We start from the raw sequence: 144179 nt of genomic DNA on the forward strand, positions 1-144179 counted from the left end.
TTTGGGTGTAACATCAGCTGCCATCATGCCCCAAGTCTTTTTTGCCTGGGGCCCTGGACCTGGGCCCCTCATCCTGTTTCCCTGAATTAGTTTACACTCTGATGCCCAATGGAGTCCTCTGTTGCATTTTGGACATGGGGTTTTAGGTCTTCTCTCACCCTGTCTTCTCACTGTATCTCCATATCTACACTGAGCTCTTAGATGCCCAATTTTTCCACATTGAAAACATCGCCGAGTTTCTCTAGAAGGCCCTTGCCAGGAGGGACCCTGTCTTTCCACATTCATCATTGTCCGGGTGTAAAAAGCATTTGTTCCCACTGTAGCACAGCGTCTTATGATCTCCTCTAAAGGAGCATCTTTGTCTAATCCCCATATAATTCTTTTGCAAATCTCATTGGCATTTTTCTTAGCCAGATGTCTGGTCATTATTTCTGTAGCTGCATTTTCTCCAATAGTTCTTTTGACAGCAGTTTGCAAACGTCCCACAAAATCTGCAAAAGGTTCATTGGGACCTTGCTGTATTTTAGTGAAAGCCTCTCCACGATCTTTCTGTCCAGGAAGGACACCCCAAGCTTTTATTGCAGCCTTAGCAATTTGTTCATATATTGTCATGGTATAATGAATCTGTTCCGAATTCTCTCCATACTGACCTTCACCAGCTAAGTGCTCAAAAGTGAATTGTGTGTTAACTCCTATTTCCAAATTGCATCTGACTTGAATTTTACATAATTCATGAAATTCCGCAAGCCATAATAAATTTTCTCCAGGTTCCAGACATGTCCTTGCTATGGATTTCCAATCATTCGGGGTTAGGACTTCATAAGACAAACCATCTAGTAACATTTTGACATAAGCTGATGTAGCCCCATAAAGGGTACAACCTTTTTTCAAATCCTTAATTTTATTCAAATCTAAAGGTGCATATCTTCTCCTTTTTTTACCTACAGAGTCAATCTCTTCAATCACAGGATATGCATGTATAAAATCACTTATATCCTGTCCTTCTCTCTTAGCTTTAACCAATGCTTTTTCTAATCTTGTCATAGGCTTAGGCTGCTTCACAGGCAATTCTGTTTGTGTTTCTGCCTCTTCCCCTCTTTCTTCCTCCATCTCTGAAGGTGGGGTTGATGTGGGCCTGTCAATAATCTGTTCTCTAGGCTGGGTTGAAGCTTCTTCAAGAGAATCATACCATAATTCCTCATTTAAATCCTCTTGGTCTAGGGAAAGATCTTGATCTTTCCTTTTTTCCTCACACTTCCTCCTCTGTTCATTTTTAAAACTTTTCCTTCTCCTACAACTTGCTTGATAGTTTAAGGCTAATTGAACTATGTTGTAGATATAAAATACTTCTGCAGAAATTGAACGAGGCCCATTTTTTGCTTGAAATTCTTTCATTTCATATCCCACTAGCTTCCATTTATCTACATCTATCTTTTCTTCCTCTAAGAACCAAGGGGATGTGCGTCTTAATGCAGCCAAGAGTTTGGCAATCTGTACCCAGGTTACAAGTAAACTCTGCTCCTCAATTATCTTGATTATACTCTCTATAGTACCACTCCTGAATGGGGGTGGAGCTGAGGTTGCTTCTGGGGCTGGGGTTGAGTCAGCTGAGGTCCAGGGATTGAATATAGCTAACATCTGCCCCATTTCAGCTATAAGGGATTCCTGGTTTATCCCTTAACAAGTTAAGTTCCTTATTTATCTATTAGCACGCTCACTTAATCTTTAACAAAGTTTCCTCGTTACTCACGGTTCTGGGTCAGAGAGACTGAGATCTAGATCAGAAGCTTTTCCACTGGAATCAGGACTGTGTCTGTCCCTGTTCAGGCGCCAAATTGAGAAGGTCTGGTCTAGCTCCTCTTGTCAGGATAAGCAAAAGTCCTTGCCCCACGTTGGGCGCCAAGTGTAGCGTGCTGTCGTCTCCAGAAGCTGCCGGATAGCTCTCTGGGAAAAGATCTGCTGTGTCTACTCAAATCTCTCAGACTGATTCTTCTTCCTGTAACGAACCGTTGTCTCCAGGTAGTTGCTGTTAACTCTTGTCCAGAGAAGTGACTTCCTTTCCTGCAGAGAGCCCCGTCAAGCCTGATGCAATGCAGAGTCTTTTTTTATCTCTGGGATTCCTCTCTTTTATTCTCCCAGAGAATGGGCGTGGGATAATGCAAGGGCTTCTGGGAAGAACCACCTCAGCCAATGAGCCTGCTCCTTCCATCAAGTCAACCTGAGTTCTCACCTTGTAATTGTCCAACCTGAATTCTCACCTTGTCACTATCCAGACAACCTGAGTTCTCACTTAGTAATCCTAACAGGAGAACACTCCAGGTTTGGGGACAATCAGAGAAAATGCTGTGAGCTAATAAATGGAGAGTCTTGTTCTTGGAAAAGCAAGGAGGCCAATGTCACTCTATTGAAGAATACTTGATGGGAAGTAGGTTACAAAGAGATTGAAAAGATAGGAAGGTGCTAGGTTGAACAGAGCTTTGAAAGTCAAGTAGAGGATTTTGTATATTTTATCTATGAGGCAATAGGGAGTAGAAGAATCAGTAGGGAATATGGTCAGACCTGTGCTTTAGGAAAATCACTTTAGTAATTGAATAGAAGATGGATCAGAGTGGGGAGATACTTGAGACAAAGAATCAATTAGAAAGCTACTGCAATAGTAAATAAGTAGTGAGAAATTCACATATTATTAACTATTTCATAATCATGAAATCGTAGATGAAGTGCTGAATTTGCAGTCACTTGGAAAGCCTTGGATTCTAATTCTACTCTTACTATTATAATTTGTATTATTTAAGGCAAGTTATCACTTCAAGGCTAGTAGTGATCCAAGACAATGGAGAAAAATTAAATTGAGATAGTTGGAGATTCCTAATGATACCAACCAATTATTATTGATTAATTGAATTACTGGGTTATAATATTATTTTTATTTCCTCTATAAATTTATTCTGATCCTTAATATTGATGTCTTGGAGCTTATTCATCTTCAAAGATGGAATGGTAAAACTGGAAATAAGAATGATCAGATAAACTAAGAGTCTCTCCAATTTCATGAATCATTTCCTCAGGTCTAAAGAATTTCTGTACTCTGTTCACACGATTTCAAGAAGAAGTTTCTCCTCTAACTATATGTCAACAGATTGCAGACAGGCTAATGCCAGTCACAACTACTCTGTGCCTGGGCATCTTATTTTCCAGCTGAAAAAAAATCCCAGAAAGTTAAAAAATAAAAGAATCTCTCAAAATAACACATTTTTAAATGAGATCATATTTTTAAAGAAAATGAATCTGAAAGCTCTGAATTGTACATAGTTCAAAGAGCCACTCAAATTATTTATTTTCTCAGAAGACATAGATTAGAATAGTTCTCAAAGTCTTTTGTACTCAGGTCACAGAGAGAGTAACATACAAGTTTGGGGATACTCTGATACATGATATAGCTTCAGTAAGAAAAATTATAGAAAGAGTAATCTCTACTGATTACTGAAACAATATTTTACTCAACTTAATTGTCCAGTGATTTTTAGGACTTTGGACTTTAGAACTACAAGTAGCCTTTAAGATCATCTAATGACCAAAGGTTATTAATAATATAATTAATAAATAAATACTTTTTGTTTACTCTATTTCAATTGAATTGTTTTCCTTTGAAATTCTATGTATTTTGCTTTTTGCCTTAAAAATACTATCCTAAGAAATCTTTAGACTTCACTGAACTGCCAAAAGGACCCCAAAAAGCAACAAAAAGCAAAGGTAAAGAACTTTAGCTCACTCATTTCACAAATGGGAAAATTGAGGTCAAGAGAACAAGTCCATGAATGGGCTGGATGTGGCCAGTTGTTCAGGAACAATTTTGGCTACACAGATAGTGGACGGCAAAACCAGGCTTTTAACTCAAGTCTTCTGCTTCTCTAAATACTTCTATCCTACCAGACTGATTGCTGAGTGCAATCCTGTATTGGGGATCTAGTGATTATATGTTCTCCAGAAGACAGAAATGAAAAACAATTCCTGCCCTCTAGACTAGAAGTCCTTAACTTTGTTTTGTATTTCAGACCCCTTTGGCTCTCTTGTGAATACTATGGACTTTTTATCAGAAGAGTTTAAAATTCATAAACAAAATACATAAGATTATATTAGAAACTGATTATATTGAAATAAAAGTTCAGAAACTCCCAAGTTAAGATGCTCTGGTCACAAGATGATGTCTGAAGTCCCTTCTAGTTAGCAATTATATAGTTCTATCTATTACAGGACTATCAAATTAACTAATACGACTTTTTCAATCAGCAAGAGATTTTTCTTTCTATAATTTCTCTTATAGATGCTATTCCAGGCATTACAATATCCCCAAATATGAATTTATTATTCTCCCAAATGCCAAAGTTCAAAGCTTCCTTGTTATGTCATTATATTCCATGTTTTTGAGAGGGTGGGTTATTTGAAAATCTATCTGAATTGAGCAAATTTGGGGTGAGGGACTCAGCTTTATTTTCTACAAAATTTGGCTTCAATTTGGCTACTTTTGTCATTTTAATAACTGTTTGTTATCTAAGTAACTCTCTGGGCCTTGTATGGATGAGGCAACTAAGGCAATCACAAATCAGGAGTAGGGATTCTGAATAGGAGATTCTGGACATTAAAGAGTTAATTTCTTCCAGAATTTGTTTTCTAGAATGGGCAGCACAGAAACACGGGAAGACAAATCCATGTTGAATATGAGGTTCTTATGAAATATTCAGTTGGAGAAGCATAGGATGCAGTTTGTGATATGAGAATAGGGATCAGAAGAAAGATTCTAGCTAGATATCTTAGTCATTTAATTTAGTTATCTTCATAATTGAACTCATGAAAACTGATAAATTCTCTCCCCCCCCCCAAAAAAAAAAAGTGGTACATAGAGACAAAAAGGAAAGACACAGGGCAGAGATTAGATTGGAGTTAAAAAAACAAGAAGAGGGATGGTCCTTGGCAGGGAGAAATTTCATCTCTTCTTTAGAGATTGAAGCAAGTAAAGAGAAAATGGGGTATTAGATAAGATGGTTTTCTAGGGGTTGAATTTTTTTTTTTAATGAAGGTTCCTGGATGGAAGGCTCCATCTTCTCACAAATGTCCTTTTTTTAGAAAGAAGCTCAGGAATTGTATACAGCCTGAGGGGAAAACATTTGAAACAATTGTATGTGCCAGAAAAATATAATGAAGGAATAATGATATTTTTTAAAAAATATTACTAGTAAAAATGAGTATCCAGTAGATATTAGCATATGTTGTTGGTGGGAGCAGTTTACTCAGTAATATGATTTTCTTTGGCAAGGAACTGTTAGACCTGCCTGACGACTTTCCTAATTAACTGCACAAGTTTGGTAATATGGACTTATATACTTTTTTCTACATCAAAAAAGTAAAACCTTCCATGTCTCAAATTCAAATCAATTTTACTTAACTACCATTGATAACAGTACCTACTATGTAAAAGGATTTTGTTCTAGGGAATCAAAGATAAAAATGAGACAATCCCAATATTAAAGTAGCTTGTCAGACTGAATGGATAGATAAAAATGCAGACAAATATACAAGATCTAGGCTGATGGGAATGGGGAGTCTACCTGCTTTAGACATATTTAAGGAGGAGGAGAATACTTTCAACTGGGAAGATCAGAGAAAGTTAAAAGGGAGAGGTGGCATTTGAGCTGAAATTTGTCTTAGATAAAGAATTTCACTGAGAGTTGAGAAGGGACTTCGTTAAAACTAGAATTTAGACTAGCAGAATAGTGGCTATATTTTCCCCTAGATTATACCACCTTGGAAGAGGGAAAACTTACTGACTTCTAGAACTAGTTGTGAAATTAATATGACAAAAAAGGTTAAAGTATAGGACAGTGATCCTTCCTTCTAGCTGAGATGAATAGAGCCCAACTTCAACATAAAGTTTAAAGTTAAGAAATATTATGGAAAAAGAACAAACAACAACAAAAAAAAAACATCATTAAAAAAAACTACTATAATGACATGACGAAAAAGCTCAAGATACAAATTCAAAAGAAGGCAATTATGAGAAAAACACATACAAGCAAAGTCTCAAAGAAAAATGCAGATTGGAAATAAGCCAGCAAAAATTCCTAGAAGAGCTTAAAGAAAGACATTTTACAAACAATAATAGAAAATTAAATCAATTAAAAGCAATAGAGAAAAAATTGAGAGAATAAATGAGAGTTATGTGAGAAAATATGAAAAGAAAACCAACATCTTAGCAAAAGAGGCAGGAAAAAATGCTAACAAAAATAACACTTTATAAAGCAGAATTGGCTGAATGATAAAAGCAATAGAAAACTTCAATGAAGAAAATAATTCAAAATTGAAATTGATCAAGTGGAAACTAATAACAGCAACAACAAAACAAAGTCAAAAGAATAAAAATGGAAGAAAATTTAAGATATCTCATTAAAAAACAACTTAGCTAGAAAATAAACAGGGGATGGATAAAAGTCATGATCAAAACAAGACATAATAGACATAATATTTCAAGGAATTTTAAAGGAAATTTGCTCCAATATCTTAGCATCAGAGGGCAAAATAGAAATTGAAATAATCCACTGATCACTTCCTGAAACAAATTCCAGAACAAAAAATTCTCAGTAATATTAGAACTAAATTCTAGAGAATTCAAGGAGAAAGTATTGCAAGCAGTCAGAAAGAAATTGAGCAAATACTGTGGAGCCATAGTCAAGATCACACAAGATTTAGCAACTACCAAATTAAAGAAGTGGGGAGCTTGGAATATGATATTCCAGAAGTCAAAGGAGCTAGCATTACAATAAAAAATACTCTACCCAGAAAAACTAAGTGTACTAAGTCTAGAGAAAGAGGAAGGAATATTAATGAAATAGAGGACTTTTAAGCATTCCTGATGAAAAGACTAAAGCTGAATAAAAAAATCTGATATTCAGAACAAGACTCAAGAAACATTAAACAGGAAAGAGAAACTAGGTACTAACTTGACAAAAGAGTGAAATTAATTTCTTATTAAAACAGTAAGTTACATGGTTAATCTTGACATAAGAATAAAACAAAATTTTAAAAGAATATTTATTTTCTCATTTAAGTTATTAATTGTTATTGCTGTTCAATCATTTCAGTCATATACAACTCTTCATGATCCCATTTGGGATTTTCTTGGCAAAGTTACTAGAGTGGTTTGCCATTTCCTAGCTCATTTTACAAAGGAGGAAACTGAGGCAAACAGTTAAGTGACTTGTCCAGGGTCACATAGTTTTTAAGTGTCAGATACCAGATTTGAACTCATAAAGATAAGAATTCCTGACTCCAGGTCTAGTGCTCTATCCACTGTACCACCTAGTTATCCCAACTTATTTATATCAAAAGTATTTTTCTTATAGAAAACTTAAAATAAATATTATTTTATAACATGTCTGATCTTTCAAGATTTCAAATATATTGTTAATAAAGACTTAAAAAAACAAATTTAAAAACATTGTGAATTCTTTTTTATGTAATTAAAAAAACCAGATAGTCTACAATCTATCAGTTGGGGAATGGATGAATAAAATGTGTCATATGAATGTACTAGAAAATTGGGTGGTCAGAAATGAAAAATATTAGGGATTCAGAGACATGGGGTTTTGTCTAAACCAAGACAGAGGGGAGAAACAAAACAAACAAACAAAAAAAAACATAAAACAAAACAATGACTTTGATGTAGATAAAAAGTTCAATTGATAATATGATAATGAGGAAAGAATGTTGAATTTGAAATCAGAGAAATCAAGTTCAAATCCAAATTTGGTCATTTACTACTTGGATCATTTTGGGCAAATAACTTCTTTAGGCCTCAGAATTTCAAGACCTTTCAGGATCCAAATCTATTATCTTTAAAAGAAGCTAAACTATAAATAAACTAACCAATCTTGGTCTCTGAGAACAGATAATAAAACTTCTCTCTTCTCAGAAGAAAGGTGAGGAACAATAGACATAGAAAACCAGAATTTTAAATATATTGTCATTTTAATGTTTGTTTTTGCTTGTTTTCTTTCTTACCAGAGAAGGAAAGTTTAATTTTGGAGGAAGGTGTGGCTATGAGATTTTAAAAATGACTAACATATTGAAACAACAGACATTAATCAAAATTAAAAATAATAAAAATAAACATAATCATAATAGGCAGGAATAATCTGATGGCAAATTAAGTTCCAAGTCACTTAATCACTTTAAATTTATTTATTCATAGTGGAGTTTAGACTTTTGGGTTTACTCTCACAAACCTTCCTTCAGGCTCGGAAGCTAGGTTTCCCCCAGATGATAATTGGCTACTCCTTTGCTCACAGTTTCTCCTCCCATTGCATATGATTTGTAGCAATTAGTAGCCAAACTTAAGTAGCTTTTAGAAACAATTATTTCCTAAAGTAGGTTAGTAAAAACCATTGGTCTGATTAGTAGCATTGGGATCTAGATCTTTCTCTTTTCTTCACTTAACCAGTTGATTCTCTCTCATGAGTTTAGCTAAAACTTCTCCCACTGGCCTGACCCAATATTGGGATGCCGGATTGGAAACTGGTTTACTATTCTATCCTAATTCCATAGAATATGACTACGGCTCTTTAACCAATCTTAATTTTTTGCATATTATCATTTCATTTAATTCAATGGCTTTCATTCCTTTGAAACTGATTAAGTATTTTCCCCACCTAATTTAAGTATTTTATTTGTTCATTAGTGGTGTTTTAACCTGATGGCGGGATTAGAATGTAGAATATCTTTCTAGTTACTGTGAGGGTAGATGATTGAGTAATTCACTAAATTAATAACCCTCCAACCCCACATTTACAGTAGGATTATAGGATCATTGACTTAGACCAAAAAGGGACATATATCTTCTAACTCAACACTCTCATTCCTCAGATGAGGAAACAAGGGCCTGCACAGGTTCATTGACCTGCCTGAAATCATCATAGTAAGATAATAATAATATATTTCATAAGATGGTTGTAAAGAACAAATAAGACATTGTATGTAAAGTACTTTGCAATCTTAAAATTCTCTATAAATGTCAGCTAATATTATCCTGGATACTATAAAACAGAACTACCTCCTAGCCTCCTTTCTTTTTAATTTATATCTACATAACTTGTAAAAGATATTATTTGAATTGCTACATTTCCTCCTGAAATAACAAATAGGAAAACAAATAAGCTCCTGTATGCTAATGAAACTTTCTAACTAGGAGATGATTTAAGAAGTGGTTGAACTTCCATACCAATCATTGTCAAAAGGGGCAGCTTGCATCCACCATCCTAAAATTGCCATCAGTCTAGAGTATAGGCATGTGATAACATTTAATTGGATATTACTACACAGAAGCAGTGAGGTAGCATAGGTGGAGTGCTAGTCTTGAATTCACTAAGACCCAGGTCAAAAATTATACTCATGAGCCTGTATTTATGGCCAAATCACTTAGCTTTCAAAGTCTCAGTTTCCTTATCTGCAAAATTTGTGGATAATAAATAATAATAATAATAAATAATGCACATTCTGTACAGGGTTATTATCAATCTCAAAAGAGCTAATTCCTTAAAGCAAACTTTAAATAAATAAAAAAGATATTGGTATTATTATTATTAGCAACAATCAAAATAATCATCCCTTATAACAGGTTATTTGATTTAGCAGACAATTCATCCTTGTGAATACAATCAGGATGCAGTTCTATTCAAAATCTGAAATTCTTCAGAGACCATAGTGTGTTTGTTTCTTTTATGGTCAAGGCAGTTGATTGCTAACACCTGACCTTTAATTTTCAGAGACCAAAGTTTTTATCTTCCATAATATTTGTACAGAATTCTGGGGTCCCAACCAAGTACTTGCCCACATGCTTGAGCAGATTCAAAGCTTCTTTTTGATGAAAACATTGTCCTTACCCACAGGCACCCCCATGGCCCCCATCCAAGTGGAAGTGGGCTGGCCTTCCATCTGGGCAAGAATGCAAGGCAGACTCTTAAACTTTCACAACAGAATGCCAATTCTGTCTCCTGCAAGACTTGTATCTACAACATATGGATCCTTCTTTAATCAACAACACAGAATATTGGCACTCTGGACACTCATCAGAGAATTTAACAATAAGTTGTCTAGGATCCAGCACTTTCTAAGAGCTTGTTTGAGGCATATGATGGTTGAGAGAGACAGTCTAATGGACATATTAACTATATATTTCTCAAGAGTATTTAAACCCTGCCCCTATATTAATTTAGATCATTATAAATAGACATTTTGGGACAGGATTATATTATCATTTTAGCTCTCCTATAGAGAGGCTTTCATTGAGCTAAGATTTGATGATTATAATACCAAATCCTTCATCTGATGCTAACTACTTGTAAAACTTTGGAAAAGTCAATTAATTTCCATGTTCTTTTCATTTATAGACTAAATGAAAGTCATTTATTGACTAAATGACTTCTGAGGTTCCTTCTAGCTCTAGGCCTATGATTCAATGATATTAAATGAGTATGTAGATAGTTCAGTTGGTAGAGCATCAGGAGTTAGGAAGACCTGAATTCAAATCCAGAATTAAGTCCTTACTAGCTATGGGAAAATTGTTTCACCTCTGTTTCATTAACTGTAAAATGGAGATAATAATAGCACCCACCTTGCAGGATTGTTGTGAGGATAAATGAGATAACATTTGTAAAACACTTAGCACATAATAGCAATTGTAAATAAATGTTTATTCCCTTACTTTTATACGGTATATGGGTCTAATACTTTTCTGTTTTTCAGATATAGAGTTATCCTAAGATGTATATTTTCTGTGTTACCATTGTTACCCAGGTCCCCATGACACATGACAAATTACCACTTTCAATTCCAGTAAATCACATCCCTGCAGATGAACTCTTATGTTCTGTTTGTAAGAAAAAAAGAAGAGGAATATAACCCATACCATTTCTTTTTTCTTGCTTCAGCTACTAGGTAAAGATGGGATTAGAACTTGTGACTTCATTAGTATAGAGAACATCTTGGTAAGAAAGCCATAGCAAGAAATTATTCATGCAAATTCTTTGAAAGTAAAAAGCTTTAATAAAAAAAAAGAAGAAAGAAAAGGTGTTCTAAATCACTATTGATGAGAGAAATATAAATTAATAGGTACTACTCCACACCTCTCAGATTGGCTAAGATGATAGGAAAAGATAATGACAAATGTTGGAGAGGATATGGGAAAACTGGGACACTAATACATAGAGTTGTGAACTGATTCAACCATTTTGGAGAGCAATTTGGAACTATGCCCAAAGGACTAACAAACTGCGTATCCTTTAATCCAACAATGTCTTTACTGGGCTTATATCTGAAAGAGAGCAGAAAGGAGGGAAAGGGACTCAGTTGTGCAAAAAATGTTTGTGGAAGCCCTGAAATGATCAGCAGGATGATTTCAGAGAGACCTGGAGAGACTTACATGAACTGATGCTGAGTAAAATGAACAGAACTAGATCATTATACATGGCAACATCAAGATTATGCAATAATCATTTTTTTTAGGCTGCGGTTAAGTGAATTGCCCAGGGTCACACAGCTAGGACGTGTTAAGTGTCTGAGATCAAAATTTAACTCCGGTCCTCCTGAATTCAAGGCTGGTGCTCTATCCACTGTGCCATCTAGCTGCCCCACAATAATCAATTCTAATGGATGTTGCTAGTTTCAGCAATGAGATGATTTAAGCCTGTTCCAATAGTCTTATGATGAAGAGAGCCATCTATACTCAGAGAGAGGACTGGGGAAACTGAGTGTGGACCACAGCATAGTATATCAATCTTTTTGTTGGTGTTTGCTTGCATTTCATTTTCTTTTTTCATTTTTTCATTTTTGATCTGATTTTTCTTGTGCATCACAATAATTTTAGAAATATGTATAGAAGTGCACATGTTTAACATATATTGAATTACTTTCCCTCTAGGGAATGATGTGGAGATGGGGGTGGGGGAATTTGGAGCACATGGTTTTGGAAGAGTCAGTGTTGAAAAATGATCTATGCATATGTTTTGAAAATAAAAAGCCTTAATAAAAATAGTATACAAGGATGTGAAGTATATGTGATTTCATCTATGTGGGTTACTCCTATGAGTTGGTAGATAAGTCTTCTTGTATCATTTAAAGTATTTAGAAACTTAGGGTTCTCCTGCTGAAAGAAGGAGCTTTTAAACCAGGTCATCCTGATTCTGAGCCCACTGGGCACTAAATAATAAGCAGTTTCTAGAAAAAGTTATTGATATGAAAATATACAAAGGAAGAACTGAAAAATTCAGACCAAGTTAAAATTAGAAAAGAGGATGGATGAATTGAAAAACCATTGTGGTGTCTTAGATTGAAAGCTGATCTTGGAATAAGGATATCTCTGTCACTTACCTGCTGTATGACTATAGACAAGCCTCTTCATCTCTTAATATCTCCAGGCAATTTTCTAAGATTGTAGTTAGGCAGAGGTAAATTCAGACTGATTAAATCACAAATCCACAGCAGCAACAAACAGAGTCACCTGAAATCAGGAAATGTTATATACTGAGTTATGGAGGGAACTAGAGTTTTAGGGAGTTTTTGTTTTGCTTTGTGTTTAAAAATAAAAAATGAATGTTTCAACTCTTGGCTTAAATGTCTAACAAAAGAGGATAGAAGGTAGATTAGTAGAAGAGTTAACTTGAATTTTAATGTGGTTTTCTTTTCTCCTCCTTTACAGTAGAGTATAATAATACAGGTGATGAATATTTATTCAGCCTTAATTATACTTCTTTTGCTTTAGTGCACTTTAGTTTAGATTAAAGGTCTGCTGCTGATGATCTTTTTTTGGGACAATATATGCCTACACTTTCCATCTTTTGATTTACAAATAAAACTATGCTTATTATATTTCCTTTAGCTTTAACCCCCTTTTCTCAATTTTATTAATATTAATGCAATCTCACTCTATTTATGGTAGTGTTTATGTAATAGATAAAAATGTATACAAACCTTACTTTTATTTCTTGAAAATGTTGAAAATCATTATTAATTCTTTCAGAACAAAAGTGTCTCTCTCATATAATTTCTAATATGGGTCCTATTGCAACCGAGTAAATTTCAGTTTATGTCCAAATAATGCTTAAAACACTACCTATTTGAGTTCTGTAATAGACTACTTTGTTTTCATTTAGATAAAAAATAATCACTGATCTAAAATGTTCTAGTGTTTGGAAGCAGATGGTAGCAAGTCATATGACAAGGCTAAGACAAACAAAACTAGTTGCATTGAAAATATAAAGAGTATGCCCACATGATAGTGAAGAAAGTAAACGATGAAAAAATACTGCACTTAGGCATTGACTACAAAGGGGGGGGGGGTTGAGGTGAGTTGGTAATGCAATGTGATCCTGGTAAATATCATTATTTTATAATCAATCCATGCAACCAACTGCCTTTAACAGGTCTGCTATCTAGCAGGATCTGCACACTTTTGATTATAGCAGGTTATTAACATAAAATGAATAAGCTACAGGCACATTTTTCTATAGGGAAATGTTTTGGCTCAACATTCTCTTCAGTGATCACTGAGAATACTGAAGAAGGCATTTAACTCCAATGTGTGTCTATTGAGTTTAATTGTTTTTACTTTTATTCAGCTTTACAATCGAGTGTTTTTAAATGATAGGGCTCATCCACAAAACCTCATTCCACAAGTGAACAAACAAAAAGCTTTGGTTTTGTGTTTCTGAGACACTAATGTTTAGAAATTAGGTTGTCAATCAACTCTACCCCCTCCTTACAAATAAAGGATGAAAATCTCAGATATGGAATCTGAGTACAATGCAGTGATTATGGCCTTTTTTCTTATGCATTGATAGGCATATTTCTTAAGCAAAATAGATTCATCTTTTAGCATCCTGGGCAAAATCTATAGGATGAAGCAAAAAACCCTAAAATCTAGACTCTGAACTATCAAAAATATGGGGGGTGTGTGTGTGTGTGTGTGCGCGCACATCTGTGCATGTGTCTAGCAGCTACTTTTCTGGATTTGTGATTTCATTGATACAGGTAACTATTCTGGTGATACAGATGATGGTTCTTTCTCATCTGTCCATGTTCTCCCATAAATATTACACAAGGTCCACTCAACACACTGGAGTTCTTACTCTAGACCTCTTGAAATTGTGCAGATATACATGGAACAGCTGTCCATTCTATTATTTATTCCTTTTTGTTGTTCTACAAGGAGTTAATCTCTCAGGTCATTAATATTTTTGCAAATACATTTTATGTCACTCCTTTTGAACAATTCTTTATTGATTTCATAATGCTTATCCTAGTATGTTCCTTACCATTGCCCATTTGGTACCTACAATTTTGGTTCTTTGGAGTCTATGGTGACCTATGACAGATTCATTACAAAGCTTCTCCTTTCCCTTCCAGAAGCCGTGCACTCCTAATTGGTGGGAGTTTTTCATATTTAGTCCAACTTAAACTTATCACACTGCTACTCTCTGGCTATCTTCACACTGGGCTACTTCTTATGCCTTTTCTTACCACTTCCTTTCTACTTCTGGCTATGGAATTAGCAATCAAATAAATATTACTCTCCGTGTATGTGTTGATCAATTTCTTATAGATTGATTCACTACCTCTGCTGATCCAGCCCCAAATATCCATCCCTAGACACTAATTTGTTATGTGCTGTCCTCTCTTTTGCACATAGTAAGTGCTTAATAAATAAATACAACTAAGATCTCATAGTCTAGAAACCCTTTCCATTCATTTAGTTTTCCAGATAGTATTGTCAAATAATAAATAATAAAACCAAACTCATTTGAATAATTATTGATCTTCTTTGGGAGGTTCTATACTTTTCCAGGACTCAAAGGATTTTGTGAATCCCACTATAGAGATTGCCTCTCCCATTTAGACACAGCATTGTAATTCTTCATGAGAGTTGTAAATACCATTGGCTAGTATTTATCTCCTATTTTTATGTTCCATTTGGCATTAATAATTAAAGGGTCACTGAACAAAGTTATATCTATTGTTACATTTTCATATAATTATGTATAGTTTTGAAATATGCAAGATTGATGCCTTGTTGCTGAAAGTGCTTTTAGTTTGTATTTTGCTCTATTAAATTTTTTTTTCGTAGTCAACAATTAGCAGTGTGAGTTTGTATTCTCTAAACCTTTTAGTAAATTGAGTGGTTACAAAAATGTGGTCTGCTGGCATCTTATGTGTTTGCAAAATTCTGGAAGCAACAAAAATGTCCAACAATAAGAGGGTGATTAAATAAATGGTGGTACAATAATATATTGGAAATACTATTTAAACTGATAAGCATGAGGAATACAAAGAAGCTGGGAAAGACCATAGTGAAATAATGCAAAGTGAAAATGCTAAAACAAAACAAGAAGTATTTGCTAACTACAACCATGCTTAAAAAATATGAATGAATGAGATAAATAAAAAATGCTCATGGAGACATGGAGTAACTGAAAAATTATAATATTCATGAGTAGGAATTAATTAAATATAATTCTTAACCAACATTAGTTAATAGTATTTATATTTAATATTAAATTTATGAAATAACATTTCCTTTAAAAGTTATGATCTACAATAGTGTCATTTGAGAAATACTCCCTGTTCTTTTCTGAAACTTGCATCTACAATGCCTTGTGTGATATGGGTTTATTGTCATCAAAGTTTTATAGAGATGGGTCAGTAGTTAAAATTGTCCGTTTGATCCCCTTTCTGTGGTGTTAATAATGTCTGTTTTGTCCCTAGGCCATTTGACATTAACCCAATTTTCAAAAGAAATCCCTCAATGTCTTCAAAATTGTGCTGTCTTCAGTACAGATAATTTTTATATATTTTTGGTCTGACCCTGCTACTTTTTTTTTTTACTGTTTTTGATATTGTTTCATTCTATTTAGGATAAATGATGACTAAAAGAAGAAAAAACCATAGAAATTTTTACATAACTTTTTCTTATTTTTGATTTATTCTATGTTCTTTATATTTCATTTTTGAATGTTTTCAGAATGATTGGATTTAGTTATATCTCTTGCCAATATTTCTGTTTTCATTAGGCTCTGTATTTTTCATTATTTTAAAATTCAATATTGTTTATCATCTTCCATGTACTTCTTGAAGATTTTATAAAATTAAATCTATATTTTCCACAAATATGGTCCTTGGATGCCATATCCTTTTGGTTGGCAAGTAAAAAAAAACCAAGTATCAACTGACTGAGGTATTTTCTAGGATATTTTGTTCTCTTTTGGTGTGATTACTGATTTATATTTGTTAAAGTTCCTCATGAAATAGTGATAATTGATGTCAATTTTTATTTTTTAAATCCATTTTCCTCTTAGTGGTTGTGATAGTGTAAACAATTTATCCACACAGATCAAGTGAAGTTTCCTCAGTAGGAAGCCAAAATTCATTTGTGCTTTTCTAAATTGGCATTTATTTTGATCTTTTTGCTAGGAAATCAGTAACTTGACTATATGGCTAGACTCACATAGCTATTTCAGAAATAATTCCCATATTAGCTACCGGTCATTTCCTATCTGTTGAAATATATACAATTTCATTTTTTTTGGAGGGATGATATTGCTTAGAACTTTCCATATCCAGTATCTTCCTGTTTTCTTCTTGAAAGAAGTGTCCATGATAAATATATGCAGGAGACTTCCACCTCTTATTACTTACTACTAAATATGTTTTCCAGAATATTGATTTATGTTTTTTCCCTATAACTATCTTTACATTGAAATCATTAAGTACTAAAGTACATAATTATTTAATTAATTGCTATTTTTGTTGAATTATTTCAGTTGTGTCCTATTCCTCAGCCCACTTGATGTGTTGGCACAGATAGTGGAGGGACTTATTATTTCCTTTTCCAGCTTATTTTAGGGATGTGGAAAGTGAGGCAAATAGCATTAAGTGACTTGCCCAGGATTAAAGAGCCACTTAGTGTCTGAGCCAGATTTGAACTCAGGAAGATGAGTCTATTTGGCTCTAGATCTAGTACTCTATTTGCTGTGTCATTGACCTATCCCATAGTATCATATAATAGATACTTATTAAATATATAGTAGAGTACTTTTACATAGTAAATGGCTGCAGGCATATTTGCCATTAGTGCACTATTATGAAATACTCAAGTATCCCATGAAATGATTTCTGGCACTATCAATTAAAACTCCCTAAATTAAGCCTTAGTATGTGTGTGTGTGTGTATATATATATATATATATATATATATATATATATATATATATATATATATATATATATATATTTAGTATGCCAAAGCCAACCCCCAGATAAATTACATGAAGATCATTTTGTTTCTTTCACTCTAGTTCTTTGACACTCAAGCTTATATATTACTTTTAGCCAAGCTAAAATAATATTTTGTTCTTTTTTTGAACTGCAATTATATTGGGAGCACTGTTTCTAAGTCTGATTAATTAACTATACAAGAACAGAGGCAGGGGAGGAAAAAAAAAGTACTATAAAGTTCCAGTGAGAAAGTTGGGCTCAAAATTGACTTGCTACTTGAAACAATGACCCATCCTATTCGGCTCTGTAGTCACATTTACACCTTGTGAACCTGCCCTTCCTTCTGCAGGCTGTTCACACCTTCAGTGCTTTCAGTGCCTGACCCCTGAGTGAGCCTTCTACAAAGCTTGGCTTAGTCTGGCACAAAGTGCTTGTTTAAACTTCATTCACACCCCACTCACATATGTGATGTGAACTGGCAGACTGGTCTCTTAGGGGCTATTGTTGAGGCACTAGGAAAGGGCACTTTCGCACATTATAATTGTGATACTTTTTAAACTAATTTGGTTCAAATTAGTTAGGAAGCATTATTGGGCCAAAATGGAGTCGGCCTGGAATGCTTTATTCACAGCTGACCCTGAACTGGAACAGAACTGAAAAATTGACTGGTTGAACTCCCTGAAACAAATGATGCCTGAGTGGTTTCATGCATAATAACTGCCTCTGATTTAAATGGGGCCATCAGTCAGCAGCCACAGAAGCTACAATCTAACCTATATATTTCTAAAAGGCCTCTCCCTGGAGGGTCTTAGCCTCCCCACAAACATGCTGCTTAAACACACAACATATAACAGGGAAAGAAAGTATCTGTTACCTTAAATTTAGGGCTGCTTCAGGAGTAACAGTGACAAGCCATCAGAGAGTTGGAATGTAGAGCTGGGATCTATTTGGTGTATCCTTCCAGATAAAATCACTGGAGGCTGAATGGTAGATACAGAAGATGGAATATTGTACTTGAAATCCAAAATTTCTCAGTTCAAATCTGGCCTCTGACATTTACTAAGTACATAATCATGGGCAATCCCAAGAACCTCTGGTTCTTCATATGTAAAGGGAAAGAGGGGGAGATAATAGTTCCAGTCCATTATTTTACTGGTAGAGTAATGGATGAAGTTGTGAGCTTAGAATCAGAATGGATCTGAGTTCTAACTCAGATATTTCCTAATTATATGGCTTTTGACAAATCATTTAACTTCTTTCTGCATTCATTTTCTCAAATATAAAATGGCAATAATAATTATTCCTCAATAATTATTGCCTAGGATTGTTTGGAAGATAAAATGAGATGATATATAAAAAGTTATTTGCTAACCTTAAAGTGTTATATAAATATGGGTTATTATTATTATTATTATAAAGTAGTATCAACATTAAGGCATTAAAGTTCTGGTTATTTCACTACTATGTTCCAATACTGTCCTAACATATTATAAATGTTATCTCATTTGACTGTTGACCTATAAATAGGTGCTATTACTGTCCCCATATTATAGTTGAAGAAATGTATAGAGAAGTTAATTGATTTGCCTAGGGTAAAACAATAGGAAGTATTTGAGGCTTGGATTTGAACGCAGGTCTTCCTGATTATTGAAGGGACTGCCTCATTTAATGCCAACATGATTTCTTTTTCCATTATAGAAAAAATAGATAAACTTTCATTTTAATTTTTAAAAATGAGACAGCTAATTCTCTTTTGTCCATTATAGACAAAATAAATAAGCTCTTCCTTTTTTTGTTTTGTTTTTTTTGCTAAGGGGATTGGGGTTAAGTGACTTGCCCAGGGTCATACAGCTAGGAAGTGTTAAGTGTCTGAGGTCACATCTGAACTCAGGTCCTCCTGACTTCAGGGATGGTGTTCTATGCAGTGCACCACCTAGCTGCCCCTAATTAAAATTAAATTTTAATTTAAAAAATGAAACAGCAGTTTTCTTCTTTCCACCTAGCTCAGAGGACTCCCCATAATGATTATGCCTTTCCTCCTTAGTGCTGCAGTTAACTCCAGTTAGTGACTCACAAAGATTCTGAGCATTTTGTTGCCTAAGGGCCACTTTTTTTCATGATTCTTGATAAGTAGTATTCTCAGTCTCTCAATTATTCTGAGTTGAAATATCTATTCTGGTCTTAGGTAATAATAATAATAATGGTGATGACAATAATGGTTTATATGTCATATGAACCATTATTATATTATATACATTATTATATATTGTTATAAACATGGTTTATATATGTTTATGTAATATAGCACTTGAAGATTTACAAAGTTATTATATATATATATATATATATATATATTTGATTCTCACAATACTAGGAAGGAATTTTATTCCTTTTTACTCTGTGGATGAGATAATTTAGGCAGATAGAGATTAAATGACCTTCCCAAAGTCACACAGCTAATATTTACAGTGGGATTTAAGCTCAGGTCTTTCTAGCTAAACTAGGAAAACTACCTAAACTTGCAAATTTCCATATCAAAGATCTCCATCAACTCCCACATAATAGAGTCTGACTGTATTTGTAGATCATTGAGGCTTCATCTCTTTTAAAAACAAATATATGTTTACATGCTTGAGGCACACATAGTGAACTTTGGAGGCAAACAAAAGAAGATAACTCTAAGTCACTTTTGACAAGATTTACTTTTCAAAATTCTCAGGTGCAACAAAGACTTCACATAATTTCTCTAGACCTGACAAACCACTTACATTAAAGTCAAAGGCATGTCTTAATCGTCATCCATGTAGCCACTTTTTTCCCATTTTTTCCTCTTTGCATTTGTATGCTAATCATGAGGAGCAAAAATAGACTTAGATTGGAAATCAAAGATTGGTTGTATACAGGTAATAGAGTGCTTGAACGTTTTATTTAAAGATAGAAGGCTCTTGAACCAGGCTTTATTATTGAACTAAGACTATCTATCCTTTTTGACACTTTTTAAATTAAGTTCTTCCTCTAATTTATGTTTTTGTCAGCTTTCTTCCTTTACCTGGCTTTAAGCTGCCTTTTTTTTCCACTCTAAGTAATAAACTACTCTGAAGCAGAGGGAAAAAAATTTTAATGACTCCAGGAATTCATATTAACAAAATGGATCATTTGTATACAGCCATAGAATTATGAATCCTTTTGAAATATCTGCCAGGAGGTTTTACCTGAAGGTACAAGACTATCATAACAAAGCTCAAAATTTCATTTTCTCTGTCTAGAAATCCTAGATCCCCCTGGTAAATGTGGCGCAATATATATGTTTTGAAAATGGAAAGACAAGCTCTTTGAGTACCACATTATAAGGTCAAAAATAGACAACTTAAGGGGTAATGTGGAGATCAAAACCACTATTGAGGTCAAAATCACCCGCCTTTCTCCCCTCAGACAGAAAGTGACAAGCTCCAATAAAGTATAACAGATCAAATAGAAATCATTTTTGTTTGCCTGGCTTTGCACCACCAGTTATATCTGTCTCTTCATTGGATGCTCAATATACCTCCTTATTATCATTAATCCAACCTGCCTCTGAGCATGTTCTATATCCTGTCTCACTTCCATGGAGTTTGAGAGAGCTTCAGACAAAACAGGGTAGCAGCTGCAGTGTGATGAGTGGTGGCAGCCACATAATCTACTGTGATGTCTTATTGGAGAAAATTTGGGACAATGTAATTTCCTCAACTTGACATGATCCTTGACTGGATAATGCAAGCCAAAACATAACATGCAAATTTCTTGGCTATACTGACTTATCTTCATTTTTACATTACACACATTCAAAAAACTATATATGCTTAGTGGTCAGATGAAAGTACAATTTATAGCATTCTTAGATTTGAGAGAAAAGCAAACAGATTAATTTTGTTGTTTAGTTGTTTCAGTCAAATCTGTTTCTTCATGATCCCATTCGGGGTTTTCTTTGCAAAGATATTTGAGTGGTTTGCCATTTCCTTCTCCAGCTTATTTAACAGATGAAGAAACTGAGGCAAACAGAATCAAATGATTTGCTGAGGATCACATAGCTAGTAAGTGTCTGAGGTCAGATTTGAACTCATAAAGGTAAATCTTCTTATCTACAGGCCTGGCCCTCTATATCTCTATGAGACCTAGATGTTCAAACAGATTAAAAAACCCAACAAAACAAATAAAAAAGACAAACATAAAAAATGATGATGTACAAATTCCTTGAAGCTGATAACTTTCAATGGGAAGCAACATGGTAGAACTGGAATGATCACCTCTTAGATTCAAGGAACATGGGTCTAAGTCCTTATTTGGCTATGAATTCACTGTGTAACACAGGCAAATCAGTGATTCTCTCTGACCTTAATTTTGTCCATCTTTTAAAAGAACTATTTCATGAAGAAAGGTTCCTGAGCAGCATCTAGAGTTATCAGGAAATTGTTAATTCAATAAACATTTATTAAGTGTTCACTATGTACAGGATAGACTGGCTTCTGATTGTATTTCTTTTGCCTGAAATATTATAGACTCAATAAATTCTTGCTTATTCATTCATTAATTCTAAGATTCCTTCCTTTAAAGGAACTCTTAAAAGATCCTTTAAAGTTCAATAATTCTCCAATCAGATTTATCACTTCAACAGTTTGCCTCTCACACACTGTCATTACTTGCCTGGTCTGTCTTTTTATTGTCCATGGCATATCACAATAATTTTGTCTTTGTCATTATTCATACTAGTTAGGGAATACCTGTCCTCCTTCCCCTCTACTTATTTAAATAGAGTCATTCTTCTATGCCTATAGGAAGAGTCATCTCCCTCGTATCTTCCAACAAGTTCTGAGCTCTGTTATTTTCAACCTTCTAAAGCCTTTGTCATCTTTACCTTATATTTTGTTATATCATAATATTGTGTGGCAATTTTATTCTGTCTTATAGGGTTTTTTTTTTTACTTTTTCTTTTATATAATCGTTTCATATAAATCCTATATCATCCTTGTTCCCCCAAATATGTTTTGTTTGAGGGAAGATGTCATAAACTTATTTTTTTAAAATCTGCTGTAGTATCTCACACAGTACTAAGTAAATAGAAATAACTCTGTAATTATTTAAGATGTCAAAAGGCAGCAGAGCAGAGCAGGGAGCTAGATACTTGGACCAATAGGTGATACAGGTGATAGTGGACTTAGATTCAAATCCTACATTAGACCTATATTAGTCTACTAGTACTCTTGTCCCCTAATGCCCTTGTATTTAACTGTTTTCAATAGTAGAGAACTGTACTTTACCTCAGAGGGTTGTTAAGGAGAGGAAAAAAAGGAAATAATATTTCTAAGGTTTTTTGAAACTTTAAAGTATCATATGAATATTAGTTTTAATTTAACTTAATTCAAATATGTCCATCTGAAAGAATCTTTGGTATGAATTGTTTTCTAATAGATCAGGATTGAAGTATCCCTAATTTTTGTACAACTCTTCATTTCTCCTCTGACTTGTTCTATGTACAAAATCTAACAAAACATAATGAATAATAAAAGATGCTTTAAAACTTAAAAAAAGAACTGTTATTGAAGCATTTCTTCTATGGTATAACTCCCCCCAAAAGTAGATCAGTGATATGGTCTCAATAGCTTAATACTATTAATTCACCCTAAATTCTTTTTAAAATTTTTAACACATATGCATGTATAATTTTTCAACATTAACCTTTGTAAAACCTTGTGTTCCAATTTTCCCCCTTTCCCCTTATTCCCCCACCTAAATGGTAAGTAATCCAATATATGTTAAACATGGTAAAAAATATGTTAAATCCAACATATGTATACATATTTATACAATTATCTTGCTGTACAACAAAAATCAAATCAAAAAGGAAAAAAAATTAAAAAGAAAATGCAACCAAACCACAATAAAGAGTGAAAATGCTATGTTGTGATCTACCCTCTGTTCCCACAGTCCTTTCTCTGGTGTAGATAGATACCTCTCATTCTCATAAGATCATTGGAACTGGCCTGAATCATCTCATTATTGAAAACCACATCCACCAGAAATGATTATTATATAATCTTGCCATGTACAATGATCTCCTGGTCTGCTCATTTCACTTAGCATCAGTTCATGTAAGTCTCTCCAGGCCTCTCTGAAATCATCCTGCTGATCATTTCCTATAGAACAACACTATTCTATAACATTCATAAACCATAACTTATTCAGCCATTCTCCCACTAATGGGCACCTACTTATACCACTAAAAAAAGGGCTGCCACAAATATTTTTGAACATGTTGGTTTCTTTTCCTTCTTTAAGATCTCTTTGGGATATAAGCCCAGTAGAAACACTGCTGGATCAAAGATTATGCAGAATTTGATAGCCTTTGGTGCATAGTTCCAAATTGCTTTCCAGAATGGTTTTTCAGGTCACAACTCTATCAAAAATGTTTTAGTGAATTGACCCTAAATTCTGTTACAAAAATAAGATAAACTGAATTTAGGCCAAATTGAAAATTGCCTAATATGGGAAAAACTTGGGTTACAATCATTTTTCCAAGTTGTAGAACATGAGATGGTGACTCCAAGTCAATCGGGGGCTTCAATGTTTTTGAGTGAGGTGAGAGTGGGGATAATTCTCTCTCAGCTAAGAAAACTCAAGGTGACTTCTTTGTAATGCTGTATTATAAGAAAAGATCATGGAAGAGATCCTAGATTCAGAATTGTTATGGGAAATGTTAATCCAATTCAATCACACTTTTTGAAATACAATGTTCAGGCTACCATTTTGCTGGGTGTTATAGATAAAAAAGATGAAATAAAATACTGACTCTGACCTCAAAGAATTTACAAACTTATAAGAGGAAATGTTACATGTATATAAATAAGTACTATGTAATATAAAAGGAATGAACTAGGCAAAATACTTATGAGTAATTTAAGAAGGAAAATTCATTTCCAAAATAGGGGAATCAGAGATTTCATTGAGGAGACACCACCTAAGTTGGTTTTGAAGTAATCTGCACATCTGTTTTGTCCATATATGTTGGCCTGTTATTCAAACCCCTTAGTGAATAACTGAATACCACCAATAGGGAAACCAGAAATTTACATAACTATTAAGTGATAATGCTCAAGTTGCTCAGACATAACTGTAATTTTTTTATTTTTTAAATTCTCTGATTTATTATTTTTTAAAAACACATATGATTTATTTAACATGTATTAGTCAACCTGACATCTGGGGAGGGGGGAGAAGGAGGGGAAAATTAGGACAAAAGGTTTGGCCATTTTCAGTGTTGTAAAATTGCCCATGCATATATTAAAATATTTTTTTTAAAAACCACATATGTTTGACGAATTACCTAGTAAAGTTGACAGAGGGATAAAGTCTTTTAAATCTACCTCACATATTTCCTAGCTGTATGATTCTGCATAAGTCACTTAACTTCTCTGACCTTCAGTTTTCTCATTTATAAAATGGGACTAATCTCAAAGGATTGTTGTGAAGTTCATGCAACATACTACATATAAACTTTTTAGACTTTGCATTATTATGTCATAAACTCCCTTACCAATTGTAGTCACTGATTATATAGTCAAATTTATTGCAATATAGATCTTACTTTTCAGGCAGACCCTTAAAATCAAATTTTGGTTTCTACCTATAACTTAGAACAGAAACTCTATCAAAGATCACTATATTTACTTTGGGTATCTACATAGTAAAGTGGATAAAGCGCTGAGCTTGGAATCAGGAAGATTCTTCTTTCTGAGTTCAAGTTCAGCCTCAGACATTACTAGCTGTGTGATCCTGGATAAGTCACTTAACCTTATATTTCTCAGTTTCCTCATCTGAAGGATATAACAAACTACTTTAATTATCCTTGCCAAGAAAGTACCATATGGGTCCTAAAAAGTCAGATTAAACAAATTTTTTTTTCAGAAATTCTTCAGAAACAAAATTTTTCAGAAGTTTTGTGAATTCATTTGTCTAGATACATTCTCCATTGACAAAGATGGCAACTCCTCCACTCCTTAATAAAAGGACTTTATTAATCTCTGTAGCCAAAACAATTTATGACTTGATAGTCAGAGCCTGCTTATAAGTCTTTGTGAATTTAGCTAGGCTACTTTTGATGGAAAGTCCCTTATCAGGACTATAAACCTGCAGTCTTTCCCAGCCTGGAAGAATCAGTGCCATTAAAAAAAAATGGATGGGGTGGGGGGTGAGAATTGAGAGAGAGATGCTATTATTTCTTCTCTCCTAGCTGTCTTACATTGCATTACATTGAAGAAGTATTAATTCTACCCCCTGAATTCAAGGAGACCCTCAGCTACCCTGCCTATGTCATTCAGCACTTCATTAAGTATTCCATCCATATATATTTTCCATTCTACAGTTGTGACATTTTCATGCTCCTGGCATTGCACCATCTGAAATATAGGAGAGAAAGACCTCATTTTTCTTTCATACAATTTAATGGGAGTGGTGATGGCACAGTCAGTAATTATGCATCTTGGTTGCTATAGATATCATCAGTGTTACTAATAGAGATAAGATACATAAAGCAATTGAAGGACTCAGTGCCTTTTCGGGTGGTTAAAATAAAGCAGCAACAAGTCTGAAAACAAGTTGTCCATGCACTTACATACACATATACATGAGGAGATTCTAAATATTATATGAGAGGTATTTGTCTTCTCAAACTGAAAGCTTTTCAATTCTCCCATTACCATGCTCTATTTCTAAGATCTTATATATTGTTTTAACTTTGATATATGCTTACTATGATGTTTAAACTGTGAATGAATTGGGGTCGGTTGAGAGACAGTATTCATAGCACCGTAGTGTCAACTAAAATAGAACTCCATCCGTGTGGCAGCACATAAACTTAGAAAAATCAATATTACCCATGTTGCACTGTGCCCTTTATTTATTTTCCAAATTATATGTTAATCTGATTTGGGTAGCACTCAGGAATTTTGCTGTTTTTTATCTGTGAACTCTGATACCTCTGGAAAGTGAATAAAGAGCTGCCCTCAGAGGAAGGAAGTTCTGGGTTTATGACAAGTAGTGACTATGTGACCCTGAGCAAGTCAAGTAAGCCCTGCACATCCTAGACAATCTTTGAATAGAAATTGTTCACTAACTGCCCATCGATAGTGATAGACGGAATCTCTTTCTTCTATTCTAATGAAATTACAGAATTAATAAGAACAAACAGTGACAAGATGGTTCTGTTATGGGGCAGAAATTTAAGTTTAATTTTTTAGGCTTTTTTTTTTGTTCGTTTCAAGAAAATAATTTGGGATTTTTTTAAAAATGTAGATTTAAAAATATCTTCTAAAATTATGGTTTTTTACTCATATATTTGATTAGTAAAAATATAGTATAGTCAATATTTTTTTTTCCTAGAGCCAGGAAAACCTAGATTCTAAGTCAGACACTGCTATTTATTAGTAATGTGACCATGGTCAGATAAACCTCCCAGGCCTAATTTTGTCATTTGTAAAATTGGAACAATAATGCCTATGCTATCTACTTCACAGGGTTGTTGTAAGATTCAAACTAAATAATATGTGTTAAATTCTTTGCCAACTTTAAAGTGTAATATGATCTTTCTAGTTTCAGTTTTATATATCAACAATCCAGAGGCAGTCAAGTGATGCAGTGCATAAAGTACCTGCAGTCAGGAAGAACTAAATTCAAATCAGACTTCAGACACTTACTAAATCCTGGACAAGTCACTGCACCTGTTTGCTTCAATTTCCTCATCTGCAAGATGAGACGGAGAGGATATAGAAAACCATTGTAGTAACTTTGCCAAAAAAAAAAAAAAATCCCAAATGGAATCATAAAGAGTTGGACACAATTGAACAACAAATCAACAATCTGGGAAGGTAATTCAGGTCTTTCTTTAATATATACCTAGATCACAGAACTACAAACCAGAACATTAATTGAGAATAAAGAGCTGGGATTTTTAGGAATCTTTGATGCATTGTAAGATTATCTAATGATGTGGCTAAGAATATTGGTTATAACCTTCCAAGAATTCTCACCACTCAAGTTTACTTGCAATGTAAGGTAGTCAATAGATGCTAATCAGATAGAGTTTTGGACTTGGAGTCAAGAAAAATATTTTTATCCTAGTTCTGATTTATCATTGAAGCCTAGAAAAAGATCTGTTTCTGAAAGCATAGGACCTGAATTTGAATGTTATCTTTGACAGTATCTATATGACCTGGAGCAAGTAACAATTTCTTTTGACCTTAATGTTCCATTTATAAAATGAGGGAGCTGGGCTAGATGGCCTCTGAGGTTCTTTCCAGTTTTAGATCCTTAGTCTTATGGCTTATCAGTCATGGGATCATGTATATCACTTTCCATCTCTGAGCCTCAATTTCCTCATCTAAGTAAAAAGGATAATATTACTTTTGTCACCTCATTTAGAACAGTTGTTGTGAAGACAGAGCTTTGAAAACTTTTAAGTTCTACAAAAATGTGAATTTTTATTATTAACATTGTAATGATCTATAGTACAGTCCATTCCTAGGAACTGAGAAAAGTAATGCTAGTCCCTCCTCTCTTTTTAGTAGGAATTATACTTGTAACTTTTAAAAAATTAATGGAATTTTATTTTTCCAAATTCATGCAAAGACACTTTTTAACATTCACCTCTGCAAAACCTTGTGTTCCAGATTTTTCTGCCTCACTTCTTCCATCCCCCCTTCCCAAGACAGTAAGCAATCTGATATAGGTTAGATTGTGCAATTCTTCTAAATATATTTCCATATTCATCATGTTGAGCAAAAAAAAAATCAGATCAAAGGGAAAAAAGTGTGAGAAAGGAAAAACAAAAACCAAGAAATCAAGCAAACAAACAAACAATACAGTGAAAATACTATGCTTTGATCCACATTCAGTCTTCATAGTTCTCTTTCTGGAATTAGATGGCATTTTCCATGACAAGTTTATTGGAATTGTCTTGAATCACTTCATTGTTGAGAAGAGCCAAGTCCATCACAGTTGATCATCACATAATCTTGCTGTTACATGCACACTGTTCTCTTGGTTCTATTTACTTCATTCAATTTCGGTTCATGTAAATCTTTCCAGGCTTTTCTGAAATCAGCCTGCTTATCATTTTTTCTAGAATAATAAAATTCTATCACATTCAAATACTATAACTTATTTAGCTATTTCCCAATTGAGAAGCATTAACTTATTTTCCAATTCCTTGACACTACAAAAGGAACTACTACAAAAATTTTTGCGTATGTGGGTCCTTTTCATTCTTTTATGATCTCCTTAAGATATAGACTCAGTAGAGACACTTTTGTATCAAAGGATATGCACAGTTTTATACCCCTTTGGGCATAGTTTCACATTCTCTTCAGAATAGTTGGGTCATTTCACAACTCCAGGAACAATGCATTAGCATCACAGTTTTCCCACATCCCTTCCCACATTTATCACTATCTTTTTCTGTTATCTTAGCCAGTCTGAGAAGTGTGAAGCAGTACCTCAGAGTTATCTTAATTTGCATTTCTTTATTCAGTAGTGATTTAAAACATATAACTAGAAATAAACTTGTTACTTTTATTTTTTTATTAATTGTATAATTATAACATTTTTTGACAGTACATATGCATAGGTAATTTTTTTACAACATTATTCCTTGTACTCCCTTCTGTTCCGAGTTTTCCCCCTCCTTCCCTCCATCCCCTCCCCTAGATGGCAGGCATTCCTATACATATTAAATATCTTATAGTATATCCTAGGTACAATATATATGTGCAGAACCAAATTTTATTGTTGTTGTTGTTGTTGCAAAGGAAGAATTGTATTTGGAAAGTAAAAATAATCTGGGAAGAAAAACAAACAAACAAAAATGCTCACAGTTTACACTCATTTCCCAGTGTTCCTTTTCTGGGTGTAGCTGATTCTGTCCATCATTGATCAATTGGAATTGGATTAGCTCTTCTCTATGTTGAAGATATCCACTTCCATCACAATAACTTGTTACTTTTAACAAAAATTTAAAATACTTTATAAACTTGGACTTCTTAAACTTTTTCCACTTGACCTTTTTTCACCCAAGAAATTTCTACATGACCCAAAGTATATAGATATATAAAATAAGTATACAAACCAAACATTTCTGATAATCATAATTTCTTGATTCCCAGACTCAATCACAATATCCTATATAAGACTGTAAATCATAGTTTTTGAAGCTTGGCTGTAAGAAACAATGTAAGCAATAGCTTACATTTATATCTCACTTTGTGCTTTTCAAAATGATTTCCTCATGCTATGGAGGCAGGGATTGACCAATGAAAGCCCAGTCCTTATGAGCACTTGTAGTGTGTTCTGCCTGACATATGCATATGAGGAGCATATGCAGGTATTATTTTTGCTCTGTTGACCCCTTAATAGAAGAGGGACCTTTTAATTTGCTGCTAATCCAGAATTGAGAATGCTTATAAAGGCATGATTAGATCTTTACCCTTCCTAGCTGTTTCATTGAAGAGTGCTGTAAGCCTTTTGGTGGGGGTAGAAGTCTCAGGGTATGAACTTATGAGATTTGAAAGAATGAATGAACTAAGTTAGGACCTTATGAGATTTGAAAAGACCCAAAGTTCAGTAAAATCATTAGAGCTATCCTGAAAAAAAATTAATGGGATCCTGAAAAAAAAAAAAGAGTGGGATCTATCCTAGCATCAATTCAGACTCAACAACTCAAGATGCTGCTGGTTGTTTTTTTTTGTTTGTTTGTTTTTTTTCTGGAATACCTTCATTTGTTGCCTATACTATGGATATTTATAAAATTACTTTATCATTCTCCTGAGGGACTATGGTGGTAGAGAAGAGAGTGTGCCCTGGTTAAAGGGAATGATTTATACTTCTGTTTTACTAGACAGGTTCTAAGATGCACAAGGAACCCCCAAAGTCACAGAAACAGTTTTACTGAATACAGATTTTATTGGAAAGACTTCTGTTTGAGAGAGCCAACTTGGATTTGAGTTTCGGCAAAACATTTTTACTTGTAAATTTTATTGGTACTTCAAATTCAACATGTCCCAAACTTTCTTCCTCTAAAAAAGAAAATTCTTCTTGATTCTTCTACAATTCATGAATTTTGTTTGTTTGTTTCTGGTATCATCATTCAACTTGTCTCTCGTATTGCAAACTTGAGATTAAGTTCTTCCTTGCCCCTCAATTATTTTGTCCTTATATTATATTTCTTACCTTCTGTTTTCTTGTATTCCTAGTCTTATCACCACCTATTACTATATACCTTAATAATCACCTCATTAATATACCCAACTGGACTTTTGCAATAACCTCCCAACAGTTCATAGGACTACAGATTTGGAACTGAAAAAGATGTTACAGGTAAATTGTAAAGGGCTCAAACTCTGAATAGGTGCACTGGAATCAGACAACCAAGCACTTAAGGCTAATTACCTATTGGACAATACTCTATTAGCATATGCTTAGAAAATGGCCTTTCTCACTATTATGTGCTAGCTCGATCTTTGGGCATATACAGATAATCATAGGAGGGATTGGGGGTGGAGTAAAACAAGCCAGGGTCACTTTGGAGGTGGAGGAAGAGAAGGGAGGTGGTGGAGAGCTTGTGGCAGTCTTGTCCATCCCCTTCATTTCTCCCCTTAAAGACCAAGGAGTTTTGCTTATCCTGAATCCAGCTGATTCTGGGGCCTCCAGAGAGCTAACTCAGACTTCACAGTCAATGAATCCGTTTTACAGTTGAGTTTTAATGACTTGTTCATAGATACTCAGCTCGTAAGATTTTGAAACAAGATATTCCTTCCTTCACGGCTAGCACTGTGCTAGCCATGCTATTGCTTCTTGCACTCTCTCTGTTCTTTAAATCACTACTTTCACACTCTTGCCAAGACAATTATATTTAAGTATAGACTTAATCATATCAGTCCTCTGTTCAAAATTTTATCCAATATATTTATATTGCTTTTTGAATTAACCTCAAAGTCCTTTACCAGTCAAGTGAAAGTTTTGCCAGTCTAATACCACCATCTCTACTATACTTCCATCTTTATTTCATATCACTATACCATATATATGCTCTGCTCCTCTAGTTAAACTTGTTCTTCACATCCATCAAACACACTTGCAACTTTGTATCTTTGATTATATGGTTCACTATATCTGAAACTTCTTCCTTATGTGTTCCTTGCCTAATGGGTCCTACTCTTCCTTTAAGTAAGAGATTTCTTAGCTGGGATCCATATAGATACCAAAGGATCTGTAAACTTAGATAGGAAGAAATTGAAACTTTTTTTTAACCAATCTTTGGTTTCCTTTGCAATTCTATGTATTTTATTTCTTAGAAAGAATCCATAGATTTTACCAGACTGCCAAATGGAACTATGACACAAAAATAGTTAAGACTTCTTTTTTGAAAACCTGACTCAAATGAAACCTTCACAAATATCTCCTTTTCACAAATGTTCTTCAAATTCAGTTTTTACATAGTACTTTATTTTTCAATTCCTTACTGAATTTATCATGACATATTGAAATTCTACATATTTGCCTCATCTTCCAAATAGAATGAAATATCATGATCTTAAGTATCTGCACATAAATAAACATTATATATTCATCAGAAACTAATAAAAGTTACAAAATATTCATATAATTAATGCCTGTTGGAAAGATCTAGAAGTTGTATCAACCCAAATTTATTGTGAACTAGAAGTTTGAATATATATATTTTAGGATACAGCCCAAGCAGAAATGAGATAGGAAAGAAAATAACGATAAAGTCTCTCAGTCCATAGTAATCTTTTGCTAAACATCAATTAGTTTAAAAGAAAAAATTTCACTTTGTAAACTAATTTATTTCCATGCTTTTGTGGATATTTTTTATTTTGTTTTCCATTTGATTCCTAATGTTTGTCATTATTCCTCTTCAGACACTGTCTACTACAAAGTGAACTCAGATATTCTTAGTGCTCAATATTCCATTTTCTTCCTTAATGAATTTGTAGAAACCATTCATCATGTCTGAAATATCATCCTTCCTCACTTTTATTTCTCATAATCAATATATTCATCCTAAGATCAGCTCAAGAACCATTTCTTTGGTGAACTTTTTTCATTCTCCAGGTTGTTAATATCCTTTCTCTCTTCAAAATGCTGTATTTAACAGTGTACATCCTGCATCCTGCCCCACATCCCGGGGAATTTGAGAGTAACTTGTTTTTGTATGCTGGTTTTGCTAACACAATTCCTTGCACATAATAGACTTTTAATAAATGTTTCCTTTTTGGAAAATTCCAACCTTAGATAAAAGAGGATTTCCTCACAAATTTGATAGAATCAAGATGGTTTTCCATGACTATTTAGTATATGGATGCAGTGGTGACTACAGTTTCAGAATTCAGGGAAAACCAAAATAATAAGACTCAGAGCAGAGTTTCCCTCCAAATTTATCTTTATGGGGATCCAAGAAACATGGAAAAAGATGACAGATGTGGCATAGAACCTAGGGTGAGGAAGACAACTCCTTGGGGACTTCAATTTGTCTAGTCATCTAAATTTACTTCCTCATTTTCTAGAATGAGAGCCATAGAATATTATGGTTGGAAGACAATCCCCTTATTTTACCGGAGATGAAATTAAACTCTAGAAAGATCAAGCAATTAACTTAAAGTGTCACAAAATTATAAATTTTTAATTTTAATTTTTTTTAGCTTTTCAAAAGTGTTTTTAAAAAAAGCAGTCTCATATCTGTCATACCTTTTGTTACCTTTCCCCCTCCCACACATATATGCCACACTTATAATTTTAACCCTGTTGGTAATGATGGTGAGTCTTGGCTTTTACATATCTGACTGAGCCTTTGTAATAATTACAACAATCAACATGTATGTAATGTTTTAAGGTTTTCAAAACACTTTTCAGATATGATCTAATTTTATTCCCTACAACAAACTTAGGAAGTAGATGCTATCATTATTCCTAATTTAATGATGAAGAAATAGATTAGAGATTTAATGACTTGCCTAGAATCCCACGCTAATTTGAAGTAAGATTGGAACTCAGATCTTTATTCCATTATTCTACCTACTGCAATATGTAGGCACTACTTTAAAAAAACTGCCATAATTCCACCTTTGGCACAACCTTGTCTTACTATCTCCTGAAAAGCCCATTCCATTTTTAGGTCGCTCTAATAATTAGGATGTTTTTCCTTTCTTTGATCAAAGCTAAATATCTTTCTCTGCAGCTTGTTCCCCTGCTTTTAGTTCTATCCAAGAAGAATAAGAATAATTCCTCTTCTAGGTGATGTCCCATTTGAAGACTATTACCAAGTTTCATAGCAGTGGTGTGTAGGATCCACTTTTCACTAGCATGCCAGAGACATGGATTTTCAACCTTTACATTTCAGAAACTGGCAATCACTACAAATCAGGATTTGATTTATTGATTTCTTAGACTTAAGAAAAGGTTAATAATGTAGGATAAACTTAAAGGTGTGTGCATGCATTTCAATCTCACCTTCCCTCTATCAATGCAAGAGTCTGGTTCTTAAACATTTATCATCATAAACCTATTTCACTCTATAAATATTGTTGAACTCAGTGGGAGTTATAGAAGACTCAGGGAAGGAAGTTCTGAAGCCTGGTGACTGTAAGCTAATAATAATGTAATAATAACAAATAGTAGTAGTAGTGAGAGTAAAATAATAAGTGGTATTTACATGGCATTTAAAGTTTGCAAAGTACTTTATGTCCATTATCTCATTTGAGCTTTACAACATCCTTACATCTCTCCTTTTTCCTAGACTAAATATCCCTAGTTCCTTCAATTATTCTCATATAATTGAAGTTCTCATATAATATGAACTTGAAAGCTTTCACTATTCTGGATTCCTCCTTTTGTACACCTCTGAACTTATCTAATGCTTTACTGAAATATATTATTCAGAATTAAACAGAAGAGGGTATGGTCTGATCAAAATGAAGTAAGGAAAACTTTCACTTCTCTCATCATGTAAACGCTATCTTCCTTAATGCAGTCTAAGATGTCTTAGAAGGAAATTAATTCTCTTGCTCCATGCAACATCAAATTTAAGGTAACACCTGTAGGCAAGGAGGCATTGTGCACATGCACACAGAACTGTCAATCAACATTCTAATCTAGATCTTCTGACTTGTAAGCCAATTCTCTTTGCATTAATCTACACTGCTCAAAAGAAAAGGCAGTGTGAGCGCATTTGTCTTTTGGATATACAGAGCATGCACTGTGTAACTGTCACATCATGTAACACAACATTGTGTCATGTGTGAATTACAGCACACCTCACAAAACCAGACAAAAATGAAAATAAAAACATTTTATATTAACTATCACTTGTCAATATTTGAAATTTTTAACAAAATCATTCCTGTATTTTATCACAATGAAAAAAGAATGCACAGAAGTTGTACAGGTCTCTATACTTGGGTAGTTTATAGATGAAGGATCATGTGACAAGTACCTGTTGTTTTTATTTTTTTTCTAAATACTCACCGACTATATTAGTTTATTCTATGCAAACTTTTATGGCTTTAGGGTAAAGCTATTTGTAACATTAATAATATAATTTTAAAACAAAACCAAGTTATTTATTGTCATTTTCAAAGATGCAGCAAATGAGAGCTTTATAAAATGGAGTTGTTAGTCTTAAGTCCATTTTCTATAGTCTAATGACAACCTGGGTCAAATACTTAGTGAGTAAGGATGAAATTACACATAATGCAGTTGTTTCCTGAAACATCCTTTTCAATAAAGTGTCATCCAGCTCCAAGTCCTATCACAAAGGAATAATTAGTCGTCCTGATGGTTTGGAAAGGGATACTACTATGTGATTATAAACTTGTTTCTCTCTCCTTCACCTTGAGGGTTTTTTGTTTCCTTTTAGTGAGGCAAATCAAATTCAATAGAAATGACTTTTTTATAACCAAAAGTATTAATTCTCTTTTTTTCATTTATTTGATTTTAGACAAGGCAACCAGTAATTAGTTCACATTTATATGTATACATACATGTATACACACATATTTATATATGTATATTTAAAATTTGTGTTAAATCATGGTCTTCTCTTGTAGAATGGGGAGGGAGGGGAGAAGACAATTTAGAACTTAGAATGAACAAAAAATTAAATTAAAAAAAAAGATATATATATATCTATATATATATGTATATATATATATATATACATATATATATAGATATATATATATAATCAAATTTCTATTCAGACCAGCTCTCTGAATATGGGATGTAAGATCAGGTGAGAGAGGAAAAAAAGAGGAGAGAGAGCCTCCAATATCCATCTATCCATTTATCTATCTATCTATCTATCATCTATTATTTGGTTTCTCCCAGTAGAATTTAAACTCCTCAATGGCAAGAACAGAATCATTTTGATCTTTGTATTCTCCACAGCAACTGTTCCAAAACTTTTAAACTTTTCTCTTCTTCCATAGAAGACCCTGAACAACCTCAGATGAGGGCCTTACCTCATATTTTACCATAAAAATTGCTCCCCATTCTCCTCAATTCCTTACCTCAAACTATTTATTTAGATATCTTCCCCCCATCTCCATTCCAGTTTCAAAAGAAGAGATGACTTCTCCTTGTTGAAGCCCATTTCTACATATACTTGATTCCATCTCCTACTGATTTCTTCAGTAAACATTTTTCATTATCCTTCCAATTCTCTTTCATTTTCAATCTCTTCCTATTTAATGGCTTGTTCCTTGCTGCCTACATTCATGACCAAATATCCATCTCTGAAAAACCTTCATTTGGTTTTACTGTCCTTGATGGGTTATCATTTTCTATCTTTCCAGCTCTTTGGGACTAAACTCCTAATAATCCCACTTCCTTTCCTTTCCCTTCCTTTCCTAAATATCTTCTAAAAACTCTGCAATCTGGTTATTATTCATTCAAATGAAAATGTCCTGTCAAAGTTACTAATGATCTTGTAGTTACCAGACTGAATAACCTTTCTCAACTTTCCTTATACTTGATCTCTCTATAGCATTTGACACTGAAGCATAAGACCCTTTAGCCCAGAGAAAACCCACTGAATGCAGCCCTCTATGTTTTTCTCCTTGGATACTCTGTGTTTTTGTGACACGACTGTATCCTGGTTCTTTATCTATTCAACTTTCCTTATCATTCTTCTTGATTCTTATTTCTAAATTGTATTTATTCATTTATTTGTTTATTTCTTTATTGATATGTTTATTACCTTTTTGTCTCCATTCAGTTAAACAAAAAAAAAAAAAAAGGAATTCTTATAACAAATAAATAAGCAAAACAAATTCCTTTATTGGCCATGTTAGAAAAAAAAAGTGAATGTTGCTTTATTTACAGTGAGTCCAACATTTCTTTCAGGAAGTGGGTAAAAGAGATATGGCTAGTCATCCAATTGATCGGAGTTCTTAAATCTTTCAAACTTATTTTTCCTTATAATGTTGTTGTCCTTGTATAAAATTTCCTGGTTCTGTTAACTTCATTATGAATCTATTCTTAATACTTAAGATTCTCTATTGTCATTTTTTTGTGATTGTTTACTAAACCCCACTTTCATAGACCAGAATTCTTTTAGACATTCCCCAATTAATGGAGACTCCCTTAGATTCCAGTTTGTGATTTCCTTTTTTTCTACTTTGTTATTTTGGTACAAGCCTATCAGAAGTAGGACAGGTAGGTAGCAGCTGCTGTTTCTCTGTCAGTAAATTTTAATTCTACTAAGTGCTTTAAATTGCCAGAGACTAGCTATAGGGTTTCATTTTTTTTATTAGAATGGGTTTTTACACATAGAAACCATATAAATATCTGTATTCTGGGACTAGAAGATTTATTAAATATAATGTCTCTTAAATACTGGTATGCTCAAAACCAGTAATACTCATTTCACATTAAGACTTTTGAAGCATAATGCACAGGAATGTATTCTGGATCTCCTGCTTTCTGCTGTCTTGCTTTTGAGCATCCGTTGATTCATTAATTCTTAACGTTAGACTGTTACTGACCTTATTGCTTGATCTCTTCTTGTGGTTTTCCTCTGATTGAAGAATTGTTTTTAACTACTTCTGATACTTGGGTCTCCCCTTATTAGCTTGGTTGCTTCTGCAGTTACTTTTGATATCTGTGCTCAGGTAAGTAAAAGAATTTGGTCCTGGAGATGACTGGATGTTCAATCCTGAAGTAATACCTGCACATGCTAAGTATTTGATAAATATTTTTTTCTACTAACATGAATCTAAGAGTAAGCAAAGAAGAGGCTCCAGTCATTTCTATAAGAAGTACTATTATTATTATTATTATTATTATATTTTAATTTTTGTAATGAAACAAGTATTTCTGTAATAGTATAATAAAAACGTGTTTGAACATGAAATTGTAAATTTACTATTGCTTTAGAAAACTTATCATGTAAAAAAATGTTTCCTTCCCCATTCCCCATCCTGGAGATAGCTACCATTAGACACAAGTGTGTTTGTGTATGTTTGTGGGTGTGGGAGTGTAAAATCATTCTATATAAAGTTCTCTTTTATCATTCCTTTCTCTGGATGCCAATAGTGTCTTTCTTCATATGTCTATTGTAGTCAATTTGGGCATTAATAGTAGATAAAATTACTTACTCCCTCAAAGTTATTCTTAAAACAATATTGTTATTACCATATAAGACACTCTCTTTATTCTCCTCATTTTGCTCTTCATCATTTCATTCAAGTCTTTCATTTTTCTAAAATCATTGAGCTCATCATTTCTTATAGCACAGTAGTAGTCCATCATGATCATATACTACAACTTGTTCAATCATTCCCCATTTGATTGGTATCATTTTTGTTTGCAATCCTATGTATTTTACTTTATACATTTAAAAACATTATTCTAAGAAGTAAGTGTTCTTTGGTATATGTATCCATACTTTAATGGATCCATGATATTACCAGCTCTTTCCAGAAGCCTAGATAGTAACCCATATTCCTGTCCTTTCTTCCTAACTCTTCTCTATATCAGTCAGCCAACACTTAAAACAAAAAAACAAAAAAAAAACAAACAAACCATTTGCTAAGCATCTACTTACTATGTGACAAGCAGAATGATAAATGCTGGCGACAGAAGGAAAGGAAAAAGACAGTTTTTTTGCTATAAAGGAGCTTATAGTCTAATGGAGAAGACAACATAAATTGTAAGGTTCAAAAGAGTAAGAGTACTTAGAATTGATCTAGTCCAACTCTCTCATTTTACAGATGCCCTTAAAATTGTTGCCCAGAGAGATTCAATGATGAGTCCACAGTTGTATGCACAGTAAATTGTACTGCTAGGATTTGAACTCTGGTCTAGGGATGGCAATTTCAGTACTCCAGGCTATTCATTCTTTCTATATCTGTATCTATATCTATATTTATCACACTGTCTTTTAAACCTTTTGAAATCTTTTCCAGAGGACCCATTTAGCATGTTGGTAATATTCCTATAGGTTTAACACTATCTATATATTTGCTTTTTTATACCTTTTAAAAATCAGATATATACTGCTTCTTACAGTTCATTATTGGTAATATTCTGGAGTCTATTTGTGCCCATCATGCATTGCCTTTTGGATACTCCATAAATTTTATTTTATGACACTTGTGATAGTCTTTGATGTCAGACATATAGCACCCCTGGAATGTTTTAAATTGATTTAATTGATTAAAAAGATGACTTTTTCCTTTCTTTGAGTTTTTAAGTTTAGCCTTAAATATGCTATAGATAAACCATCATAATTGGGCTTTTAACACCAAAATATCTGCACATTCCCTATCCCCCTCCATTTTGTATTTTGTGAGTTTTTATGCATTATGGGGCAGCAAGTGGTACAGTAGACAGAGTATTGGGTCTAGAATCAGTAAGATCTTAATTCAAATTTGGCCTCAGATATCTACTCTGTCACTTAATCCTATTTTCCTCAATTTCCTCATCTATTAAATGAGCTAGAGAAGGAATTGGCAAACCACTTCCTTGTGCTTGGAAGGAAACCCCAAGTAGGATCATGAATAGCCAGACATAATTGAAATAACAACAAATACTACTTAGTATATTTTGCTATCCTCCTTTCTAATTTTTTTTATAAAAACAGTAAGAGCAACACCACAATCAGATTGTCTTTGTCTGCTTCATCTTCTTGCTTGGCAAGAAACTTGACTATTTACTGGATAAAATGGTTTCTAGGTTAGTTAGACTCCTCAAGGAAGTTTTTGCTTTATGTCTTTTCAACTTCCATATTTTAGGATGATTATCAATGTCAATACAATATTTGTTCTTTTATTCATTTCTCCTTTTTGTGGCACTGATTTTTTCCTAATATGGATCTCTGCTTTCATCAGTGTCAGGAACTCCAGGTGGAGAAATCAACTCTGCAAACAGAAATGTGATTATTTTGCAATTTATACTCATAGAGCTGCCTGGTACACTGAGAGATTATAATTTACTCAAGGATACACAATCAGGCTGTGTCATAAGCAGAAGTTGAACTCAGGTATTTCTTCCTACAAGGCTATCTTTTGATTGATTTGATTTGATTTAATTTTTGATCAGTTGTTGTTCAGTCATTTCAGTCATGTCTCACTATCATCCATCCTTCTCTCAACTATATCTCCCTAACTTGCTTAGGATAGATGTCCAATAATCACTCACCATGATGATCAGCATGGAAGCTTTAATAACTTGTTTTGTCTTTCTGATTTGGGTTAGTTTGCTCCACCTAAGGCAGTCTAGTGACTTTATTCCTGGGATCTTGTCACATTGATATGGAAGTTAATAAGGATACCCAAACAGTTTTACCCTTCCAAAAATGCAGAATTCTCAAACTCAAATGAACTTCACTTAGAAGCCTCTGCTTCCTTAGAAACAAGGGCTACAAGTGTATTTCATCATACTCCAGCTATAATGCTCTATAAAACAAATTAGTTTGTCATGAAATTTATTTATGTTTTTATTTATATGTTTGTTTGTTTGTTTTTTTCCTGAGGCAAGGGGGGTTAAGTTCCTTGCCCAGAATCACTCAGCTAGGAAGTGTTAAGTATCTGAAGTCGGATTTGAACTCAGAGATCCTCCTGACTTCAGGGCTGGTGCTCTATCTACTACACCACCTCGCTGGCCCATGAAATTTATTTAATATAATTTAGTTACTGGAGTATGAAAGAGATTCATAATGACATTTTACTATAATACTTATTCAAAATATGGTTAGTGTTGCAAATCACTTTTTGGATATTATCTCATTTGATACTCATAATAATTCTGGGTTATCAAAGCCTAGGCCAGCCTTATTTTCATTTTTCCCAAGCTCCACACCTGATGTTCTGAACTCTAATATATCATAAAAGCCTCCTTTCTTTGGAAGTTTACTACACTTTGGGCTTATATTGAAAGTGTACTATACTACTGTGGTCCCTTCTGTGACTGGCTGGCTCCTCCAAGAACCTCCATTGTGAGAAAAATTCTTCGTCACTCGTTTCCAGTTCTCTCCAAGCTTCATTCCTGACTCTTAAACTTTTTTTCCCTACATATCCCTGCTCAAGTAACCCCCCGTCCTGTTTTACTTTTATTTATTTCTTTGCTTGTATTTGTATTCTCAGCACCTACCTGAATGTCTGACACATTGTTAGTGCTTAATAAATGCTTGTTGACTTCTAGACTTGCCAGTATTATTCCTATAATGATATATGAATTACCTGAGATATTCAGAAGGGAAGGAAGGAAGGTAGAAGGAAGGAACAAAGGAAGAAAGGAAGGAAGGAAGGAAGGAAGGAAGGAAGGAAGGAAGGAAGGAAGGAAGGAAGGAAGGAAGGAAGGAAGGAAGGAAGGAAGGAAGGAAGGAAGGAAGGAAGGAAAGAAGGAAAGAAGGAAGGAAGGAAGGAAGGAAGGAAGGAGCTTTCCAACTGATTGATTCCAGGCCAGTTTTACTCACAAAGGTTGTTCTTTATCCTTTATTCTCAAAGAGGACCATGACATCAGGGAGGTGATGCCATGGAATACAAGTGAATTGGATTTGGGCTGTACAAACTCACCTGCCTCATTTTCCCCTCCAGAGCCATCTGGATCCAGTGACAAGACATAGATAAAGATGATTAGAGATGGCCCTGGATGAAAAGGGAGACTTAGGTCTTTTTAAACTAAAGTTTTCAAAAAGTCTCCATTTGACTGAGATCACATCCATTCAGTGATTAAGGCTAGATAGCAATTGAGACAAAGAATTTCCTCTTTCATCTAGTCCAAAAAAAATCTAAATAAATAAGTAAATAAATGAATGAAATTGGATTGAACCAAAGAACACATACCAGAACCCACCAAAAAAAATGAAAAATAATTGTTTTGGAATAGCTTGATTAAACCTTGGAAAATAAGCAAAGACTTTTGGAAGAATGTTGAAGATGTAAGAATTGGTTTTGATTCCTCATCAGATGTGGTTTTCTTTTTAACAGTCATTTAAAATTACTTCTCATGAGAAAGATGCAAAGGCTGGAGTACTGAAGATTTAAAAAATATTATTTTTACTGATGAAATTAAATTCTTCATTCAAAGACAGCAACATTGCTGACAAGATGTTCAAGTTGCACTATATGATTTGGTTATTTTTACTAGATTGTAGAACATTCACCAAAAACTAGGAAGAGTTTTTTAACTTCTAGTGGGCTTTTAAGCATTGTTTCCATTGAAAGAACGATGAACTGTAATAAAATATTGATATAAGAAGGAGATTTGTTGCAGAATTATAGAAATTCTCAAACTCTAACAGAATACTGCAACCAGGCTTCTGCTATTCCACATGTTACAAATGATTGAGCAGGAGAGAAACACATTTAAAACAAATGGGATGTCATATAATTTAAATCCTTTTGAAAACCTATGGCTATAATTAGGGGTGTGCTGGAGTCAGCTTAAATCAGCTCACAAAAGCTCATTGATAAATTTTCAACATGAAAATTTACCCCTCAGAAATCAGCAATTGTTACATTTTGGGACTGATTTATTGTTGTGTTTATTGTCTGGACTTAAGAAAGTGTTTATAATACAGATTAAATTTAAAAGTGCATTGCATATATGTGTTTGTTTGTTTGTTTTTCTAGAACACCTGATTGTTAAGCATTTACTAATATATTCCTGGCTTAATTCAAAGCTAGATTTGGAAATATGGATTGTTCATTAAAGGTACATAGGATCCAATATTCTTAAAATGTGATGAGACATTAGAGAATGTATCAAAATCTCACGAATCTATAACAAATAATGTAAAATAAGTGATTGCAGCAAAGAGAAGATCTAATTAATATTAAAAGTCTTTTTAAGGAGATAAAAAATTTGTAAAACTTCTTATTTAGTAATACATTTAATTTTTTTACTTTACCACATTTATTTGCACTCCATCATAATTAAATTATAATTATCTGTTTTGTAGATGAGGAAACTGAAGCTAAAATAAAGTTTAAACAACTTGTTCAAGGTAATATGACCAAACTTTGCACTATACTTTCATGGTATCCAGTGCTCTGACAATGCAATATAAAGAGGAAAAGAATAATAATAGCAATAGCTAACATTTATATAGCATTTTATGGTTTACAAAATACTGTTCCAACATTTTTTCAAATACAGCAAGTTTTTACGGTATTAATGCCATACTTCATTCTATCCTAGAATAAGTCTAATTTGATACAAAAAATAGAGAGAGAATTACCTTTTCATTTGATAAAATTTCACACAATCTCCTATATAACTTTTTAACCTTAGACAAATCATTTAATGTCTTTGAATCATGGTTTTCTCACATATAAAATGAGAGGGTTGGAATGAATGATCTCTAAGGTCCTTTTTATTTCTATGATTCAATGATTTTATGATATACATGAAAAATGGACTCTACAATACCAATGATAGACAGAAGGGCTGCCTCACCCAGCTGCTGATTTCATGAACTACTCCTTTTCAGGCTAATTTTTTTCTTTGTGTATGTTTGTCCCTTTTGTCATTTCCTAGTATTTGGACTATATAGATCCCATTGAAATTCTTTTATTTCTATATTCTTTCATGAAACTGGTTGTCAGTACATTTCTTAAAAGTAAACCAATTTTTAGATAATAAAAACTATTGTATTTTCATTGGGAAATATGAAAAGGTAGGAAGAGTATTGCATTTGAAATTAGAGAACATCAATTGGAGTTTTGCTTCTTCTGCTTATTATGTTCATTAAGGAACATATCTGTGCCTTAGTTTTCTCAAAATGAGAAAATTGGACTAGATGAACTCTAATATCCTTTTCAGTGTTAGTTCTCTGAGCCTAATAAGAACTCAAACTTCCTTTTTCCACAGTATTATTATGCATTAATAAAAGAACATAACTAGAAGTTAAGAGACCTAACTCCCTCTCTGCCAATAACTAACTATGTGACATTGAGCAAATTACTACATTTCCCTGGGCCTCAGTTTCCTCATCTTGAAAATGAATTTGGGGGCTAATGATCTTTGAGATCCTTTCCATTTCTAACATTCAATGAGTCTATGATTTCAACTTTATTATGACATCTTGCTTTTGATATTTTTCCAATGACAGTCAACTGCTGGTTATCCACATTAAATAGGGAGACGATTAACACAGACAATATCAAATCTATTGCTGCTGCCTTTCAGCCAGGCCTTCTCTGTTTTCCCAGCATCCTCTAAGCTGTATTCCCAATCACTATGCAGCTGGGATCCTTCCCTTGAAAGATCTCTCTAAGCAAACTGTATGTCATCACCACTCAGAACACGGCTTACCCATAGGAGCTACAGGAGCATTCAGAAAGTTTCCTAGGCAAGAAAAGATGTATGGCTTATTTGAGGATCACAATAAAAAAAAAATCTGTGTCTGTGGCTTAGGATCTCATTATTTATATGAAGAGAAATAGAAGTTAATTCTATAATGTTCATTTTGGCAAAACCCAATATTCCATAAAATTTCTTCATAAATTTACTTTCCAAAATAAGGAGATATCACTATCAAACTATGTGGGTAACTTGTGGGAAGTTTTTCATAACTTGTAGGTTATATTTAAGGCTGAAGACATATTTTAATGTCAAGATTATCACTTGAGGGCCTTTCTAACTTTGTGATTTTTTGAAAATACAATTCATGAGTTTTTTCAACTTTCTACCCTCAAATCCTACCCTCCACTAAAAGACCTAAGACAAAATATTTTTAGCAAAAATATTACTATTTTACAGATATCTTCAGGTCAGTAAAAATTCTATGAGATGCTTGGAATACTCTTTGCCCAGTACTGGAACTTAAATAGAAGACATTAGACATTCTGTGTAACCCATTTCCACACTGATGGCAGCAGAATCTGTCATTTAACAGTAGGAAAGAGGACAGAGGTGGTGGGGAAGAGTTGGAAGAGAAAGATATTGCTACACAGAGAAAGACATTAAAAGCAAGACATTTCTGGCAATGATAGGAGCCACAGCACAGGAAGATTTTATTGGTGTGACCTTTGGTATAATGCTCAAAATTGTTTACCATTGGGTACAACCAAGCAGATATGATTTATTCTATGAAAGATATACAACAGTAACATTCATACATGTTTTGCTCCCTATTGAAATGCCTGCAATGTAATGATATGTCTAACAAAATAATGTCATTGGCACACTACAGATCAATAAATTAAGACAAAGTCAACAAGTCCTTCATTGTTCTAGCAACTGGCTTAGAACAAACAGATAAGCTAGTAGGTATGGACCATGGACAATTTGCAGGGGGCATCTGAGACGATGCTTCAAGGGCCAAAAGCCACATGGAACACATGATCCCACAAACAATGGGAAGAAAGAACTATAGCTCTCCCACCTAGAACATTACAAGTGTCAGAATTTGGGTAATTTAAGGGGTGAGATTTAGTGCTTGTGCTATTGTCTGCCAAGGAAAATGAATATGTCACTCAATTTCTCACAGGAGTAGGTAAGCTACTGCTGGGGAGCCATTAGCAGCCAATCAGCACAGTTCTCAGAGTTCCATAAACCTAAGCCAAACCCAATTAGAACTCCTCCACTAAGACTATAGTGATAATCTGAAGTACAAATATGCAGTCTACCATGTGTGTCTCCTTAGGAAGAAGAAAGCAATTCTCCATTTGAGCTTGATGGTCTACTTACCTGGAACTAGGAAATACTGCAGCAGTTCCCTCTGTTATGCTTCTCAGTACCAAAGCACTCATTTGCCATTGTATGGGTGATTTTTCTAGAATGCATTCCATCCATCCCCTGATTTTTTTTTAACATTTTCTCTCAAGAATAGGACATAAATATTTCTGACTGTGACTATCTCTGGGCCTAAGCATTCATTCTATACAACAATTGAGTATTTCACACAGGTGAGGATGAAATCATAAGATATGGTGCTTTCTATTGGGCTGCCAAGCTTCCTGGCATGATTTGCCATGGCATGATTTACCAGCCGCATTCTTAACTGAATTCACTCAGAGCCATCCCAGCTCACCAATAGGGAGATTGAGTGGAGCACATCTGCTCTCAGTTCTATTTGTATGATGAGATGGAGTGAAAAATCTTTGCCATGCTATGGCATTAAACAAAACAAAGGTGCAATTTTCCTGTGATCTAGGATAGCCACTCAGTTTTCAATAATTTCCTTCCAATCTTCAATTTCTCAACAACTCATCAGTTGTCTTGGAGGACACTGCCGCTTCACATTCTCTAGGCAGCTTCTTTCCCCATATTGTTTTAGATACACCGCCATTATAATCACTTGCAATTGACCAGTAATTGTTGGGGAAGGAGGGTATACTGCTGCCAGTGCCACCCCATTGCTGGAGCCCACCCAGCTGGGTGCAACAAGTTCCAGAATCCAATCAAAGCAAAACCCAATCAGTTTCCAAGCTTCTCATCATGAAGTAGAGCCAAAACTTCCATCAATACACTACCTACCTCTTACACAGCATGCATAAAAGGAGCTCCATTTTAACTGTGATTGTGGTTCCTGAACTATCTCCACAAGAGATTAAGCTATCAGATGCCAGGCCCTACAGAATCAGTAAAGTTAACTAGAGAGGGAATAAAAGTTAGAGGAGAGCTTGTTTCCATCATTAGCTCCTCCAATGATCTGATGGATAAGTTGGGACAAATAACTTGACTGCTTTCTGAGCCTGCTTTTCATTGGTGAAATAGCAATCATATCTTCCCCCAACCTGTAGCAAAGACAATTTGTGTCTCTGTCAGAGAACATAATTAAAACTTTTTCTGAAAAAAAGGTTTAGAATGGGAGACAGGAGTCCTGAGTTGCACTTCCAGTTCTGCTTCTAGCTAGCTATATTACCTTGGACAAACCACTTCAGCTTTCTGGGGCTGTTTCTTTAGCTGAAAAATGAAGGTGTTAGACTAGCTAGAACTTTAATTTCCTGCTAGCTCTAAAATTTCTATAATTCCAATGGCAGATGGATAAGATTAACATTGGCAACACCTATTTCCACCTCTACAACTTTTAAGCATTATTTAACCACTCTTAGTTAAATAATTCTATTAGAAACATTAAAAATGGTAACCATTTATTAGACTTTTAGATTTGGAGAGATTGTTTACTACCCTAGATTCAAGTTTTCCCCAAATTTGATCACACATATGAAATGCCAAAGATTTAGCACTTTATTGATTCTCATAAACAGACTGATAAAGTACTAAAGCTCAGAAGGATCTTAATTTCCTATTTCAACTCACTCGGCAAGTAAGGAAATAGATCTATAATGGTAAAAGGAGTTGTCTAAGTTGACATAGCTAAATTGTATCAGAACTATTAGAACCAAGTATTCTGCTTTTCCATCTGTATTCTTCATTATATCATTTAGCCCACTTGTAATGAAAGTCCAAAATCTATAGCTCAAAGCCAAAATTAAACTCAAATATCATTCTAATTTTGTGGTCTGTCTGAAGATGGAGAAAACAATCTCTTTGAGTTTTTAAACATTTTTCCCTTTTTGAAATAAGGATTAGGCTAATTCTTCTTGATCCCAAAGGGCTTATCTAGGACCAATGAGTGGAAATGAGAGGGAAGCAGACTCTCAACCATTTTAACTTTTCCAATTGCCTTCTAAAGTGGTGGGTCTTTTATTACTGTAGCTCTTAAAATAGATGCTGGATGACAGCTTCATTGGGACATGGATCCTATTGATTTTCTTATGACAAAGGGAAGAAAGAACAAGATTTGTTGTGATGGCCAATAGATCATCCCAAGAATTTTTAGGAACTTGAAGGGTTTTGTTCAGAATCTGCTGGTTTATCAATGACCCCAAATTCACTATCAGCTTAATCAGCCCCTCTTGTCTATGTTTGGTTACTATTATAATGCAAAAATGACTGAATATTCCCATTTTAGTGCAGACAAATGCACCTGGCTCTGCATATCCCACATATTCTAATAATGAAAGCCCACCATTAGAGAAATTCAAACCTTTAACTAAGAGATAATTGCAGATTTTCTCCAATAAAATTATTTCAGGCATGTTTTACTAAGTGGACTTAGTGTGCATGTAAGTGTGCCAGACCAACTGCTGATAAACAGGAGAAGTTTCAGTCTGTTGGGTGAAGGATGTGTCATATCGATCTGGTTTTATTGGCATTTCCCCAACAACAAATACTCTAGTTATTCCCAGAGAAACTTGGTAAGCTGAATCTTTCGCAAAATAGAACTTTTTCTTTCCCTTTTCCACTTTCCATTGCATGATGTGATGGAAAGAGCTTTAGACTTAGAAATAGGCTTTAGACCTGGGTTCGAATACTAAGCTTACTCATTTCATCTTTTGAAATCTTACTTTTTCATCTACAAAAGGAGAAAAAAAGACATGTTTTTCTTTGCTGTGAGGTTCTAATGCCATAATATATTGTAAAAATGACTTGTGAACTAAAACATTATAGAAATGTGAAAGCTTCTTCTAACTATTGCTGGTTTCCCTCAGTTTGGCTCATTGATTAAAAAAAAAAAAAAAAAAAGCTGATCTCAAAGCCAAAAAGACATTCAAGTCTTACCTTTATTGGATAGGTAGGTGGCCTTTGGCAAACTATTTAATGATCCAGGGCTTTAATACTCCAAGGCCTAGAATTGAGCAACTCTAAAACTATGTTACAGAAAAAAATACTGGCATACTGTAAGTTTCCTAAGTATTAGGTACTTGAGATAGAGAAATAGATAAGTCATGATTACTGCCCCCAGTCAATCAGTCAACCAATAAGAACTTATTAAATTTTTACAATGTGCCAAATATTATGCTAAGTGAGAAAGATACAAAGAAAAGTCTTTGCCCTTAAAGTGTACACATTTTAAATTCGGTAGCAACACACATAAATCAAGAGTTACTTGACACATGCAAGGTAGCTTGATGGCACAAGCAAGTCAAACGGGGTGGGGATTGGAATAAGTCTTCTGCAGAAGTTGACATTTGAGTTGATATTTGTAGAAAACCAGAAGTTTATGAGGCAGAAGTGAAGAAGTCAAGCATTCCATGCATGGGATAGCCAGTGCAGAAGTACAGTGATAGTTAATTGAGTGTCAAGTAAGAGGAGAAGCAAGTCTAACATTATGGCTGGATTGTAGAGTGTGTGGAGGAGAGTACATGTGCAAGAATCTGCAGAGGTAGGAAAGGATCAGGCAATGAAGAGTTTTAAATGAAAGACAAAAGAATCTAATTGTATTAGATCTTAGAGGAAATAAGGAATTTTTTGAGAAGCTACACTTTGGTAACCCAGTGGAAGATGATTTATTTGAAATGGAAAGAGACAAGGAGATCAAGGAGCTTACAATGTCCATAGGTAGAGATCAGACATATATGTAGCTGACTGATACAAATTTGAATTTGTATATACAAAGAATATACAATGTTATTAAATGAGAAGAAATCATTTGCATGTAATTATTATACATCAGGAGATATGATGCATCAACACATATACAAATTTATGGAATAGTGAATTGGCTATACTGATATTCTATTATGTCTAATAAAGATTGCATGGCATATTGGCATGACTACTATAAAAAAACAATCTTTGAACCTTAACCTGATTCCTTATAATGCTTCCAAAGAATTTAGAAATTCCCCAAGACAAATGTTGCCTCACATTCTCTATTTAATAGTAGGAAAACTTCAAAGAATTTCAAAGAAAATTCAGAGAATTAATTTAACATTTGTATAATTTAAAGATTAATAATATAATATGAATACTATTTATTTTGTTAATTTACACATTTAAAATCCAAGTCAATAAAATAATTACCAACTATAAGTGTACTATTGAATCAAGAACAGCAAATATGTTAGACATGTCTTACAAACTAAGAGTTAAGTCATTTTTTATTTTTGCTGTTCATAATTGAATATGTCTTCAATGTTAATAAGCAAGTTTATTATTCTTGTTATCTTCATTTAATGTCCTAAGGAACCAGGTGAGAATATTTTGCTAGTCTAATGATCATTGGCATAAAGTACACATGAGGGTCACATAGGACATGGTATCCTTTTCAAGGCATTTTGCCAAAAGAGCCTGGAGTTAATTAATTAATACTGGGAAATCCCCTGCCAATCCATGCTTTGCAAGAAAAAAAATAATAAGTCTTTTGGGCTGCAGGCCAACACACCTCTTCTGCAAAAATTAAAAGCCCAATCAAACTTCTGATAATGAAGGTCCCTTTGTAAGCACTAGCTAGTGTAATGCCTATTTTAAAAAATAAAGGACACAAAAAAATAATGTCCTGTTCCAAAACTTTTGTAATATACTTCACCGCAGTCCCAAATGAAAAGAATAAAATAAAATTGCTCTGTTATCTATTCACATAATTTATTTCAATAGAAATTCACGGGTTATATTTGTTAGGGTGTCACGTTAACCATTGAAAGATGGCCAGCTGTGGACATGAACTGTGTTCATCTAATGAATATAGACTGGAACAATATTATGTACAACCTGACATGTGACTGAAGTAAATATTCCATAGAATGGAAAGTAACAAAGAACGTGAATTCTGGGGTACCATGTGTGCTATAAAGGGTTTGTCTTAGCCATCTATTGAGCTCTTATAAAAGAACAATGAGAATTTTTCTATATCACATGCAATGTTTTCTAAATAATGAGTAATTCCCAATCACCCTAATTTTTGTGTAATTTTTCCACCAAAATTCTACTCTAATATTTCATGAAGTCGTGAAGGTGTCTCTGAGTTCTCAAAGGCTATGCCAGTTTAGCTTGTGCTAAATAGTTACAGAAGCATTTCCACAAAGCTGGGAAGAGTACATGTATGGAGCTCATCCAAGCACAAATGAAGAGAGAAAACTGGACACTAGGTGATGATTCTGCCTCATATCGGAGGGGTTGTCTACAACCATGCAATCATAAATCCTTGAAGTATGGAAGTAAGTGTATGTGAATACTTCCTTGTTGGCACACTATTTGATTGACTATTACATGAGAACAGTTTCCCTGGCTGCAGTTGCTATGCAACTGCTCTATACAGTTTATTGACTTTTCTTCTTCCATGTCCTTCCATCATCCCTTTGATTGTTAAACATTCAGAGAATACTTTACCACCTCCCCCAATTATTACATGGATAGGTAATAATAATAGAATATTGTCACACTGACATCATTGCATGGATGATAATCCTTTATGTTCCAATTAAAATCACATCTTCTATAGACAGTTTTCCAGGTCCAATTTTCCAATTCCTCTTCATTCCAGTATCTTCCCTTTTTTGATTAGTTCCTACAAATGACTTGCTTTGTATATTATTTATTTGCACATTGTCTCCCCCATTAGATTGTAAGTTTCTTGAGGCCAGTAGCTATTTTTTTCTTTTCTTTTCTTTTCTTTTTTTTTCTTTTTTCTTTTTTTTGCTTGGCTCAAAGTAGGCACTTAATATATATTGATTGATTGATATGACAAGTTGCTATGGCAGAATGTTTTTTAATTATCTCATTGGATTTTCAAAAGAACCCTGTGAAGTAGGTAAAAGAAGTCAGGTCATAAGATTATAGACTAAGAATTGGAAGGAAACTTTAGGGAAACCAAGCTCGACCAATTATTTTATGTAATGTTCATTTAATGCCTAAGAAACCAGATAAAAATATTTTGCTAGTATAATGATTATTGACATAAAGTACACATAAGGATCACATAGGAATTGGGGTAGGAGAAATGATTTGCCCATGGTTACAAAATGGGAAGAATATAGCTTGGACCAGGCCCAAAAATGTATGATTTTTAATTAAATTCCATTTTCACTCTGTTGTTTCTATCATTAATCAGTGTAGATCTGGGCATTCTGAAGATAATTCTATAAATTTTTCACAAACTCTAATAAACAAATCAAAGATCTATTCTTTGGAGGAGCATCAGTTCATGATGAGTAGGAAAAAGAAGTGATAAGAGACTTATCACAATGAGGTAGGTGATTCATGAATAGGAAGAGACAATGAAAATTCAATAAGCATTTATTAAGTATCACTAAATGCCAGGCATTATGCTAATTGCTAGGGATTCAAAAAGACCCAAAAGACAACCTTTATTCTTACGGAGTTTGCAATTGATTAGAAGAGAAAATCTAATCCAATCCAATATATATAAACAAATATATAAAAAGCAAGCTATATACATGATAATCAGGAAATAATTAACAGAAATAAAAGCATTGGAAATAAGAGGTCTTGGAAAAGGCTTCTTGTAGGAAATAAAAATGTATTTGGGACTTCCTATAGGAAGTGAGTGAGGTCAGTATTCATACTAAAGGAGGGAATAGATTCCAAAAATGGGGGAATAGCCTGAGAGAATTCCTGGAGCCAAGACATGGAATGTATTTTCTATGGAACAGTCAGGAGACTAATGCCAATGAATTGAAGAGTATTCATTGGACAATAAGGTATAAAATGGGAAAGGTAGGATGGGAGCTAAGTTATGAAGAACTTTGAATGCTAAAGAGGGCATTTTGTATTTCTCCTAAAGGCAGAGGATGGAGCATGATCAAGGAAGAAGATCTTCAAGAATTTTAGGGGCTTGCTATTCTTTCTTAAACTTGACAAATCTTCAAATATTTAAAAAAAAAACTGTAATATTCTCCCTCAGATTATCTTCTCAAGAAAAACAGCCATCTCTATTGATTGATCTTTTTATGGCATTATATATAGCCTTTTCTTCTTCTTGGTAATCATTCTCTGGATGTCCTTCATTTTGTTGTCATCTTTTATAAAATATGGCATTTCACTAATTAAAAATAAAATTGGTCCTTGGATATAGTAAACATTTAATAATTATGTCTTTTATGTAAAGTGATTGCTATAAGGACAACATGGTGTAGTAGACAGAGAGCTGCCTAAAAGCAAGGTAGATCTGATGAGGGGACCCAGAAACTCCTTCAAGGAGAAATTCTCCTTGAATCCTGCCTCTGTGAGACTAGTTGAAGTATTCAGTTCTAAGATTTTCTACCCCTATTGTTTGCTCAAAACCACTCCCAGTAAGTGGTCTCATCTGGGCCTGGGGGCAGTGACAGCACTGGGGGAATCTTATCCCACTGAAACTTCTGTCTCAGATTTCCTTATAAAAACACCAACTTGGTGCTCAGTCCTTGCAGAGTACCTAATATGCCATGCCAAGGAAATTCTCTCTCTTCCTGGCATAGCAGCAAGCCTCAGCCCCGTGGAATGATATTCTCTTTCAGCGCTACCCTCTCTTTATTCTCACTTATTTTCCTAATAAGACTTTATACCTCTCTGTTGGGATTTCTCTGCTTGAAATTATCTATCTCTCTTCCAGGACTCCTCCACTACTTTATTCCCCTGTTGGGACCTTGCCAATAAGGAATTCAGCCTTTCTATTCATGAATAGCAAAGGCTGACTTCCCAATGCCAATAATAAACTTCTTTTTATCAGTCTAGCTTTTTGGGTTCGTAAATTCCATTAAGAAGGACCTCTGTGCTGCCAGAAGGAGGTTCCCATAACTCCCTACCCATGCGCTGAAATCCCAAGGGATTTATAGGGAGCCAAACCTCTTCATTTGGTTCCCTGAACCCCGAACCTGCCACTAACCTCATCATTTAACTCCCTGACCCTAATCTCATCAGATCTTAGTTGAAGTCTTACCTTGGACATGTTTTGGTTAGCACCTATTGATCTGTACATAAGAATCGCTGTACATTTCATATTGATTTAGTTTTTAAATGTAATATCATGTAAGTTTAATTATATTTTATTTATTTTATTAAATATTTTTCAGTTACCTTTTAATCTGGTTTGGGCTATACTGTAGGGTGTTGCAAGTTGCATGAAGCTGGTGGACAGTATTTGAGACCTCTACTTTAGATAACTCGGGAAACATAAATTACAGAAGAGATGATGATCTGAAATCTAGGAAATTGCAAAAGTCTTGATAAGGCTTTATACTAAGTGAATGTTTTTTAAAAGTATGTGTTGACAACTTCTGGAAATAATTTAGAAAAGGAAGAATAAATGGAAGGAAAAAATTCCAAATATACTGTACCTTATTTTTGTTCCTTCTCCCAAATTTCAAACATCCAAACATCCTATAATTGTTGTAGATTTAAGATTATGATTTATTAGATATCTAACATGAATTCTGAAAATGTGTTAATTGTAAAATTTAGATTTTTATAGACAAAACATATTTCAAGAGCAAAAAATACATTATTATTATAATTATAGAATTTGAGAATTCCAAGTTTCCTCAGTGGCTATCTACTTTAATCCTGGAATCCCTATACTAACATACCTGACAAGCAGCCTTCTAGTTTTGCTTGAAGATTTCAAATGAGGGGAAACCTACCACAAATAGACATAGACTATTTCTTTTTCTGGCAAGTCTAAATCGATTCTTTACAATTTCCATCTGTTGTTCTAGAATCTGTCTTTTGGGGCCAGAAGAAACAAGTTTAATCCCTCCTCTATATGTAAGCTCTTCACATATTTTAAGACTGCTATCATGTTCCACCTAAACCTTTTCTTCTCCAGAATAAACATGCCCTATTTCCTTAACCAGTCTATATCATAAACTTAAGGCCTTGTACAATCCTAATTGGTCTTCTTTGGACACTCTGTTGTTTATAATTTTCCTTCTTAAATCATGGTGTAAGCAACTGAACATGAGATTTCACATGGGCTCTCACAAAAGTAAAGTACAGTGGGACTATTGCCTTCTATTTCTGGAAGCTACATTATTAAATTCAGCCCAAGATCACAATGGCTCCCTTATCACTCTGCTGACTCATATTGACCTTGCAGACCTAAAATTCCCAGATATTTTTCTGAATGAGTACTGTCTAACAATATCTTCCTCATATTTGTAAAGATGATCTTTTGAAACCAAGTACAAAACTTTATATTAATCCTTATTGAGTTTCATCTTGTACTTAGCCCAGTGTATTTGCCTGTCAACATCCTTTAGCATCATGATTTTGTCATCCAGTGTGTTAACTATACCTCTATGCTTTGTGTCATCTGAAAATTGGATAAGTATGGTATCTATACCTTTATCTAAGTCACCAATAAAAATGTTAAATAGCACAAGGTCAAGAACAAATCCCTAAGGAACTCCCCTGGAAATCAACTACCACATTGCAATTGAACCACTAACAATTTCTCTTTGACTTTTACTGTCCAATCACTTCTAAATTCATTTGATTTGTTTATGTCCTGACCCATAACTTTTTATATCCTCTACAAAAATAGCATGGGATGCTTTGTCAAAAGTTTGCTAAAAATCTGAACTATATCTTTCAGATGCCATTAATTTGCTTAACAATCCTGTTAAAAAGAAAATGAAATTACTCAAACATGACTTATTCTTCAAAAAGCCATGCTAAATCTTTGTAAATACTGCACTGTTTTCCCATCTAGACATTCACCAACCTTATAGCTCTTTAATGATATAGAATTTTCCAAGGAATAAATCATCCATTTTTTTAATAGTTTGTAACATTTGGTTCTCCTTTAAAAAAAAAAATATTTGCTTTCCTCTAATCTTGTGGTGCAGGTTTCCATGATCTTTCAAAAAAGTTGTCACTAACAATGTCAACAATAAAATCTGCAAATTCTTTCAGGGTATAAGGATATAGTTTATCTGGGCCAGGTGAATTGAATTGATGAAGGGTAGCTTGACATTCTTTTACTATCTCCTTATTTATCTTAGGTATCACATCTCTGTTAGCCAGTTTTATTTTGTCATTTCCTGTGCAAACATTCTCCTTTGCAGAGAAAAATAGAAACAAAAATAATCATTGAAAATCTCTGTCTTCTCTATCATCAGTTCTACTGATGATAGATTGTTCTACCCAATTCCCCCAAAGGGACTTATATCATCTTTGAAACTCTTTCTCTTTTCTGCAAAGTCTAAAAATCTCACCTTTTGTACCTTTCCTCTGAGCTTTAGTATTTTTAGTATGAATCCCCCCCCACACACAGTTAAGTGTCTGAGATCAGATTTGAATTCAGGTCCTCCTGAATTCAAGGCTGGTGCTCTATCCACTGCTACACCTAGCTGCCCCCAGTATGAATTCTTAAGGATTGAGTTATACTCATATTTTCTTGCTGTTTCTTTTTAATATCTAAGTTCTTGGGTGAAATCCCTGTGAATACACATCAGACAAATTCTCTCATTGGAATTATTTCTCTGTCTTCAGAATTTCATTTTTGAGTATTTCCCTTTCTTCTTGGGTTGACTTTCTTAGAAAGTATTTTACTTTCTGGGGTCCTTGCTATCTTTCTTTTTCCAAAATCAAAGTTTCATTTCAGACTATACCCAGATTTCTTCTCTCTCTCTTACAAACTTTAGGATAGAGTGGTCACTTCTTTCTGCAGTATACATTGTCTCCATGTCAGCAATCAATTCCTCTCTGTTAGAATCAAATACAGAGTAGAATAACTCCCCATTGTTTTTTCCATCTTTTGAAGGAGGAAAATATCAGAAATTAAAATAAAAAATATATTAAAGATTCATTGTAAATGCATTAATGTACAGCACATGTTGTGCCCTAACTATTCTAAGAAGTAAATAAACTATTAGAAATATAGCAAATATTTCTCTCAATAAAAACATTTGTAATATTTCATTTTTAAAATGAACTTTTTTCTAAATACAATAATTATATAATTTATTGCATAGAGCAAATCTTAATTCTAATTCATTGTCCAATTTTTTATGCTGCCAGATTAAGAATGAAAAAGGTGATTATATAACATACAAATAAAATATCTTTTAGAACCCTATATACTTAGAATTTCCCACAATGTAGTAAAGAGGCTAATTTCATTAGTAGATTATGGAAGAAAGTGCTGAACTTAGTCAAAAGAGACTTGATTTTGGATCGCATTGTTGATATTTACTAGTTGTATGTCTGTGATTAAGTTACTTATTTTCTCTCAGATTGTCTCCTGTATATGAAATGGGAATAATAATATTTGTAATAACTTTCTAACAAAATCCTTTTGAGGATCTAATGAGATATTCTATGTAAAATGCTATATAATGTCACTTATTATTATCATCCTATAAGATCTCAAGAAGTTTATCATTAGCTCACCCTCAGGAGTCATCTCAAATTATAGAAGCAATATGAAGAAAAATATGCAGTTAAAACTCTAGAAAAGGTAGATATTCTTTATTTTTTCTAAAAATGTCCAGAAATAAGTAGCTCAATTCAATGAAGCTCCACTAAGAATGGATTCCTGATGAAAGGCAGGCAGGCAGCTCTGCAGGAACTCCTATATTTAAGCATTTAGTCAGACTCATTTCTTATCTATGAGACCCCTGAGCTAAGTGAAAAGGTTGTAGTTTTCTTTGAAAAGAGACAAGAGAAGTAGACTTAAAAGAAAAGGAAGGGAAGAACTTGAAACAGCAGGACTGGAAATATGCAAGAGATAGGAAGAGATAATTAATGTCAACGTAAAGTTAGAAAAACAAAATGGAGAAAGGGAATATGGAAAAAAGGAAGAAAAGAAAGAAAAAAAATATAATGTCAGATGCTTAGCATGCCTTTTAAAAGATTTCCTTATCACCTAACTTCTTTTTAAATTTAATTTTCAAATTTAAATTCCTATCATTTTTCCTGAATACTACTTCATATGCAAAACGTTTGGTCCCAGGAATGCTTTGTTTCCTTACCACTGAAACATAACTTAAACATAGTTACACCTCAAATGGAAAAATTTGAAACTTTATAAATAAGTTTTTAGGAAATAATATTATTTAAGCACAGACATACATATATACACACACAATGTAGATTCTGTTGTCAAAGCAATCATATCACTGCAAACTCTCCCTTCAAAAGTGCATATGAGAGGAATTAACTTCTATTCAATTCCATGCTTTAGAAGAAGGTCACTTTTATATGCCCCTTGTTAGAAAGACAATTATTTGAGTCTGGTTAACAGAGATGAAAAATCAGCACAGGATATAAATCCATTTTCCCCTCCCCGAGACATAAAGCAATAAAAATGAAATTCCAAAGACTGGCTTGGATCTATATTAGAAGGTCAGCTTACTTTGTTTCTGGTTCTTTCCTATTCACCCAAACAAAGTAAAACAAAACAAAACAAACAAACAAACAAAAAACTGTTATGAATACTTTGAAGCACAGTGGTTAAAAGCTCTTATGTGGACTCAATAAGGCTTGAGTTCAAATTCTGACTCATACACCTATTAGCAATGAGTCTCTGGGCAAGGTATTTGCTTTCACTTAACCTCAGTTTTCTTATCTATAAAATGGAGATCTAGTAGCACCAGCATCACAGAAGTGTTATGAGATAGTAATGCTTTGCAAACTTAAAAGTACAATACAAAAGTTAGTTATTATTACAGTTACTATTATTCTTCTGGATTTAACTTCCTTAGGACATATACCTAACAGTGGGAATATTTGGGTCAGAGATTCCAAAAACTTTATTCACTTTCTTTACACAGTTTTGAAGTAGATGACTTTGTGGTACATTCATGAAATGGAATATTCCAGTTCTATGAGAAACATTGATAATGATGAATATAAAGATGTATGGGAAAACAAATATGAACTGACACAAAATGAAGTAGGAGGAATCAGGAAATCTGTATATAATGATTATTAAAATGTAAATAGAATAACAACACTAAAATAATAGAAAATGAATGCTCTGAAAAATTTAAGACCAAGACCAATGACACCTACCCTGCTACCTCTCAATATTATTTAGTTTAGGTAGCAGAATTTGATTCCATCTTCTATACCTTAATTAGGGATAGAAAATCAAGCCAGTGATCTTACTGGTAAGAAAAAAAAAAACCACAAACAAACAAACCTTTCTTTAGTCAATAGAGAATGGCATAGTCTCTTCAATTTTTCAAATATTCAATTTTCAAATTAAATTTTTCCTAAGTTGGCTAGATTACTGAGAAGTTAAGTTATTTGTCTAGACCCACACACTCAGTATGTTTTAGAGACAAGAGCTGACTCCAGTTTTTTGTTGTTGTTGTTGTTGTTGTTGTTGTTTGTTTTGTTTTTTGTTTTGAAGTTATTGTGCTTTACTGCTTCTTCATGACTTAAGGAAGGAAAGAAATGAGTATTTAAGTACCACTGTGCTAAGTGTCTCAAAAATATTATTAGCTCATGTGGATCTTCATAACAACCCTAAGAAGGAGGTAATATTATTATTCCAATTTCACAATTGGGGAAACCAAGGCAGACAGAGATTAAGTGACTTGCCCAAAGTCACATAGTCAGTAAGTGTCTGAGGTCAAATTTGAACTTAGGTCTTGCTGATTCCAAGGCTAATGCTCTATCTACTGCACTACTCAGCTACTTATTAATTAACAAAGTTTAATGCATGTTCTTTAAAATATTGGGCTCGATGATTAAAATAATTTTTTTAATTTCTCTTATATTTATTTTTGTGTGTGATTACTATAGTTTTATAATCTGTTACAGAGATTGATCTAATATCTCATTAATGGTCAGTTCTTACTCTGCCTGTGTAGATCCCAGTCTGCTGCTCTCAACCTGAGCAGTATAATGCTTGCCTTCCAGGCTTCTGATATTCTGTGTGTAACTGGGGAACACTTGAGCTGTCCATCTGTTATCTCTTGCTTTCACTCCATGCTCAGCCTACCTCCTTCCTTGTCATATGTGTCCTTGATATCTTTTATTATGGTTTGTTACATCAAGAAAATAAAACTCTCATTTAAATTATCCTTACACAGAGTCTTTTAATATGTCTTCTTGGCTCAAGCTGTGATCATCCGTATGCACATCTAATTTTCCGGAAATCTCATAAAAGGTTTTCTGTCTTTTAATGAGAAGCCTGTGACAGTGCCATCCCAGAATACCAAGTCTGTCTACACACACACAAACACACACACATATGTATATGTATGTATGTATTTTGAAGATACAGATCAAAACTATATGGAGACTTGGTCCTAAGTCATCATCTCCTTAAACATTCTCCCAACAACAAAAAAAAAGCTTCTGTTCCAAAATTTTGATAAAACATGTCTTTCTGTATTATAGTATGGCTAATGTTTCCTAGAATCTCTCTTTGGTGCTATCTATGTCTGTGTACTTAAAAATTCATTCTTAATACCTCCTGGGCTATCTATTCACAAAGATTTCTTCTCAAACCCTCTCTTGCTATAAATGATATTTTTCATTCATTTGTTGCAGTTCCAAGCTTTGGATCAAGCCAGTATGTCTGTACTGTAGCCCTTATTTCCCTTAGCAATTGTCAGTAACCCAAATCAACTTCCACCTTCTCCAAAATCCTTCCTATCCCTACATCACAACCCACAGAATTATAAAAAATAAAACAGAAATGCCAGACATTTCTGAACTGTCTTCACTTGTATTCTATTGTTGTCATCTACTTTCTTTAAAAATTATATTACATATATATATATGTATATATATAGGTGTTTACCACAGAGATGATTTTTAATTCTTTGAAGAGCTACCATATGAAAAAGAGATTAAATTTTGCTTAGTCCTGAAGACAGAACTAGAAACATATTAAATATAGAAAGATAAATGTTACTTTTTACAAAACCATAAACCAAAGCAAAACCAAACTTTTTAATATTACAGTAATTGTTTCAAAGTGGAATGGGTAACCTCAGATAGTAGTGAGTTTCCTGTCCTCTAAGATCTTTGAAAAAAAAAGTAAATTAAGTTGTATAATAGTTTAAACCTACATGACCTCTGATGTCCTTTACAATTCCTAATGGCAGTGGTTATATAAGAAGCTTTCTCCCTCTGCCTTGGCAATGAGAAATTGTTATTTATTTTTATATTTTTACTAAATAAGTAAAATAAATAATTTTTAATTCTTTTAAAAATTTGAGTTTCAAATTTTATCCTTTCTACCAATCCCTTCCCTACCCATCGAGAAAGCAAGCAATATGCTGCCCATTATGAATGTAAAGCCATGAAAAATATACTTCTATGTTAGCTGTATTGCAAAAAGTAAAGTAAAAACAATATGCTTCAATCTACATATTGAGAACTGTTTTTAATATTTTGATTTCAAATTATATTAAATGCTTCCTTATTTGGGGGGAGATAGAGTGGCGATAAAGAGAAGTAACTCCCAAAAAGTAGTTAAATTTATTTTCAAATTCTGCCAATTAAATATATATTTTTAGTCCTTTGCACATAGTAGTTGATTAATAACTACTAAATTGAATTGAGTATTCTTGCAGAGGAAAGTAAACATGAGAAAAAATATATAAGCCATTCTAAAAGACTGAATAACACAGAACTTATTTTTATATATTATATAATCTCTTTCATCATTGTCAATTATATATAAAATAGTTGTTTATGTTTAGCTTTTCAAATAAGATTATATATGAAAATAAACTGAGACAGCATAAATAGGAAACTTATTAAATCATTTGCGCCTTATTTTATTCATTTTAATACCACAAATGCATACTAAATACCTACTATGCACTAGACATTGTGCTTGGTAATACAGTCACAAAACCTCCATGACTTCAAGGAATTTTTCTCCTGTACATTAATTTAGTGTTGTACTGAATCATGGATGTTGACTAAGGACATCATCTTTAGCAGTTGCCCTAGTTAAATCTTTCAAAATCCAACAAAAACAGTTTGTTTATTTTTTAAAAGATCATTTATTGAATTTCTTCTGAAATTGCATGTTGAAAAGTCAACAATGTGACATTTGTCATAAGAATAACAACAAAGACAAGACCAAAACCCACAAGGATAGGGGCCTGCCATCAGGGCACGTGCCAGAAAATCTGCAGTAATTGATTGGAGTAGTTTATTTCTTCCAGTTTGGCAATAATTTTGGCTTGAGCTTCCTGTTCTTTGATCCATTTGTTATTATTATACTTTCCTCCTAATGCAAACTTTAAGTATTCGGTCTTTCCCCCACTTAAACAAGGAAAGGAAAACTGAGGTAAATCTGTGGGAAATTTAGGTAAAAATTCTGATAATCTTGAATTACCCAGACATATTATGTCCCATCATTGTTCATTTTCCTCTTCCATTCACCAGATATTGAGTCAACCAACCACTCTGCAACTACTCTGGAAGCCTTTGTTGAGTATTGTAAAGCTAAAACCAGAGTGAAGTGAAAATATATTTGTTCTTATATGTAAAGCAGTCAAAATTTGTAACAGTAGTGAGCAACCCACAAATTTGGGGGAAGAAATCTAACAATCTCCTTAATTTCCATTAGGGAAAATATTTTAAGGATGATATCAGCAGGTTTTTAATATTTTTAACCTAAATTGTAACATTTCTGTGTGTCCCAATCCACCTAAACACTGTTACAGTAAATTTGGGGAGGGGGAAGGACTTAGAACTCAAAAAATAATACTTGATCTGTGGACAATGCCATATGTTTTGCTTATGTTCAACAAATTGTAATATAATAGCTTTCCTCATTTCTTATTTCTTAATATTTCTTAATAGGTGTTGATGTCAATACCTTTTTAATGTTTCCCCAGAGCACTTAGCGTATGTGGATACTAAAACAAAACAAAATTGTCATTACATTTGAAGCATTTCAGAGTATTATATTCATAAGAGTATGAACTTAGAACTGGAAGAGTCTTCAAGATAATCTAGGTTATCTACCCACATCCTGCTCTATCTCATTTTACAGAGAGGGAACTGAAATTTAACAAGGGCCAACCAAAAGCTGAAACTGGACATTTTCCCCTAGCTCAGGCTGTTTTCTTAAATCAGGAAGCAGCAAAAGGCCTTTATCAGAAAGATTCCAGGAAGATTAATGGATACCAACTTGCCTGTATAGAGTTAGAATTGTTTACCAATGATATCAGGTTATAGACAAAGAGTCTAGATGCAGAATTCAAGGTACAGCTTAAATGTATGTGTATGAAGGATTCTTTGGTACAAAGAATTATCAGTGAAAGAGATACTAAAAATCTTAGATATTCTAACAATATGTTACAAGTTTAATAGCATAGGGAAAAGGTTCCACAGTTGGTATCTTCATATTTCCATTAGGATTATCTTTGGGTATTTCTGTTTCTCTATTATGACTTCAATTTCTCTCTTTCTCTTCCCTTTCAGGTAAAAAAATAAATTACCAAATTCTAAAGATGCCCATAAACTGAATTTCTTGATTGCACAGAATCAAGAAACCTCATATTTCAAAGCAACCTCATAGATTACTTAGTCCAATTTAGACCTCAGTAGAAATCCTTTCTATAAAATTCTTTATAATTACATAATCATCCATCTTCTACTTGAAAGCCCCTGGTGATAGTGAACCCATTATTCTCACAAAGTTGCTTATTCTCTGACTTTTGGGCACTCTATCTCATTGTCCTTACATAGAGCTTATTTTTAATCTCTACAGATTCCAATGATTTCAACAGTTTTGTAGTCCTGGCCCCTGGCCTCTGTCAAGGAGAGCAAATATAATAACCCCTCTTCTATATGACACATCTTCAAAAACTTTAAGACAACTAACATGTCTCATCTAAAGCCTTCTTTCCTCTGAGCTAAAACCCACATGTTCCTTTTTACTGATCCTTTTATGTGTTCTTATCATCCTGAGATATCAGTATCCTTCTTAAAATATTAAACCAAACAAAATATTTAAGATGTTAGTTGTCATCTTTCTCCTGTTCCTCTTTATGATTAAAAAGAAAAATGTAGAGAAAGTGAAAATGACCAAGAGTTTGAAGATTAGTAATAGCAGAATTCTCCTATGAGCAATGGATTACTGTAACCTCCATAAGTATTCACTTTTAGGTGTCTCTACTATTCTCATTTACGTTACACTAATTTTTGGTTGCTGATGGGCAGTACCTAACTTATGGTTGATGGCATTCTAAATCTGAGTGTTTAAATGTGAACTAACAATTATTGAATCATGCATCCTTCTTTGTATTTATTGTTTTAAGTGGTGTCTGTATAAGAACTTGCATAGCTATGCAAATATACTTTTTAATATCTTCAGTATCACTTTATCACTTCCTCGTAATTTGGCAAAGTACAATGATCTTTTTAGTTTGTACTCTTGTGTTTAAATATATAAATTTCCCGAAAGAAGGTAAGGTCTTCAAGAATAGCAATGATTTTTGCTTTGTCTATATAATATTAGGACTTTGCACATATTAGATAATAATTATATATATATATATATACATACATACATATATCTCTATACAACACATATCCCAAAATATATACATCACGATATAGAACATACAAGTATGTTTATTTATATACATATATACATGCGTAAGTATATGTGTGTTTATATGTATGTACAAACATATATACAAAGGATAAATAGATTTGCCCCTAGATGTCAGCACTAAGTCCAGTTTCTCTTACACAGTTAAGATCAGGACCTTCTTGGTGTCTATTGCTCTTATCTGTCAACTTTCTCCTCCTTTGTCACCTCCTTTCTAGCTCTATTTTAGTTTCTTGGATGTTACTCAGTTCTGTGCATCTTTTGACACCTTTAATTGCTTTTCTCTTCTCATGCCTATTAAGTTTTCTCACCCTTTGCTATTGGCATTCTGAATGTTTAAAATTATTTGCCAAATAATGTTTTACCACTGCTGTTTCCTGTAACTTAAGAAACTTTGTCTTTAACCCTGTGTGGTATTCCATTGCCCTAATTACTGTTTGCTATAATAGTGTTGAAGCAAATGGAGTTGTGCTATTTTTACAGGCAATTCAATCAATTATAACTATTTCTGATGGCTATTCATTCAAAGTAAAGTTATTTCATCTTAATTATTCACAACTCCTATTTATCCCCATAATATCTCTATGAACTTTTAGGTTTCCTCCAAGCTTATATTTCTTCTCAAACTAAACAAGAAGCCATACATATAGCTCTGTAAATCAAACTATCATTATAATATAGATTACAACTTCATTTCCCTTATCTGAGTTTGTCATTTTTTTAGTCAAAAGGCCTTCTTGAGTCTTTTTTGCTAGTTTGATAACATACAAAATCCTTAGTTGGTTTGAAATATCCAGTGGATGGTAAGAGACATGACAATAAAGGTCAGAAGAAAAGTTAGGATGAGGCAAATAGATCTGACAATAATTTGTAGAGCAATGGTAATTAAATCCAGGGGAAATGTTTAAATCATCAAATAAAATAGTTCAGAAAAGAGAAGAGAATTCAGAGTAGAACCTGAAGAGACAATAAAAATTAAAGTCATGACTTGGACATAATTCCAATAAAGGTAGCTGAGAAGAAGCATACAGATAGGAGATCATCAGATAAGGAAACTAAGAGATCATTGATAACTTTAGAAAAAGCCATTTCAGTTATATGATGAGGTCAGAAGCCAGAATGCAAAGGATATTGAAGGGACTGAGAGAAAGGAAGTTGAAATATCGAGTATAGGTTTGCTACTTACATGAGTTATTGTTAACTTGTATTCATGGTGGTAGGATTTATAACATTATGACTTAAAGTGATTATGTCTATGTTTTTTATGTCTAATTTGTATGTTGTGCCCCATTCCCTTATGGAAATAAATCTTGAACTAGTTTGTAGTGTTTTGGAGAAGGACAAGAAAAGCAGGGCTGAAATCTATATAATAAAATTACTCCAACTATACATAAAGTATGAGTTCATGACTGAAATTAGTGTCAGAATTAAAGTAAATTCAAGAGAATGACAATCTCTAATGGAAAGAATTTTTAAAAAAGAGAGAAATGCTATTCCAAAAAGGAAACAATACTCTTGTACTTTGTGAATGAATAGATATATACATATAAATGCCAATAAATTATAAATAAAAGGAAACAAGTTAACTGATTCTGGGCCCTCATTACTATAATTTTAACTATTGGTCCTGCAAAGAGAAAAAGTATTGGCTTTTTTGTATCAGTATCAATATTCTGTATTAGTAACAGGGATATTCATTAGGTGGTATGGATACCTTGAACTACCAAAGAGAGGACAGCAGAGAACAGCAGAGCACTATGAAACAGTGGTGTACAACAGACAAAAGCACAAAGTTCATTACAGAACTGCACATTATAGAAGACCCAAAAATGAGACAACCTTTTATACTAGAAATAAACAGGAAATTCTGATTGAGAGATCTTTTGGACTTCAGATTATTAAGACACTTGTAGATTCGTGTTTGCTGTTCCCTCCATTCTTCCCATATTCAGATATAATATTAAATAGATAAATCTACCTTAAATATATTGTGCTAAGTTCTTGAGTGTGTATGTGTGTGTATATGTGTACAATGCATAATCTAGGCTTTCATACCATCCTTGTACTAAGAACCCTCTTGATATAGACTTGTGTTAAGTGATTGATTTAGTCAAACCACTGGATTGCACAAATAATGCATGAAAATCATAGTCACAGAATTTCAAAGTTGGAAGGGCTTTCAGTTGCTGACAATACCGGAAAAATCAATAACCATGACATCATTCCTGATGCCTGATTGCATTTCTCCCATGCTGGAAGCCTTCTAACCCTGAAAGTTTATGTTCCCCCTGACCTTCTCACACTGGAAATACATTTTGCTACTATTACCTCTTTTTCTGATGAACTGGCACCTCTACAGGGCTGATGATGCAAAGAAATACAACAGATAGTTCCTGCTCTCAGGACTTAAGGGCTTAAAAGAAGGAAGGAGAAGACAACATGAAAACAGCTATATTTGAACAAATCAGTAGAGAAAAAGCGTTAGTATATGGGAAGCTGGATAGTCCATAAAGGCTTCCTGGAGAAGGTGGAATTTTAGATGGGGCTTATTTTTGTATGTATGGCTCATAGCAACAGGGTTATATTTAAGAATTTTTGCACCTGAATTAAGAGGATTTGGGGTAAAGGAACATTTCACCAGAAGTATAGTTATTTTGGGAAAGAAATATGCTCTAGGAAACTGCAAAATTACCATGTAACTAAAGGGCTCTGGGAAAATAAAGATAGGTTGATTAGGGTCTAGGAATCCAACTTCTGTTTAGAGGAAACATCCTCAATGAAAATATTGAGTGTTAAAAACAATGAAGTTATCACCTTGGGATGAAATCCCACTTATTTTCCTTCAGTTGCAATGAGGCACACCATAATGTTTTTGCACATAGAAGGCACTTAATAAGTTTTTGTGAAACTGAATTAAATTCTGTATGCCAATGAAACCCAAAGAAAAGTGTAATCACTTTATAAATATCCCAGTGTCTAAAGTGGTAGAACCAAGATGAGAATGCAGATCTGACTTCTAACTCTAGCCTCAGGAATTCTTTAGAGAAGATGTAAAACAATGCATTTTTTTACCCAGGGCAAATTCCAAGAACCCTCAGAATCCTCTGCCAATTTACAGAACCAAACCACAGGAAAACAGTCTTTCTGTAATCGTATTTGTAAAATCTCTTAAGCTTTACGATGTACTTGCCAGCAACACAATGTGCTAAATTTTGCTGTAATCAGACTTATAAATAAGGTAACACATTTATTTTATGTTACCCAAAATTCACATTTACAGAAGTGTAAGGGTTTTCTGGCTGGCAGCTTGTCAAATCTATTGCTACAACTCTTCAAACCTAATCAAACACTTGTTGGCCTCTACCATCTTGGCCCTGTTACTAGTCCTAATTGTTAAGTAAAGCTATGGTAAAAATGGTGTTTGTAATATGTGTTTTTCCCCTGTTCCCCTGCTCCTTCCAGAGAGTATTACAGAAATAGTCCTAATGGGTTTATTTCCAATTTATCTTATATATAGCCTATTTGTATACATTTGTTTAATTGTTATCATTCCCCCATTAGATTGTGAGCACTATGAAGGGGGAGTACTTTTTGCCTCTTGTGATATTCCTAGTGCTTTGCACACTGTTTGATACATTGTCTGATAGACACTTAACATGTGTTTATGAGCTCTTATTGATTATTGACTAATGAAGGAGTTTGATAATTAGAAAAATAAAATGTATTTAGAGATAAATATATATCTATAGCTACCTATCTAGATAGTATAGCTATCTACCTAGATACTCTTTTATCTATGAATTTGTATGATACAATCAACTAAAGAGTTACCAAGAACTATACTCAAGTGTTAAGCAGAGCTGTATTACTTTTGCTTCTACATTTTTTGAAAGCAAACAAGATTGTCCCTAAGTGAAGTTGGGGATTAAAAGAGTTTATCTTTAAGGCCTGGACATCCCTTTCTGGTTCCTTGATATCAAATTCTTCCCTTGCAAGCACTCTGCATCCTGATATCTTTTCTTCTTCTTCTAATTCCAATAAAAGGTTTTCCTATCAGTCACTTAGATTTCTGAGTAAATAAATGATCATCCATCTGTCAACTCTCCATTATGATATGCTATTTCATTATCAGTGAAGTCAGTAGAAACAAAAAAATATCTTCAAGAATTAGAGATGAAGCAATACTCAGAATAGAACTGCATTAAAGACTTGGATTGGGAAAAATGTTTTCTAGCAAGATAAATGCCTTTGGCATTCTTCAAATCCAGCTGTCAACATGAGATGGGGGGGAAAGGGGAAAGACCTGAGTTTGAGTCCTCATTCTACTAGTTATCAATCATGTGACTTTGGACAATTTACTTAACCTCTGATTCTCATTTACCTCCTCCATAAAAAAGGGAATAAAATAATTCACACTGCCTCCTTAATGGAATTGTAGAAAAAGCGTTTGGTAAAACATAAATTACTATATCAGTGTGAACTATATCACCTTGATTCTTGTTTTTCCAGAGGAAGGAACACATGTGATCATCATTTCATTTGTGCCAAGGAGAAAAAAAAAGTCTTACATATAACAATGTATCTTTATAAGCCAGTTTTAGAATTTCACCTTGTCATTTAGTCAAGTAATTAGCTGGATAGAGCTCTGCATCCTCTCCCAGCCAATGAAAAGAGTAGCTGCTTTTACTCCAAGTCCATTGCACTTATATTTATTCTTCTGGGAACATTTCTGGGAGTTCTTAATATGAGACACTTTCCCTGTAGGTGATTTATAACAACAAAGGTGGATGGGATATAGTCAGGAGTGTGTTGGCAAATATTTAATGACTGATTTTCCAGAAAAAAAATGTATAAATGGCACTTTCAGCTTAATTTACATTAATATTTTCACCATCACTTTCTTAAGTCTAGGCAATCAACAAAATATTAAGTCAAGCCTTAAATTATTAGAATTGTTGGATTTCTGAGATATAAAGCTAACAATGAAAATGTGATAATCAGTTCCAAATAATTGGTTTGCTAAATGTAGTGAAAAGTACAGCAGATAGTGGATCAAAAGGCATAGTTTTCATTCTAAGATTTGATACTATTTGTGTGATCTTAGTCATACCTGTAGGGCCTCAATTTCCTCTTCTATAAAATGGGAATAATATTTGAACTGCTTTTCTTCTGAGATTTTTGTGTAGACCAAATGAGATGGTTATAATGGATAGAGACAGAAGTGTACTGGTAAATGGCTAATAATCAGCTGGCTTTCTCTGTGTGTGGAGAAGTATGTGCTGTACATTTTTAATTTTATTTGAATCATTTACATTTGCTATGTAAATAATTAAATATATACAATTAATAAAATAATAAAAGAAGCTCCAAAGAGGAGCATTTGCTCATTTTTGAGGTGTGAATGCTCATGCTGAAAATTTAATAATAGGATCTTGAGGCTTCAGTTCAGTGCTGGATAAGGAATACTGGGAACCAGGAAGACTTCTATTTGAAATCAACCTTAAATAATTACTAGCTGTGTGACTCTGACCAACTCACTCTTTGATCTTTCTTAACTGATAGAGTTGTGGTTAAGGTCAAAGAAGATAATTTATCTGAGGTTAAGAAGATAGATAAGTGAGTTGGAAATGTGGTGCAAGGAAAACACGAATGAAATTGGAATCTCTGATCCTATGATCATGTTTTGCAAATCTTAAAGCACTGTCCAGATGTCAATATAATTACTTTATATTGCATGAAAAGACGTATTTCACTCACTGTGTAGATAGAGAATATCCTCAATGTCAAAAAGACTTGGGCTACTGGCTATGTGACTTTGGACAAGTCACTTAACTTCTTAGTGGTTCAGGCAGTTCCCTAAGGTTATAAGTTGAATAGCAAGTGCTATTCTGAATTGTTTACTTGGCTTCTTTCACTGGAAGTTGCTTTTAAAATGGTCTATTTTTTTAAAAAGCAGGTATAAGATTCAAATATGTAAAGGACCCATGATTTTGTTCAAGTCCCTCCACAATCTGTCTTTAATAAGAATTTCCTGAGGCCCAGAGGGGTAAGTGACATGCAAATGATCACAAAGCTATTCAGTCCCAGAGGTAAGATCTGAATCCATCCATTCCTGGCTCTTATTCCTCCATTAAATGCCTTATATCATCCTAACTCTCCACATTATGAAAAGTGCTTTGTAAATTAGAAAATACTATGTAAATGCCAACTGTTACTATATCACAAAAGAAGAGAACATTTTCTGATGCTGACCTTTGGAATTATCATGTGAAAAATCACTATAGAAAAACTCAAGGTGAAGCTAAGTATTCCTTTTTGCATATGGAGGATAAGGTGCATACAGGATAAAGTGAAACTGTCTACACAAGACCTATATCAATCATAATAGGATGATTCAAATTATTAATAAAATTCCTGCCCCTCTCAAAGCTATCATCATTGACTAAGGAGGTACTACATTTTGTCAGCAGGATATGAACTCATGTACTTCAGATGTAAAAGTTATTATAAGAATCAAAAACTGTTTTCAGTGAATTAAACCTCTTCAACTAGTTCAGACATACACATCCATACTAGATGTGAATATATTGCATGAAGGAATAAACCAGGCTATTGCTAAACTGCCAAATAATAAAGCTTCAGGGGAGTCTGGTTTTTACAACCAGATTTTACAAAGCACTGTGCCTTAAACTAGTCCCAGATGCACAGTTCAGGTTCATGCACCTCATCTCTCCTTCCTACTTTATACGAGGTGATAATATCTTTTATTCACAAAGCTGGGAAAGATGTCCTTGAATGTTCCAACCATCGACATTTATATCATTAAATCTTGATTATAAAACTCTCCCCCAAGATCAAATGATCAGGACCATGCTGGCTTTATAAAATTTCCATTAGTCCTAGGAGCAATGTCTCCATCTCAACAGCCCAAATTCCTTGTAGACAACTGTGCTGTCCACCAACCATAAAGGACATGACAGCTTTGACCCTTCCTGCAATGAGTCATTTTGCAATGGGTTAGAACTGTTCCCAGTGGATCAAAATGACCACTTATAGATTAGGCATGAGATAGAGTTCTGAATTTGGAATCAGATGACTTTAGTTTGAATATTAGCTCAGTTTTTACTTACCTTAGAGAGTTCGTTAGTCTGAATTCAATATTCTTCTTTATACAAGTAATGGGTCCATAGGATTTGGTGCTATAAAAGACCTTAGACATCACTGAGTCTAGCAGCTTCATGGTATAAATGAAGAAATTGAAGCCCAAAGAAGGTAAATGACTTATCTAAGTTCACCTGGGTAGAATCTATAGGAACACATATTTGACCCAAAATCCTACTCCAAATATAGGGCTTTTTCCAATATCTCACTAGAAAATCTATAATAGCCTTCACAGCTAGCTCTGCATCCTATGATTCTAGCAACTATTTCCATGTGGGTATATATTGTCAGCCAAAATAGAACTTAGGTTGAATAACAATATTATATTACTTGGTTAATTTTTTTTTACAAATACATTTCTTTTAAAATGTTGACCCCTGTTTTTCTAAAAGACTGTAAAAAAAATACAGCATTATGGTAGCCCATGATTGTTTCATTTGAAAGTGTTAATATTTGCTTTAGAAACAAACCATCTCCCTATTATCTTTTAGGGGATTTTATGCTCTACAACCAATAAGAATATGCAGGATAGGTGTTCTCTGTCATGGCCAATATAAAGAGACAAGAATGTATATGCTAATGAAGTATTTGCAGGAGAGGAAAAAAAATTACCGTTTTATGCAGATGATAATATAATGTTTCTCTTTAACCAGCGAAATCATTTCCTCATTTATTACAATAGCTGTAATTATAATAGCTGTATCATCATTAATGGCTGCATAATAGCTGTATAGTTATTAATACCAAGGTACAAAATCAATTTAAATTAAGTCAGAACTTTTGTTATTATCAAAAAGTTATTAGGGTCCTTTTACTTCTAATTTTAATGTGACCACAATGTAGTCTAAAAGAGTTTGGCCAGAGAACAAAGAACCAGAGATAATAAAATCATAAAATAAACTTTAATAGATTTCCCCAAACTAAAAACTGTTCTTGCTTAATAGAAAAACCTAATGGTGACTTTTTTCTTCACTTTTTTTAAGCTAGAAGGAGAAAGGTAGCAATTCATGTTGAACAAGGCCCCAAGAGATAGTCTTAGCCCCCTAGTGAGGCATATTAGCTTAGATTAAGTCCCAGCTGAATTAATTCAACTCTTAATAAAAAGGAATGTGAAACCAATGACATCCTGAGTGAGTTGATGTTAGTGCTATAATATTTATTTCAAAATATAAATACAAAAAATAGTCAAACCACTGCCTCTCTAATATATATATAGGAATACATTTATTTACTCATTCATTCACCTACACATATTTATTATTTACTGTGTTCAAAAAAATGATGGGAATCAAAGCTGGCTAAGATCCTGCTTGAAAATTGCTTATAGAATAGTACGAAAGATGAGACTGGATACAAATAAATGTAATACAAAGTAGAGAAAGACAAGTGTATTCAAAGAGCACAAAACAGAATTCTTTTTTTATCATTTTAATAGTTTTTATTTACCAGATATATGCATGGGTAATTTTACAACAATGACAATTGCCAAACCTTTTGCTCTAATTTTTTCCCTCCTTCCCCCAATCCAGTTGGCAGGTTGACCAATACATGTTAAATATGACAAAACAAAATTCTTTAAAGAGTTTGGAGGAATTACTTGGTGGTGGTGATGGGGTTCTGAGAAGGAAGAGAAAGTTTCATAGATGTGATATTTGAATGAGGCTTTCAAAGATGACTAGGATATCAATAGGCAAGGAAGAGGGAAAGAGAGGAAGACACGGTTTTAAAACTGTAGAGAAAGAAGTGATAAAGACATAGAGAACTGACACATTGTTATGAGAATAATAATGCCTCATGTTGACTTCCTCCCAGTTCAGGCTATATTGTTAACTTATTTCTACAAGACTTTCTCTATCATGTTATAGAAACTTCTTTACCCTGGAGGTTACTCTATTCCCGGACTACTTCTTACATTGGAAGTATCCTCCTATTTCTGTAGCCTCTCCCTCTAATTAATAAGAGTCCTCTCAGAACTTCCACTTTAAGGAAGAGACCCAAGTCAACTAAGTCACTCCTGCTCAGGCTGCCCTGCTGCACTCAATAGACTTTGTTTAGCCTCCCTCATCCTCTACTCCCAACTCCAGCAAGTATATTTAAGTCTCCCTTCTCTGCTTGTCAGTTTCTGAGGATGTGTTATTTTCACCCATTTCTTTATAAAATCCATTCATTCCTACATTAAAAATATGTAATCTCCTTCAGTGCTACCATTGTCTTTCTTGATCCTTGTATTATTATTCCCAGGACTCAGCACAATGCCTGGCTTCAAAGTAAATGCTTATTACATGTAATACATTCTTGTTGACTTGACTTTTGAGTTGACTTTTATATAATACTTTATGATTATGAAATGCTTTATATTTATAAGTGTGAGAAGGAATCTATTAGTGAAAATAAGTCTTGATTGTTTTTTAGGTGAAAAAACCCTACACAGCTTCAGTATTTCGACTAGCTGCAATAGAAAATCTTTTTGTATTAGTTGAAGTACATGGTCTCACCACATGGGACCTGTTTGGAGTTGAGGAGTTAAATATCTAATGGTAGAAGCCTCTAGCCAAGCTCCTGAAAAGGCATTGCTTGGAGAGGGTCCACTGCCTCTCTTCTCTCTTAGCTAGACCATATGAGCCCAAGATACTTTTTCATTGGCATTTTAGCAGAATCTATGGGACCACAATGGCTGATCTCAGTGTCTGCTGCAATAGCCAAGGCCAAACTAGATGTAATGAGAAAAGGCATATTCAAAGCTTTACAAGGAATCCAGAAAATCTGTAGCATGCCAAAGGGACATATTTGAGGATTCTAGCAAAAAGGACTTCTAGGAAGTTGAGTTATTCCTTTGTCACACATGCTTTCTAAGACAGCCCACTTTCCTCAGCATTATGTATTATATACTGGTAAGAGAATTGTTCACAGACTTTGGGAGGATGTATTATATTAATAGTTCTTAATATACCAAATTAGTAAAATTTCTTTTTAAGAGCTAATTAAGTTTTTCTGATTGATATGAAATCAGAATCATTTCAATTGGGAAACACAATAATGGGGGCTCAAAAGGTATAGGACCAGAAAGACACCCCCAGTACTTCAGGGTTCATTAGAATGTTGAGGGGACAGATAGCTGGGAAACCAGTTTGCCAATGTGAATGGAGGTTTGGTAAAGTAGCTACAGAGTAAGTACTACACATTTTTACCCTTCAGCTTCTCACAATAAAATTGTTAGGAAGATAGCACAAATGTAATCTACCTCCCAGTTTTGTCTCACCCCCTTCCTAACAGCAAGAAAAGATTTTTGGGGTTAGAAAGAAAAGGAAAGAAAAAGCCCAGAGCAATTGAGGGAGAAAGTGACTGGTGTGGGAGAGATCAGGAAAGATTTTAGGCAGAAAGGGCACTTGAGCTAATTCTTGAAAGAAACTAGGGATTCCTATAAGTAGAAATAAAGAAGGAATTCATTTCATGGCTTTTAGCAATGATAGTATGATAAAAGAGGTTATCTCAGGTTATATGTAAAATTACTGACAGAAACTACTATGACACCTTAAATCACGTATCTCTTTTCATTTCAGAAGTATAGGTCACATGGATTCTGAATCAATTCGTATTCATCTCATGATTTTAGATAAAATAGTATGATTACTATCAAAAGTATCTTTGTAGAGTGGAGGGATTTGGTTAGCACCAACACCGAACTTCCTCTATCCCAGCTAGTGTCAAACACAAACAGAAATGGAGGACACTAAGTTGTAAATAAAGATATATGTTAACTCATAAAACTATATATTGGCATTATCAATATTCTATTGTATTTTTTAAATTTTTGTTAAATATTTCCTAATTATATTTTGATTGTGATTCAACTAGTTCTGGGGAATATTGGTTACTACAATGTTTTTGAGGTCCCTTTGGGCTTGCTAAATGATTATTGGTAAGAGAAAAGTAACAGACAAAAGAAAATACTTAAGAGATTAACCTTTGGTCATATATAACTATGATTCCTTTTTTTTTATTAATGAGGATAAAAGAATCTCCAGATGCTTTTAATTCCACTATGCACTTAGCTTCCCTGACAGATAAATATTGGTATCTTTTTGCTTTTGACAAATATGAACCTAAAATTTAATGTGAAGAATTGTTCACTTTAAGTATGTCACTCCACCCATGTAAATCCCCCAGTGATTCATTGTGGCAAGGAAGTGAACCTGGATTCTAGGAGGTTATGCTAATGAAATATATGCCTGGACAGATAGTACCAATGTGGAAAAACTTATGTATCTGACACTGGAGGACCAACCTGGTTAAGTATAGAATGGCTGATCATTAGAAGGGTAGTCACAGAATGAGCAAGTTTTCAGTCACAATAGCTCCTGAAAATGCTCCTAATTTGCATTGGTAGGGGATAGGAGATAAGAAGAAAGGATCATCTTTAAGCCCACTTTGAAGAAATCACAGGATTCTTGGACTACTGAAAGATACCATTAAGATTTATGAAAAGTAACAGTTTCTTTTTTGACAACCTAACCAATTTCCTTTTTTCTAAAATCTAATAGGGATAGAGAGAATGCATCATTTCCAAAAGAATAGGCCTGTATCTTGGAACATTGTCATCTAAAACTGATGAATCAATGTACTTGCATATTTTAGTCTAAGATGAAATCAATCTGGATATAAAGAATTAAATGACTCAAACAACTGCCTCGGTCACTATATTTTAGAATCAGAATTATAGGACTATAAAAATTGCAAGAGACTTTACTCAGTAGTTCTTAACCTTTTTAATATTGTAGGCTCCTCTACACCCCTTCTCAGAATAATATATTTAAGTAAAATACACAAAATTACAAAGGAGACCAATTCTATTGAAATACAATCAACATAATATTAAAATTCACGGAGAAAATGATAAGAATGACTGACTTAGAGATTATCTAGAATAATCAACTGCCCAATGACCTAGCCCCTATTAGGTCACTATTAGTAAAAGGGCATTCACTATCTCACAAGGCCATACATTCCATTTGCATGGTTATCATTCTATATAGGAAATTTTTTCCTCATATTGATCAAAATGTTGCCTCTTGGTAATCCCAACCCATTTTACTTCTCTCTTCCATGGCCATGAGTGGATATAATTCCTCTTTTATATCACAACTCCTGAAATGTAGGAAAACAACTCATTTTCTTCATTTCATTTGATGATTCAATTGAATCTTAGAGAATGGTTAAATTTAAGTCTTATTTTCTTCATTCACAAAATGAGAATTTTTAATTCATTGATCTTTAGATTCCTTTCCAGTCCTAAAATCCCTATGAAATGATGATTTGTTAAAGGCCTCTCAATCAATCCACAAGTATTTATGAAATGTCTTTTATGTGTTATGCACTGTAGTATGCACTTTGTTGTTGTTCAAACATTTTAATCATGTCTAATTTTTCATGACCCCATTTGGGGCTTTCTTAACAAAGATACTAGAGTGGTTTGTCATTTCCTTCTCCAGCTCATTTCATAAATGAAGAAACAGAGAAAGAGTTAAGTGACTTGCCCAGGATCACACAGCTTGTGTTCGAGTTTAGATATAAACTCCAGTTTTCCTGATCAGGTCCAGAACTTTATCCAATATGCCACCCATCTACTGAGTATAAGACAAAACAAACAAACAAAAAGCAAAAAACAGAAGCTTCCCTCAAGAAGTTTGTGCCTAAGGATATACTGGAACCAGATCATGTCATCTGCAAAAAGGCGATTATTAAATTATCTCTGTGAGCATTTATATCTCAGGAATTACAAGCACTACAAATTGGACCTTGATTTTTTGTTTGTTTATTGTCTAGAATTAAACAAGTGGGTAGTGAAAATGTTTATAATAAAGATTAAACCTTAAAATGTTTCAAGTGTATGAATAAAAATAAAAACCTAGACAGAAGGCTACAGTTGAATTTTAAATTCTATGTAGGAAAAGTAAGAGTGGTTTACAATTAAAACCAAAGCTCCTGTATTTGGAAGCCCAGGTAGAAAAAAGAGCCAGAAATGCAAAATGTGGTATATTTGGCAGGTCCCAAAGCCAAGGGGTGCACCTGCTCCCCACTTCTTAGTACACCCATGCAATTTGGCATAATTTGCCATGTCTGCTTAAGAGTGGCTTAGGCCTGGAAGAGTCATGATGTTGCAAGTCAGAACTGAGACACACTGGCAAAAGCATGGAGGCAGAGTTTGACTGCCCTTAACTATGCCTGGCTTCCACAAGTGCTATCACAACCCAACTTTCACAGTCACTAAATTAATTTGCATGTGGTACATTGAAGTATTTCTTCCCTCTCCTAGTGACAAGATATAAAGACATAGTAACATCTTGAAGCAGGAAGATTTTCAATATATCTGCATCTATGTATATATGTCTTTATACATAAACATATATACACATACATGCATGTGTATATATACACATTTATATGTATACCTATATATAAAACATACCCATGTATTTTTATACATGCATATACAGAACATAGAAAGCAACACATTTTATTCTGACCATAGAAGTAGATACATTAATTCTATCTAGAATGTCCCAAAAGTCTCAGCTAAGATTTGTGGGATATCTTGTATTTACCCAGCTAAAACTAGATCTTTTACAGCAATGTAATGGAAAATACATTGGATATGGAGTCAGAAGGATCTGAATCTAGTCCTAACTCCACTATTCACTAACTTTGAGTCTTTGGACTCCACTTCTATGAATTTCAGGTTCCTTGCATGTAAAATGGGGTGGATAATAATTCTTACCTCATGGGTTGTTCTAGAGATCAAATAGTATATTTCTTAGAAAGGAAAATGTGTACTATTCTTTTTGGACTAATGAAAACTATTCCCCCAAGTAAAATATATTTATAAGCAAAATAAAAGCTAAGCTTAAGAAATCATACATTTATTTTCATTCATTCATTCATTCATTTGATATATAAGAGCAGGAGTATCATGATATGGTGAAAAGAGCAATTTACTGGAGCTCAAAACTCCCTGAGTTCAAATATCGCCTCTAACACTGGTTATGTGAAACTCTGGGCAAATCTGAACGGAAAACATTCTCATTTTTAAAAAGAGGTTCATAAGACTGGTAGTGTCTACCTCACAGGGATATTGTAAAGATCAAATTAGCTAATATATGTAAAGTGTTTTGCAAACCCTAAAGAGCTATCAATATAAACTACTGTTAATATGAAAAGGGCTGCAAAAGAGTTATAAATGATCTGCTAAGGAAGTTTAGAGGAAGGAGGACTTCCATTTTAGTATTATGGGAAATTATAGTTTCTTTCCTAAATCCATAGAAATGTCAAAAACAGATTATATAGGTATGTCTCTTTTTAAAAAATGATTATTAATAATAATTACATAAGGGGTCAATAGCATATATAAAAAGTCTATGAATGCTACAAAAGAAATATGAAATATAATACTTGTCCACAATAAGCAGATTTCCTGAATAGAACAGACTTGGATATACAGTCTAGATCAAGTAAATTTAGACATAAAAGTACAAATTAATTTGAAGCAAACTATGTATATAAGTATAGGGGACACATGGTAAATAGGTAAGAGCAGTAAACTCTACTTAAAGCATTCTTTTTTAAAAATTTAACTTAGTTATTTTTAACTCTCATTGCATTATGAATCATATTGAGAGAGAAAAATCAGAGCAAAGGGGAAAAAACTATGGGAGAAATAAAAAAGAAATGAACATGTGTTAGTTTACATTCAGTCTCTTTAGTTCTTTTTCTGGATGCAAATGGCATTTTCTGTCCAAAGTCAATTGGGATTGTTTTAGATCACTGAACTACTGATAAGACCCAAGTCTTTAATAGTTGATCATCACACATTTTGTATACAATGTATTCCTGGTTCTGTTTGTTTACTCAGTATCAGTTCATGTAAATCTTTTCAGGTCTTTCTAAAATTAGCTTGTTCATCATTTTTATAGAACAATAATATTCCATTACCTTCATATAACACAACTTGCTCAGCCATTCCCCAATTAATGGGAATTTACTCATTTTCCACTTCTTTGCTACCACAAAAAGAGCTGCTACAAACATTTTTGCACATGTGGGTCCTTTTCCCTCCTTTATGATTTTCTTGGGATATAGACCCAGTAATGGCACTGCTGGATCAAAGGATATGCACAGTTTTATAGCCTTTTGGGCACAGTTCCAGATTGCTCTCCAGAATGGTTGGATCATTTCACAATTCCAACAACAATGCATTAGTGTCCCAGTTTTCCCACATTTCCTCCAACACTTAGCATTATCTTTTCTTGTCATTTTTAGCCAATCTGAGAGATTTGAGGTGGTACCTCAGAATTGTTTCAATTTGCATTTCTACTTAAACTATTCTTTAAGAATATTGGTTTTGGTTAGGGCCTTGAAGTATGCATTCAGTCATGTCTGACTCTTGTGGAGGCCCCCCCCCAAACTCTATCACACCATGCTAATATATCTTTTAGTCTAAGCTCATATCCGTTACTTATATGATATTATCTAGTCATTTCATCCTCTGTCTTCCCTTTCTCTTTTTTTACCTTCAATATTTCCCAAGAGGGAAATATTCTTTCCAATGAATGTTGCCTTCTCATTATGTGGTCAATGTAGTTAAACTTCAGCTTTATATTTAATCTTGAAATAAATAGCCTAAATTAATTCCTCTAAATATTGACTAGATTGATCTCCTTGCTAAGAATTTTGAAAAATCTTTTCCAGTATGACAGTTTGAAAGTGTTGATTTTGTGATGCTCAACTTTTCTTATAGCCTTACCTCTTGTAGCCATACATTGCTACTGGGATATCATAACTGTAACTATATAAAATTAACAAGGTTAATAATAAAAGCTGTCAAAATTTAACATTTAACTTCCAAGGAACAACTATCTTTAAATTTCATGGCTGCATTCATCATTTGAAGTGATCTTTTAAACTCAAGAATGTAAAATCTAACACTGCTTCCATTTCTTGTCCCTCTATTTGACAAGAAGTTATGAGACCAGTTGTCACGATCTTAGTTTTGTTTTGTTTTAATGTTCAGCTTAAAGTTAATTTTTACACTTTCCTCTTTCACCCTAATCAAGACTTCTTAATTCTTCACTTTCTGCCCCCAAAATGGTATCATCTGCATACCTGAGATTGTTGATATTTCTCTTGGCAACCTTAATTCTGATTTATGATTCATTCAGCTGATATTACACATAATACATAATGAACTCTGCTTAAAAGTTAAATAAATAAGGTGACAATACACAATTTTTCTTGCATTCCTTTCCCAATCCCTTCCCCTGAAGAACTGTACTCAGTTTTTCTGGGTAGGTTCATTCTTGGTTGTAATCCTAGCTCTTTTGCCTTCTGTGATATTATATTCCAAGTTTTCTATCTCTTTAATATGGTGCCTACTAAGTCTTTTATGATCTTTTACTATGGCTCCATAATATTTGAATGGTCTGGCTACTTGAAATGTTTTCTCTATTACCCAGAAAATCTGGAATTTGGCAGTATATTCATGGAAGTTTTCATTTTGAGTCTCTTTCAAGTGGTGATTAGTGAATTATTTCAATTTCTATTTTGTCTTTTGTTTCTAAGATATCAGAACAGTTTTCCTTGATAATTTCTTGAAATATGATGTCTAGATGATAGCCCTTTTTGTAGTGGCTAAAAACTGGAAATGAATGGATGTCCATCAATTGGAGAATAGTTGGGTAAATTGTGGTATATGAATGTTATGGAATATTATTGTTCTTAAGAAATGACCAGCAGGATGAATACAGAGAGGCTTGGAAAGACTTACATCAACTGATGTTGAGTGAAATGAGCAGCACCAGGACGTCATTATACACTTCAACAACAATACTATATGAAGTGTATTCTGATGGAAGTGGATATCTTCAACAAAGAGAAGATCTAATTCAGTTCCAATTGATCAATGATGGACAGAATAAGCTACACCCAGAGAAGGAATACTGGGAAATGAGTGTAAACTGTATGCATTTTTGTTTTTCTTCTCAGGTTATCTATACCTTCTGAATCCAATTCTTCCTGTGCAATAAGAAATTCGGTTCTGCACACATATATTGTATCTAGGATATACTATAACATATTTAACATGTTTGGGACTGTCTGCCATCTAGGGGAAAGGGTGGAGGGAAGGAGGGGAAAATTTGGAATAGAAGTGAGTACAAGGAATAATGTTGTAAAAAATTACCCATGCATATGTACTGTCAAAAAAAAGTTATAATTATAAAATTAATTTAAAAAAGAAAAAACAAAAAACAAAAAAGATAAAAGATTAAAAAAGAAAAAGAAATATGCTGAATAGGTTCTTTCTTGTGTTATAGCTTTCAGTTGGCCCAAAAATTCTTACTTTGTTTCTACTAGATCTATTTTCCAAGTCAATTATCTTTCCAGTGAAATATTACACATTTCCTTTTGCTTTTTTTCATTGATTTTGTTTTGTTTTGTTTTGTTTTAGATGACATATTTATTAGCTTCCATTTGCCCAATTCTAATTTTTAAGTAATTATTTTTCAGTAAAATTTCTACCTCTATTTTCATTTGGCCAATTCTATTTTTTAAAGAATTATTTTCATCAGTGAAATTTTGTACCTCTTTTACCATTTGGCCAATTCTATTTTTAAGGTGTCAATTTCTCTAGTATTTGTTTATGTTTTTCTTACCAAGTTGATAATTATTTTCATATTTTTCTTCTCTCACTCTCATTTTTAATCAATTTTCCCTCTACGACTGTTATTTGATTTTGAAAGTTATTTTTAGTTCTTGAAGGAATTTTTGCTTGGCTTGCATCCAATTCATAATTTTTTTGAGGCTTTGCTTATAGTTATTTTAAAATTGTCTTCTTCTAAGTTTGTGTCTTGATCTTTCCTATCATCACAGTACATTTTTATAGGCAGGTTCTTTTTTGCTTTTGTTTGCTCATCTTTCCATATCACTTTTTTTTTTTTTGCTTTGAACCTTGTTCTTGTCATAAAAGGTTGAAAAAGAAGTACTGCCCTAAGATTAAGGTTTTTAACCCTGCTGTTTTCAGAGCTAGTTCTGGGAGTGGGGGAGTTGGAAGTTTTTTGTGATCCAGAATGAGATGTGATGACTCTTTTTATGGTCTACACTCTGGCCCTTACTCTGGACAAGTCTTTGATCCCTTTGGATTGCAATAAACACTGCTCCTCAGAGATCTCACTCCCTTCAAGTCACAAGTAATACTGTTTGTTTTTTTTTTTTTAAGGTAGCTTCTCTCATAACTGAAAATACTCCTTTCCATATTTGATCTGTGACTCAAAAGTGGTTATAGGCAATGAAGTTGCAAACAGAATCCATTCCTGAGCCCAGGGCTAGCACACAGACCTCAATAATCTCTTTCTGACTAGTTGCCTAATCCCCTTACTGTCTCTGACTCAAGAGCTTCCAAAGCTGTTGTTACTGCTATTGCTATCTTTGAGTTCTATTATCATTACATACATATGGACTCTGTGTTAGCCTCTACCTCTGAGTTATAGATCTCTTCTTTTGATTTCCTGAATTGCTTTGGTCTGAAAAAATACCCTTTTTTTTGCAGCCTTTTGCACTCCAGAATTTGATTTAAGATGTTGTTTTAAAAGTTGCTTGGAGGGGAATGGTGGGAAAGATCAATTGTAGTGCTTCATCTACTCTGACATGTTGTCTCTACCCTGAATGGCTTGTTAATAAGGATTTGTTTTATTTCAGTTTTGATGATACTGAGGTATCAGAGAATCATCCTTATTTTACAGTAACTAGTTGTTGTGTTGGCTGTATTCTTGCAAGTTATGGACTTGATTCAGCTGATCTTTGCAAAAAATTGCAAAGACTTTCAGCCCAGAAAGGAACAAAACTGTTGTTTCAAAAAATGTTGCTATGAAACTCTCATTATTGATAATGATAAGGGCCTTGCCCTACAATGAGTAGTATGGTGGAATCTGCAAGAGGCAAGAACTTCAAGTCTTAATCAGTTACTTTTGGGACTTTTTAAGCAAGTGTCCCCTTTGTAATCTTTTGGGTAGGTCAGTTTTAGAATTAGTCCAGTTCAAATCTTCAAGTTAAAAAACACTTCTAGTGCTCCTGGCTTCCAACTTTGAAAAAGAAAATGGAAAAGGCAAATCTCACTTCAAGTTATTGAAGAAAAAGTCTCTGAGAAGACATGAAAGAACAGGAAATCTCCATCATGCCCCTATTTTCACCTTCCTTCTTTAAAGACAAGGGAGTTTCCCCTTGGGTGATTTCTAGAACACACTCTAGGAGCTAAATTATCTTGCTCCTAATGGCAAAATTTCACTCAGTGTTGACAGATATATGATCTTCTATATAAACCTTTTCTGATTTCTGTTTTCCGATGATTTGGAAAAATAGGTTCCTTTGCTGATTCTTAAATTATTTATTGCAACATGATATTTTGTGGGGAAAAGATGTTGGATATAGAACTTGGATTCCCCTTTCTCCCTCAAAATGTCAGAATCATGAGATGTTAGATGTAACCCAATCATTATTTCCTCAACTGATAATATTTTACAAAGCAGTTAGAACATTCCAGCCTGGTATCCCCTCTCCCTGAAGACAACAGGAAGTAATCTTTGGCATCAACCTGTTGCTTTGTCTTTTGGCAGGAATGAGTTTCTCTTGGAGAAGGGCTTGAGAAGAACAGAATAAAAATGTTTATTTTCCCTCTCTTTGAGTCACACACAAAGACAGCATCCTTAGCACAGGTAAGCCTCACTAGAAATGTGGGGCCCTCACCTCTTTCATTCCTTATATAAGGAATAGTAAGAAAGTCAATTTATTTAGAATATATTCTTCATAAATGGAGTTGATATATAATAAACCTAGGAAAATGGGTAGTTACTATTTTGTACAGGAACGATATTGGCTGATGACAAAACATGCCACCTAAAATCTTTCAAAAGTACATGGTACTTGATGGTAAGCATCCTATCGTGGGATCAATGACATAACTTATTTCTTAGAGTGATATCTTTGTAAAGAAGTTGTTAATTTAAACTAAGCTATTCCATAAAGAATTTATCTCAGATAACTAAAACATTTTCTATTATTATTATTAAAATAAAATAATTGTAGAATCATTTTAAAATAGAGTAGCTAATATTTTATCTTATTTTAATATTTTGCCTGTTTTCAAGAGTAGTTCATTATTCTTGAAAAATCTACAGTAGTCCTTTTAAGAAAATAACCAGTTCATTCATTTATTCATTTACCAAGCATTTTTATGTATTCTTTGTACTTTGCTTTCAGTATGCACTTAATCAACATTTTAAGAGCCTTCTGAATTCAGTGGACAGTGCCAATGCTGAAGTAAATATAAAATTTAGTTAAACCCAGTTTTACCTTGGCAAAGCTTACATTCTAGTAGAAGAATAAGACAATTAACACAGATAACCATAACAAACACATACTATTTGACAAGTACAAATTATAGTGATATATGAAAAGAGAAGATAATTACATAAAATTTGTATCTATATGTTGAAAGGTAAAAATGGAATAAGAGAAGACTTCATGGAGGTGATGGCATTTGAATCAAGTGTTAAAAGTATAAGTATGAAATCAACACAAAAATTGAGGAGAAAAGACATTCTAAGCATGGCATGAGCAAAAGGAAGGAGGTAAGAAGACAGGACATGTTTTTTTCAGAGGTAGAGAATTTTCCAGGATGACTAAAACATGAATAATATGAATTAGAGTTGGAAAAGCAAAGTGGTGCTATATTATAAAAAATCTTGAATGCCAAGAAAAGTTCATTAATACAGATTTTCAAATACTTCAGCATTTTTGGGAATTTTTATGTAAGGGATATAAATCATAACATTTTATACTTTAGTAGAAAAGTTAATATACAAAATATAATTTTAGAGCTGAACATGTATGCACATATATTTGGCTTAGCTTCTCTCTATTTTTACATCTATAATACACATTTATATGTGTATGTATATGCATGAAAACATTCTTTTAGAACTGAATGTACACATATTTGACTCAGCCTTTGTAATGAAAACAGAATATAATATATAGTTTCATACTCTAGTTCTTGCATCCTTAAAAAAATGTTATTTTACTTTTAACATTTGATTAATTTTTTTAGTTCTATATTTTCTCCCTCCCATTCTGAAGGCAAGTAATGTGATATCCATTATATATGTGAAACTGGGCTAATCATATTTCCATATTAACTACATTGCAAAAAAAAAGCAAGAAAAACAAAAATCATGTTTCACTTTGCATTCAAACTGCATCAATATTTTCTCTGGAAGCATATACCTTTTTTCATCATTTTGAAATTATATTGGATCATTATATTGATAAGAATAGCTGTTATTTATAAATTGCCAACATGCTTATTGCTTTTAATGTGTACGATGTTCTTCTAATTTTGCTCATTTCACTCTTCATCTGTTCATACAAATCTCAAATTTTTCTGAAAGCATCCTGTTAGTCGTTTCTGAAAGCACAACAAGGCTTATCACAATCATATACAACTTATTCAGCCATTTTCTAAGTGCTGGGCACACCCTCAATTTCCAATTCCAATATCATTAAAAAGGGCTTTTATAAATGTTTTTATGTATATAGGTCTTTTTTTTTTCTTTTTCTTTGATCTCTTTGGGATACAGGCCTAATATTGCTTGGTCAAAGAAGGCGCACAATTTTATTGCTAATTTTGGCTAATTCCAGATTGCTCTTCAGAATGCTGAGATAAATTCACAAGTCTACCAACAGTGCATTAAGTACCATTTTCTTCACAGTTTTTTCCACAACATTTATCATTTTCCTTTTATGTCATATTAGACAATCTGATACATGTGAGCTGGTACCCCAGAATTGTTTTAAAATACATTTCTTTAGTCAAATGTAATTTAGAACATTTTCACTTGACTATAGATAGCTTTGATTTCTTCATCTGAAAACTTTCCTGTTCATATATGTTGACCATGCATCAACTGGGTAAGAACTTGTAGTCATATAAATTTGACTCAGTTCTCTATATATTTGAGAAATGATGTGATTATCAGAGAAGTTTGGTATAAAACCTTTTTAAGTTTCCTATTTTTCTTCTAATTATGGCTGCATTGGTTTCATTTTTTAATTATTTTTAAAATTCTTGTGATCCTCTCTATCTCTTGTTTGGCTGCCTCTTGCATTTTGACACAATATTTTAATGTTTAAATTTCACACATTACAGAAGAATAAAATTATACCTAAACAAACATTTTTACAGAATATAGGTGAAAATTGTCTAAAAATGAGGGCTGAAGAGAGCTTGTGACATTTGGGTAAATCTTAGGAATCAAAGCAATATAAAACATTTTATGTTCTGCAAAAGCCCCGATGAATTTTGCTAAGTATTTTTCTATTTAATTTAAATCCATGTGTTATCTATGAAAATGTCGCCCATATGTGTTTAATTCATTTATACTTAAACTGAGAATAATGTAGTTGTGAAGAAGATCTTTAATGTCCAGTATTATTTCCTGGGCTTTACAAAGGCTTTGCCCACTGAACAAGTTGTGTTTTGCCAGCATATCACAGAACTTGAACATGGGACAGATTGAGTTTGGTTCTAAACTTAGAGCACACACGTTTGAGTGACTGCCAGACTTATTGAAATGTATTTTCTCCTGTCTTGTTAAACTACACAAGCAAAAAAAAAAAAATTAAAAGTACTGTCTTCTGAGATTTCTTTTAGCAAAGAATACTTCATTTATTTAAAATTACATATTGTATTGTCTGTATTCTAATAGTGTTTGACTCCAAATGATAATACTTTTAGAGTTGAAAGAATCAGAGGTCAGAGAGTCATTTTATAGATGAAGAAACTGAGGCACAGAAAGGGACTTATATAAGGTCATAGAGATAATCAATTTCCAAGACAGGATTTGAATTGAAGCCTTCTTAAATTCCACTCCATTGTTCTATCCACTTTAGCAATCTGCATCTCAGATTTGTTTTAAAACAGTCTTGATAGAAGGTTTCATAATGTCTTTATTTCTTTATTTAGGATGGAATGCACATAATCTGACTATTAGGCTTGTGATTGAAATCTAAATTTAATAGACTAAAAAGCAAATATATGAAAAAATGAATACACTTAGAGGGAAAAAAACATACAATTGACAGTGTATTATTTTTGGTCATCCTAAACAATTTAAGATCATTCACCAGAGACTTGAAGGTGGGTAGCAAATTATCAGAAATGTCAACAGATTGTTTGAGACATATGTATGACATGGCAGGACAAGTGAGTGTGGGAGAAGGAAATGAAAAGGACTTTCATAACAAGGGGCTATGTCAAATCACATGCTTATCTATAAATAAAAAGAAAAACTAGGACATGGAGAATTTACCATTTAAATGGTATGACATCTTAGATTTTCTTTTTATTTACATTTCTTAGAAAAATCACAGTTTACAACACAACCTAATCATTTGTGCATTTCCATTATTTTTGAAACATTTTAAACATAATCTCAGATAGAATTTTACTTATAATCTATGTGATATGCAAGAGCATCTCTAGGATAGGATAAGGAATGAGTTAATATTTCTAGCATAAAGTTTTAATGATGACAAAAAAGTTGTTGGGGATCATGCTGGGAGATGGGGTATATTTTTTCCCTTCATGTTAATTTATCAAGGATTGTTTCCATTGCTTAGGGATCAGATCTCCATTTTCCTCTTTGCAATTCCAAGCATTTGTTGTTTTCGCACCTCACTATTTTTTGTCTCTATTCAGGATGGAGCCCAATATGTTCAAAAGATTATTTTTCCATTGGATTTGTTTCAGTCTTATGTCAATGACTGATTTATCTATATTCCCACACACTTTGATCCTGATCTTTTAATCAGCGTGCTGGTTCAGAACTTGAAAGCTCCAACTATGCTTGTTTTTAATCTGCCAAAGTAGAGAGATGACAAAGTGCTTGACAATGATTTTTTCTAATACCCTGTTTTGCTGAACAGTGTGTTGTGATGGGAGCTTCAAATTAACTAATGTTTACATTGACTTTCACTTTACTATACTTGCCTTTCTCAGGTGAATTTTTTATTGCCCCCAAAATTGATAGAATGGGTAAATTACATAAAGATAAATAACAGTAAGATAACTTCCATCTTTTGAAGAATGAATAGAATCAGGTATATGGATGGGATTCCATGAGACAAGATTTTCAGAAATTTAATCAGATCACTATCCACCTAAAATGTTCAAAATTACTCAGAGAAATTAACAAATAAACAACTCTGGAACACTGTCTTATCCCATGAACTGTCATAGTAAAATAAGAATATATATCTCATTTATAGAAGGATGTTGGGATGACAAGGCATGCTAATTGAAACCTGCTAGTATTGGAAATTTGCTTCTATCTCTGGGTGGGAGGGATTAAGAAAGGAAAATTTCTAAAATTTTCATATCTTTTGACTTTAGATAAGTGTGATTACATATAAGTAGTACATTGACAGCAAAAAGACTCCAAAATATTCATAGTGACATTAATTGTGATAAAAATCTGGAAACAAAATCTGGAATGTAGCAAGTGATTGGGAATAGTTGAACAAATTATGATATGTGAATGTAATAAAATAATCCTAATGTCATAAGGAGTAACAAATGCAGATCATCTAAAGAAAAATGGGAAGATTTATAAGAAATGAGACAGTGAAGGAAAAACAAGTAAAGGAAGAATTTACACAAAACTACTATTTCCTCACTATGAGGAAATAGAGGGTTTCTAAGATTTTCTTGGCAGCTCAGTGGCACAGCAGATAAAATATGGACACAAAGTCAGGAAGACTCATTTTTCTGCATTCCAATTTAACCTCAAACACTTACTAGTGACTTTGAACAAGTCACCTAACTTTGTTTGCCTCAGTTCTTCATCTGCAAACTGGGAACTGGGAAAGGAAATGGCAAACCACTCCACTATCTTTGCCTAGCTGCCCAGATCCAGGTCAAAGAGTCAAATATTTTGATTCCAGGGTCTGTGCTTATTTTTCTTTCTATTATATTTTCCTCTAGTCACATTTTATTTTAATCTCTATACAATGTTACACAAAACTTTATTATATTGAAAGCAGAGTAGTATCTATGAACTTAAACCAGTGTAATTCATTGGATTAGTGTGGTTTTTATTTTCTATTATGATTTAGGTTCTTGTGCTTATTTTCTGATTGACTAGTGACAGGAATGAATCATTCTACCAGGCTGCAAACTCTTTGGAAAAAGGAAATGATTTAAATATAGTATTTCTACTTTAAACTACTTTAAATAATCATATTGTAAAATCATGCACATTTCTTATTAGCCATGTTACAAAAGAAAATGCGAAAATAAAAATAAAATGAAAAAAAGTAAGCTTCAATACACGCTCAGGATTCACCAATTATCTCTTGATGCAGATTATATTTTTCATCATGGGTCCTTCGGAATTGTCTTGAATGATTGGATCGATTGGATAATTCCTTCATAACTGATCATCTCTACAACATTGCTATAACTGTGTACAATATTCTCCTCATTCTGCTCAGTTCACTCTGCATCAGTCAATATAAAACTTTTCTAGGTTTTTATAAAACCATCCTGCCTGTAATTTCTTATAGCACAGCATTATTCCATCACAACTATATATCACAATCTGTTCAACCATTCCTCAATTGATGGGCATCCCCTCAACTTCTAATTGTTTGTAACCACAAAAAAGAACCACTATACTTTTGTACATATAGGTCCCTTTCCCTTTTCTTTGATATTTGTATACATATAGATCCTTCTCCCTTTTTTTGGAAGAACATAAGCTTACTAAAGGATACCATAATTTCAATCAATAAACATGTATTAAGTAAGCATCTACTAAGTAAGGAACTATGCTAAACACTAGTTTTAAAAGAACTAAAGCTGTGGAGTCACTCAAAAGGGCAAAGAAGTAAGACATACTGGGCATGAATAAACTATAACTTGTTCTAAATGGAAAATGAAATAAGGGAAGTACATAAAGGATATCACCAAAAAGATATATGACCACTCATTATGTGATGAGTAGAAAGTGAAATTAGTGGATTCTCCTGATATCAAATGAATGCCACCTGATCTCCAGGAAGGATTCCAGCATATCAGTGAGGGAGTCACAGCACAGAGCACACTAAGAACCTAATTTGGAAATTCATATTTCAGGTTTACTCCCTGTATAATTTTGGGTGTCATTTAACCTCTCTGAATCTCAGTTGCCTTCTGTGTAAAGTGAGGATTTTAGACTAGATGGTCTTTAAGGTCCTTTCCACTTCATGTTGATCCTCTTTTGGCTCACCAGTGAAGAAGGAGAGAAAGTTAACAAAAGATGCAGATGACAAAAGACATGAATGGGCTGTGATTTGCTCTGCTAGAATCACTGCATCAAGAGCTCATACATCCAAAGTTTAACCTAGAAAACATTTTTGTTGTTGCCAGTGGCAACAGCAAGGCATTTTTATCATCACCATCCCTGACATTTAATATCATGCTTTGAAATTTGCTGACTATTTTATATTATCCCATTTCAGCATTATAACAATCCTGTGATGTAACTACTAATTAATTACTGTTACAAACTTTTTGAAACTCCTTTTCATCACTTAGAATATCCATTTTGCAGATGGGAGAAGTGAGATGCGAAGAATTTAAATGACATGATTTAAGTCACACAGTAAGTATCAGAAGCAGGATTTGATCCAAGTCTTCCTAACTTCAATTCTCTCTATCTAGCATCATAAAAAAGTCAGTGGCTCTGTGTACTGGAATTTTAATAGTATTTTGTATCCATTGTTAAAATGAGAACCCCAACAACCCTTTTATCATATTAATAACAATACAATAAAAAAATCCTTCCCAAATCTAAAGTAAGAGTATATTATTTGTCCTGTAGCATACTCTCCACTGAACAGACCTTTGTGGGAATTGTTCTAGCAAGTGTTAAATAAAATCCTGCCTGTCAGTACACACTTTGATTCTTTCATTAAGAATCCCCAACACCCAAAGATGGAAAAACATTATTTATCATCAGAAAAATCAGTGTGTCAGAAAAACTGCTGTTCACTTTCTAAAAGATGGAAAATAGTCTTAAATGTTTTGACAGAGAACAAAATTCACAAACAAATGGAGAATTTGTGAATAACAACAAAACTTGGAGAAATGTTGTAACCCAAAAATGCTCACCAGCTGCTTAAAAATCAAAATTCAAGTATTTCCTGTAGAAGTTCAAAATTCAAGTGTTTCAGTTCCATGGCAGAGTAATAAGAAACAATAGTGGAAAGTGACCCAAGGAGTACACGCCTATTAATAGCAGATGTGTAGCAAGAATCCCAATGAATAAAGAAAACTCTTATGGGCAATATAGACTCATCCAGAGTCCTCCTGATAAAATATCAGGTAAATTAAAAAGAAATAATAATGAGTCTCTTAGTAGATGAAAAAGAAAGGCATTGACTTCTTCCATATAATATGAATGAGACTGATTAATAATGACATTTTTACTGAAATAAATAGATAAGCAAAGTAGGAAAAAGTTAAAGGCAACCCACCTTTCCTGGAGACTTAATTCTGTCTAGGAATAAGAATTTTTAAAAACTATGTTTCTTGTTTGACAGTAAATTGCTTGAATGTGTTTTCACCATGTTTCTCTAGGCCTTGACCAAAATGAAATTGATAATTTCCAAAAGTAGAATATTTGGGCAAGTTGATCCAGTGTTTTGATACTTTCTAAACACCCTCACACACACACATATGCACCCTATGGGTCTCTATGTTTAATGTTAAGTTAACATTCAATTTGACATTGAACAAATTGCAGTATATCCAGGTGTATCTTCAATTTTGTCAGTGTTTTTAGAAATTAAAAGGGTCTATCCTTATTGATTTCTACAGATGAAGAAACAAATCCACAGAAGAGCTTCAGAGATGAAATAACTTGCTCAAGGATATACTAATGATTAGTAGTAGAACCAGAATATGAACTCAAGTCCTCTAAAATAAAAACAATGGTGTTCCCATCATGCTACAACAGAAGCTGACTTACTAAATTGGTGATTGACCTGAGAGATTGAATTGCTCCTGTCTAAAGAAAAAGGAACTTTCTTCAATTTGGGGATACATTGAATATGAACCTTTTAGTACATTAAGTAAACTAAAATAAGTAAATTTAAGTAAACTAAACACTTGAATATTTGCTATGATTGAAATTGCCCTCTATTCTCAAATACTGTCATCTCTCCAATATGTGCCTAGCCCAAAGCAAGCAGAAATGCTCCTTGTCTCCTGGTCTGAATGAGTTGTCCAAGAGTTCAATGCTGCATTTATAAAATTCTGAGCAAGCCTACACAGATACAGCTAATCTGTCAATTGTTAGATGGATCTGTTTTCTCTACCAGTACAAATCACAATTGTACTATACCTTTACATTCGTGTACAGTTCATGCTGTACTTATGCATGTTGAAGACTTGCCTTTCTTTTTCTTATCATTTCAAAGATACCACTCAGACTGTGTATCCAATGAATATACCATTTTAATGGATGACCAATCCACCTTCTTTTCTCATCATACACGTTTGTGATTAAGGTCATGTAAGGATGACTAATTATATAAAAAAAGAGAACAAGATTTGACCTGACATATGAACTACCTAAAATTATTATTATAATGTTTAAACATTTCAACAGGTTTTTTAAATAATTATGTCATATTATAGGAATTGATCGAGCCCTATGATTTCACAATTATCAAAGATTTGTGGTTTAGTAATCCCTAAAAGAGGCAAGTTGAAAAGATGTAGGTTTGAGTCACTGAGAGGTTAAATGATCTTGCCTTTCAAAGGCATTACTTTAACCCACATCTTCTTAAGGGCCCCTTCTCTATCTATATCTATCTACATAGTGCTCAGGTAGACAAGGTCAAAGAGATAATAGGGTAAAAACAAATGAGATGAAAATCACTTCTGTTGTTCTGGGCCTAAGTGAAAGATGACGCTAAAAAAGACCCTGGAGGAGGGGAAAATCAAAAGTTGTTTCTTATTAGTATTTCTTATACTATCTTCTTTCATATCATAGGAGAAGTCTCAAAGAAAATTATTTGTAAATGACTCATGAATTGCCTCTCTAACATATTGAAGAAATTAAATACTGTATTCTTTCAGAACATAGTGATCCCCAATCCACAGATCTTATCTCTGTCCTTTCCCACTATACTTCCACTGTCCACTATTTCCTCTCTCAAGCCATTCCTCCAGCCTTCCAAAACAGGCTGTCTTGAAAAATCAGACAAATGTTCTTCACACCCACATAGGCATCTTTCTGTATTCCTTGCCTGAAAAAACCCTAGTGACTTGTCTTCGTTTCCCATAAACTTATCCCAATGTACTTTCTTTGATGGCCCTTTTTCTATAGCTTTCTTAACTATATACATCCAAGGCTTATATTCACTGCCAAGTACTTGTTGCAATAATAGTCTGTTGGTTAGTTTCCCTGCCTTGAGTCTTTCTCCATTCCAGTTCATTTTTCACTCAGCCAAACATCATGATCTTCCTAAAGTGCAGCTCTAACCATATCACTGTTCTACTTAATGGCTCCCTATTACCTCTAGAATGGAATATAAAATCTTGGATTGGGATTTAAAGTAATTTACCAAAAAAGTAATTTGTAGTTTGTCTCTTTGTAATGTTTGGGCTAACTTTCTGGAAGAGGCAGAAGAGCCACCAGGAGGAAGATCAAAAATGGGATATCTCATTTCCAGTCCTCTCTGCCCTTAAATACCCTATTACAATTACATCATTACACTATACTAAATATGTGTGAACTAGAGAACCATTATATCATCAAACTAAGTATATATGTGAACTAGAGAACCATCATCTCATCAATTCTACTGAGTTAAGATCTTGTTGTAAGTATCCTTGTTTCAAGTATACTTCTTTAGAGTTCCAGCCTTCTACATCTTTTTTCTAATTTCTCATCTTCTTACTCTTTACTTCCCTCCACACACTCTCTGATTCAGATATACTTCCTCATTTGTGTGATTTCATCTCCTGTCTGTGCCTTTTCACTGGTTGTCCTGCATATCTAGGATGTACACATTCCTCCCTTCTGCTTCCTGGCCTTTCTGGCCTCCTTCAAGACTGATTCTTTCCATTTATGCTGTATATATCTTTTATGTTAATTGCATGTTGTTTCTTCCATTAGAATAAGAATTCCTTAATAGCCAGCAGTGTGATTTTACCCTGCTTTTTGGTATTCCTCCATACTTAGCACAGTGTCTGCTTAACAAATGTTTGGTTAGTAACTGAGTAACCAGAAGGAACAGAATGTCAGTGAAAAATGTCCATATAACAATCAAGAGCTACTTGGTTTGAGGTTGAATATAGGTCAAAACTATAGACTCCCACAAATACCCCCATAGACCATCAACCAATCAGAGATTATTTATTAAATATTTAATTTAAGTGCCAGGTAGCACTCCATGGACACCAGTACAATGAATGAAATAATCCCAATTTGGGGGAATCTTCAGAAGTGAACCAAATATTATTGACAGAGATTCTTGACTTGACAGTGAATAGAAGTATTAGCCATGAGGATAGGAATGGTGAGAAAGCTGTAAGTCTAAGGACATCTGGACAGTCTTTTCCTATAATATTTCTCAGACCTTTGATTCTGCTGTGGTTCCCATATTCCACATGTATGTTTTTTTTAAATGACAATTTTACTAACAGATTATCATCCTTACAAAATATTATCATTCTTTAAAAAATAAAAATATATTTGTAAGAATTAAATAGTCAATACTAATGAATGACTAAATAATTTTCTTCTGTTATTATACCTTCAGCTAAAAAAGTAGTATGAATGTACTGGGACCTTGTTATGTTATCGATGCACTTAATTATCTGCTGCACTACCTTTGCCTTAAGAACTAGCTGAAATACATTTAAACTGACTCCTCTATGACATCTATTTAGACTACCTAGTCTTATAATTGCTCTCTTTTCTTCTCTAAATTCTTAGACTACTGATTGTCTTTGCCATAAAGTTAAGTATTCTTTATTGTCATGCTCTTCACTGTTATTGCTTCTGCATCACTGTTGTCATACCAGTGGAAGTACAAGTTCTATATTAAGTAGAAAAGATGTCTGAGATTTCTGGATCCTTTCCCATGGCCCCACAAAAGACCCTTATATGTGATAAGTGTTCCAGAAATACTTAAAGATAAATGACTGAGTCCTAGTGGAAGAACTACATATTAAAATGCAGATATACAATCAGGTCAAAGAACTAATCAAAGTGCCACCTTTTTTCTGAGATAACATTTTATTCCATTGCTCAATGGAAAACATTTTTGGATTTCTTTTTAATCCATGGCATGTTATCTCATTATATTAATAAAAATCAAACACTGTTGGGCAGATTGCACCAGCTCCTGGAACATAATCATAATTAATATTGAGCACTGCATGTTATTGGTATGTGTTCTCGATGAGCAGGATTCAATTCTTCCATCTGAGGCCAAATTGTGAATATTTTCTTATATCTTCCTCTACCTGCCTTCCAGACTGTAAATGCTAATCAAGATGCAGCTGTAGTTAGGATGTCTGAAGTATTAGCATGAACTTAACTGTGCCAGAAAGGAAAATGTCCTTCCTTTCATGAGCTATTTCTGTGAAGTTCATTGATAGCATCATGAAACATGCTCAGTAATAAAGGTTTGAGAAAATGCAAGCTGAATTTTTAAGTCTTCAGCAAAACTGATTTTTTTTTTGTCAATTGGCATTTTAGCATGAAAAGTACTTTGGTAAGGTATAGTATGTTTTTCCAGGAAATATGCTCCATCAAGAGTTAGGTTTTTTTTAAAGTGTTTTTATGGTATGATTAAAAAAAAACTAAACCTTTTGGCACTTAAAACTGGCAGTACAGCCTACCCATTGAAAAACCCATATCAGCTTACCAATACCATGTGATGCTGTATATAAAGCTGGACAATACTCATATCAATTTGTATCTAGTACAAAGCTTCTCATAAATAAATAGGGCTAGAGGCAAGTTTTGATGGCAGAGGGCAGCATTCTGCTATATTCTCATGGAAAGATGTCCCTGGTTGTGCAAAGATATATTTGGCTGGCAAAAACTCTCTTATCATCTGGTTAAGTCGCAGGATGTGCAGATATGAGGTTCCAGCAAATGTTTTAGTTGAATATCAAAGGGAAGCAGTTTTTCAAATCTATATTTTAAAAATATATGTAATTAAGCAGTTTATCTTCCAGGAATCACTGACTCACAACACCTTGTTCAAACAGTCACTAAAAAGAGGAATAAGAGGCATTTAAGAAGACAAGACAGAAAGGAGGTTTTCATAGGGCAAAGAACAAAAGGCAATTTGATAGGGATAGTAATGACCTGAAATAAAATGGTGAGAAATAGGGAGGAATAGAAAGGAAATCATATCAGAGAAAATTTATTTACAATTTTCATGCAATTATAGGGCAAGGATGTGTTACATAAAGGAGAAAATGAATATAAATTCTTAGACACTGAGACATAAAGTACAGAGAAGTCAGAGGAAGAGGAGATAGGGTGACACAGTGCCCTAAAAAATGTATATTGTATGAATGGGAACAACTTACTCCTGGAAGAGACACAGTGAGCATATTTGTTACTAACCTGTCATTTAATGCTGGGAACACTCTTTCCAATAAAACCTTTCATTGCAAAAACTGGATTGTCTTTATTGACTGTTGAATTGGAATAAGGCAGTTAGCACTCTGTGTGTTTTGAAATTACTAAGGAAAAGAAAGCTTCAAGGGAAAGGTTAATTCCAGGGATTTGCCCTTCAACTTAGTACTACTATATTGGGAAGATAAACAGGTAGGTACAGTACGAAATGTACCTACTGGACTCCTAGCTATTTAAAGAAGAAATATTTTCTCCTACACAAAACTGTTTTCCTTGATTTTTCTGTTGAGAAGTAAACAATTTTTAAACTTAATTCTCTTAGGTACTCTGTTATACATTAAATCAACAAGTCCAAAAAATTAAAAAACAACAACCTAAATACAATAACATATGTAGTAGAGCTCATTTTGATATTTTTCCTACTTATCAATATTTTTAGCTGATCTATGACTTTTTTATCACACTTTAAATATGCTTCATATTTTTAATTCTCTCAAATATGATAGTAACTTATGAAACACATAATGGCAATACATTTATCAAACCCATGAAATATACTTGCCAAACTATTTCAATTGCTAATATTAAACAAAACCTCTTCCTTATATCCCATATGAATCTATTTGTCATTTCTCCTAAATTATATATAAATATATATAATTGAATAAACCAAATATCTTGGTATTATACATATGGGGATGATTATTATTTATTTGCTAAAGCAACTCCAATATGATAATGGCTTAATAGAATTATTGGTTGTTTACAGTACAAATCAACTCAAGATATGATTTAAATGCAGTCATCAATTATTTAGGTTTCTCGTGAGTACTTAATAGTGTTAGGAGACACAAAAGAATAAGGATATATTTGCATGACCAAGTTAATTTCAGATTAGACTACTAACTGCTTACCAAGCCAATTCAGTAAAAAAAAAAAAAAAAAAATTGTCAAATAGATTTACATGAAGAGCCCTAATTAAGAAGTTCGCAATCAAACAATAGAACCAGAATTTACACATAGGAAAAAATACAAAAGTACATTTTCTATCTAGAATACAAAAGTACTATGAATAGAATGTTTAAGATTGGGATGATTAAAGTCTGACATGATAACTGCCTTAGCATGATTAAGCCAGAAAATAGAGGATACAAAAATACAAATAAAAAAATAAATAATTTTCTTATATTCATTAATTTACTTGTTCAACAAATGTTTAATAAACTCTGTTCTAGGGAGTGGGCAAGTGGATATGCAAAGTAAAAAAATGGCAATTGATAACCCCTAAGGTTAAATACTAAGAGGTAAAGCATATACATAGATGAATCAAAATATAGAATAAAGAGAGTAGGAACTAAGCCTATGTTTTCATTAGTAGAAGGAATTTCTATGGCCAGGTGAAGAAATTTCTTCTGTCAATGCAGGTTGGCTTTTGCTTTGCAATTTAAAGTTTTAGTTTCCTAGTGCATTAAGAGTTTACAAAACTTGTCCTTTACAACTGTTTACAAAACAGTTCTTTCTACCTTCTATGCTCCCAATTATGTAGCTGGTATAGCCCATTGCCTCTCAATACAGAACATATACACATCGCTTTTGAGTAAAGGGACTAACAATTGAAAAGATCAGGACATATTTGAAGTAAGAGTTGGTACTTGAGAGGCAGAGGTGAGGAGGGAGTACATGCTATTCATGGGGGAATAAAATGAATGATGTTCAAGAAATAGCAAGTAGAACAATTTGACTGAAACATAGAGTAATATATCTTTAAAAAAACAACTTACAAGAGGCAGCTAGGTGGTACAATGGACAGAGCATCAGCCCTGAAGTCAGGAGGACCTGAGTTCAAATGTGATCTCAAACACTTAATACTTCCTAGCTGTATGACCCTAGACAAGTCACTTAACCCCAATTGCCTCAGGGAAAAAAAACCCTCACAAAATTAAAACTATCTACAAGACATTAAATTACTTTCAAGTATCTTATCTCAACTTGGGCAGCTAGGTGGTACAGTGGATAGAGTTTAGGAGCCTGTAATGAGGAAGATCTGAGTTCAAATTTAAATTGAGATACCAACTGTGTAACCCTGCGCAAATCACTTAATCTTGTTTGTCTCAGTTTCCCATCTATAAAATGAGCTAGAGAAAGAAATGGCCAATCAATCCATTATAATTGCCAAGGAAACTCCAAGTGGGATCACAGAGGATTGAATATAACTGAACAACAATATCTTAACTAATTTTAAAAGGGAAAAATAGAATTAAAATGATATAATAAACAATTTTATATCAAAAATAATAATAGCTAGTCTTTATATAAGCTCTTACTTTGTGCCAGTCACTGTGTTAAGCACTTTATAAATATTATCTAATCTGGTCTTAACAAACCTGAGAGGAATGTGCTATTTTTATTCCCATTCTACAAATGAGGAAACTGAGACAAATAGAGGCTAAATTATTTGCCCATGGTCATACAAGAAGTTTCTGAGGCTGTATTTGAACCCACGTCTTCCTGATTCTCTACCCATTATATCACAATGAGAAAAATCATTTAGTATACTCCTAAGGTATAGTTGTATATCATGTTATAGTAGGAAAGAACAGTAGATTTGGGGAGAAGACCTGGGTTCAAACCTTGTCTCTGCTACCTAAATCTGTAAAACCTTGGTCAAGTCATTTAACCTTTTTAGCTACTCTTTACTGTCTTCATCCATCCTTCCTCCACGATGAGGGCATACATGATTCTCTAATTGTAATCATCCTTTAAAGTCCTTTCAAGCTTTAAATACCATGATTTCAGTGCTCAGTCCCTAAGGCTATCCTGTGAAGAAAAAAAAAAGTGAAAAAATAAACCTCAAAAGTAGACTTGCTAATGAGTTAAATTTCTATTATTTGAGGATCAGGAAAGCTCATAATCAGAAATTTGACCAATGAATAATGAATTTTTGACCACTATAACTCATGAAGATCACTTACTAAAATGTATAGGAAGTGTAATCTACATTGGTGCAGAGGATACTCACCTTGATGAAACTTTGTAAAGAAAATTTTTGATATATTAGAAAAAATAAGGTACAAATATGATCAATGAATATTCTTTGATTTCATGGTGTTCTTTGGAATTTATAGACCAACAGAGTTGGAAGTGAGCTCAAAAGTTCATCTAATTCAACCAGCCTTTTTTTAATGGATAAGAAAACTGAGGAACAAAAAAGATAAATGAAAAATTTTCTGTTTCTTGAACATCAGGACTAAAACTCTTCCTAAAATAATTTCCTCTAAAAATTAAAAAGTTTATGAAAATTCTGGTACTCTTCTTAAAAGATACAGACAAATCCAACCATTCTGGAGAGCAATCTGGAATCATGCCCAAAAAGTTATCAAACTGTGAATACCCTTTGATCCAGCCGTACTACTCCTGGGCTTATATCCCAAGGAAATACTAAAGAAGAGAAAGGGACCTGTATGTGCCAAAATCTTTGTGGCAGCCCTATTTATAGTGGCTAGAAACTGGAAAATGAATGGATGCCCATCAATTGGAGAATGGTTGAGTAAATTGTGGTGTATGGATATTATGGGATATTATTGTTCCATAAGAAATGACCAGCAGAATGAATACAGAGAGGCTTGGAGAGACTTACATGAACTGATGCTGAGTGTAATGAGCAGAACCAGAAGATCATTATACACTTCAACAACGATACTGTATGAGGATGTATGCTGATGGAAGTGGAAATCTTCAACATAGAGAAGAGCTAGTCCAATTCCAATTGATCAATGATGGACAGAATCAATTACACCCATAGAAGGAACACTGGGAAATGAGTGTGAACTGTTTGCATTTTTGTTTTTATTCCCAGATTATTTTTATCTTCTGAATCCAATTCCTCTTCTGCAACAAGATAACTGTACAGTTCTGCATATATATATTGTATCTAAGATATACTACATCATATTTAACATGTATAAAACTGTCTGCCATCTAGGGAAGAGGGTGGAGAAAAGGAAGAGAAAAGTCAGAACAGAAGTGAGTGCAAGGGATAATATTGTAAAAAATTACCCATGCATATGTTCTGTCAATAAAAAGTTATAATTTAAAAAAAAAGATACAGATAGTCAGGGTTTGGAATTATGGTTCTAACTTAACTTTTGGCATGGTCATCTAAAAGTAAGAGAATTAAAGCACTTATCTTACCATGTACACTGTTGTACAAACTTGGTATTGGTCATTGTTAATATAGAACAGCCTAATTTGTATCTTAGATTAAGAGTCTCTCTATATTAGAACTATTATAATCCAAAATTTGATGAAAAATCATGATATAGAAAATTACTCCAGTAAACAAGGCAGAAGTAATTTTCTTATTGTTTTTTCAGTGGAAGAAAAGACATAATCAAATATGTCAGATTGCAGAATTTATTTAATGAAGATTCTCAAAGTCATCACTTCTGAACCATAATATTAAACCTAAAATAAACTATTCTTGCATCTTACTTCTGAAGCAAATAGGTAAAGATATTCCCAAACCTTTACAGATAGAGGGAAAAGGAAAGAAGTATCTCCTAGATTTCAGCTTAGCAACATTTGGCATTGTTTTTCCTCTTTCTTAGTTTTAGAAAGATCTGCCAATCTTCTATACAGTGGAATCCAGATTAAATGATGTCAGCAAGTGGCTTGTCTATCCATAGGCAGTCATATATTATCTGTACATAAATAAGCATTCCTCAAGATTTGGGATTAAATCAGCTAGATATCTTTATTTTTAACACCTGAGATGAGTTATCCATGATGTTAAATTTCACTTTATCAATAGGATTTTTTTTACACTTTTCTTTGGGTTTTGTTTTTCCCAAGAGATTTTTAAATTTAAACAGATCTTGCTTATTTAATAATAATGAAAAAAATTTGCTATTCCTTTTCCACTGTGATATACTTTGGCTTCCAACTGGATTTAATTTCTTTTTCATTTCCCTCATTATAGCACCATCTCTTTATGATATCCAAAATAGTTATTTTTCTCAGGATGCTTTTACAATACAGGTCAAAACATATTTACCTAACATTGCAATTGTGTGCAGTGCCTCAGCATATTTAACCTAGCTCCTTTCTCCAGCAATGTTTTGATGAATTAGTACTTTTAAAGCAAAAATACAGATAATACAACTAAGGTGGAGTTAAGAAAGAAATCATAAGGGAGCAGCTAAGTGGTACAGTGGAAGTTAGGAGAACCTGAGTTTAAATCTGGCTTCATACACTTAACACTTTCTAGCCGTATGACCCTGGGCAAGTCACTTAACCCCAATTGCCTCAGCTAAAAAAAAAAATAATAATAAAAATTTAAAAGAAAGAAAACAAGTAGTTTCTAAACTACTTGTACCCTATAATCCTTGCAAGGATACTTTCAGCATGTGTGGGAACACATACACATACACTGGCTTGATCATAAACACACAACTGTGGCTAAATAAACAAACATAAATAAATAATCTGGATCACAATTGAAGTTAAGTACCAGGAATGGGCAACTCTACTTGAAACCTAAAGTGAGCTTCAAGAGATATTAAACAGAGATTTTTGTTTTTGAACTAGGAATGTAGATGTAAATTTGAAGAAAATTCCTGGGATGGAAGAGTCCTTATAATAATGTATATCAGAAAATCCAAGACACTGAAAAATTAAATGACTTCATGATTACACAGGCATAAGAGTAAATGAAACACAGGCAAAAGTAGTAATGAAACCTATGGCTTTCTTAATCCAAAGGCAGCCCTTTACATCATGCTTGCTCTCTTCTGGAGAAGATAGCAGTTTATTATAATTTTCTATCTTTTTATTATCTTTTTTCTTTTCATTTTCTAAAGGATCAGATTTATAGAATATAGTTAGTAATAGATTACAGCATTTATTAAATGCCTATTATTTTTCAAATGTTATGTGAAGAGTCAGAGATACATAAAAAATAACACCAATGTCCTCAAGGACTTTACATTAAAATATGAGAGATACCACATGCATAATTATGAAAATGCAGCATATATACATGCAAAGTATATCTAGGTTATATCTAAAAGTTGGTACCAGGAAAAACTAGTAAAATCCTCCTGCAGAAGTCTAATTTGAATCTTCAGGTAAGTGAAGAGTAAAATATTTTAGGCATGAGAGACAGCTAATGCAAAGGCATAATTGAGGGATGGAGCATTATTTCAGAGGGAGGCCAGAAATTTTATTCCCCAAAATTCATGAACTTTTCCTGAGGTTCATATTGAAATATGCTAAGCATATTCATATAAGTAATTTTACATGACTTACACACTGATATACCTGAAATCCAAGAGGCAGGTCAAAGAGGGAATTAAAAATGATGGGAAGGATAGTGCTCTAGTGATTATTTAATGGAAATTAAAAGAAGTACATATTATAAACTGTGCGTAGAATCTTTATAAAAAGTGATCATGTATAAGAAGTGATCATGAATAAATACAGAAAAAACAAAAATATTAAGCTCATTCTTTAATTACTACAATGCAAGAAATGATTAAAAATTAATTGGCTATTAAAGAACTGAATCCTTAAGAATGAGTGGTTCAAAGAACAAGTCACAAAAATAATAGATATCATTAAACATAACAAAAGTATTGAGACTATCAAAATTTTGGGGATCCAATCAAAGCAGTTTTAAGAGAAATTTATAACTTTAAAAACTTTTATCAAAGAAAAGAAAGATGTGTTCACAACTTTAAAAAAACTTAAAAAAACTAATTAAATAAACAAATACCAAAATAAAAATTCTGAAAATTAAAAAAGATTAATAAAATTAAAAGATAAAATAAAATTAATAAAATAAAAGCTTTTAAAAACAATGAAATAGCTATACCATTAGGTATTTAGATTTTTTTTAAGGGATAAACCAAATTACCAGTAGAGAAAAAACAAAAATGAGAGAAAAAAAAAAGAGATATCAGAAACAATAATCAGCAATAATACTGACAAATGAATTGTATGAACATTTACAAAAATATAAAAGTCATATTAAGTAACAAATATAATCTCAGAAAAATGAAACCAAACATGTCATAAACTCCCAAATAAAAAATCCAAAATCAAAGATCAGATATAGTTAAAAATTCCATCAAATATACAAAGAACAATTAATAAAAATATTATACAAACTTTTGTAAACAATAATAAATGAAAGAATCCTACAAATTCATTCTATGATACAAATATGGTTTTGATACCATAACAGAATAATATCCCAAATAAACATTTCCACTAAAAACAAAAATACAAGATAACAAAGGAAGAAACAGGCCCATCCTTAATAAGGTAAATAGTACATAATCAAAATAGTATATGTCTCTATCTTTATCTGTATATCTATAACCAAGTCAGAATTATATGCAAATAGGAAACCCTTTAGTCTTTTCCAATAAGAATGAGGTAAAGCAAAACTGTTCACTGTCTCTACTAGTATTTGACAATAATGCTAGAAATAGTATAGTAATAAGACATTATTATATAGTAATGTATAGTATAGTAATAAGACACAGAAAAAATGATTGAAGGAATAAGCATTGTAAAAGAAGAAACAAAACTATTTGGTATACTTAGAGAAAAGTAGATTGAAATTGAACATAATGAAGTTAAAGGTTAAAATAAATACATATAAATCATCTGAATTTTTGTATGTCATCAAGAAAACAAAGAAAAAGCAAACAGGGAAATATGGGGAAAATTCTATTTAAAATAACCACAGAATGTATAAACTGCCTAAAAATATATTTACTAAGATATACAAGGAACTATGTGAATATAACTGCAAATTTATGGAAATAGAGACCTACATAATTGGTAAAATATTAATTGTTCATCATAGCTTGAACCAATATGATAAAAAATAATATTATACCTTTTTTTAAAAGTACCTATTCAGAGTCATGACAATCAAACTACTAAAGGATTACTGGTAGAAATAAAAAAGTTCATCTGGAGAAATAAAAAGTCAATAACCTCAAGGACAATAGTGAAAAAAGATGGGGATTATGGAGGACTGGGTATACTAAATCTCAAAGTACACTCTCATCATCACAATGATTTGGTACTGGTTAAAATCAGAGGTGTTAATCAGTGGAACATGCTATATATCTATATCTATATATTACACACATAGCTTATATTTATATAAGATATATATATATATAAACAATCATTTGCCTATTAGCCTAGTGTTTAATTAAAAAAATATATTTATACCTAAAGTTTATATAATGTTTTAAGTTTTAACATAATGATTTTAAAATAGTGTCTCATTTTATCTTCACAATAAACCTGAAATGAAGGAGAAGAGTTGTTATAATTATTTCCATTTTACAGATAAGAAAACTGAAATATATAGTGGTTAAGTGACTTGCCCAGAGTCACACAGCTAAATGTCTGAGGATGGATTTAAACTAAGATTTTCTTTTTACTCCAAGTCCAGCAATGTCTCCAATGAACTATCCAGGTCTCTAAAGACTCCAGCTCCTAGAGCAATGACATGCTATTAAAAAACCATCAACAACAATTTTAAAAAAATCTGTGGGAAGACATGATCTGGCAGAAATTAAATTTAGATTAATATCTCATATTGCCTACCAATGATCTCCATATTTATACACAATAAAGCTATACAAAGTTATATCACAAGTAATGATAAGAACAAGAAATAGACAACATTTTGGATCTATGGGTAGAGGAAGAATTCATGACCAAAAAAGGGATACATAAAATCACAAAAAATAAAGTGAACCATTTTAATTACATACAATTCATGGGTTTTTTTTTTTTCCCACAAAAATACAGCTAGTAAAAAAAAATGTTTAAGGGAAAGAGATAATTGGAAGAGTGGAAACAGTTAATACTTGCAATAATAATTGGCAATTCCAAAATATATGAGGAAAAAATTCAAATTTCTAACAATAAGAGTCATTCCCCAATTCATAAATGATCAAAGTATAGGAACAGGAAATGCTCAGGGGAAGAAATCAATAGCCACATTTTAAAAAATGGATGAAATAATTAATAATTAAAGAAATTCAAACTAAATCAACTTTGAGATTTTCATACATATCCAGATTAGCAAAGTCTGTAAAAAAAAAATGACAAATTTTGGAGGGATGGTAAAAAAAATAAGCACATTGGTACACTCTTGGTTGAGATATTACTTTAGTAAAAGCATTCTGGAAGTCAATTTGAAATTATGTTCCTGTGTAGGAAGAGTATCTTAGCTCCTCTTCCTCTAATCTACTCCATTCAAGTCAGGGTGATATTCATCAAAACTTAATTGGCTCAGGGCACTAGCATTCAAACTGTGAAGTCACTTCTGCATCATCAGAATAAAAATAATACCTGAGGGAGGTTGAAGTATTGAGGATTCCTTTCCTTGTTGGATATTATTCTGCTGCTCTGGCTAAGAAAATCTCTTTTGGTTAACTCCCAAATGATCTACCAATGTCGTATTTTATTCTAACATTCAACTTACATTGCCTATGGACTGGCCTGAGTAAAACCTAGCCCAGAATAGCCCAGAATAAGTTATCAAATTTCATATTCATTGACCCATATATGACACCATTAGACCTATTGCTTAAAGAGATTTTTAAAATGGAAAAATACCTTATGTTTACAATATCAATAAGCATCTCTTTTTGTAGTAGCAAAGACCTAGAAATTAACACTGTGTCTAGCAACTGGGAATGGGCTAGAAAATATATTTAATAAATTTAATAAAATGCTATTATTATTTTATAAGAAATGATGAAAAGGATGGTTTTGGAGGAACTCTAGGAAAGATTTTTATGAACTGATGCACAATGAAATGAACAGAACTAGATGAACAATTTACAAAAAACAAGAACTTTATAAAAGGCAACAACTTTGAAAGACATAACTCTACTCAATATAATAAGACACCTCAATTCCAGAGCAAGGATGTCCAACTAAAATATAACTAGGGTCATAGATCTGAAAATAAAGATCTCTATTGGTCATGAAGGGACTTAGTTTAAAAATGTGATATTATCTAATTTTGTTATATTTTTATCTATTTCATTAATTTTTTTCCCAAATACATTTTAATCTGGTTCAAGCTACACTCAAGAAACCAATGGGCTGTGTTTTAGGTACCTCAGTTTTAGAGAAATGATAATAAAAATTCCTACTCCCCTCCTAACAAAGAAGAGATGAATTAAATATTCATAATGAGATATGCATTTTGGGACACAGCCAACAAGGAGATTTGTTTTGCTTGACTATGCTTATTTATTACTAGGTCTTATTTTTTTTCCCATTATGTGTGTGTATGTCGGTGGGGGAGACTGGGAACTAGAAAAAACAAATACTTAACAATTGAAGAAATGAATAAAATTTTAAAAAGATAAAAATGGAAGAATGTGTAACTTAGTAATTGACAAGATGGATTGATTAAACATAAGAAAATAATCAAAATAAAGTTTCTAAGCTATTTTAATTCTCCTTTCTTAAGTCTAGACTCCTGTGCTTATCTGCCTGTCTAACTGGCCAATGTGGTCAACTTCATTGGATCAATTCTTTGAAAATGAAAGTGATGACTTCATGAATAAACAAATTCCTAATGGCATCTTCTGAGAATTTCCCATTCATTTGTTTAGAATCTAAGATACTGGAACACTAAGAAATTGGATTTTATGATCAATCCATTAAATTTTTATTTTGAAATGAAAATACTGTACTGCAGTAAGGGTTTTGACTTTTAAAAACTTCTTGAATCAGTGACTCCATACAGACAGCTCTATGATGTTTCTTTCCCTTTCCATTTTCAGTTTCCATTGAATATAATTTTATTTTTGGCTATCTGCTCATAAAGGAAATGAATGGGAAGAATGAATTTTCTTAGTAAGTCCGACATACACTAAGTTTTATCTGTCATCCTTTCTGCAAGGTAAAGCATGTAATTTTTCTGGCAAGAACCCAGGAGAATTCACATAAGTTAAGGATAATTGTACCTTATTTAAGAGAAAAAAAACTCATCATAAAATTTTATTTGGCAATTAAGTTCTTAAAATAAAATACATGGTAGAGATCATAGAGATCATTACATAGGATAAGCAGACATGAAGGAGGACGTCCTTAAAAGGATGAAATTGCAGATCCATCTAAGTAAAATATCTTGGCACTCACCTGGAGCCTAACAAACACCACCTCAATTGATTGTAAGCAAGGCAAGTAGAATTAGCATTGGCTTTGGAGTCACAAACCTTGAGTTGAAATCCAGGCTCCCACACTTACAACCAAGTACTATATAGTAAAATAAGGATGATAATATTATGCTTCATATTTGTTGTGAGAAAGTTACATTGTAAGTATTATGCTATGTGCTAGGAATTCAAATAAAAAATGGAATAGTCCCTGCCCTCAAGAATCTTCCATGACTTTTCCAAAATCACATAATTACTGTCTGTGAAAGACCCACGATTCACATCTGGTTCTTATTCTTGGTTTAGTGTTCTTTTATTTTCATATTGGCTTTGGACAGAAAGTTCCAAAGTCAACAACTGATAAAGAAAGAAAGAACAGAAATTGTGAAAATTATTTTAGATAGAGTCCCCTGTATTTTTAAAAGACAGAGCTTAGAGATAGTGACCTGGCAAGCAAGAGAGTGGATGGACAGTAGGTAGACCCAAGTGGAGTCTGTTAAGCTCAGAGGAGAACAGCAGAACAATGGGAGCAGATAGGAATTGTGTACTAATAAATATGCCCACTGGGCCAGTGCCATTGCCTAGCATGGCATGGATCTATACAGAAGGAAAGCTATCCATGAAATGGTTTAAACACACTGTAGTCCATCTGTCATAAACATTAGGTCCAAAGGCCACAGGTGCAGACTGCACTAAAAAGTAAAAATTACACTCAGACAGAGACCACTTTATAGAAGAGAAAGAAGTAAAAACTATGATTTGTTTCCAATTGATAAATGTGCTGTGAAAGGCCCTATTCATCTTTGGCACCTGTTGTCTTTCCCTTCTTTGGTTTTCCATGAGCAAAATATTTTTTTATTTCTAAAAGTATGTGGTAAATTATGCCAGACTGACTAAAGGGCAAATTACAATAGATTAAGTTGGTCTTAAGTGTCCCCAATTTTCCAGTTTAATCTTCATCCCTTTGTTATAACCCCATATGCCCAGTATTTAGAAGTTCCCTATTTGCTTATTATATCAAAACTTAGTCTCATATTCTTTTATATTAAGCTATAAATTACTGATAATATATTTTCTCCCCTTGATCAGGAGTATTTGCATTTTGATGAGGTTTTAAGTCTCAAGTTAAAAAGATTCAGCTCTCATTTGATGTGGAATTTTTAACATTAGCTTCCCTATGGCAGAGAGGATTTGGGAATGTTCTCAAAAAGTTCCTGAAATCAACTTCATAAGTGGGCTTCTATTCCACCTATACATAGGTTTGATATCAATGAAGCTGATAAATTTGCTTAGCATTTTTTCTTTGCCAAAAGGTAGGTTTATTTAGGAGAAGTATAAATATATATATATATATATATATATATATATATATATATATATATATATATATATATATACACACACACATACAAAATACCAGGAATAGTAAATATGAAATAGGTTTGGGAGAGCAATAAGGTTACTAAGGAACTGAATTTGGAAGGATCATTAAAGGAATATTCCATGAGACCTGGAAATACCATTGACTGGCAGGTTAGACCTATAGAGAAGTTTAATGGACTAACAGAGTTAAATATAACAAGGAGAAAAAGATACCATTAAAGGGAAGGAAGGAAAGGGAGAGTACCTCATAGTAGGCTTAATTCAGAAAACTACTTAGCGAAGATCTTCATCATGGGTAAATGGTTTATAGGGGAACACACAACATTGAGGGTTTCTTAGGAGAGAAGGAAAAATACCAGGGAAGAATTTTGTAAAAAGACAAAAACAAAACAAAACAAAAGCAAAACAAAAAACACTAACCTGAGCATTTGAAAGAAGTCTTAAAATATGGATACAAAGTATTTGGGCTTTTAAAAATATGCATACCCATATTATAGGCCTTAAGAAAAATCATCAATAACTATTCAAAGGGATACTTGCCTATATCATTTGATTCCTAGTAAACCTTTTTGAATGTGACTTGTAATACTATGAGTATAGCCAAGACCAGATTAAAGCGTAATTGGGAAACATTAACCAAAATAAATAAAAATACAATTATATATATATCATTACATTTAAAAATTAATTCACTATGTGGTTACAATGATCCAGACTTCTGTTTTTACTTGAGTTTCTATTTTTAGATGTTTCTACTTAAGTTCAACACCTAGGATCTACTTTTTTTCAATTGATTTAATGAAGGTAAAGATGTGGTTGACTAAGGAATATAACTTGCAAAAGCCTTTCTGTTCCCTATTAATAACCTTATAAAGTGTGCCTTTGATGCCTGTGTTTCTCCATTTTGTAAAGTTTGAAAGTATGAACATAAATTGATAGTTGTTGATATTTTCTCAGTTGCCCTTTTTTTTTTTTTTTCAGCATTAAGACCTGAAATTCCTTCCCCCATTTTCTCCTTTTCTCACCCCAACCATGCTTTGGTATCTTCTTTTCTTTCTAAATACCTTCTAATTTAAAATCTATATAACTCTGTTATATCCAACACATACTTTCTCTCTGTCACTTGGTCTACACCATCTGCTTTTCCTGTCTTTATTCTTCAGTGCTATTTCTAGTTCCTCTGTTGGAACATCTGGAATTATGGTGTCTAAATGTGATGACTCCAGTGTTTTGATGGTGAAAATTTAAGTTTGTTATAATAGACAATTTTATATGACACTTTGCATATTCTAGACCGTATACTGAGTGCTTATTACCTTATTTTATCATTGACATATTTGCAGATTTTTTTCCATTTTTTTCTTCTGTCTGTTGCCCTTCTTAACTTTCATATTTAAATTTCTCTAGACTGATTAGGATCTTACCAAAGTCTTTTTTAGAATCTTTGAATCTCTCTCTTCATCTTCATATAGATGCTTATCTATATGCTCCTTTTTCATGATGTCCTTTTTTATAAATACTTATCATAAGCACTACAATATAGAAGTGACCAAATGATCCCTAGAATAATGTTTCTTCTTTCTCTTGGTAGCACAAGAAAACCAGCTTTTCTAACTCCTCTATTTGCTTCTCCAAAGAGAACCTGTGAGCAATTCTTCCATTTTGCTTTAATTTCTTTCTGATTTGATTCATACTGAGAATGTGAAGACATATGACTCATTGATTCTGTAAATTTCCCAATGCACTATTCACTGGACAAGCATTTCTTGTTATTGACCTATTTAACTATATTAAAGTTTATCAATGACTAAGTTTTAGAATCACCTGCCTCTTTCCTACAGCCACCACTATAGATGATACAGGACGGATAGCCATTTTATATTTTTGTTTCATGGGTTGTCATGGACAACTAATTAATTATTAAAAGGTCAGTGTACTCATGAAGAGCCCCCTTAACTAAGCCAATATTTGGAAAGCAAATTTGGTTTTTTTGCTCTTTCACAATGCATTTGTAGCACAGACCAGGCCAGGATGAGAATTCTACTGAGAAAGTTTTTAGTGATACAAGGTCAAAATTAGGACTTGGTAGATTTTTATTACATTAAGACAAAAATTTCTCTTCTGTAACTTCCCACTCATGCTTAGCTTCTACCTTTTGAGGCAATTAAAAAAAAAACTAATCCTATTTCCCCTGACAGTCCTTCAAATTCTTTAATACAGCTGAACTGTCTTCCCTCTCATAGATATTTCAAGTTTCTTCAACCAATCTCTCTAAGGTGTAGTCTCCAGGTCCCTCATCATCCTGGTCTGCTTCCTCTGTATATCTTTTGTGTTTTCAGTGTCCAGCTAAAAATGTGATACTTGGCTTTGAATATAAATATTCTCTATATTGTCTGACCAGGAAAGAATATAAGAGAATTCTTATACACTTTGTTTTTAATAATGCAGCCTAAAATTGCATTAGCATTTTTCACTGTCATGTTTCATTGCTGATTCATATTATGGTCCATATATATTCATGAAAGAATTGTGGCAAAATAAACAAGCTACCTGGTAATGGTAATACCTAAGAAAGATAGTCAGTAGATTATTTTTTTATTATTCATGTTAGTACTTTTCAAAATGTAATGTGGTGTTATTTGATTCATTCTAATATTTTCCTTTTCTTTTCTATAAAGCTATTTTTTCTTACTTGCATTGGTGTAATAAGAAACTTCTAATGGTAACATTAACACACACACAAAAAAAATCTATTTCACATGTTTTGAAAACTTTGTGGTTACATGTTAGGTATAAAAGAAAAGTATTTACAGACACTCCCTAACTTGAAAAGATCTTGCTAAGGCCCCTGTTACTGATTCCACTGGTAAATGTATAATTGCACTGGAATTATTTATGCCTCATGAACAAGCTGATAGAAAGAAACATTTGCTTATGGCTCTCATCAACGAATGCAGAGCTTACACTAGTCTCTAGCTTATACAAACATTACGCTTATTAATTTAGAATATTCATTCAATTATTGCAATATGAGAGCAGAATCATACTGTATAAAGTCTCAAAGCCCCTGATTCCCTATTATACACATTACCTTAACCAAAAAAAAAAATAATAATCCTTTGATTCAACCATAACTACAATAGTCTCAGGTTTGGGATACTCTTGAAATTTCTGTAAATTGTGCAACAGAAATCAAAAATAGGCTCAACCATTGGAATTCAGGGAAATAGCATACATTGCCAGAATAAGTGAACCCTAAATTAGGAACTTTTCAAATGAGTTTCAGTTAAAGAAATCTCAAAATGGCAATGCAAAAACTTATTTGTGTTGGCTTTTATTTTGTATATTTTAAATTTAAAGCTTTCTCTAGGGTAATCTTTTGAGGTACCAGATACAATGTTCCTATTGGTTTTAAGGAACTCTGTTCCTTTTGGGATCAGAGACTTCTGTTTTGAATGAAGCTGAAAGGGTAATTTTTAAAATTGCAAGCATTTATTAACTTTGTGATTAATAAAACAAATATTCACAATTCTCACATACATTTTAATGACTCAAAAACTGAAATAAATATGTGATCTCATAAATTCAGAAGTTTCCTTGAATGATGATGATTCTAATCCATCCTTCCAATTGATATGTTTTTTTTCAGAATTAAAATTATTTTATTAGAATTATCAGAATTAATAATCAGAAAAATCAGAATTAAAATATGTAATAATTACATACTAGGGAATGAAATTTATTTGCTAGTGCTCCTATAGGACAAAGCTACTATTTTTTGTTACATTTTTTCTTTAGTAAATTCAGATTAAAATACAAGCAGCAAACATTTTCATGTTTTTATAAATTTTTTATGTTATTGAATGTATCAATTCAAATTCTTTGCCAAATAGAATTTTGTTGTTGTGATTTTTAAATTGTCCAAAATATTTGCCCTTGCTATTTCTTTTTTTAAAAAGTATTTGATAAAATGACCCTTATTAATAATGGATACTCATATTTTAATATGTCTAAGTTTATCTTTTTTGTCACAAATTCTTTCTCCTCTTTGCCAAGTCATTCATATCAGCTCATTTATAGGATGTTTTTCTTTACTTTTGTCATAGACATTATCCACATTGGCAAGCGAAGGGACCTTAGAGTTCAAGGGCACACTTGGCTGATACCACTTGTATTGTCAGAGTTGCCTGGGAAACCTTTGAAGTTACTAGTCCCTGGAATGTCACACATGTAAAGTCAGGAAGGGCCAAAGTCATTTAGGAGGTAAACCCAAGGAAACTAAGAGGGAAATTTGGTTTCTAAAGACAGTTGCAGTGTCATAAGAAGGGATTTGCCTTAAAAGGAAAATTTCTCCTATTCCTAATTAGCCGACTTGCACCAATTTTAGAATTCACCTCATCATGCTAGATGGAATTCACCCTACAAAACAGAAATCTTTCATATACCTAGAGCTGAATGGGATCTTAGTCACAATTATAATTCCATTCAGTTTATAGGTATAGAAGCTTAGGGTAAAAGGTTAAAGTGATGTGCTCATGCAACTCAGCCAGATGCAGACATGCTTAATTCCTACTCCAATAATTTTTCTGAACATGGTGCTCTCATTTAGAAATGCAAGGACATATCCATACTGGCTTTGTTTTTGTTTTGTTTCTGATAGTTAAATGACTTTTAAGCACAAAATATTTTATAACATTTTCTTGTTACAGTTATTTTAAGAAAAAATTATTTGATTCTGTGTTAATTGTTTATGAGGGTTTTTCTGTAAAGGTTTATAAAGTCATATTTGTGTTAAAATGAGTTTTATGATGTATCAACATAATATTGGTATTATATATTTATACATTTACATTTAGATATATTTAGATAAATAGTGTACGCCAGGCATTAGGCTGTATGCTTCATAGATATCTCATTTGATCCTTGCAATAATTGTGGGAAGTAGGTATTATTATTATTATTATGCCCATTTGACAGATGAGGAACTGAGATGAACTGATTTGCTCATAGTCTGAGAACCAGTAAAATTAGATTTGAACTCAGATCTTCATGACTCCAGGCTCAGTACTCTCATCTATTGGGTCATCTCACTTCTTCATTTCTACCTCTCATATCATGAGACAAATACTATGAATATTATTATTCTTTTTTTACAGAGGAGGAAACTGATAATCAAAAAGATTAAGGAACTTGCCACAGTTGGGTCAGATCTCATGACTCCATTACTATTGCTCTTTCCAACTCCATTCCTCCCAAGGACCCACTGCTATGTCTGGTAGTCTCAGTTTACTCAGAGCATTAAAGTAACTTAGAAAGTATGGGAGAGGAGAGGTATTTGACACCAAACTGAAGGTCTACAGAGCTGTTGTACAGACCTCATTGTTGTATGTCTGTGAAACCTGGACAGTGTACCTGCGTCATGCCAGGAAACAGAATTGCTTCCATTTGAATTACCTTAGGAAGATTCTGAAGTTCACCTGGCAAGATAAGATAACAGACACTGAGATCCTAAATGGCCAAGCATTTTAACTCTATTGCAGAGAGAGCAACTCCGATTGGATAGCCACGTGGTTTAATGCCAAATGCTTACAAAAAAAAAAAAAAATTATGGAGAACTCATACAGAGCAAGTGTTCACAAGGTGGTCAGAAAAAGTGATACAACAACACTCTCAAGGTTTCTCTTAAGAACTTTAGATTGTATGACATGGGAGACAGTGGCACAGGACCACCCAGCATGGAGTGCCCTCATCAGAGATGGTGCTGTGGTACAAAGCAGAATTGAATTAATTCAGAAAAGTGCAAGACACATTCCAAATGTTCATAGGGACAATTTGTGTCCAACCTGTGGCAAGCATTCTGAACTCATATTGGTCTGATCAGCCACAGTCGGACAGACTGTAACTTGACTCTAATATAGTGATGTCATTTTGGTCCTCTTCAAAATCAAAAAACAACCCTGACTCCAAGTCCAAGCCCTTTATTCACTAACTATGTACCATCTCTCAAAAACTTATTCAACAATGATAACTGCAAAGTAACTTTTCAAAAAATCACAGGTATGGCAGTTTAAAACAAAGCATAATCCATACAATCATTCTGAGGGAGTAGGTATGAAAAAATATTATTATCCTCATTTTATCATGGGGAAAGTAAGTTTCAGAGGAGTGAGATGATTTGTCCAGCATTTCTCCTAACTCTAAATCCAGCATGTGTTTTGTCACAGCACATTTACTGTCTGCTAAATAAAATACCACTGTTGTGTTTTGTGATGGTTGTGGCTTTAAACTTTTTTCTTAAATTATACTTTCTTTTAATTCTTACATATGAAGATTTCTCTATGATTTTTAATTTGAGAATATATAATGCTGAAGATTTTGCTCAGGCAATTTGTTTTGATAGGATACCCTCAATATATATACTGCAGTATAGAGTGCAGAATAATCAGATTTGATGGTCTTTGCTATTTTTTTCTGCAGTTAACAAATAATCAAATGACTTTACACTATAAGTGATTTTCTTTTTAATCTTTCAAATCAGGTGGTTTAAATGAAGGTGAGAAAACCAAAGTTCTCATAAGTCACTACTGGGTTTGGAAATCCTGAATGACTTTCCTTAAACAAAGGATCCCAAGAAAAGAAAATTCTTTATTTTGAAAGGCTACTGTATGTTTATTTGTTCTGCTAGAGCTATATAAGTTTGGCAATGATCAAAGGATTTAGAATTGGAAAGTTCTAAATATTTGGGTTAACATGTTTCATCTGATGATTCTAATATCTGGCTATTACAAAGGAGGAAACCAAAGCATAGAGAGTCAAATGACCTATACTGTGATGTTATTGTGACTCACATATCTTTTTTTTTTAATATAGTTGATTAAAAAAAAAAAGGAAATTTTAATTCATGTTTTCCTGAATATGGCAAAGAAGCAGAGACATAATGAATTATTTATTCAGGATATAACATTCTTTTTAAAAACTAGAGATTGCTTTAAATAAGTGACTACTGACTGAACTAATTATAGTGGGAAAGATAGGCCCCCAAACCCACTTTGTATAGTTATTGATATCTTTGATTGTTTTTTAATATCTTACTGTTTGACTGCTCCTCTCACATTTCAACACTCTGCACTGACCTCTACTGGTGTATCACCTGTAAATGACTTGAGGATAAATATTTACATTATCATCAATACTGTGAAATGGCTTTTAATGAAGAAACATACAGCCTATGTTTCCATTTTAATTTGTAGAATTACCCCTAAATAAGCCAACTTATTTTACATATCAAAATAGACATGGCAGGAGTTTTGTCAAGAAAATATTTACCAAAGAGAATTTGGTTTTCTAATATAGCCTTTTTTCAGCATTGTAGGCCTTAGTCTATATCAACTTTTCTCTTAAAGTTAGGAAAGAGCCCAATATATTCTTCATATTTTTCAAAATTAGGGTGATTTCACCAAGAGCATCATTGTTTTTATTGTAAATACATGCACTGTTTTTGTGTGTGGTGGAGGGGATGGGACCTCTTATTTTGAGATAGCATATTATAAATGGTCGATGAGTATCTTCTATAATTAGTTCATCAGATTTTATGATATTGTTATTTGCCTTTACCTAAAATACTCAACAGGATCAAAACACCACATTGTGTGCAATAAAAGTATCATGCCAATTGCTTTGTTATATGAGTCAGAAAATAATGCTACAATCCTATTCTTTTTTTATTATTTAAGAGTTGGTAGGATAGAATAGAGAGGTTTAATATTAAAATAACTTGCTTACTTTATTTACAAATATAAGAAACTCCATGTTATTTAATATTTGAAAGTATTGCCACAATATTGGCAACAAATACACTGAAATTCAACATTCAAATTAAAAGGAAATTTGATAAGCACCTACTATGTGCAAGTTACTATATTTTCTACAATGATACCAGAAGACTTATTCAACATCCTTGGAAAGGATGCTGCCCTGAAAGTCCAGAGGGAGGAAGTGTGAAAGCCTTGTGGTACAGCTATAAGGGTGTACTCTATGGTGAAAAATGTGAGAGTTTATTCTTCAAAAAGGAAAAGGTCAGTTTTTTAGGAGCCCCAGGTGATGAAAATGGAGGGGAGTAGGAAACTGAAGTCTTTGGCTGTTGTTACTTCCATCCTCTGTCCTAAATCGACACTTGGGAAGTTTAGTTTGGTGATTTGTGGATTGTAGAAGTAGATTAGGAAAGAGATTGAGAACCACTGATTCAGGTGAGAAACTCTGAGAAAGTAGGATTGGAATTAGGATTTAGAAGAAGGGAGAAAAAGAAATAAAGAATTATAAGGAATGAAGAAGAGAGAAAGAGACTAAAATGGAGAGAAAGAGTGATGTAAGGGTAAGAAACCAGAACCTAGGCTCAAATCTAGACTACTATCTGGATTACAATCCAGTCATTTCACTTCTCCAGGCTTTCCTTATTTGTAACTAGCAGATATGAGAATAAAAGATCTATATGTACCCCATTTCTAAGTCCTATAATTATAACTAGAATATTTATATAGTTAAAGCACTACAAATAAATATACAATAAGCTTCCAAAATAAAGAAATGTTGTCAGAATTCTTTGTTTAAGAAAAGTCATCCATGATCTGAAAACCCAGCGGGGATTTATGAGAACTTTGGTTCTTTCCCCTTCATTTAAGCCACCTGACATAGAAGATGAGAGTCACTTGTAGTGTAATTAGTAAATTAGCCAGGGAGAAAAATAACATTGCTCAGAGCAAGGACCACTAAGTCTGATTACTCTGTGCCTATATTCATTCCATTTCAATATATAATGTGCATATGTTGAAGGTCTCCTATCACAGCAAACAAACTGCTTGAGCAAAATTCTCAGCATTATGCATTCAACATGCCTTCATGTTTGCTACTTATTATATGTAAGCAACAGATGTAGTTCTCATCTGATCCCCATAAAAGTGATTTTTAAAAAACCCAAAATAGAAAATGAATCAGCCCCCGTGTGAATATAAACCTAAAAGAAATCCCATACTGTACAAGTTACATTTTCAGCACAAAACATAGTGACTTCAAAAAAACCAAAAAACAAAAAAACAAAAAACAGAGACATGACTGAGTATTATAGCTTTTAGTTTCTTTTTCTGTATATCTTTGTCCTCAACTGGTTTGTGTCTCAGAAATGACTTCTTTTTTGGAAGTAGGTACAGATGATGAGTTCTTAACACAGTAAACACAGGTGGGAGAGGAGGCTCTTTTCAAGGACAGGAGAAAAGAAGGGAAGGTGAAAAGCACCAGGAAAGGGTGGAGATCTTTTCAGTTAAATCCAAACTAAATAACCCTAGGGAGGAAATGCAGGTAGGATCATTTAACTAAAACCCAAGAAATCCTAGCAAAATAACACACCCTCCCTCCACCAAGGAACACCTTTTTTTCTTACCTTTCCCAGGTGATTCTCTACAGATGTGTACCCAGCATCTCTTCCTGGATATGTGGAATTACCCTCAATTCCTCTTATGCTATTTCTTTTTCTATTTCTCCACACTGTCCAATCCAAGATTCTTTTCTAAGGAGGGAAAATGCACAGAAACCATATCATCAGAAAATTATTGATTTTTTTTTTTCAGATCATAGCTAAACAAATGCTAAGTCCAATATGAACAAGGACTTCTAGAGCAAGAAGTTTTCCCATGTGTTGTATGTGTCAGCTGGAACCTTCTTCCATTTTAAAATGAGTTCTCTTAAAGCATTATTTTTCATGAAGTCTGATATAAAATATTTCACAGTTACCCCAATAACTTTTTTTCTCCTTACCTCTATGCTTGTGAGGTCACATTCTGTTAAAAACATCCTGCCCAGGCTCCACACAAAAGGGCTCCAAAGAATCAGAATGCAGAAACTATGTAACTTGCTGACTAACTTTGCTCTCCGTTATTTACCAACTACACAAAGGAAATGCTGTCTATTCAGAATACATTTCAAAACTCTTTTCACAGAAAGTGAGTGAACAAACGATCTCATGTCCTAAGCTGTAGTCACATCTCCCATGAGGCCCAGTGATGGCTTTAGGGTATGGAGCAGAGTGGTACCAAGACCAGCAGGCTCCACAAGAGTTCTTTTGTAAACAACTCTGGGTGCACTTGGAGTCTGGGTGGGTGGGGGAAGCTTGGAGTTTCTTTTCCTTCTCACCCCCTTTTGGGTGCATTTCTGCCCAAGAACGTGATCATATAATTTCATTGTGTGGTTGGAAGAAAGAGAAGAACTAGGTGAGAAAACCTGAGTTTGCCCTAGTTCTGCCACTAAACAGAGTAGTCTGACTAAATCAAGGATTCTTAACTTTCCTTCCTTCATCCTCTGTCCCTTCCTTCCTTCTTTCTTTTCTTCCTTCTTTCCCTCCTTGCTTCCCTCCTTCCTTCCTTCTTTCTTTCCTTCCTTCTTTCCCTCCTTCTTTCCCTCCTTCTTTCCTCCCTCCCTCCCCTTCTCCCTTCCTTCCTTCCTTCCTTCCTTCCTTCCTTCCTTCCTTCCTTCCTTCCTTCCTTCCTTCCTTCCTTCCTTCCTTCCTTCCTCCCTCCCTTCCTTTCTTCCTCCCTCCCTTTCTTCCTTCCTCCCTCCCTCCCTCCCTCCCTCCCTCCCTTTCTTCCTTCCTTCCTCCCTTTCTTCCTTCCTTCCTTCCTTCCTTCCTTCCTTCCTTCCTTCCTTCCTTCCTTCCTTCCTTCCTTCCTTCCTTCCTTCCTTCCTTCCTTCCTTCCTTCCTTCCTTCCTTCCTTCCTTCCTTCCTTCCTTCTTTCCTCACTTCTGTTATGCCACAGTTCCCTTTTATTGTCCTACCTCAATTTCCCTAAATTGTCTTGCCTTGGTTTCTCTGTTTGGCCTCAGTTCCTAATTGTTCTACTCAATTCTGTAATACCACCCCTCCTCCTAATCAAGATGATCCAGATAAGGAGAAAGACCTTCTATTTTAGACATCATCAGAACGTCTGGTGTGCCTCTCCCCAGCCCAACTTATCAGAATGTCCGGCACCTCCCCTCATCCTGTCAGAACCAGATTGATAGTCCCTTCAGTTCTCAATGCTCTGACTCCACCCCTGCCTCAGTCTACCCCCCTGGTAGCTTGGAGCCACCTGCAAATATATGTCGCTGAAAACTCACTTTGGTTGCTGGATGCTTTGGACATCAGCCCTAAGGGCATCATGCCCCCAGCACAATCTCTCCCTTTCAAATAAAATATTAAAAATTCTAATCTTGCCTCAGGTTCTCTGGCATTACACTTTCTTCCTTCCTTTCTCCTTCCCTCCCTCCCTCCCTTTCTTTCCCCTTCCTTTCTTCCTCTCTCTTTCCTTCTTTTTCTCCTCCCCTCCCTCCCTTCCTCACTATTTCCCTTTCTCCTTCCTTTCCTTCCTTCTTCCCTTCCTCCCTCTCTCCTTTGCTTCATTCCCTCCTTCCTTCCTTTTTCTCTCTCTTTTTCTTTCTTTCTTTCTCTTTCCTTTTTCCTTTCTTCTTTCCTCCCTCCCTTTTTCTTTTCTTCCTTCCTTTCTCTCTTCCTCTACTCCTTCCTTTCTTTCTTTCTCTCTTCCCCTACACCTTCCTTCCTTCCTTCCTTTTTTTCTTTCTTCCTTCCTTTCTCTCTTCCCCTACACCTTCCTTCCTTCCTTTCTTTTTTCTTTTTCTCTTTTTCTTCCTTTTCTCCTTTCCTTCTTTGTTTCTTTCATTCTTTCTTTTTTCTACTGTATTTCAATATAATAGATTTCTTTTGTAATTTTACACATTTTATTTATGCATTTTAAAATGTTATTCTGAAAAAGAATCCATAGGCATCAAACTGCAAAAGGGGCATTTATGACATTCATACTGAAAAATGTTAAGAAATCCTGGCCTTGATAATCTCAAAAGCTTCTTCTTTCTTCATGAATGTGTTTATATTTTAGATGCATTTACCAGATTTACATTTCAAATTATAAATTGATGTTTAATTTCTTTTCCTGGGGAGTCTGTGGTTTGTTTACTATTTTTGCCTTCTTTATTATCGATTTATATCATCTCTCTAGTAAGTTTGTCCTTTATTTTCTTTAAAATGGCCATTTCTCTATTAATGCTAATGTATTTATAATACTACACCAAGTAATTAAAAGATCATAGAGGCAAAGTTGGAAAGAAACAGAGGTCATCTAGTCTTATGCATTCATGATATGAATCTCTAATTAATCATGCCCTTCCTTTCCCCTCTTATCCCATTTTCTTTTCAAAGATTTCTCTAATTTCTATGCGGAAAGTTAGACTATATGTGGAGAGGGCAAGTTGAATTTAATGCCAGACATTGTTATTGCAAAGGAAGATCAATCAAATTTCACTGTGATAAAATAATTTAAGAAGTTCAAGGCATGAGAGTTTCAATAGTAATCACTAGAAAAAGTTAGAAGAGCATTGACTCAGGAGTCATAGGACCTGGTGAATATCTCATCTCTGATGATTACTACTTGTATAACTTCACATTTATAAAATACTTATTATGAACCATGCACTTTTTTTTTTTTTTTTTTTTTTTTTTTGCTGAGACAATTGGGATTTAAGTGACTTGCCCAGGGTCACATGGCTAGGAAATATTAGGTATCTAAGATCACATTTGAACTCAGGTCCTCCTGACATGCACTTTTGATAATACAAGGGTAAAATAGTCCCAGTCCTTTGGGAGCTCACATTCTAAAGATAAAATGTAAAAAATCAACTTCATAAGACACATGCAAAGAAGATGGAAGGTAATCTTGGGAGATCTGATGCATAATAACTTGGAGGACCAAGAAAGGTATCCCAAAGAAAATGAAATTTCAGCTCAATCTTGAAGGAATCTGGGGAAGTTAAGCAATGGAGGTGATGAGAAAGAACATTCCAGGCATAGAATGCAGGCAGTGTCCCACTAGGATCCGAAGATAGAGCATCATGGGCAAGGAATAACAAACAGATCAGTAAATATGATCAAAGTAAAGTTTAAGACTGTGAAGATAGGAGGGGCCAGATTATAGAAGGATTCTAATGCCAAACAAAAGAGTTTATATTTGACATTGAAAGTAATAGCAATCTGTTGGCATTTATTAAATATAATGATGACATGAGGGTATAAAAATCACTTTGTTAGTGCAGTGATAGATAAAAGTAGGGAGGCAGAGACCAAATAGAATTATGAGGACCTGAAGTAGATAACTGTAAAGAGGTGTGTACAAATTTTGGCAACAAATTATATAGGTGGAGTGAATAACAGTGGAAGAATTAAGGATGGCACTGAAGAAAGTAGTGTCTTTAACAGTGATGAGGAAGTTTGAAAGAGGCCACAAATGTCCAGGGATGAAGGCCTTTTAACTTCCACATGATGCATCAATCCCTCATTCTTATGATGAAAATAAGGAAATGGGAATGTGTCAAAAGAGAATCTTGACCATTAAACTAGAAAGAGCCATCTACTTTATAGAATTTAAAAGAAGAAACAATTTCTGCTCTTGTTCTCTTCTACTTCCTTCTGGGAAATGTCATAATACCCTCTCTGGGATGTCCTATAATGGAAGGAAGAATGCAATCCTATCTTTTGGCAGCCATGGCAACTATTTGGATGTGGTAAAGGGCTTGTGAGCTGCCTAAGTAATCTTATGTCTGGGTCTTGAGCTCCTAGATGTCTTGTCTACCTATGTTTCTTTTCCTAAATTCAATTGACTGAACAAAAAACTTGAGAATGCATACATTTTCATCCTAGGAGGGAATCTTCTGAATTTAAGGGGTCAGGAAGTCTTGGGAATTTCCACTGGAGTTGACAAGCCAGAGAAGAAGGAGAAAGTTTCTGTAACTACAACCTTGGAAATGAGCATGAAGGGATAATGATTCAAAGTCCAGGTCAGTCTGGCCAGGAATTAATGGATCCTGAGGGATTTATTTAGATAGGATACAGTCAAGATCAAGCTGAAAAGCCTATCAAACATCCCACTAAGTACTTCATGTCTTAATGTCTTTTGAGTACTAATTTCCAGGAGAGTAAAAGGCTTTGTTATTGTTTATGTACAAGTCTTTTGTGATTTTAGCAGTTTAATAAATGGAGAAAATAAGTAGCTGCCCTATATCTGATTTACTTTGTACATTGAGTTCCATTCTTTGGGGGAGACCCTTGACATAAGTAGAACTTAAACTTTAAGTGATTTACCTCTAGGATTTCTTTATGTATAAATAACCAAAAGCATCAAAGTAAGAACATGACTTTTCTTTTAAAAAGAGTGTCCCCAGTACTGAATCCTGACTTGCATGTATGAAGCCAAAGTTAGGAACTCTTTGGTAAGAGAGAGAGAGGCTACTCTAACCCCAACTGGGTCCTATGAAATCTATTATTGCATTTATATCAGGAACATTTTAATGAAAACTCTTTATAACCTTGCCCATCCTGTGATATTTTATTTTCTTTATTTTAATAAAATAAAAAAATTGTAATAAACATTGCAAATGCGAAGATTCCCTCAAATTCTAGTACTCTATGATTGTGTCCTATTACAAGAAAAAAAATACTGTATTGTTTAACACAATTTAAGGTAATGATGGTTTTGTGTATATATGTACACATATGTGTACACATAGAGAAATGAAAGTCTCTTTGTGAGATTTCCCAAATTCTACAAGTTTGTATTCTGTATAAATAATTTCATTTAGGGGAACCAAAAAGAGAATATTCTTGACTAGATGTTAGGACAAACTTTTTTTCTAATAAAAAAAGCAAAGAGGATAGACTTTGTAAAGTTGGGAGAAATACATTAAAAGTTATTTTCTCAAATTTTGGGGCGACAAAAGACAAAACTATATTTTATTGTCAAGAAAAAGCAGTATTATCATTCCACTATCTATTATATATTATGTTTTTTTTTTAATTCAGTTCAACAAGTCAATGAATAAATCATTTGTTACCTCATTATATTGTGCCAGGAACTTTGCTAAGTGCTGGGGATTCAAAGTAGAAAGAAACAAATTATTTCTACTTGCATGGAGTGTGTATTCTGATGAGAAAGGCAACAAGTACCTATAAAGATTTATTAAATGCCTCCCATGTGCCAGGCACTGTGTTGAGTGCTGGGGATACAAAAAGAAGCAAAAGACAAGTTCCTATACTCAAGGAGCTCAAAAATCATAATCTGCATATAAATATAAACAAAGAGGCTATAAATAAACACAAGCAACATAAATAGAAAGAGAATAAATATAAATACAAAGAAATTAGTAAAAAAAAAAAAAAACAGAAGAGATAAAGCAGTTGGGGGTAATAGGAAAGACTGGATTCAGAAGAAGTTGCTTGAGCTGCATTTTAAAACAATACAGGACATAGGAAAAGCATTCCATTCATGTGAAATCAGTGCAAAGACATGGAGATGGAATATAGAGTTCCATGTGCAAGGAACAGAGAGATGACCAGTTTGGCTGTATAGGAGAGTAATATTTAGTGAGCTTAGAAAAGTTTGGGTCAGATTGCATAGGGCTACTTTAAAAATATAAAAATATAGTTTATTTTAAAGAACCCCAAAAATGTTTGAAGAGGAGAGTTATATCATCAGATTTATGCTTAAGAAAAATTACTTTGGCAAATATACTGAACTTTTTGGAAGGATGGACAGGAGTGCTTTAAAAGCAGATGGGCCAATTAGGAAGTTGTTTCATCTTGATGACAATTGGAGGGTCTGAACTGGGGTGGTAACTACATAGGTAGAGAGAAGTGATCAGATTAAGAGATGTTGGGAAGGTATACAAACAGCAAGGTTTTACAAATGATTCAAAAATGAAGTGAGAGAAAGAGGATAATAGTAAGGTTATAAACCTGAGAGACATGAAAAAAGGTAGTGTCTTTGACAGAAATAGAAAAATTTGGAAAAGTAGAGGATAAATAATCAATTATAATCAAAATAATCAGCTTAGTTCTGGACATGTTAAGCTTGTGATATTTTTAGGACATGAAGTTTAAATGACCAACAGGCAATTGGTGATGTGAGAGTGCAGCTACGTATATGTATATATACATAAATATGTGTATCCATCTCTTATCCATCTCCATATATACATACATGTGTGTATATAGATTGTGTGAGAGACAGAGAGGGAAAGAAGGAAGAAGAGAGATAGACAGAGAGAGACAAAGAGAGAGAGAAAGAGAGAGAGAGAAAGAGAGAGAGAGAGAGAGGCAAAGTCTTTAAAAATAGGAAGGCATTGATGTCCCCCTCTCTCACCAGTTGCCTCTATTCTCCTTCATAAGGAAAATTACAAAAAATAAAGACAAATTCCTCTTCACTCTTCAGAAATGATTGACTTGACCTGGACCAGAATACTAGCAAAGAATTGCTTAATTTGACCATGTCTATAAGTGCAAGTTAATTAATGTTGTTTGCTACTATGCAAAAGTCTAGATTTAGAAAAAGATTGTCTTGCCAAGTTTTTTTAAAATTCTATAACTAGAGGTATATTAAAGACTTCAAGGATGACAGAATAGTCTATAGTATTTCTACAAATTGTGCTATGGAAATTTGGTTCAAAGTATTGGATTCTTGGCTGTTTCAAAATGCTTCCTTTAAAAAAAAAAAATCACCATTCATATGTAAAACACCAAAAAGAGACAATTGTAATATAATGGATAAAGGGTCAGTCATATATCCAGGAAGGCCTGGATTCATACTACTGCTACTAAAACATATTGGATATATGACTATGGACAAGCCACTTAACCTCTCTCTGCCCCAGAATTTCGAAGATTGTAAAAATATAGATAAGTAGCTGATCTATATTGATAGAAAAAATTTCCATACAGCAATGGAAGTTTCCCACAGCAATGAAACTACAGGTCTATTCACCGCCCCCCCCCCCACTCCAAATTAAACATTATGTGGAGTTGGATTACAAATTATTGAACAGCCTTTAAGCAGTTATGCATTTGTAATCTTTTTCAGGAAAAAAAAAAAAATCTGTTCTTTAGACTTCTCAGGGTATGGTGCATTTGTATGATTCAAAGGTTTCAGCTTGCAAAGGTTGGCCTGACGTTGATCCTCAGAATGTGGCTCCTCAGGGAGTTAATATGCTAAGGTGATAACCTAATAATTATTGGCAAATACATCTTTTTTCTCCAGGCAGCGACACCCAAGGAAAATAGGTAATGATTACTCATGCTCAGATTCCGTAGCTTTAATTATCAGCTTTCTGAAGATGCCTTTTGGCGACTGCAGGCAGAATTGGCAAAGATGAAAGGAAAAAAGAAATCGTTTTCCTGGCACCTTTGAAAATACAACTCACACTTTCCCATCTTCAATACAGCAAGCTGTACAGTTCCCACTTAGGCAAGAGTTGGATACCAACCTTCAAGAATTGGTATGAGGTGTCAACCAGTGCTGGACAGACATTCATTAAGCTCTGTAAAACTAAATAAGGGAGGGGTAGGGACAGTTCACATGTTCATGTTTCTCCCTCAGTTTCTGTCTTTTTCTGTCTTTCTTAAATATACCATGTACTATATCATTCAACTTTTGTTAATTCTTGAGGAACAGGTGCATAGGTGCAGATGGGAAAGGGGGGTGAGCTGTAAAAAGGAAGAAAACTGAATTCAATAAAGATAAAAGTTGGGTAAGGCTCTTCAGTAGCAGGCATCCGGATTGAGCACTTAACCAGAAACAAATGCCGCTGATGCTTTTGTTTTCTCCTTTCACTGGCGTCTAAACTGACTCTCGGCTGTGCCTCCTATCGGCTGCCATTGCCAGGCAACTGGGCCTAAACTAGTGGAACCAAATGCTCATCTGCATTTATTTATTTATTTGCAGAGTGAATTTTTTGTTGTTGTTATTTTTTAAAGACTACAGCAACAATAAATACAATGGGGCATGGCTCAACCTCCAGCATGTGGGGTTTTTCAATACACACCAAAAAATAAATAGTTTTTTTGTTGTTGTTGTTATTTGTTTTTTTTTTAAAGCACAATGGGTTGAAGGGGAGTAGAGTTGATTGTTCCAGGATATTATAAAAGGCTTGTTGCTTTGTCTTGTTTAGCAATGCAATTTCAAACCCATTTAAAGAACAGTCTCCTCCCTCTCCACTAGATGCTTGCCAATGAGGTACTTAGGGAACCGGGTAGCTCTCTGAGAGTAAGGGAAAGGGATTCTCTTTAAAGGATTTCCACCATCATTCTTCCTATCCTATCCCCTAAGTGACATGATTGGAAAAGAATAATATAATGATAAAAATATAGAATTTATATATGAAGGGAAGGGAATAAAATGCCCATTCTAATGTTTCAAATTATGGAGGTTTGAAGAGAGACAGAAAAAGAGAGAAACAGAGACAGAAAGAAACATAGAGAGGGACAATGATAGAGACACAGAGAGAAACAATTGCAAAATAAATGCAGAAAAAAGTAGGACTTAAGCCACTTGAAGAATTTTTGCTTTTTCTTCTTCCTTTATTTTTTTTTTATTTTTTTATTTTTTAAAGAAGGAAGACTGCCAACAAAAAGCCTGATAACCCTACAGGAATTCTGGCTGGTGTCAGAACCAGCCAGATCAAAACCTTTCATTTTAAGAATAGGTTATAGCAACATAGTATAGCAAGAAAGAACATGACATCAAAAGACCTGAGTTCAAATTCTAGAAATAATACTCCTTATCTGTGTAATCTTGGACCTATCATTTGAGAGTAAGGGAAAGAGATTTTCTTTAAAGAATTTCTACCATCATTCCTCCCATTCCACCCCCTGAGTGACATATGATTGGGAAAGAATAATATATAATGATAAGAATGTAGAATTAATATATGAAGGGAAGGGAATAAAATGCCAATTTTGGGGTTTCAAATTATGGAGGTTTTAAGAGACAGAGAGAAAAAGAGACAGACAGACAGACAGACAGACAGAGACACAGAGAGGTTTTCAAATCACAATACCCATAGCTAGAAAACAGTAATAATAAAACTCTCAAATGGTTGTTTTGAGGAAAAATACAAAGACCTACAGGCCACAGCCAATAGTATAACAGAGATGGCACTCAGACTGGGACACCCCAGGTCCAGGCAAGCTGAGATCCTAAGATGCCATATAGAGTCTTGAAGGTACAACACTCTCATCTCCAGGCAAGATATAAACCTGAAGCAGGAAGAATAATAGTTCTCACATACCTCCTCCGACAAAACCCTAAAAAATCACGATACTGAAAGTGTTGAGAATGGGAAATTATAATGAGTGAATTCTTCCACAGCAGAATTGTACAAAAAGAGAGCCAGAAACTAACAGGAAATAGGAAAGAGGGCCCTCAGAAAAGTCAGTACTAGAGGAAAACCACAAAAAGCCAGCCTCCCAGCATGACTAGAGTTTCATATAGAATGCAAATCTCTATATCTAGAGGAAATGAAAGTATAACCCCTCAGAATGTCCTGGGGTGATGAGACACTCAGAGGACAGAAATGGAAAATTATTAGAAATGTCATCAGTCCAGGCATGACAGTGCTCAGACTAGGACAACCCTAGCACAGAGATTCTTTATCCTGAGATACTTTATGGTAATAAAGTGTCCAGAAGAGACTGAACTAAGAAACTCAAAATCCAGGGTGACCTAATGTTGAAAAAGGAGAAGGTTTGGGGGCAGCTAGCTGGTGTAGTAGATAGAGCAGGATGCTGGAGTCAGAAGGACCTGAGTTCAAATGTGACTTTAGACACTTAACCTTAGGCAAGTCATTTAACTCCAATTTCCTCTCGAAAGAAAGAAAGAAAGAAAGAAAGAAAGAAAGAAAGAAAGAAAGAAAGAAAGAAAGAAAGAAAGAAAGAAAGAAAGAAAGAAAGAAAGAAAAGAAAGAAAGAAAAGATAGCAAAAAAGAAAAAAAAAAAAAAAGAAAAAAGGTGAAGATTGGCAAAGGACCTCAGGAGACTCAGATTGAACCCAAGCAAAACTACACCACCTAAAATCACAGCAGAAGTTAGAGTCTAACCTCAGAAGATGGCCTTAATTTAAGAACTAAGAGTGAAGAAATATATAAATAACAGGAAATACTGACTCCTTTAATAGATCAGGATACCAAAAATTCCAACCTAGAGGGAATGACTCCATGGCCATAACTTCAAGCAGCAAGCCCCCCCAAAAAAAAAAACAATTCCCACACAAATTGAAGAAGAAATGAAACATAGAAATGGAATAACAATCACAAGGAAATAACCAGGAAATTAAAAAGCTTAGAACAGAATTTGGTAAGCTTTGTCCAATTAATGAACTCAAATTATAATAGACCAAACATCAATCAATTATTCTTTGAGACAATAGAAATATTAGAACAAAACCAAAAGACTGGGGGAAAAAAACACATGTTATCTGCTATCAAAATCAACTGACCTTGAAAACAGATTGAAAGATTTAAGATCATCTAACAAATTTCATTTGGATATCAAAGAAAATATTTTTTTTTAAATATGGGAATGAAGGAAGAATAGCACTTCTAGAATTCAAGTGATATAAATTAGTAATCACCAAAACCATTTGCTAGTTGTTTAAATCAGAAAAGTACTTCAGACTAGAATGAGAAGGGTCAGGAATAATTGAATTGAATCATCTAATGTCCAGTGTGCTTTTAACTTAAATAACTTAGGAAAAAAAAACCCTATTTGATAATAATTGCTGAGGAAACTAGGAATCAATCCAGCAAAAATTAGGCTTAGACCAAAATTTTAAACTATATTTTATTTTATTTTATTTACTATTATAGCTTTTTATTTACAAAACATATGCATGGGTAATTTTTCAACACTGACCCTTGCAAAACTTTCTGTTCCAAATTTTCCCCTCCTTCTCCCCACCCCCTTCCCTAGTTGGCAGATATTCCATTACATGTTAAAAAATGTTAGATCCAATATATATCCATACAGTTATCTTGCTGTACAAGAAAAATCGGATCTAGAAAGAAAAAAAACCCGATAAAGAAAACAAAACTGCAAGCAAACAACAACAGAAAGAGGGAAAATACTATGTTATAGTCCATATTAAGTTCCCACAGTCCTCTCTCTGGGTGTAAATGGTTCTCTTCATTACTGAACAACTGGAACTGCTCTGGATCAATTCATTGTTGAAGAGAACCATTGTTAAGGACCATGCCTAAGTGAAGGGTCAGGTCAATTCTCCCAGAGCCTCTATAGCTGTGGATGATATCTGGAGTTGCAAAGTAGCCTTTACTGACAGGTGTTGCTTGTGGATTGGGAATGAAATAAATTGGGGGTAGAGGGAAGAGGAGAGAAGTCAGATAACACAACAGCCTCTCAGGGGAGAGGTCAGAGAACAGCAACTACCTCTCAGTCTCCTTGTATCATCATCATCATCCTCTCACATGAGGTCTGCAGGTCTGAGTTAAATCTCCAGCAGTCACTGGTAGGTGGCTCCTGTATCACAACAAGTGGCTCCCGAACAGGGACATAAGAAGAAGCGTCCAAGAGCTGTTTATAAGTAGGAGCCCCCCATCAGTAACCCAGAGGGGAAAAAAAAGGAGAAGAGACATTTTTAGTCAGGGTAATCAAATGGGTCAATAGATCAAAGGGCTGAGACAGGAGACTGATGAGAAACTTAAATCCCTGTTCTGACTATAATCCTCCTCTCCATTTGAAAGTTTGCCTCCATGATATCTCACAAAATCAACATCTGCTACAACCATCCAGAGATGATAGTGCTGCTTGCATTCCTCAGTATGCAGACTCAGATAACAGCAAATACACAAACTTACTGACCATGCTGTGTGTGTGTGTGGGGGGGGATAATCGCGTCTAAAACAAAAAAATGGGGAATTGTTAGGGGCCATGCCTAACTGAAGAGGAGAGAGGTCAGAAAATGGAACAGCCTCTCAGTGGAGAGGTCAGAGAACAGCAACTGTCTGTCTCTCAGTCTCCTTGTATCACCATCATTATCATCATCATCCTCTCACATGAAGAGATCCATTCTACAGAGCTGAATTAGACCTTCAGCAGCCACTGGCAGTTTTCTCCCATATTACAATAAGCTATGTCCATTAGAATTGATCATCATATAGTTTTGTTGTTGCCATGTACAATGATCTCCTATTCTGCTCATTTCTCTTAGCATAGTTCATGTAGGTCTCTCCAGGCCTCTCTGAAATTATCCTGTTGGTGATTTCTTACAGAACAATAATATTCCATAACATCCATATACCATAATTTATTCAGCCATTCTGCAATTGATGGACATCCACTCACTTTCCAGTTTCTAGCAACTACAAAGAGGGCTGCCACAAACATTTTTGCATATGTGGATCCCTTTCCCTCCTTTAAGATCTCTTTGGGATATAAGCCCAGTAGTAACACTGATGGATCAAAGGGTATGCACAGTTTGATAACTTTTTGAACATAGTTCCAAATTGCTCTCCAGAATGGTTGGGTTCATCCATAGTTCCACCAACAATGTATTAGTGCCCCAGTTTTCCCACATCCCCTCCAACATCCATAGTTATCTTTTCCTATCATCTTAGCCAATCTGAAAGGCATGTAATGGTATCTTAGAGTTGTCTTAATTTGCATTTCTCTGATCAATAGTGATTTGGAGCACCAATTTATATGACTAGAAATAGTTTTAATTTTTTCATCTGAAAATTGTCTGTTCATATCTTTTGATATGAACAATGGCTTGAACTATTATAAATTAGAGTATATTCTCTATATATTTTGGAAATGAGGCCTTTATCAGAACCTTTGAATGTAAAAAAAATGTTTTCCCAGTTTATCGATTTCCATCTAGTCTTGTCTGCATTAATTTTATTTGTACAAAAACTTTTTAACTTAATATAATCATAATTATCTATTTTGTGGTCAATTATGATCTCTAGTTCTTCTTTGGTCACAAATTCCTTCCTCCTCCATAGGTCTGAGAGGTAAACTATCCTATGTTCTTCTATTTTATTTATAATAGCATTCTTTATGCCTAGATCAAGAACCCATTTTGACCTTATCTTGGTATATAGTGTTAAGTGTGGGTCAGTGCCTAGTTTCTGCCATGCTAGTTTCCAATTTTCCGAGCAGTTTTTGTCAAATAGTGAATTCTTATCCCAAAAGCTGGGGTCTTTGGGTTTGTCAAACACTAGATTGCTATAGTGATTTTATCCTGTGACCCTAACCTGTTCCACTGATCAACTAATCTATTTCTTAGCCAGTAACAAATGGTTTTGATGTCTGACCATTGCTTTATAATATAGTTTTAGATCTGATACACCTAGGCCACCTTCATTTGTTTTTTTATTTTTTTTTATTAATTCCCTTGAAATTCTTGATCTTTTGTTCTTCCAGATGAATTTTGTTGTCATTTTTCTAGATCAATAAAATAATTTCTTGGGAGTTTGAATGATATAACATTAAATAAATAGATTAGTTTAGGTAGGATTGTCATCTTTATTATATTTGCTTGACCTATCCAAGAGCATTTGATTTTTCCAATGGTTAAACTATATTTTACAACAAGTTCAATATGGATACATGGCTTAAACATTAAAGACTACATCATAAAGTAATTAAGAGAGAAATATGATATAATTCTCAAAGTTATTAGTACAGGGATTTTTAAAAACAATATAAATAATAGAAAATTACAAGATATTTTTATTATGTGAAATTGAAAAAGGTTTTGCATGAGTAAACTATTGCATCTATCATAAGGAAAATAGTTGACTGTGGAGAAAAAAATTTTTATATCAGATATCTCTGAAAAGAGTCTTAAATCCAATATTTAAAGAGACAACTAAAAGAAACTCATAAGACCACAAGTTATTCCTCAATGTTAGGTCATCAGAAGATTTGAACAAAGTGTTCTCAAAGGAAGAATCACAAATTATTAACAATCACATATATGTTATGAAACACTAATAATAAATGAAATGCAAATCAAAATGACAATTAAGTTTCTCCTTACACCAAGAAAACTGGAACAGATGACAAAATGTGGGAATAGTTAATATTGAAGGGTTCATGAAAAGGAGAACATATTAACACATTGTTAATGGGCACATTTCTTTTGGAAAGTAATTTGGAATTCTACAAATAAAGTAGTTAAATTGCCCATTCCCTTGAATTTTGAGATCCAAGCTAGACATAATGACTAAAACATTGTAAATATAGAGATCAAAAACACAATTGAGATTTAATGTTGTACAATTATAATAACCTAAGTGGACTCTGAAAAGAAATTATGAGGTATCTTCTTCCTCTTCTATAGATGCAGGCACTCCAAGCTTTGGTGTGACACATTAAATATACTATCAGACATTCTTCCAATGAGCTTTATTAAACTTTTCCCCTTTTCTTCCTCTTATTTCATTAAAAAATGATGTATGGTTCTAGGAGGGGAAAATATACAGAGGGAAATGTCAATGTCATAGAAACAAAGATATCAATAGTCATCTATTTATTTTTTGAAAAAAAAAATTTAATTCACATATTACTTAAAGGACACTGAAGAGAGACATAATGAGTATGATATGATCTCATATATTACTAATAAACAATGGCACTGGATATCAGAGTTAGAAAAGGAAGTATGACTAGAAAAGTAAATGTGTTGGTCATATTGGAGGGAGGGTATAAGTATTTATTAAGTGCCTACACTGTTTTCCAGGTACTGAGATAAACATTTTACAAATATCTAATCTCATCTTCATAGTAATCTGAGGAAGTAGGTGCTATTATTATCCCCTTTTATAGTTGGGGAAACTGATGTAGACAGAAGTTAAATGACTTGCTTGGCTCACATAGCTAGTAAATGTCTAAAGCTGTATTTCAAATTCAGATCTTTCTGACTCCAGTCCCAGTGCTAAATTCTTTGTGCAATCTATGTCTTAAGTAATAGTAGCATAGCTTCTATATAACCAGCTTATGTGTTCTAATGGCATCCTCCTGATGTCAAGAGTTTTACAGGAAGGCACCTCAGCCAATGAATAGAGTCCTTGTGAATAGAGTTTTTGTGAAGGATTCTCTGGAGAAGAGAGATAAAGGATGACATAAGATGAGAAGGCATGGATGGGATGTAATCTTAGGCCATTATAAGGAGCACTCACATTAGCAATATCATAGTTTTATTTAAGTAAGTGTAAAATTCTTATACTAGGGTTTAAAACCTTAAATGGATGGGTATAATGTAGAGGGACTGAGAAGCACAAAATGTCAAAGCTAGAAAAGATCTCAGAAATCATATAGCCCAACTTTTATCAAGGTAAGAATTCCTTTTTATAAAAAGCATCAAAAATGGTCATCCAGTTTTTCCTGGTACATATCCAATAAAGGGAAATCTCCTTGGGAAACAATATAGCATGTTTCATTTGAAATTATTATAATGATTAGTAAATGATGCTTTAAATCAAACCAAAATGTGTCTTTTTGAAACTTCCTCTTCTTTAGTTGTTACTCTCAGGAGCTAAGTAAGACACATCAATAACCTTTCCCAAATGCCAACCTTTCAAGTACTTGAAGTACTTACCACTAAGTCTCTTTCTTTCCAGGCCAAAAATCTCTAGTTCCTTAAACTAATCCTTATATAACATGAGTCTGATGACTTGAACTCATTAAGTGCAACTATATAATACTTATTATCTCCTTTTTTGGTTACCAACTCCCATTTAGACACATAATATCTTTCTTAGTTCAAAGCTGTTTTCCTTAGCAGAGGGGAAAAAAGGAAAGTATGGAGCAGTTCTACATTCTCTCCATTGTCATTTATTATCAACTCTTACTAATATCTCTGTCTTTTCTTTGGTATTTTTAAACATACATTTAATAGGAAACATAGGAGCCATATATGTGTTTAGATAAGCATATATTTTCCATTCACCAATGCTGCTGGGCAACTAATCTACAATTTAATAATCTCAGAGGGATTGACTGAATGTACTGAATTTCTTAACCAAGAAACTTGTAGGTTGTATGGTTTGAAGACAGGATATAAATACTAGTCTTTTTATCTTCAGATTTACTGTATTTACTATGGCATGCTTTTTCTCTTTCCTGATTACCTTTCTTGACAAAATTACTGGATTATTGTGGAAGGATAGAAATACGTGAGAGTGAAGATTAAGTTTTATCTTGGCATTGTGAAAGGAGAAGAGATAATGGCAAATATGAATAACATATTTAATATTTAATAAAAGAGGAATATAAGGGGAATACTATCAATGCAAACTGTAGAGTTATGTTAGCCTGATATTAAAAAATTTTGTCTAGCTACCCTTGTAGATATATTCCAACTTTGTTCACTTCTGATCATGACTTTTAGTATAGAAAGGCATGAGGAAGTTTGAGTATGTAACAATGGCACAAAGTTATTTAAGAAATAGTCATAGTTTCTCCCTTCCCCCAGGACATATATGGGTTATTTTTTTTCTTTTATAAGATTCTGGAAGACCATCATGAGAATTTCATAGGTATATTCAGATATGCTCTTCCTTAAACCCTCTACAATTACTACAGTTCCGAACTAACATAAACTATTCCAAGCTATTACACAGAATGATCCTTCTCCATAAAAAAGTTCTATAGTGAACTTCATGGATCTGCTCTGGACCAATGTTTGGATTAACCTGACTCAGATTATGAAAACTTTGGGGAGGAGGGATGTATATCACTTATTTTCATTCTTTTGATTGAACATAATTTTTACCTTTACCTTTACCAAATAGAAAAGACTTGATTGAACATTTCAGAAGAAATTGAAATGGGGTAAGGAGAGAAAAGCTTCAAATTAATTATTTTTAGAAATGCAAAATATTTTAAATTATCCTTTGTTAGAAAACTTTAACATTAACAGTAAACCTGTACTAATTTGTGTTTGTGAAAATATTTTATAGGACAATTAATTTCTGTATTTTATCTTCAGAATATACAAAAATTAGACTTTCATTATCTTTATAAGAAAAGATAACATACAAGGTGCTGATGTCTATCTTGAGGCAAACCAATTTGCTGAGCTACTGCTCTGTCAAACATAATTCCCTGCTGATTTAGATATTTGAAGTCTTCCAACGAGGACTGATTTTTTAAAAAGTCATTGGGAATATAATTGCACCTCCTAAAAGTATCTGAAGAACATTGTACCTTGCTAGAAAATGTGACTGAGCTAGTCCCATTCACTTTTATAAATGGAAATTTTAAATTATTCCAAAAATGGCAAAAATTCAACCCAGTTCAACAGGTAATTATAGAACAGATGCTATGTGCTTATAATATAGCCACAGTAAGAGAATCTAATCTTTATTCTCTCAAAATCTTTATTCCACTCTAAAAGCTCATCTATGTAATCTGGAAAGACAGTGATCAAGAGGAAAAAATACTACACTGTCTCACAAAATTTCAAATTCTTTAGAGGGAAACAATCCAGTTAAAAGAGAGATCAGCTCTTTGGCATATGCCCATCAACATGTTTAACTTCAGTGAAACTTTTGGGAAGAGCTTTCCTGACTGAGGGCCCTGGACTCTGCATAAATTCTTTCTGAAACTCCAGCTGAGCTCAGCTGTTAGGACATGTGGGTGAGGCAAGACCCAGATAAACTGTGATTAGTCTGATCATATTCTATGTGCTTCCAGAGACTTGGGCCCAAAGAGATCTGGCACCCTGTCATCTGGGTATTTGAGTCACAGGACTACCTCCAGCTGAGAGAAATCATTTTTCAAAGAGCAGAAGGCAACTGCATCCCTCCCCGCCAATTTTTTTGGAGAAAAGACATTAGAAACTGGTATAATAATTTTTCTGCTTATTGGCCCCAAAGAGAATGATGTATTTTTAAAAGAACTGTTTTAATGAAAAGCTGAACATTTTCATCTGGATCACAAACACATGTGCACCTGTGCTCTTCAATACATTCATAAAAGAAAGCAAAATAAAGCTTTGAATAATAATGACAGTTGGCATATATATTTTAAAAAACATTCCTCCTCCAACACAAATAGGATCAATTGATTATGAACAATAATGCATGTCATTCACCTTCCTACCAGCATAATACTACCAGGAATGACTAAAATACATTGATAGAGCAAATACTGGACAGGGAAAATAGTATCTTAAAATTGAATCACTTATGGATCTTTGTTAATCTAAATGGTTTTAAAAGCTTTATTAAAAGGGAAAACAGTCCATTGTAGACTTCAGAATGGGTGCTTAAGACAAATATCTTGACCAGGTAAGTAAACCACTTTCACTTCCTAGAAATTGCTAAAGATTTTTTTCCCCACAACTACATGTGATCTTATTTTTGTCCTGAAACTGTCCATTCACTATTATTTTGTTGTCTTTAGCATTTTAAAAACAAGTTGTTTAATTCAGTTAATTTTAATTGAACCCAATCAACAAGATAGTATAAATGAAATTCAGCAATATAAAAAGAAAGAAAAGAAAAAAACTGAAATGAAGTGTAATTATAAGGATTCAGTTTGTATCCATCCTTGTACCCCTACTCCAAATAGGTTAATGTACATTTTAATTCTTTATTAAAGATGTAAGTAAATGAGTGTGGAATATTGCATATATTATTTTACTCAGCTGAAGTGCTGGCTAATTTTGCTTAATGGTTTTTTTCTTTCTCTTTCTTTTTTTTCAACTCCCTTCCTTCTCCCCTCCTTTCCTTCCTTCTTTCCTTCCTCTCTTTCTTTTTGCTTTTTTTCTTTCTCTCTCCTTTCTTTCTCTTTCTCTCTCCTTTCTTTTTCTCTTTCCTTTTTTTTTCTCTTCTTTCTTTCTGCTGTAGGTTATATCTATTTAACTGTTTTTGCCTATTTCTGCCTACTGTTTTTTCATGAATTCATCATGAACTATTTCCAGTGGGATTAGAAATCTTCAGAGGTCCAGGAGATACTAGATTTACCTGCAAGAACCACTTCAGAAAAATTCTCTGAACTAACAAATATTTCACACTTGCTTAATATGTTACCCAGTTTATTCATTGGTAATTGTTCATGTAGATTCAGTCTAGATGACTAATATGTGTAAGTAAAGAGGGAGTAGGGAGTAGGACTTTGGAGGAAGTAAAAGTTTTTTTTTTTCTTATTTCAGATGAGATATAATTCGACAGCCTTGAAGATTGAGTTTTTACATCCTTGTTCTCTTTATACAGTTCAGCATGCTACCTGATTGAATGGTCCACTTCTCCCTGATAGATATCTACTTGTTTATTTTTAAGTCACCTTATCTCTTCATTTATTTTAAAAGCATAGAAGAAAGCTTATCTAGTTTTTGTTTGATTTTGAAATACTCTGAAATCAACTCATCTGCTCATTGTTTGCTATAGAAAATCTCTTAAGCCTCGTGCAAACTTTTCTCCCTGAAGACAGTAAAGAGATATGTTTACTTTCCAAGTTGGTTTATCTTTCTCATAGAGATACCTACCAAAATAAACTCAAGGGACAAAAAATTAGATTTTATAAAAAGTTGTTTGAGACGAAATATTTAAGATTAACAATATGGAAATTAAATAAATTAATAATCATGACAAGGTAATACAAGTATCTGTAAAATGGTCCCTTATTGGGATTATTGCAAGGAAGGAAAATGCTTAGCATTTAAAGCTAGAATGAATCTTAGAGATCACTTGGTCCAAATACCCAATTTTACAGATAAACAAACTGATGCCCAGAGAGAATTATCTACATTCATTAGGTAAATAAATTACCTAAGGTCTTACAGTAACATGTTAGCAGAGCCAGAATTTGAACTCAGATGTTTTGACTTAACATTTGGGACTCTTTCTACCATACCATTCTTACTTTATTGCACAGGAAAAATTGAACATCCCAGTCTAGTGTCAAATTTGATTTAAAATATAACAATCAATATGACCCTTAAAAGAATTAGCAGTACATAGAAAATCTTGCTTTTAAAAAAGTTATTTTCAGAATTGCTCTTAACATACAAGTTAACTCCTTGCCCAAGTAAAAAGAAAACTATTCTCCCAAATGGGGCAATGACACTAATTATATGTGACAAGACTCTCTAAGTCAACTTTAGCTATCTGAATTTCTAATTCACTATAGTTATGTTTACATTTCTTTCAGGAAGTATTTTTTTTTAAATAATGATTTGTGTCACTAGAGGGAGACACAGTTATGCCAATTCTGTCAAGCTACTCAGATAGAAATGCATCTTTTTGAGTTCCTCTAGAGAATAACAATCCGGGAAGCAAAACTGCTTCACCAATACTTAGATTTCTGTGTTTTGTAGACTGCTGAGTAAAAATGCCTGCTCTTAAAAAAAGCTTAATAAATGTTCGCTAAATTGAACTGAAGAGAATTTAATTGACTTGAATATCAAATGACAATAGAATATTTCATTATGATTATCTCATATTATTGTCAAAGTTGTTTATTTTTCTACTAGTGGATTTAAGGTGAAATTAGCTCTTCAGAAATATGATATATATGATATAGTCTCTATTTTAAAATCTTTAAAAAATGTATGCCATTTATTGAGAATTTGCAAATTAAATTATGAGATGGATATATAAATATGTCTGATGTAAGTGTGATTTTGTGTGTGTGTGTGTGTGTGTGTGTGTGTGTGTGTGTGTGAGAGAGAGAGAGAGAGAGAGAGAGAGAGAGAGAGAGAGAGAGAGAGAGAGAGAGAATGAGAGAAAGAGATTGGAATTTTTTCATCTTTTATCCCTAGCAGGTACAACACCAGCACCTTACAAAAGATAGGCCCTTAATAATGTTTGGTGAATGAAGGAATACATCTGCAAAGGTGTCAAAGCTTTCTGTGCTTTATACGTGATCATTCTACAGACCTTGGCCCTATATGTTTTGTGGTTCTGTGATCCAAGGCCATTATTCAGAGTCTAGTTTGCTTACATACCTTGTTATTCCTGGGACTTCATTTGTATGAATATGCTTAAATTCCATAGAGAAGAGGCAGCCTGGGAAGAGGAGGAGCTAGAAAAATAACTATCTAAAAGAGCTATCCTTCTGAAAGATAGCAGAAACCATACTTGCTTCTAAAAGGAAGTTTCTGAACTAAATAATTAGATGGATATGATTTAGGGAGATAAAACAACTGTGTGTTGGGGATTGTGTTAGAGGGAGGCATCATGGAAAACTTAATATTTTATTACTCAGAAGTATCTAGCCCTCCAAAATTATTAGATATACTTAGAAAAGGAAGTTCTAATACTTTGAAGACCTCAAAACTTAGGATAGAAGTTGGGAAACTTTAATTGTTGCCTGTCTTCAGATACCTGGTAGAGAGTGTGACTACATTTCACATATATATATATATATATCCCTTTATATTTTAACTGTTATTTGTGATTATACAACATTAATATTTAACTTGGGAATTGGAGTGTTTATGTAACACTTTCCTAAGAAAACTCCTATCTTGAGCCCATTAAAACTGCCAATTTTCAGTCCCACCAAATGCATTGCCTTTTATGATTTAATCATAGCAAAGTATAGACATATTTCATAAAAGGATCACCAGTTTAGAATCTTATCATGACATCTATACCTAAGCATCTGATGACTATATCTATATAACTATATCAATTTAGCAAGGAAAATAATTATAATGGTTCTTTAATATTAGCAAAAACAAACAAGCCAAAAAAAAAAAAAAAAAGGAAAATAAGTTTCCACCATTTGAGGAATGGTGACCAAATTGTATATAAGAAATACTATTAGTATTATATAAAAGAAATGGACTATTGCATAGTAAACAATGATGAAGATAAAAATTCAGAAAACTTGTTAAAACTGGCAGGTATTGATGCAAAGAAAGTAAGAAGAATCAAGAGAAAATTTAAATTATAGTTAATTATAATTTAAAGGGATTGATAGAGTAGGCTTTTCAACAACAATAATAGTATTTATAATAATAAACTAGTATATCTTAAGAATTATAAGGCATTATATATAATTTTTTTATAATTTTTGACAGTACATAGCATGGGTAATTTTTTTTATAACATTATTCCTTTTATTCAATTTTCCAAATTTTCCCCTCCCTCCCCTAGATGACAGGCAATCCCATACATATTAAATGTGTTACCATATATATTGGATTCTGAAGGTAAAAGTAACCTGGGTAAAAAGACAATAGTGCAAATATTTTACAATTATTTCCCAGTATTCCTTCTCTGGGTATAGCTGTTTCTGTCCATCATTGATCAACCGGAACTGAATTGGATCTTCTTTATGTTGAAGATATCCACTTCAATTAGAATATATCTTCATATATCTATCGTTGTTGAAGTGTATAGTGATCTCCAGGTTCTGCTCATTTCACTCAGCATCAGTTCATGTAAGTCTCTCCAAGACTCTCTGTATTCATCCTGCTGGTCATTTCTTACAGAACAATACTATTCCATAACATTCATATACGAAAATTTACCCAGCCTGTGTTACCTCATTGGATTCTCAGAACAACTCTATGAAGCATGTACTATTATTATCTCCATTTTACAGATGAAGAAGGAAAGTTAAATATCTTGTCCAACCTTATACAACTATAAAGTAAGTGACGTAGGATTTTAACTTGTCTTCCTGACAATAGATATAACATTATTTATTATCTATCCCCTTAGCTTTTGCCTCTCCATAGAGAAACAGTGCATAATATATGCTGAATGGCATAACGTATATAAAGATAGTACTCGTTGGTGCTAAATGAGGCCTACTTTTCAGACATAGCCAATGTGTTGATTTGTTGTGCTTGATAGCACTTATTTTAAGAAAGATTATCTTTGCAAAGCAAGTCATTGGGAAGTAAGAGTGATGTAATTAAAACTAAATGACAATCAATGAAAACATTTTCTAAGGAAAAGAAACTGTCCATGAAAATCTCTGTCATAAACTCTTTTCTCCATCAATGACAATGAACACAACATATTTGGATTTTCAAATCATATACATGAGGAAGTAGAAATAACACTAAAGAAAGCTAAAATGGGAAGATTAGTTGAACCATGTGAGGTCCAAGCAGAGGGTAATATAATTCTGAAAGCAATGAAAGATTGAATTCTCAAGGTATCTAAAAGAAGTGAAGATTCCAAAAGCTTAGAAAAATTTTTGACCTTATCATTACAAAAAGTAACTGAGAAAATGAGTAACTGCTGAGTTAAAAGCCTATTTTTCCATCTATGAAAAGTTTTGAGAATAATGTTTCATGAATTCTATACATCTTTGATTAAGATATGAGGAGGGAATAGAAAAGTTTTTCATAATTGACATTGTATAGAATACATCTTTATAGATATAAAAATTAATTGAAAGTGGAGAATACAAAATCAAATTATGCTCATTATTTAATGGTTATTACAAGAATTTAATATAGTAGAGCAAAATGTTGTAGTTCAGACTTTATTCCAATTAAATGTCACTTACAGATACACTAAAATAGTATGAAATTCCTTGAAAAATGTAATAACAGGGATAATTTTGTATTACAACCCTCTAATTATTAATGTTAAGTGAGGTATAAAAATTAAGTAGATGTCAATAGTGTTTATATCAACAAAGAGACAGTAGAGTAATAATGAAGATATAATTCCCTATTAATGGTGAAAGCCTTCAGATCATTTGTAGCTGACACTGTGTTAATTGCATCAAATTTTGAAACATTACAGAACTTTCCAAATTTGACCTATAATTACTCCAAGGTGTTCAGTCTAACTATTGATACAGCACAATTATATTAATAAACTGTCAGGTGAGAGATGGTAGGATCACAGATTTCAAATCAGGGACCAACTAATCCAATACATATGAGGAAAAGAATTCCAGAGATGTTAAGTGGCAAATGGAATGGCTGGAATTTGAAAAAAATGTCTACAGATTCTATATTAAATCTAATCCCCACTATACCAAACTACCTCAAGGTCAGTTAAAAATCAAAGGAGCAGGGGGCAGCTAGGTAGTGCTGTGGATAGAGCACCAGCCCTGAAGGCAGGATAACCCAAGTTCAAATTTATCTCAATTACTTCCTAGCTATGTATGTGATCCTGGGCTCACTTAACTCCAATTGCTTCAGAAAAAAAAAAAAAAAAAAATCAAAGGACCATTGAGAAGGGATTACTATACCTCTTCAGTAAATATCCCTTTGAAAAAGTTATTGGGCATCAATAAATTAATTGATATATCCACTAATTAACTAATATTAGAGAATATACATGATGCAAAATTCATGTACTAAAGATAAACCCCCTGTCCCTAATAATTATCATTTAGGTTATGAGGTTATAATGATTACTAACTATTATCTGAAAACTTGATCTGATAATCCAAGGGTGAGTTAAGATAGTGAGCACAGAGCCCAAACTAGACATGTAGTAAAAAAGATCAATTTTTATCAATACAACAGTGGGAGGCATAGATAGCAATTTTCCCAAGATAGATCTAGGAATTTTATGAGCTTTAAATATAATTAAAGAAAATAGTGTGGAATAGCAGCCAAAAGAATTTAATATTGAGATGCTTTGAGAGCTTCTAGGAATGAAGAAGTGATACTACCACTGCCTGGTCAGATCATACCTGCAAGATCATGTTCAGTTCTTTCCACCATATTT

General features: G+C 33.4%; 1 long non-coding RNA gene across 1 annotated transcript; it reads right to left on the minus strand.

Annotated features, from left to right (window-relative positions):
- Nucleotides 1-12423: 12423 nt before the first annotated feature.
- On the minus strand, nucleotides 12424-119533 carry LOC141553866 (uncharacterized). Its single transcript, XR_012485698.1, has 4 exons — nucleotides 119448-119533; nucleotides 119074-119199; nucleotides 18191-18296; nucleotides 12424-12547 (listed from the first exon to the last, which is right to left on the minus strand). It is a non-coding gene; the product is annotated as an uncharacterized LOC141553866 (long non-coding RNA).
- Nucleotides 119534-144179: the final 24646 nt, after the last annotated feature.

This window comes from Sminthopsis crassicaudata, chromosome 1, assembly GCF_048593235.1.
Source record: "Sminthopsis crassicaudata isolate SCR6 chromosome 1, ASM4859323v1, whole genome shotgun sequence".
Classification (NCBI taxonomy): Eukaryota; Metazoa; Chordata; class Mammalia; order Dasyuromorphia; family Dasyuridae; genus Sminthopsis; species Sminthopsis crassicaudata.